General features: G+C 39.5%; 1 protein-coding gene across 2 annotated transcripts; it reads right to left on the reverse strand.

The window, feature by feature from the left end:
* Window positions 1-5,002: 5,002 nt before the first annotated feature.
* Window positions 5,003-110,472, reverse strand: LOC131243384 (kinesin-like protein KIN-7D, mitochondrial). Of its 2 annotated transcripts, none has more exons than XM_058242715.1 (25): window positions 109,768-110,472; window positions 109,527-109,624; window positions 80,603-80,692; window positions 78,593-78,645; window positions 77,214-77,279; window positions 76,561-76,614; window positions 76,192-76,251; window positions 74,384-74,462; window positions 54,291-54,358; window positions 50,799-50,855; window positions 50,599-50,703; window positions 48,934-49,038; window positions 48,579-48,686; window positions 48,337-48,468; window positions 47,975-48,157; window positions 29,794-30,027; window positions 28,883-29,023; window positions 27,264-27,383; window positions 27,096-27,146; window positions 26,822-26,869; window positions 26,471-26,617; window positions 8,288-9,052; window positions 5,794-5,923; window positions 5,619-5,710; window positions 5,003-5,350 (listed from the first exon to the last, which is right to left on the reverse strand). In XM_058242715.1, exons 1-24 carry the CDS (start codon window positions 110,106-110,108, stop codon window positions 5,625-5,627), a joined length of 3,321 nt encoding a protein of 1,106 aa, XP_058098698.1. In that variant the 5' UTR covers window positions 110,109-110,472; the 3' UTR covers window positions 5,003-5,350; window positions 5,619-5,624. The 2 variants fall into 2 exon arrangements, with proteins under 2 accessions (XP_058098698.1, XP_058098697.1); XM_058242714.1 differs by having other exon boundaries at window positions 5,003-5,710; window positions 109,768-110,155; window positions 110,269-110,471.
* Between the last annotated feature and the right edge of the window lie 33,707 nt (window positions 110,473-144,179).

Here is a 144,179-nt window from a genome sequence, read left to right on the forward strand (position 1 = left end):
CACTTTAATCAAATGATTCTAACCATCAATTAGTAGTTAGGAAAATGAATACTCCGTGTTGTGTCTAATAGATAAGGCCCGTGTTAAGTATGATAGAAAAGTGTGAAAATAAATATGAGCAGTCCATCATGTAGGGCGCACTTTTAATTGTTCATCTCTCTCAAATCACTTCAATCAAATGATGCTAACCATCCTATTAGTGGACCAATAAATAGACTTTTCTCATTAAGTATACTAGAAAACCCAAAATTGATATGATCCAGTTAGTGAACCAATAAATAGACTTTCCTCATTAAGTATACTAGAAAACCCAACATCGGGCCCAACTTTATTTGGCCAACCCTCTCCACTTTGATTGGATTATCTTAATAATTCGATTGGTGGTTAGGAGAATGAATTGCCTACATTCAGTAGCTAGAAAATGTCTGATCATTGATTGGACCATAAATCATGTTGGGTCTAACTTTGATTTTCTATCAATCTCAAATCATCTGATTAGTTGATGGAGAAATGGATTTTTCGTATTGAGTATACTAGAAAATGTTCAATCATTAAGCATGACCTCCCCCCGAGGATGAATTTTTTATTAGTCTCAAATAGCTTTGATCTTTGTTAATTGAATCATTGGATGCATCAAAGGTATGTGTTAATGGAAGCGCTAGGGTTTTGGTGAAGATTAATGACGAAGATATAATTGGAACTACTCTCTCCAATCTTTTCATCACCATAGCCGATTGGCACATGCACACCAGATGGTGTTGTGCATTGCATTTTGCCTCAAAGAGATAAACCCTTTACAAACTAAGGGGGTCGTTTGGCAACACCAATTTGGTTGTATTTGATTGTATTTGGATTCCAAATCATTTGGCAATGTAGATTTGAAAGTAAATGAAATCAAAGGTAAATGAAATAGATATCTTTGGTGTGTTTTGAAATCTTATAATTTTACTATGATTTCAATGTAATTAGAGCGAAATACCTTTTTAGACTCTTTTTAAAGTAGGAGAGTCGCATGTGCAACAAATGTGTCACTAGGCAACTAATCTTTCATGCACATGGCACACTAATAATACTCTAAATTAATCTAAATATCGGTTGCATCAGTAAAATTATTCAAATTTTCAATCATTGGTCATGTAAATGGACAGTTAAAAAACATTCGCAAGTCACAAGTTTGTGATCCTTATACTTGTGGCCAACTCAAGGCCCAAAATTTCATCATTTTATTTTTTTTAATCGATGTATGTATTTCAATGGCCTTATTACAATCACTCCGTTGAATATACATATGTACACTAATTTGATATCCAAGAGTTAATTTAGTAATCAAATTCAAGTTCATGTAGATATACTACAGAATTTCAAGGCATTTCTATTTTGGATTCAAGTGTGTTCCAATTACAAGCTGTCAAATATAATTGGGCAAGCCAAATCACCTTGACTCTACTGTAATTGTAATTTAGATTCCAATACATTTGGAATTTCAAGGCATTTCTATTTTGGTATTTTGGATTCAAGTGTGTTCCAATTACAAGCTGTCAAACATAATTGGAGAATCCAAATCACCTTGACTCTACTGTAATTGTAATTTATTTTCCAATACCAAATGCAAGCTCTCAGATGATTCCTAAGGTCATGTTTGAATATGTGAAGCCTAAAGAAAAGAAACAAAAAAAATAATAATCATGCAACGATGATTTTCATAAAAAAAATATTGAAACAAAGAATCTAATTTGGAGTTTTTATGTAGATAGCAAGTGAAAATATCATATTCTTATCATGATGCTCGCCTAGTTTCTTATGCAAAAAATCTAAGATATGCGATAGTGTAATACCTATTTGGTAGAATTTACACTTTTCTTTTCTATCCAATCGACAGTAATCATACATCAAAGAAAAAACCCTTAGTTTTTTCCATGTTTTGGCATGAAATATCATGGTTTCCAGTCATGGCCTATGGATTTTATTAAATCTTTCGGCCCAGGTCTTCTCCGTCAGGAATAATACTCTGATTAGTTGATTTGGATGTATGGCTTAAAAACCCTTTGGGTCTAGGTTTTGTTTGTATTTCTGTTTACCTCCTTCTCTATTGCACCATGTTCCTTTAATTTTTCTTTTTTGGCAATAATATTATATTGGATTTTTACTGAAGCACTCCCTAGAATTTAAATTTTACCAAATAATGCCTCCACGCAGATTCAGATGAACATGCTAGCATACCCGATAGATCATTTGCTAACCGAGAACTGTGTTAAACTTTCGTTAGATCCACTAGGTCCATCAGGTAATTAAGTTGTCTCATGTTCCTTCTCGGAACAAAAATCATGATGGTGCATAACTTAGGTAGGCCACACTATATTAATGGTTAGGATGCCCACTCTCATCATTAGTTTTGTCTATGGCCCACCATGATGTTTATATTTCATCTAACCCATTCATCCTATGTGCCTCATCACGGTGAAAGAATTAACCAAAAATCACACAAATCCAAGGTTTAAAGTTTATAAATAAATAAATTTATTAAAAAAAAAAAAAAAAAAACCGGCTCGGATAAATCAGCCAGTAGGATCTGACAAGATTTACATGATTTTTGGAACCTCTAAATAAAGTCGAAGATAGATGGTCCACATCTAGAAGTCGGCCTAACCATTACAGAGTAGAAAGGATCTACATGGGTTATCTATTTCATCAATTCTCTCCCCCTCTCATTCGTATATTGATTGAATTTAAAATTCAATTTCTAATTAAAAGATAAAGAAAAATAATAATAATCAGAGCAAAACTCATGTTAGCCCAAAAGATTCCAATACAAGGTGATGTGTGACGGTATCTACTGTCAACAATACATTTGTGTTACACACCCGTTTCAAAAACTTGCACTGCATCTGAAACTCAGGCGGACCATGCCACATGAATCAGAGATTTTAGGTATAATTTTATATTGGTCCCTTAGGTCATCCACATGACTGTTGAATTAGCCTGATTTTCAGGATCTGCCAAATACTGGACGGTCTACCTGATGCATGGACACGGATTGCCTACTAACGCTATCAGTAGCCAGTAGCTATTGGACGGTGCTGTGTACCCCACCAAGATGTATGTTTATCCATGCCGTTCATCCATTTTTCTATATCATTTTAAGGCATGGGCCCAAAAATGAGGCAGATCCAAATCTCAAGTGGACCATACCACAGGAAACAGTGGTGATTGAACATCCACCATTAAAAACTTCCTAGGGGCCACTGTAATGCTTATTTGCCATTCAACCTGTAAATTAGGTCACACGGACCTTGATGAAGCGAAAACACCAATATCAGCCTCATCTAAAACTTTTGTGGGGGCCCCTTAACGTCTATTAGCCATCCAACCTGTTGATTTGGTCACAAGACCTGGATAAAAGGAAAACACAAATATCAGCTTCTTCCAAAACTTTTGTGGCCCAAAGAAGTTTTTAATGGTGTGCGTTCAATCACCACTGTTTTCTCGTGGTGTGGTCCAAATGAGATATGACTCATTTTTGGGCTCATGCCCTAAAATGATGGAGAAAAATAGATGGAAGTGGGGCCCACAGAGCACTTTCTAGTACCCACCTCACTACTGGCAGCGTCGGTAGGCAATCCACGTCCCCGGTGGACTGGGATGGGGTTCATCTCATCCACGTAAAGTGGTTTCCCTCACATTAAAAGAAGCGACCTACACATGGTAGGTAAGCATCGATCCCCCCAGATTAGAGGAAGTGACGTACACTGGCGGTACTAGGGAAGTCAATGGGACGGGCTCGGGCCTGTAAGCAGAATTTTAAATAGGCCAGGCCCGAAAAAGTTCAAAACCAGGCTGAGACCTACAGCAGGCCCAGCCCATTGACAGCCCTAACTGAGTTACGCGAGTCACGCGTCTTCGGATTGAAACTCTCCAGTGGTGCTTCTCGAGGGGATTACATATTTGCATTACGAAAATACCTTGTTTAGTTTATCTTTAAAAAGTGGAGCTAAGAAATGCGATTTCCGTGGTGTGTATATTCAATCCAACCCATCAAACATATGCACCCCACCGTGATGATCAAACAACCCAGCAAATTCATTCAAAAGGTGGGCCACATTATATATATATATATATATATATCAAGTGTGGCCCACATTATTTTTGCATAAGCCAGATTTTTGGTTCATCTGACCATCACAGTAGGGCGGAAAGATTGCATGGATTGGATGACCCACAATTCTCAACTGTATCAACTGTTAAAGAAAATATTAATTTCACCCGTCAGGTAACTCCGATTTCTCTAGGCATTATTCGGTAAAATCTAGATTCCCTCCTTAGGAATGTTACAGTAAGAATCCCCTATAATTTTATCTAACAACCGCATGGTAGACAACCCCACCCTTATGTAAATAGAACAAATGAAAAGACCTTTCTTTCTAAGAAATTATCATACACCGTCCGGTCTTGTAAAGCATATAAGCCGTGCAAAAGGTGGGCCACAACATAGAGATCACCTGAATAAAATATCAGGTTGGTTCTTCAGGCAGGCTACACTGTTGAAACCAACGAACAGCCAATGTCCAGAATCTATTGTGTGATCAGGCCCACCTGATGAATGGACTTCCAATTTTCACTCCAGGTGACCATCATGGTAAGATCCACCCCTTTCACAGCCCAGATGTTCCACTGCAATGGCACAGAAACAGAAGGCAAACGTTTCTATGTTAACACAACATTGTATGTACCCCGCACAACCCATTTCTTATCATATTAAGGATAAAATTCCTTGCACAACCTAGACAGGTTTTCCGTAAGTGATATATAGGCAATATGTTGCAATAAACATGTTTGAATCACCTACTACTGCTTCTAGGTTAACCCAACCTAAAAGACATTCTTACAACTATTCGTCCTTGGAAATATATGAAAAAAAAAACTGAAGGAAAAGCAGAAATGGCTGTAATAGGTGATTCATGCACCTGCAACTAAAAGAGGGAAGTAGAAAGGAGCAAGCAAGTACTTGAATAGATGATCAACCTACTTCAAGCTCTCTTGATATTGTAACATACACAACAATGGAGAGGAGATACAAAACGTTTCCTTGTACACTTTAAACAGGAAGCACCATTTTGGAGCTGAAATTTCTCTCGTCCTTTTCTTCTTTTTTTCTTTTTTTTCTGAACAGGGATCACAATTCAAATCGGAAACTTCACTTCTTGTTTTCCTATTTTACAGTCCCTTCAGGGAGAAAGATATTGAGAGATCCATTATAGACAACAATTACGTACATGAAATCAATAAAAGAATTGCACTGGTATCACTAAAATTACATGGAAAATAGGAAATATCGGAACGCCCATATTATCCCCTGAAGCAAATAAAAGAAATGCATTAGAAACTTGAGCACTTCAATAGCTCTAATTCTTTAATGATGTTATAGCTGCCAGCAAGGATTTAAAACTCGGTTTGGGAGGCGACTCGCCAGACCGAAACTTTTGCCGCTTGTTTTGGCTTGCCGGAAACAACATCCACCCAGCTGAGTTGACTCGGTTTAAGGCGAGTTTGGATTTTATGATGGCTAGAGCCACCAGTTTATTAAGGAGGCTGCATGATGCTAGCTAGCGACCTTCACTTACACATGATTAGGAAGTGAAAGCAATGATCCTATCATCAATCTTTGTGCGGCAAATAGGACATTCAGAGCAAGCAAGTGAACAAGGTTTACACACTGCATGGAAAACATCATCGTCTATCAGTTTCAAAAGAGTGTAATGTGAATCATAGAGTGAGAAAAGATGTAACATGTCTTACAGCAAAAATGCCGGCATGGGAGAAGTATTGCTGTTGTTGGTGCTTCAAAGCACACTTTACAGACATGAGAATTTGCATCCCCATTTCCTAGCGGTTCCAGCTCTTTTTCCTTCATCTCACGCATCTGAGCCTGCATAAATGGAGTTTTAGCGAAAAGGGGAGAAAACGAAAAAAATCCCTGCTCAAATTATCAAACTTGGTTCAAACTTTTGCAGCTTCAAGATTTGGTTGATTGATGCTCCCATGATAACTGAACAGCAAGCACAAATTTACCCAGAGGGAGCAAAAAGCTTCACCTCCCTCTACTATTGAATGTAAATCCACAGAAAAATCATTAAATGCTACTGTAACTGATCAACCAATTCTCAAGCAATCAACTCCAACTTTCGAATATCAGTATCGGTGAATGTATCAACAGGGTCCCAAGGCATACTGGATGCTATGTATTGGATCGTATTAATGCTTTTTTTTTTTCCTTTCCTTTTTTTCTGATAAAAATGTGGAAAATAACTCATTGATTGTAATAAGACTATTAGATAGCGCTTGACTGTAATCAACCTATTTAATAGACTATTAGATAGTGCTGATTGTGATCAACCTATGTAATAGTCAATTTCATCGCCACAATGGCAGTTCTATGCTCTCATTGCTGGTACCCAGTCTAGATAAAGGAGGTTGTGTCAGGTTGGCAGCCGGCATCAAACTTATGCCATAACTTCCAACATGAATACGAACAATATTCCAAACTCAGCCCTTGATAGTGGAATGGCAGAAAAGGATTCATGTAGCCGACGCCAATTAGTTGGGATAAGGCTTTCATGATGATGACGACCAAAATGTGGAAAATATCAGAAATTTTTAGGAAAAAATAAAGTACACAAGAATCTATTATTTATTTGTATTTGGATATGTATTCTCTGCTGCATTAGACCATCCTTTGGCAAGAATGTTGTCCTCAACCTGACCTGCTGAGATCTAAATTATATCAAATCAATGTCAAATTGTTACAAATCTATTGGTTCTTCATGTTTTGTATGAAAAAATCATGGAGTTTGAGCTTTGATTTCAATATCCATTTATTCTTCATGTTCACCATGTTTTTTCAAAATTTCCCTTTAACCAGCTGTCAATCGATATTAATTTTAAAATTTGAGTGCATGTGGTCTAATTTGGGGAAATAGGAAAAAACATGAAAAATTTTCTAATTTCTCTCAAATTGCTTGCAATGTTGCAAGCCAAATATGAAATCAAGCATGTATGAATGTTTATCTACTGATTTGTTAAGCTTTTGTCAATTTTTTAAAAATAAAAATCATTTTTAGTCAAAATTTACTAAAAAATAATTAAAATATTAATATTTTTCAAAATTTTCCTTCAACTAGCCCTCAATTGAGACTAATTTCAAAGTGTTTAGGAGTCTTTGATGAAATGATCATCATATATACTCTAAATGTTATGTACTCGATTTCCATATAGTTGCATTAGTTCAGTTACACAACGCATATCTTAAGACCCTATATAAAGAAAACCTATTATGTGCACTTCTTTTTTGAGATGTTATTATTTAAAAGTTTGTATTAAGGGTTTTTTTTAAACAATCCCCGAAGTTTCATTGAAAAATTCAACCATTTTCCCAATGTTTTCCCATGTTTCCCAAAAAGAGCGATAAATTGCCCGATATAAACAATATATCCCATGCGATAATCGATACATATTTGTATCCCAAGGATGCAATACATAATGTGATACCGATATTTTGAACACTGGATGTAAGAGAAAGAAGAATTGTTCTACAAAAATTTTAAAGATCATAAAGGTTATCTACTTGCTGGAGTTTTCTAAGAGTTTCCTCAATTTGTTAATGCCTTTCAAGTATGAGGTAATACTTGTTTAGCCTTTACTCCATTTTCACTTTTTCTTTTCTAAATATGTTTAGTTGGTTGAGTTTTCAGGGCAAACATAAGACCTTGTACTTGCAGTGCATGTGCGCACACACCCACGCATGCACAGAGAGAGAGAGAGAGAGAGAGAGAGAGAGAGAGAGAGGGAGGGAGGGAGGGAGGGAAACTGGCTCTGGTTTAAAGGTTTCAATGGTGAAACTAATAAGCCATAATGTACTTGATAATAGAAATCACACACGCACTACAAAAATCACAACGGCTGGATCCCCATGAAACATCGAGGACATTCATTGAATGCATTCCATGAATAAGAAAGAGTGTGTGTGTGTGTGTGTGTGTGTGTGTCGTGTGAAAGTGTGTGAAAGTGTGTGTGCATGTGTATTATTACCAGTAACTAAAATAAATTCCACAACAGTAAATGTCTCATCAGTATAACAAACATATAAATAGAGAGAAAAGGCTGCAGATAATCAATGAATCCAAATATAGTGAAATAATTGGAAAATGAAAGATATGCCAGTTGCAAAATAGAAGAAAGCTACTCTACAAACTAGTACACGCATCAAGTTAGAAAATTTGAGACATATCCTTACCTTTAAGCGAACTACCAGAGGTTCCAACTCAGCATTTTGATTCCGTTCGTCACAAAGAGGCTTTGTCAATTCATCTGATACTTGTCTATCCGTAAGGACGTCTCTGATATCATAGTTATTTTCCTTTAGATCTCTTACAAGGTCTATTCCATGACATGACCTCTCATCAGCATTCACCTCAGGAGAAGCTCCGCCTCCTCTCTTCAATTTAGCAACAAGAACCCACATGCCTGCTAAATCATTTTCCAGAGCTGCTTCTCGTTTCTTTGCTTCATCAAGTTTCTTTCTGTACTCCTCTTCTACAAGATCTTTCTCAGCTAAAGCAGACTCCAGAGCAGCTTCTCTCTGTTTCCTTGCATGTAACTCCATCTTCATATCATTTGGATCAAGATTCCAGAACTCAGCATCATCATAAACTGTGCTGGGAGTTTCACCACCCCTGCTAAGAGGCCGACCTTTTCTCCCTAGTTTAACACCATCAATCTTGCTTTCAGAATGCTTCCGATTGCCACTACCCATATGCATGTGGGGGCCTCTAGAATATGCCATATCCTGAGCAGCCAATAGCTCTTTTGCTTGTCTCGCATTCTGCAAGGAAAGCTTGGTGACTTCACCTGCCAAATTTTTTAGTTCAACAGCAGCAGCAGATGCCAATTCCTTTGCATAAGACGCTTCTTCAGCCAACTTCTGATTCTGTGCTCGGAGTCCACTGTTATCCTCTATAAGCTGAACATGTTCCAGCTTTAGATTCTCATTCTCAACCTCCTGTAGGGAATAATCAACAAGAATAAATCATTTACAGAGATAAACACAACACAACAATCAAAATATAGGAATGCACTACGCAACAGGACAGACTGATGAAACAAAGATACTTTAAACCAAGTTTAACAATAGAAATAACAATTCATGGGTAATAAAGTTCTCCAATCATTCATTCGATTGGAGGAGATCAACACCGTACAGTGGAACAAATATTCTATACATTAACTGGCAAGGAAATAAAATGCTAGTTCCAATTGTTAGCTAAAAAAAGACCAAAATATGTTGTGTACAACTATCAAAGAACAAGAATGTAAAGAACAAAGCGGACCTAAAAATGTACGTAGAGGCACAACTAATCACCTCCACTACCATTGCCGAAATCTACAACAAAACTAAATTTGAACAGCTTGCTTCATTTAGGAAACAGTCACTAGTTCCATGAGTTGATCCTTATACAATTTGACTAGTATCAACATAGCATAGACCAACAATGATATATTGAGCCAAGTGTTAGGCAGTTCGAAGGCAACATGAGCAACAATTGAGTGTTGCAATCAAATCGACATGAAAATAACATGGATAAGTAGGAAGCATTGAAGTCATCCAAAGCAGCCTGCAAATAGTTCCAATAAGAGAATGATGAAGAGCAGGTTGAGTTGGTTTGGTCATGTGAAAAGAAGGAGACATCTGTACCAATGAGGGAACATCAATTACAATTGAAGTTCTTCAAAAGGATGAGAAGAAGACCTAAAGGGAATTGGATTGATGTGGTCAGAAGAGATATGACAGATGGTTCACTGAGGTTAGGGCCTTAGATCAGAATAATTGGAGAAATAGGACTCCACGAGGCTATGCCGCTGTGATGATGACAAATTTTACGATTGTTGTACGGCCCCCTACCTTTTAGGCTATCAACAAATCAGTGCCTGCTTTTGAGCTATTTTCATGTCAATGCCTATGATTTTAAATCGCTAGTCTTATTACCACCACCATCTCCTATCGATACATATAGGGTAGCATATTTTTTAAATGGCAAGAAGCCCCAATTTAAGGACACCCACTGCATTCTAACAGCCCATGCTCTAAGCGCCCCACCATGATGTATATGTATTATCTACATCGTCCATCCATTTTGCCAGCTCGTTTTAGGGCACGAGCCCAAAAATGAAGCACAAACAAAGATCAAGTGGACCACTCCATTGGAAATAGTGTGGTTTGAACGCCTACCATTGAAAACTTTCTGGGGGCCATAGAAGTTTTAGATGAAGCTGATATTTGTGTTTTCCATTCATCCAAGTTATGTAACCTTACGAATAGGTTGGTTGGCAAATAAACATTTCAATGGACCATAGGAAGGTTTCAGCAGTAGGCGTCAGTATCACAACTGCTTCATGTGTTGTGGCCCACTTGAGCCATGTATCCAAGGTATTCTGCAACAGTAACAGTAGTTGTAACGACCACCACCCTTACCTTTACGATGTGGGCTATAGCGGCCGTTATGGCCCCCATAACAGTCGTTATAGTACCTTTTTTTTGTTGAAACTTGTATCGGCATCGTAATGGACCGATACAGGACCATTATAGCCTTTACAAGGGCATAACAGGCTATTACGAGTCTCTTTTTTTTTTCCATAACGGCCACTATGACCCTGTAGAGTGCACTGGTTGCCACCATTACAAGGCTACCTTTATGTAATATCCTTCACGGTGCCGTAACGACCATTACGGCACACCACGCTTGTATCCAATGTAATCGCATAATGCAATGCATATGGCATATGCGATGGTCACATATGCCATACGCATGGTATGTAATCGCATATCACATAATGCGATTGCATTTGCGATTATGTGTTCACATAATGGCATATGTGATCACATAGGCTCCAATGGTCCATTTGAGATTTTTTTTTTTTTCCCCCAGAGCTTTTTCCTATAAAAAGGCACTCCCCATTCTCCATTTGCAACATATCTTCACTAAAGCTCTCATAAAAACTCTCTTGCTCTCATTAAATCATTCTAAAATCCTCCATTCTTTCTTAATCTCGCTTAGTCTTATTCCTTACTCATACTATTTCATTTGAAGGCAAGATCAAGAAGCAAGAAGAAGAATCACTACATGACCTACTTTTTTCATTCTTCGAGAAGTAAGAAGACAAGAAGAACACTACCTACTCTCTCTCTCTCTCTCTCTCTCTCTCTCTCTCTCTCTCTCTCTCTCTCTCTCTCTCTCTCTCTCTCTCTCGTCTATTATCTAATTCTCTTATCCTAATCTCTATTCTAAATTATGTGGTCTTTTCTTTCATTAGAATCATCATTTATCAAGACTCAAGAGACTCAACTAATTAACTTAAAGAGTCAAGTGGCAAGCACACCCAAAACTCAAGAGTAAAATCACCCAGCATTCTCTTTTATTTTGTTTCATTGTAATTTCTAGTTTCCTGTTTGTTTTTAGTTTCTGCTCATTTATTTTATTAGACATCAAGAGTGGAGACATTTACAAGATTCAAGAGTCAAGACTTCAAGAAAGGTTTGACCTTCTAACTTTCAAGACTTCATTTCAAGAGATTTTAAGATTGTAATTTGTAACTTAAAAACGCCTAAATATTGCATATTTATCTTCTCAATTGCTTTAGCTTTCCTCGCATTTAAGTGCTAAATTGATTCATTAATAAGTGTTTTCTACATGCAAGGAGATTTTGGACCTACAGGGATACATGCTTAAAAGGATAGATTAAAGCACAAAGAGATCAATCTAAAAGTGATGAAGAATTGGATATTTGGAAGACATTATTGAAGAATTTGAATGCCAAAGATCTGAGAAAATAAAGTGCAAATGATGAAAAAAGACTGAAAATTCACATAGTTCAATAACAGAAATAACAGACTGTTCAGTTCCACTTTCAGTTGATTCGGTCCGACCGAAAATGCCTAGAACAGTCCAACAATAAATTGTGATTTTCATATGCAATTTGGCTCGACAATCAGGTTCAACTGAAGCCATGTTCGGTGCCACCAAAGGAGGGTACAGTGCGTTGAAGAAATTCAGCGACAACAGAGAGACTCATTCGGTGCGACCAAAGTTATGTTTGGTGCAACTGAAGGCTACATTTGGTGCGACCAAAGAGTAATAAAAGTGTGCAAATTTGAGGTTAGTTCGAAGTCGATGCGGATTTTTCCTATTTAAAGGGATGTTTTATATTATTCTAAGTACGAATTAAGGTTGGGAGAAAGACCTAGTGGTGGCCTAGCTTCCAAGGAGTTGTCATTCTTCTTCAATCATTCGGTTCTTCTTTTGTTTTTGTTCTAGGATGTTAGCCATGCTCTGCTAATCTCTTACCTAAGGCTAAGGGATGAAGCTTATAATTCAATTACGATATTTAGTTTATTTGATTCAATAACAATGGTTTGAATGATGGTAATAGATTGAATTGGCTTGGATTTTACTTTAAAGTCTATAAGTTGTTTATTTCAGGATTTATTGTACACTATGTGTAAAATGAATGCTTTGATTTAACAATTGTTTAGCCTGAATTAGAGAATGAATTAGTCTGTATAATTGATTGATCTATTGTCGCCTAAGGGTGCTTTAGACGCTTTTAAATCCTTGCGATTGAGATCTGGGTGCTTCATGAGAGAATAGTTCAATCAAATTTATATTCTTATTAGTGTTGATGATTAGTTTAATAGAACTATCTTTCGATTGGATTGGATAGGATTTCGATTCTAATTGAGTTATAGATTGAATTGGTGAATGAGATATTGCGGTTGCTATGAGTAGATTCTTGAGTCCTTAGTCTTTTATTTATTGTTTTAAAACCCTTACCTCGATGGATAAAAAACTTAGGCAAATCGTTAGCTTTAGATTTAGTTATAAGTTGTGTTTCCCATTCCCTGAGGATTCGACCTTGGTCACACTAAGTTTTTACTACCTCGCAGCCCTACACTTGGGGTTGTCAACCCTTGAGTTCGATCAAGTTTTTGGCACCGTTGCCGGGGAATGACACAAACACAATTAGGTTTAGGTTTTCTAGGTTTCTATTTTAGATTAGGTTTTTTTATTTTTTCTAAAATTTTATTTCTAGGGTCTATTTTCTTTTCTTTTAGATTTCTAACATTATTAACATCGATGGGTTGTCTTAATTTGTGGGATCTTCAAGTCTAATTCTTCCCTACAGGTAACATCCTTCCTTACTCCCTCTACTTGCTTTCTTAATTGTTGTAGGACTTAGGGTTATGTTAGAATTAGGGATTTATGTGGTTCATGCCCAAGTGGGTAACGGATCATACATTGAGACTTCTAAGCGAAGGAGGTTCGGTCAACGGGCTCGCAATCCAAAGACGAATTAGAAAACACATAAATACTTCTAAAGCATCATCTAAAAATATGGCCAAAACTGAACAATACTTTAATGAAAATCGTGTGCAAAACACACCACTAGTTAGGACGGTGTGTGACAAGAATGAAGTACACCAAGTTCCACCAATTTGGACTTTACGTGATTATTTGCAACCGGGGAGAACAAGTACACATTCTTGCATGATTTTCCCAACCAATGCAGGAAACGTGGACTATAAACCAAGGGTGATTCAATTACTCCCTAAATTCCATGGACTTGATTCAAAAAGCCCATACATGGACCTAAAAGAGTTTGAAGAGATTGTCACAACCATACACTTTAACAATGTCCCTACGAATGAGATTAGACTAAACTTATTTCCATTCTCTCTCAAGGAGAAGGCCAGAGCATGGCTTCACTCCTTAAGGTCGAGATCTATTGGCATATAGGCCGAAATGACCCGAGAGTTCCTTAAAAAGTTCTTCCCAGTTCACAAAACCAACACTCTCAGGCATGACATTATAAACTTCTCCTAAAAAGGAGATGAAACTTTTTTCCAGTGTTTGGAACAGTTCAAGGACTTCTCGCTTGCCCACACCATGGCTAAGAACTTTGGCCAATGATTAGCTCTTTCTATGATGGGCTGAGTTCAAACATACGCCAATTCATAGAAATGATGTGTAACGACGAATTTATGAGCAAGGATCTAGATGGTGCCTAGGATTAAGTTGACATGCTAGCTGAAAACGCCTAATCATGAGCCACATCCAACCAAGCTAGTAATCCCAAGGCAATGCCAAAGGAGAAGGGAATACATGTGCTCAAAGATAAGGACAATGTTAGTACAAGGTTCGTGGATCTCACAAGGAAGATTGAAGCCTTAGAACTTAGGAAGGAAGCGACCCTACCCATTGAAGTCTTTGAAACTGTATGTGGTATTTGCGAAAGCGATGCTCACCTAAGGATTGTCCTACAATCCCCGCTTTTAAGGAGGTGTTGCACACTCAAGTGAATGCTATGAACACATATTAGCGCCCCTTCAGTGCACCAAATTCTAACACATCCACTCACAATCAGCGAAATCATCCGAATTTCAGTTGCACCCAATACTTCACAAGGACCATCTACTGGACCCCCACCAAAGAGAACCCTCGGGGATGCGTTGAATGCATTCATGCAAGGGAAAATGCATGCCATAAATGAACTTAAAACTTTGGTTGGAAGAATTGAGACACATCTGAGTGTTAAGGAGAAAGGTTTCTTTTCGACCCAACCTCAGCCTAACCCCAAGGGATAATTTAAAATAAATGAGCCCAATTCTTTAGCCAAACATGTAAAAAAATGTTAAATCCATCACCACCCTAAGAAGTGGCAAAGAGATTAACAAGGAAATTCATAAGAAGGTTGAGAAACCTAAGGAATCCGGAGATGTGAAGGATAATGGTGAATCTAGCAATGCTCCACATGACAAAAGATCTGGTGCATGAATACAAGTCAGCAGCCCCATTTCCCATCAAAACGGCCAAGTGAAAATTAGGATATTTTAGAGGTTTTCCAACTAGTCAAGATCAGCATCCCCTTGTTGGATGCAATTAGACAGTTTCCATCTTACGAGCAATTGAGCCCTTGTGAGTTGAAACCCACCAATACAATGTTACAATAAGTTGACTGCTCAACTAAAATACCAAGGGTGGGTGAAGATGTGTTGGTCCAAGTTGACAGGTTCTACTACCTAGTAGACTTTATCGTCTTGGATACACACCCAATTATAAAAGCGAACACTCAAATCCATGTCATTCTGGGCCAACTATTCCTAGTAACTGCTAATGCTATAATCAATTGTCGGAATGAAATCATGAAAATATCCTTTGGGAATATAACCTTAAAGCTAAACATGATTAATTTGCACAAGCCGCAAGAGGATGAGGATGTGATGCATAAGGTGAATTTGATTGATACATTTGAAGATGATGAGCCTCTACTGACTAAATTTCCCAAACCTCTAGAAGTATGTTTGGCACACTTTGCAAATTCAGACGTTTCTATTATTAGAGACATAGTGAATGCCTTGCGGGATTGTTCCCCAGTACCTGACACTAACCGGGAAGAAGATTGTTCTGAAAAGCCCCCTTACACCAATTCTGAATGTTTATCATTAAAGGTGGAGAAACAGGAATCTAAACCGAAGTTTGAAACTTCAGATTTTGCTAAGACTACACTGCCTGAGGAGAATGTTTCTATTATTCAACTATTTGTAGTCTCTTGTTCACCATGGTCCACTAATATTGAAAATTTTTCTGCCACAGGTGAATCATATATTTTTTGGACACCTCACGACAATAAAAAGAAAATTTTTAATGAGGTGCACAGATTTCTCTAGACGATCATGTTTCAAGACATCCAAACTTACTATAAAGTAGGTTTGTAGATGATCTTGTTGAAAAGCCTATTGAGAAATTTATCGAGATACTTGACAGAGGAAGAACCTATGTCTTTGGATGATTGATAGTTAAGAATTAGGAGTTTATTGCTTTCTTAGGATTAGTTTAGTTTAGTTGTTGAAACACCAATTGATTGGAAATTCATATTAGTACTTATATGTTGTCGCATTTTAGCTACTTTTCATCTACTCATTATTTTAATTGTTCTCGCGATGCTCCTATTGCATATTTTTATACATTGAGGACAATGTAGAATTTAGGTTGTGGGATAGGTTTCCTTTAATTCTTAGGATTTGTGCTGATTTTTTATATTTGAGCTAAAAAAATTTCAAAATTTTTGGAATTTTCCCATGAATTTAAGTAAATTTAAAGATAATCCAGCTATTAAAATGATAATATACTTAATGTTGAGGATTTTTTAAGCCTAGATTCTAGTTTTTTGATAGATTTCAAAGTTGAGTTAGAAGTTTTTAATCTTTGATTTGAAAGTTTAAACATGGATTAAGCCATGTAATTCACATGTCACATCTAACTTACATCTCTAAAGTCTTAAGTTTGATATTGAACTGTTAATTGGATGATTATTGAGAATGATAAAAACCAAGCTTAGGGAATTTATCCATCATGTTCAATGAAAAGAATTAGACTAAAAAAGGTAATACCCAGTTAAAAAAACTTTAAACGTTAATTAAGCCGTGTAATTCACATGTCACATCTAGCTTACATCTCTAAAGTCTTAAGTTTGACATTGAACTATTAATTTGATGATTATTGAGAATGATAGAAACCAAGCCTAGGGAATTTGTCCATCATGTTCAATGAAAAGAATTGGACAAAAAAAAGTAATACCCAACTAAAAAACAGTTGTCGTTGAAAAGGGCTACCTATTGGAAATTGTTCATGAAAGGACCGTTGTGAAAAAAAAAAAAAAAGCTTGAAAAATAGTGTAAAAGCCATCGATAGAAAAATCAAAAGCTGGAAGAATAGTGTTAAACTATAAGGCAAATTTTGGTTTAGGCTTTAGGTATCTTAAGTACTCTTTTGATTATCAATGTTATCATGAAAGTAGATAGCTAAACCTTTGGTTGTGTTAAGTCTAGATTTCACTATGCACCTATGGAAATCAATGTTTAGAATTTTTCTAATTATAGGACTAGTGCTCTGAACTTGATTATGATGTTTACCAAGTACTAGAGTTTATGTGGAAGTAGTGCTCATCATTAATGTGCTTTGGAATTTTGTAATCTGAATTGATTTTAGAATTGTGAAACCATTGGTAGAACATACGAGGAGAATCAGAAGAATGAGGCGGAAGCTAAAGAGTGAACATATGAGAACCTTCTCAAGCTATGCGTTGCCCAAACCATCAAATCCCCTTCATGAGGAGAAGGGCATGCCTTACAACAAACCAACAAACTCAACAATCTCTTCATCCATCATATTTCTTCAACACGGGGCATTCTTCAGCAAGGGGCAAGGCGGCTCCAAACCGCAACTCCTCCCCAAAAGGGAAACAATCTACCACTGAAATGAACAAGTTAGGAGCAAGAGAGGCCACTCTAGGAAAATGATCTTGGAGTGCCCTGTCACCACACCCAATATCCACCCGAAACCGAATGCGTTGACCATTACCAAGCACAAAAACAATCCCTTTGAGCACCAAATGATATGTTGCTACAATTGTCTTCCACATGCAAGAGGCTTTATATAAGGTTCACCCACCTGTGTGCCATACTTGTGAGCTACAATCTCCCTCCAAAGCTTTCCTGCTTTACAACCGAATCTCCAAACCAACTTACCAAGAAGAGCTAGATTGATATCGGCCAAAAGTCGAGGTATTGAAAAGATTATCTAATTTTTATTGAAAATAGAAAAATGTAACAAATCATTGAAAACATTATTGATTTTAATATTGTACTGAAAGTTAACTTGTAATGTGAGCTACCTAGCGTGTAGAAAGTAGCATATGCAAATTATCTTCTAGCATAGGCTACACATGACTGAAGCTATCTTCATGAGCTACATAGCGTTAAGGCTAAGCTACGCTACTTAGCATCAGATACACGCTACATAGTGTAGCTATTTGAAACACTAATCATAACTAATTCCTCATTTCCACTCTACTGTTAGTAAAATTGCACTCCATACAAGGCGTTACATATTCATTACGATACAGTCATAAAGGCCGATATGTATAGTAACGGTCGTGACCGTTACACGATTTGTGGTGAAAAAGGATGGTTTTTTGGGACCATATCGCCCATTATAGGTGTCGTAACAGCCGTTATAGGGCATAATGACCGTTATTCCCATAAAGATCTAAAAATGGCCACTTTTTTCTATTTAAATCCATTTTCCTCCTCATTTTTTTCACTTTTCTCATTTAAAAATTTTCCTAAATTATTCTACAGCAGATTTGACCACTCTTAATATAGTTTTTAGGAATAAAACCGTAAATTGAAGCGATTTGGGTGAATAGAAGCTCCGATGGGCATTTTAAAAAAAAATCGAAAAAAAATGGTATTTATGCTTTTTTATTTCTAATTCTAGTGATTGATTGTGATGTGTAAATATTCGAGACACAACCATGTTCATAAATTCACCAAACAACCAAGTATAACACTCTTACCAAAGAGTAGACTGCTACTCTATCATAAATGTTTAAAAAAAAAAAAAATGCACACATATTTGAAATATTTACATTATTCTAGATTTTCTAAATATTTTTTCAATTTTTTTTGGCAAAATAAATAAATAAAATCCAACCACTATGAGGGTCGTTACACCCCCATATCGGCCATTACAGCCGATACCCGTATCGGTAATGGGGGTGACGGTTAAAGCCACCATTAATACCTTGACTTCGTACTCCATTTTAGTCCGAATAATTTTAAATCTGTTAATCTAGCTTTGTATTTACATCTTGTCAATCAAAACTATGTCATTTGGAAACAACATACACCATAGGATGTCTTCCTACAAATGCCCCGTTAACTCGTTCATAACCAATGCAAAAAAATTTGGGCTCAATATCAACTCCAGGAGCAAGCCTGCAATAAATGGGAATTCACTTGTCTCTCCACTGGTGGTCCTCACATTGTTACTGCTTTCTCATACATATCCTTAATAATGTCATTATATCCTCTTGAAAATCCTTTCTTTCTCAACATCCTCTAGATTAACTCTCTAGGTACACTATTATAAGCTTTCTATAAGTCAATAAAGACCATGTGGAGATCCTCTCTCCACTCCAAAGTATTCAATACTAGTACAAGTGGCTCTTTGAAGATGATGGCACAACTCCTTGAACCTTTGACCTAAAGGTTAAAAAACCATCACATGGACCAACCCTACAAAGAAGAGGAATGGTATGGGCCGTAACGACATTCTATTTTTCTATTCTTTACTTCTTTTTCTCTTCTTTTATTTTTAAGAAAACAAGTATCAGGCCCATAATGAACTGTTCCCGTTATGTAACCATTTTTTAATACCTTGCCCCTCTCCATATATTTCTCTATCAATTTGTCTAAGTAGGAAAATAACCTCAATGGTTGACCTCCTAGACATGAAACATAACTGATTTTCTAATACCCTCTTCCAAAGCTTCATAGTATGAGTCAAAAGTTTAATACCACAATAGTTAGTGTAGTTATCCCCTTTGTAAGTAGGTACCACAGTACATGTCCTCCATTCATCTAGCATTTCTTCGATCTTACAATCTTGTTGAACAACTTTCTCAACCAAAATAACCTAGTATCTCCCATACACTTCCAAACATCTTATATGTGCCAACATGAACGTACAAAAATGAATTTATTTTGATGGTATGTTGTAATTATTTATATTTTTAAAATATATATTAAAGAGAAAAACAAAAAGAAGAACAAGTGGAAACCTTGAAGCGCTCTATGCGGGGTGGAATGAATGCATGTGGCGTTTGGTAAACATGGATCCCTTGCTACTCCGGTGACAATAAGTCAATGCTAGACGATGAAGACAAAGGCGAAGACGAAGAAGACGATCGCGGTGACAATAAACAGCAAAGATGGCAATGAAAGCGATGATGACAGAAACGAGAAATGACCGCCAAGCACAAGAGATTTCTTCCATTCTGAGGGTGATTGTAGCTTTCTCAATGTAAGGGAAGATGCATCAACGCAAGAACTTGAGAAAGTAAACGATTGGATGTTGGTAAGGAGAAAACAGTGAGATCGGAGTAAGCGGAATAACAAATACGACTCATACCCCACACTTTTTGTTAAGGGCTATCCAGTAGGATGGTATCCCATGAATCTCGAAAGAGTCTTTGAGAGGGCTGGGGCAATTATGGATGTTATAATGCCAAGGGGAAAAAAAAAAAACAGCGGGCATTACAAGGGATTCACTCTCATCAGGATGAGCTCTGAGGATGGGCTTTCTAGAGCAGTCTCCATGCTACATGGACAAAGCTTCGGAGGAAACAAACTCCTTGTGCAACGCGTAAGGTTCGGGCCTAAGAGAAAACAAATGAGGATGGTTCCTGCTCCCAAACCAGTCCCAAAAAGTGGAGGTTCTTCCATTAGGAAGGTATCTACAGTTCATCGCGCAAAAACATATCGGGATGCGTTGGCTAGGTCGCCTCAAGATTTAGGGCCAACCGGACAACCGCCATCCCAGCCTAATACGAGGCCAGGATGGGGCCTTACTTACCTTATTCAAGTAACGAACTTTCTCCCTCCATCCGCATTACCCATGACTAAATTATCAAAGCCAAGAATGCTCTGCAAGACACGATGGTGATCATGGCTTCTACAGATGCATCCATCTCGCAGATTCATGACTGGATCGATGAGTGCACCAATATTCGAGCAGGATCATATAGCTTACACCCTATCGGCTATAATGAAGTTTGGGTAAAAGGAGATCCGGGAGTCAATCTGGCGGCTCTTCTCATGGCGGGGGCAATCCATAGGGACGGACCGGTCAGAGGAGTTTTATCCTTGAATGAGTTCTCGTCGTTCTGTGACGAGGAGATGTGGATTCTAATCTGGAGAATCCCTCTGGAGCTCTGGAATGAAGATTTCTTCCTTACTGCTGCATCTTGCCTGGGTTCCTTTGTGGAGTTGGACTTAAAGACTAAGAGAGGTGTGAAGATGGGGGTGATAAGGGTCCGAGTTTTACAAAGAAAGGGCTCGCCCCTCCCTTCTTCTATCTCTGTCCTTGTCGATGATAGATCGATCGATCTCCTGATCCAAAAGGAAGCTCCGAACTCCCCCCTTCCTTGTTGGGGGGATTTATGGAGGATCAGGGCTCCCACGCTGCCGCTGAGATCAACCTCTGCTCGTAACAAGGAGGAAGAAGGTGCACGCGCTCAGCACTCCTGCGAAGCACCGGATGCTTTTCGTGAGGCAGGTGACCCTCATAATGGCTCTGCAGCAAGGCGACCAGTACGTTCGCCACGCGGCAACGTGAGGACTTCCTCTCTGTCTTGAGACGCTCACTTAGTCACTTCTCCAGCTTCACTGAAGACACGTGGAGATACGGAGATTTCTTTTCGATTCGAGGGTTTGGAGACAACGCCACATAGGGCTGACCTCGGATAGATAGACGAGAACGTGGAGAAGAGGACAAGTGTCCCTCGGATCGACAATTCCACTGGATCGAGTGGTCTTGACCATACACGCGGCAGCAATCTATCGACCTTCTGCCTCAGGCCCAAAGCACCTTCCATTCCAGCCCCCGAACCTGTCTTAGATCCTGAGTCAGGAGTGGAGCAGCACCTTGATTGTGCCACCTCTACTAGGGAATTTGATCCGACCCCTGCTATTGATTCCTATCCTACCAATCTTGATCTCAACCGCACACCTGTTCCCCATCGAAATCTCCTTAGCACTTGCGACTCCAGCTCTCAGATCCAGTCGACAACAGTACTTCCAGATCCGGACGCGGGCCTTCGGAGCAGTGATAGTGATAAGGGATCCCTCTCGCCGGAAGAAATGCGTCTACAGCTGCAACTAATCCCCTACGACGTGCCTTCTGAGGCTCTGATGGTGGAAGAGGACTCGTCCTCCTACATGCAATCCCCTTCTACACCGTTGTCCCCCAAATCCGATAGCTTTTCTCAAACTCTTGACATAGTAGAGCCTAACCTTCTGTCACTGTTCCAAGATGCATCAGGGACAGAGGTTATCCTCGCGGAGCCCATTCAGATCAAAAAAGGCAATCCTGAAGTTAGACTGCTTGAGGAAGAGCAGAGGGCCTTATTGAGCAAGAAAATCCAGAGGAAGAGATGGATTGGCGATGCTATGGGACACGTGGGAAGACTGTTAGGGCTATCTTTCGGCGACTGTCCAGAGGACTATCTAGCCCTATTCCAGTGTGTTGAAAATAGAGGTAGACCTCTGGATCCGCACAGAACCCCCCAAAGAAGAACCCTAAGGACAAGAAGAAATAGGGTCATCAGGCGGAAAGATATTATCTCACCACCCACACTACATCTCAAAAATGATGGAGGCGAAAAGGGTACGCGAGGAAGTGACGTTCTCTCATGAAGATAATTTCCTGGAATGTTCGGGGGGTGGGGTCTAAGCAAAAAAGGTGCCTCATCAAGAACAGTTGTAGTAGATGTAATCCCCAAATCATATGCATCCAGGAAACCAAGGTGAACCGCTTCGACGATCGGCTTATGAAAATGCTTTGGAATTCTCCAGATGTTAAATGGGTGGTCAAAGATGTTGCGGGTAGTTCGGGGGGAATCTTAATTGCTTGGAGGTCAGTTTATTGGTCTGTTCTCAACACCTCAGTAGGGAATTTCTCGCTTACAGTTTCTCTGCGAAACAACGCTATGGCGACGGACTTTCTCATCTGCTCTGCTTACGGGCCTACTAATAACGATCAGAGGGAAGAATTTTGGAAAGAACCATCGCAAATTAGACAAAGCTTCAGCAAACCAATATGCTTTGCTGGTGACTTCAACATTATCAGGTGCTCATCTGAGATATCTACAGGGAGCAAGTTGAAATCCCATATGGTTGCGTTCTCCAATTGGATTGATAGTAACTGTCTGATCGACCTCCCTTTAATCGGCTCCAGATTCACCTGGACGAATGGGAGGCTTCATCCGATTTTGTCTAGGTTGGATCGCTTTCTTCTTTCCTCCGATTGGCTGGAGCTCCTACCTTCCTCCTCCTTATCAGTCCTTCCCAGGACTACCTCTGATCAGTGGCCCCTTATTCTATCGATGGAGGAGGAAGATTGGGGTCCCAAGCCTTTCCGTTTTGATGTCTCCTGGCTCCATGTTGCAGGTTTCAAATCCATGGTGGAGGACTGGTGGAAGGAGTTACGGTCTCATGGATTTGCAGGGCACAATCTTTGGTCCAAACTAAAGAAGTTGAAAGAGAAAAACAATGGTCAAAAGAGGAACGACGCAGACTGGAGGAGGAGATTGACTCCACTCTTTCAGAAATACATAATATTGACATCACTGCAGAAGGCACCCCTATGTCGAAAGAGGTTCTAGCGCAAAGAATTCAGCTAATTCAATCCCTATCCGCCAGAATCCTGCAATGTGAAATCTCGTGGAAGCAAAAAGCCCGAGCTAAATGGATCAAGGAAGGAGATAGAAATACAAGGTACTTTCACCGTGTAGCCAGCATGCATGCTAAGGTTAATCGCATCAACAGCATAACCATTAACGACAGCCGAATTGAAGACGAAGAGTCCATTATTAAGGAAGCTATTTCGTATTTTCATGGTCTTCTTCAAAATGAGGGATGGTCTAGGCCTCAGCTGGATAATCTATTGTTCCTGCGTATCAGTGAAGATAATGCTACCTCCCTGGAACAGCCATTCTCTGTGGAAGAAGTTAAGAAGGCAGTGATGGACTTAGGTGGTGATAAGGCCCCTGGTCCAGATGGGTATCCGATTATCTTCTTCCAATTCTTTTGGGACCTTCTTCAGGAAGAGATTATAGCCTTTATCAATGAATTCTATGATCGGGGGAGAATATCAAAAAACCTAGGTGCAACTTTTATCAAGCTCACACCAAAATGCTCGGGGGCCTTGGAATTCAGGGAGTTCAGACCTATTAGCCTTATTGGCAATCTTTATAAAATATTGGCTAAAGTCCTCGCCAACAGACTGCAGACAGTTATCGGCTCTATCATCGCCCCTAACCAGTGCGCTTTCATCCCAGGTAGACAAACTATCGACGGGGCTCTTATTGCTAATGAATGTCTTCACTCCTGCCACCTACCAAAGAAGAAATTTCTTTTCTGCAACCTTGACATAGAGAAAGCTTATGATCATGTGGATTGGAACTTCCTCCTATATCTGATGAAACATATGTGACTTGGTGACAAATGGAGGAGGTGGATAGGGGAATGTATCAATTCAGCTCATTTTTCTATCCTTTTAAACGGATCGCCCAAAGGATTCTTCAAAAGTTCTTGTGGTCTTAGACAAGGTGACCCCCTATCTCCCCTCCTTTTTCTCTTTATCGGCGAGGCCTTATCTGTGATGCTTCTCCAAGCCAATCAGGAAGGCATTATCAGGGGAATTCAAATGAAAGGCCTACAACACCCAATCTCTCACATGTAGTTTGCGGACGACATCCTTATCTTCTCCGAAGCAAGCTCGGAATCTGTGGCTAATTTGAGAACAACTATAAAGTGTTTCGAAGCTGTTGCGGGTTTGAAGATAAATATGACCAAATCCAAAATTTATGGGATTAACTTGGATAGACAGGAGGTTGCGGATTTAACAGACTTATCGGGGTGTTCCTAGGGATCTTTCCTGACCTCTTTTGTCGGTCTCCCTCTATGCCTGGGGTTGCCAAAAAAATATCAGTGGGACAAAGTCATTGATAGAATTAATCACCACCTGGCGGGATGGAAATATCGCTATCTTTCAATTGGGGGTCGTCTTACGCTGATAAATCAGCCTTATCGAATCTTCCTACTTATTTCATGTCTCTGTTTCGATGCCCTGCTAAGATCCTCAAGGATATAGACTCCCTCAGACGCAATTTCCTCTGGAAAGGCAAAGACGAAAAGAAGAAATTTAATCTCATAAAGTGGAAGCAGGTCTGTAAGCAGATTAAAGATGGAGGAGCTGGTATTAAAGACCTAAAATTGATGAATCAAGCTCTCCTTGGGAAATGGTTTTGGAGACTCAGCAATGAAAAGGACGGTCTGTGGAATAAAATCCTCAAAGCAAAATATGGGAGCTCAAGGTATCTGCCACATGAAAGAAGAGATGATCAAAAGGATTGGTTTTGAAGTAGGCAAGGGCGATTGCATCCGATTCTAGATGGACTCTTGGATTGGGGACATTCCACTAAAAGATAGATTCCCCACCATCTTTCGTCTGGCAGCAAACCGTCACAGCTTTATAGCTGAAAACTACTCTATGCAAGCAGGCAAGGTGGTCTGGAACATCCAAAGCAGAAGAAACCTGGAGGACTGGGAGATCTCTGAATTTGTGGAGCTCATGGAATGCATTCAGCCTGTTTTTCCTAATCACAAATGTGAGGATAAAATCATCTGGAAGCCAGACAAATCGTCGATCTTCACGGTCAAATCATTGTTCAAACAAATATTGACCCCAAAGGGGACTCCTCTTCTCAGAACCATCACTTCATCTGGAAATATTCTGTTCCTACAAAGCTACACGTTTTCGGATGGCTGGCTGGAAACAACAAAATTCTCACTTTGGACAACCTTTGGAAAAGAGGAATGACTCTTCCTAATGTCTGCATATGCTGCCTGTCCTCTGAAGAGACAGTGGACCACTTACTGATCCGTTGTCCATTCGCCTCCTCCATTTGGACAGACATTATCTCTTGTTTCAAGATCAGCTGGTGCTTCCCAAGAAATGCAGACATGCTTCTAAAGGCATGGCATGGTGTTAGAATGGACAAACCAAAAGCAAAGGTCTGGCGGATGGCTATTTTGGCCACCTGGTTGGCCGTTTGGACACAAAGAAACAACCGCTGTTTCTGAAACAAATCGAAGCCTTATCACTTAGTCTCTTCCTTTGTTAAATGTTTGATTGCTAAACGGGCTTCCCATACGGATGGGTGTAATGTCGATCTTTCCTTTCTTCAGTCCTAACTGGTTCTGCTATCTCAGCAGCTCCTTTCTGTAGCTTTTTCCCCCCCTTTTTTTTAATCAAGTAATCTTTCAAAAAAAATAATAATAATAATAAAAATAAAACAAATTATCAATTATTTGCAAGTAAAAGGCATCCCAAAAATCAAAGACAATGATAATTAAAAATGCAAGAGTGTTGAACTTGTCAACCCGAAAGGGTTTCAAAGCAGTGACACGCCCTTGTCACAGAGCATTTCACTGATAGTCATTTACTTTCCACCATCATCTGTGAATATTAACATGCAGTTGTGAAAATGTTGCAGGAAAAGTAAGACCATCCAGCACACTTCGCCAAACCATGACAAGCTTGGATTGAACTACAGCCACTGAAGGACATTAAACTAAGACAGCAGCAGTTAGCAGAGAATTAACTTGATTGGCACTAGCGGCATCTACCTCCAGCAACTTTTTAATAAATGAAATATATGAATCCAACCATTCAATATGTATGTGTGGGTGGGCACGTGTCTCTGTGTGTGCACATTAAAATGCTGGCATAGTAATCACCTGAGACTGAATTTTCTTTTTCAACTCAGCAACATATTCTTCTGACACAAGCTGTTCAGAGGATGGTGGCAAATTGTCACCCGTGACTGAACTCAGCTGTTGCTGCAAAAGGAGCACTTTTTCTTGCAACTCTTTGTTCTCTGAACACTGCAACAATTAACATTTGTCAAGTTTTGAAAAAGAAAATAGGGTAAAGGATAAAGGGATGAACCTTTATAAAAGATGGGCATCTAGAAAGCCATCTATGCAAATAAAATTACTGCAACGAGAAATCTAAAATGCAATAGTTTTTCTAAGATGGTACACCTATTTAAATCAGAAAGACAAGAGAAGAACATTCCATTTATCTACCTTATTCTGAAGCTGCTCTTGGAGGATACGATTGTCTGCTGACTTTATCTGCACCCATTAGCTCACAGGATTTAATGCAATGATAGATCGGATCCAACACATACAAGAAAAGGTGGTTTCCTACCATTTGCAGATATCAGCAACATAATCATACTACCACTAAAGAAAGCTAGCAAGTGATTTAATGCGAATCAAAATTCACATCATGCAGCTGTATCATGTTTTCCTCTTGCAGTGTCCAGTAACAAGAGATTTTGCAGGAATAGGAATTCACCTCTAGCTCAAAACCCTTCTCATTGCACTGAGTCATCAACTTCATGACCGTCTGTTTTGCAAACTCAACAAGAATTGGTTCATCAATGAAATGAAGAAACTAACACCACATAAAAATGAAGAGGATTGTTAACATAAAGACAAAAAGCAAAAATGAAAATCAAATTACCTGATGCATATCAACCATGGAAGCATTGGCCATTGAAGCCTCACCACTTTCCATGATGCGTTTCTCTAAAGCCCTCATTTGCCGCCGTTTCTCTTGTATTTCACATTCCAAGTTTTGAATCTGTGTTCGCAAAAATTACTATAACAGCACAGCAAGCCTTAAAAACAAATACCTAAGATACAATAAGCATGATAAGCAATTATGTCATCGCTGAATAATGGTTTCCTCTAAGGATCAACTGCTCAGGTCAGGCTAAAATTTTGCTTGTCCTTCTACAACAAAAATAAGCAAACAACTACAGTTTACTTTTGCAGTTTGTCTGTGATTGAAGTAGCTGAGTATTTGGAAACATAATCTGGTGAATTCTGACACCATCTTGACTTGCAAACAATTGAATTGACATGGCCGATGTTGGAACATGAAACAACATGTATGAAATAATAATCCCCATTTTCAAAGCTGGTCTTATTGCAGATTAACGGAATGAATTCACAGAATAATACAAAAGATTTTTTATTTTTATTTTTTTGAATGGCATAATCCAAAATAAGTTACAATGGAAACTCAAAGATAGAGGGATAATTGCCAACTGCAAGTGACATGGAACAGATTTCTATCTGGCAATCAGCATGAATGCATATAATTAACTTCTGTGCTTCCAAGTTCCAAGGTGGTGACAAAGCAAGATAGATGCATGAGTATCTACACACAACTGTTTCATTCCAACATACTTTGACAAGCTCTTGGGCATTTGTGATGTCCTGAATATGCTAAGTACAAGATGCACATATGCATCATTAAGGTTCTGTAGTCTAAGAATGGGCAGAGAAGAAACATCAAGGGATCTGCTTGTCTCCGCTGAACTTAGGGCCTGTTTTGGGACAGGGTATTAAGTGGGATTAGGTGGTATGGAATTCATTAGGTGCAATGTAAATTCCATCCAGCGGTTGGAAAAGATGAGAAGGATTGGATTAATCCAAGTATCATATCATCCATTCCCAGCAGGAGATACAGTAGGATTTCGAAATCCACTACATCTGTGGGCCCCACATTAATGCATGCGCTTTATCCACGCCTTCCATCCACATGAGCCCTTTACAAGACACAAATCTAGTTGCACATGCATATAGGTGACTGGCATCAGTCATGAAATCTGGTCCGCTGATTACAATTCAATGGTCCACCAAACACAAGTTTCACTTAATATAGTGTTTTTCCCATAAGAAGAATTTGATTCCAAACATGGGATTGGACGGTCAAAATACCATGGTATTTCCAGACATACAATCATGGTGCAATACTGATGTTAATTCCACCTAATGCAATTCAATACCATTTAATCCCGCACTTCAAACAGGCTCTTAAAGAACTTTATCAGGAAAGAGAGTACAGACATAAGCAAGACCGCCCAAGATAAGAATGGGTTCAGTTGAGTGGCTTCCTAACATGAGGAATGACGGAACCACCATGACTATTTTGGATCAACAATGTGATAATGTTATTGTCACATTGTTCAGGACATTCCATTCTCACTTGCAAAAATTTAACTGCGGAGATGATTTAACCCGCTTCAGCATGTACAATAACATAGAATTTAAACAAAGAGAAGAAATCTATACTTGAATCTGAGAGCCGTCCGGATCATTTACAGACTGCTCAACTAAACGTTTGAGAGTACTAGTGCTGAATGCAATCTCGCCTGCAAGCATCTTAACCTGTTCCACAAGCAGATCCATTTGATCTGACGTTGTTATCCCAACCTGCACTCCAAAAAAAAAAAAAAACAAACAAACAAACAAATATAAATAATTTCATAACAGTCGAAATTTATCCACTCTCAACAATAAATATTTCACCAATAAGCAATGAAATTAGGCTAATGGGGTGTGATGCATGGTATTCAAAAATAGTTATGTAATGGTAACAGTGGGCACTGTCACACGGCTGCTTTAAAAAAGCATGCAGCCATCCTGTAAGGATCACTGATGTTTCCCATTGAGTTTCGAAAGGAAAAAAAAAAGAAACAAAAAGAACTCCCTGACATCCTTTTCTCTTTTCTTTCTACATGAACTGAAATGAATGTCATGGTAAGGTTTTCCAAAAATCCAACATGTCCAGCCTATCAAAGCAACTGAAATTACCCTTCTGAGTTTGGATGGGTGTGTCCCTAGAAATGGAAATAAATAAATGAAAAAACCCCATGAGGCTCTAAAATGGAGGAAAAACTTGTCAATCTAGAGGGTGCTTCCCAGGACAGTATCCATGTTGTCAATAAAAAAATATAAAAATAATAAAAGATTATTTACATTTTTTAAAAAAATTCGGATGATTCATACACAAAATCTGCAAACAATTTTCCAAGTAGATGTCAATCATTAAACATTGGTTTAAACTCACACAACTAAAGGAGCATCATGCATTATTTTATGTGCAGTTGTATCCCTACAGTAAAAAGAAAATTTAAGCATGACACAACTGAACAAGAAAACACTAGCTATTGTTTATTAAACCATGGCTGGAAGAAACATACTGTTGGCAACCTGAGACCGGCGGCACTCCCACTAATAATTTCACCAGCTTGAGTTGACTCTGTGACTGAACTGATGACTGAGGATTGCTCTTCAATCCACTTGCTAGAGGATCTTCCATGTTTAAAATCATACGATGGATCAGTTGAAACAGACTGAGCGGAAGAAGGAGAGTCCTTAGGCATGTTCTCACTTTCTATAAGCAGTGGAGAACCCTCACGCAACACATCCAGTTTCTGAAATACAATAAGTATGGGCATCCAGATTAACTAGTTGCAGATTACAATAAGACATGTACAGGAAGTTTATGTTTCGGGTGACAATAAGACATCTACAGGAAGTTTATACAACTAGACCATAAAAGATGACAAACAGAATGTAAATAATAAAAGAAGGGTGCAGACAACAATTAATTAGGTGGGTGTTTCCCTGGAATGAAACCATGCATGGAGTAATAATTGAACCTAACACAACAGAGGATGGGTAGAAAAATAATGATTTTGTTCAGTTATTAGAGAAAGTTCATAGATTCATGATTTTATATAAGCTATCGACTGAAAAGTAGACAAATGCTAAAGAGTAAATGCGTGCATAATAAGGACCAAAAAAGCAAACTGATTATCAAAAACAAGTCAAAACTAATAGCTCAAATTTAGACATGTCATAACAACCAGAAAAGCATATAGCCTTCTTCAGTTATTTATACTACAATATAATGGCAACTATGCCGGTTAACAAAACAAGAGAGAGACAGAGAGAGAGAGAGAGAGAGAGAGAGATCCCCACTATTAATGAATCAAAGAATATTTGACCTTGGATAGACCAAAGAGGAAGGTATTTTATTAAATTAGGCTTGACACCATGTAGCAACTGGACAATACCCACTACCTCCCTTCAAGAGAAAATAAGAGGTATGTTAATTCCGGATGCCACCAATGTTTTCACTTTCATTCTCGATGCATGTATCTCACCCTTAGAATATGGAAACATATCAGGTGTCGCATGAGAAATATTGGATGCACCACATAATGTATCGTTGCTTTTGGAAAACATTGGGAAATTGGTCGTTTTTTTCAATGAAACATCGGCGGATGCTAAAAAAGACATCTCACAGAAATAAAAATAGCACAAAAAAAAAAAAACAAGTGCACAGAATAATTTTCCTTTATCTAGGGTCCTAAAGTAAGTGTTGTTTGACAGAAATGATGCAACTATATTCAAAAAATCCAAAAACCTTTGCCAATCTATGGGTCAATCCCCGGCATTTTTTCTCTTTTTTCTTTTTTTTTTTTGAAAAAAAAAACATAATTTTTTTATTAAAAGAACCACCTCAAGGTGGCAAAAGAATACAACCCAAAACCAAAGGAAAAAGGTGGACAAATCTACGCATTTTGCTGCTTCAACATAAGCAACCCATTCCACCACCATACATTTGACTCTACAAATGATCCCTCCTCAGACGAGGCCTTGTCGAAAGTACAACTATTCAGTTCCTTCCAGATGAGCCAAAGTATTCCCATAGCCATCAACCTCCAAACCGCATTTAAAGCCTTTCCCAAGTTGATTCCATGCAAGGCCCAGAGAAGATCCGCAACTGAATTTGGCATAGCCCAAGATACCAGGAAGAGGAGAAAAAACTGATCCCATATCGAAGACGCAAAAGGGCAATGGATGAAAAGGTGATCAACCGAGTGCCATAAAGGCCATTACGGGGGTCGTAAAGACCGTTATGTAAAGGTAACGGTGGCAACCGTTACACGTTACAGGGTTGTAACGGTCGTAACAAGCATTATGGGAAAAAATGACCCATAATTGTCGTTAACGGCATGTTACGTCTCCTATAAAGGCCATAACAACCCCGTAATTGTCTGTTATGAGGAAGATACAGGTTTTACATACTTTTTAATCGACATTACGGGGCAAATACAGGTTTTTCAGGATTTTTTTCAATAAAAAAAGAGACCGTAACGGCCATTACGGGGGCCATAACAGCCGTTACGACCCGTATCATAGAGGTAACAGTGGTGGCCATTACGACCACCATTACCGTGACAAAACACCTTGCTACCGACTCCACGTCATTCATACACATCAAGCAAATGTTCGAAAGAATCAAGGATCTCTTTTGCAGGTTATCAATGGTTAGGATCCAGATTCTACCCACGAGCCAAACGAACGCCACTACACGAGGAGGAATGCCATAAGACCAATGATGAAACCAGAAAGAGTTCCCACTTAAAGGCTCAGACAAGAAATTGTAGAAGGATTTGATCGAGAAAGAACTCAAGCCATGTTCCTTCCAAACCATGGAATCTTCAACGAACACCAAGGGCACAAAGACATTATGGCGCTGAAGTAGAGACAAAATTTCCTGAAACTCTTCATTCGTTAAATTCCTTCTGCATGGAGAGGACCACACCACACAACCCCCAACAAACGAATAACAACTGTCCACATGAACCAAGAGATCAATAGTTAAATTAGCAATTCTAGGAAAAAGCACTATCAACGGATGATCCCCGCACCAAGCATCCATCCGAAAGTGAATGTGGTTCCCTTTTCCCAACGAAAAGGACATCCCTTCACGAGACCTTTTGTTCTATCATAGTAAGCGCCCTCCAAACGTTAGACGCTTTGTAAAGAGACTAGGTCTTGATGCACCACTCACCGGGCTACGTGCCATAATTGGAGACTAGAAGTTCCCTCCACAACTTTCTAGCCTCTGTTCTGAATCTTCAATGCATTTACCAAGAAGGCCTAAATTCATAAGAGTGAGATCCTTCACGCCTGCTCCTCCTTCCTTGACTGGCTTACGAACCTGCTTCCATCTAAGAAGATTGAATTTCCTCTTCTCATTCAAGCCTTTCCAGAAAAAATGCCTTCCTAATTTATCTATTCTATCCAACACCGATTGGGGGCACTAGAAAAGAGACAAAAAGTAAACTGGCAAGTTTGAGAGAACATCCTTGATAAGAGATATCCGCCCTCCTAACAAAATATCCTGACCGTTCCAAGAAGAAAGCTTGCTTTCAAGTCTTTCAAAAACTTCATCCCACAAGTATTTCGTCAGTTTCCCAATGCATAACTGAAGCCTGAGATAAGAAGGAAACTATGCCGCTTTACACCCAAATACTTCAACTAGCTCCCCCAATCACGATCCACATGAATCCCAAGGAGTTCTTATTTAGACATATTTACATTTAAACCTAAAACTGCTTCCAAGCACACCACAACTTTACTAAGATTATCAATCTAAGTTCTATCCACATCACAAAAAAGAATTTTATAGTCTACAAATTGAAGATGGGAAACTTGCATCCCCACACTAGACACTCTAAAACCAAAGAACAACCCATTCCCCTCTACTCTTTGAAGTATTCCACTAAAGGCTTCCCCCAACACAACAAAAAGATAAGGAGATAAAGGGTCCCCTTGTCTGATCCGGCGAGACGATTTAAAGAAACCACTTGGAGCTCCATTTATCAAGATGGTGAAATAAGGCGAGCAAATATAGGCTTGGATCCACCCCCTCAACTTGGAACCACATCTAATCCTACCAAGCATGTAATCCAAAACTTCACAATCAACATCATCGTAAGCCTTATGAAGATTTAGATTACAAACCACCCCGCTACTCTCCTCCCTATGTCTGGAGTCAATATATTCATGGGCAATAAGGGCCAAATCTAAAATCTGCCTATCCGCTATAAAGGCGCTTTGGTTTTAAGAAATAACTTGGGAAAGCAGTCTTCTGAATCTCGAGGCTAGAACTTTGGCAATGATTTTATAAGGACTACCAATTAGACTTATCGGCCTAAAATCCTAAGGAGACTCCACACCCTCTATCTTAGGGATCAAAGTAATAAAAGTCGCCCCAAGTTCTTTTGAAAGACGGCTTCGCTCAAAGAATTCTGCCATGAAGTCCATAACATCGTTATTAACCACTGGCCAAAAAAAAACTGGAAAGAAAAAACTCAAAGGAAAACCATCCGGGCCGGGCACCATTTCCCCACACAGAGATTCAAGAACCTCTTTAACCTCGTCTACTAGAAATGACGTTTCAAGAGAAAGAATGCCGGGAAGATAGCTGAGAAAAAGCTAAATTTTCCAATCGCAATCTAGACGAATCATAACAAGATAACAATTTTTTTATAGAATGAGACAATGGAGTTCCAAACCCTGTCCTTATCCTCCATCATAGAACCATCTACTACCAAACTACTAATTCTATTTACTCTGGTACAAGCACTAGCCGTCGTTTTGCCCAGTAGCTGCACTAACCCCATGTAGCAGATGAAGACGGTCTAGAAAGGTGTTAGTCTCTTCCATGGATAAGGCTCTTCGACTAGGAGGGCTCCAAATTCCTAAGCCAACGAGGGAAAAACAATTAGAAACTAGAATGGAATGGTTTGAGGAGACTCTAGCCAAAGCTGGGAAAGCACGTTGGAGAGGTCTATCTAGGATCCAGTTATCTAGACAGAATCTAATCTAAGTCCCAACTCCCAATGAGAAGGAGAGGTCGACCAAGACAGAGCTCTTGAGGCTCAAAATTGCTTTCCAAGTTGTGGAGGCTCTGTAGAGAGAGGAGGGTTTGGTACACTTATATGGCTGTAATACGATTCAAGAGTATTTCGGCCATTTAAAATATTTTACTGAAATAAATGGCTATTAAGAAGCAATAGATGGCTCAAATTATCTTAGGGTTGCTTTGAGAATATAGAGTATGAAAGCAAGTAAAAGACTTTTTTTTCTAGAAACTATGATGGATATGTGGATAAAATCATGTTCTTTGGGTTTAAAACATAAGTTGCATTCCTTTTGGCACATATTGCCTACAATAGAAGAGTGGAGGACTGGGATTACTAACATAGTGGCAAGCATTCTGTTGGATATCAATGCAACCCTTAATTCTTTTTGTATACTTCTGAGGAAACTTTGTGATTTCAGCTTCAAGAAAATGACACGTATCTAAATCGAGCTCTCCCTATTCAATTTGGTTGCATCAATTTTAATATGCGAGCAAGTTTCACTCATTGGGATTTCACTTCTTTCTCATTCCTTTTCCTATTTCACAATTCTTTGCCATCATCAAACATCATCACCATCATCATCATCTAAGACTTTTCCCGACCATTTGGGATCAGAGAGATGAATCATTTTCCTCCATACCACTCTCTCAGGGGCCATAACTTCCATTAGACCATAGGTCATCAAGCCTTTTCTTACAACCTCCACCCACATCCTCCCTTGCCCATTCAAAGCCTTCAACTAGTACCAACTCACTCCTAACTAGCACAACCCTTGGTCTTCACCGTCGTCAAACCTTTTTTCCCAATCCTGAAAATTCTATTCATTCCCAAGGTTTGCAAATGTCCCTTTTTTATAGAGATGCAAATGTTGTCAAATGTCAATTTCCTTCATCCAAAACCATAATTTAGAAAAACCCCCCAATTTTTCCCATTCAATACCCTAACTTTCCCAATTTCCCAAGTTTCTTAACCCAACATTGCAATTGGGTCAAAATCCCCAAATTTTCTAAACCCTAAAACCCAATCTTGCAAAATCTTCAATCCCCACAAACACTCAATTGTCAAAATGACATATTTCCCTGACATAAATTCCCACGTTCTCCAAACCCTATTTCATCCCCACGAGAGAGAGAGAGAGAGAGAGAGAGAGAGAGAGCATAAATAAAAATTCCAAATCCAATCCATAGCTTTCATTCATTGTTGAGATGGCGAGAGGATGATGTTCCTGCAATTCATACAAATACTCCTATTTGAACTCCTATGTTCATCACGATTGTCGATACCAATTAAGTGATTCAAAACTAGGGTGCACAGATTATCACCCTCGTCCACCTACCACCTATGAATATTATGACTATATGCATTGACCACCACCTCCCTCTATGAAACTGCATAATGTCACCAGTCACTTGGACATGTGCTATCATATGAAAGCACATGAGTTAGCAGAGAAGAGCAGGAGGATGAAGAGCAACTTGTTTAGGTTGATAAGCCAATACATGATTTTCAGTTAAAAAGTATTCAAAGAACATGTACAGAACATTCATGCATAGGTACAAGCGTACATATCCTCTCTAAATATCAAAAGAATGTCTCCTGAAGAGAGTAAAGTAATCCAACGTGAGTACTTTATGGGTTGGTCAATGGATCCACAAAAAGCATTATTGATAGATCAACAGTAGGATCAAACTAAGGATCAACCATGCAAGAAGATTAACAAATAAACCTTCAAACAGAGCCAATGGATCTTAATCAAACAACGAGATACCAAAGGACTCAAGCATTCAAGTGACATAGAGAGAGAGAGAGAGCCATTCAGTAATTATACCAATGAATTTTCCTGTAAATATCATAGTTCAAATAAATGCCTCCCTCCCATCTCAACAACAATTGGAGGACAAATATTGCAAGCAAGCAATTCCAAAGACAACACCAAAAGCCAAGGTCTTGAGTATCGGCATCCACACACACACACACATATATATATATATGATTGTAATAAACCCATGTAATATATTATGAGATAGACCTTGATCAGGATCGACCTACATAAACCTACATAAAAATCTGCTACATTTTGCTTGTGAGAGTTTTATGCCCTTGTTGTCGGTCCCCAACCTGGAGAAAGGGTTGTGTCTGGTTGGCAGCCAACATCAAATTAATGCCAAAACTTTCAACATGAATGAGAACAATATGACATTCCAAACTCGTAATAGGGCATTCCCTTTAAGCAACCCACTACATCGGAACTTGAGTGCAATGAGAAATGGAAAAGGGTTGGCTAGGGAGTCCCCTAGAAGTAGCACTGCAACAGTGCCAATTGTTGTGTGAAGTAGGCAAGGGTTCCCATGCCATTCTGGACATATGCAGGTATAGTAGCTAGTATAGAAGAATATGATTGGTTTTGCCACATGGAATATAGGAACATTAACAAGTAAAGAGTATGAAGTTAGTAGATTCAATGAAACGAAAATGAGTTAACATGGCTTCCACTCAAGAGGCCAAGTAGAAATGGGCCAAAACTAGAAGAATTAGTATTAAGCTTTGCAATTGGATCAGACAAAAATAGAAATGCGATAGGGATAATAATCTTAAAGATTTAACGGATAAAATTGTATATGTTAAGAGAGCAAGTGATAGGATTTTATAAATCAAATTTGTATTAGGAGAGGAGATAATTAATATTATTAGTGCATAGGCATCACAGGTAGGGTTAGAGAATAGAATCCAGAGACAATTCAAAGATGATATGGATGGACTTCTACAAGGAAAAGAGAGGATATTTGTAGGAGGACACTTAAATGCTCATTTTGGAAAAGAATGTAGAGGATATTAGAGGGTACATAGAGGAATTGGTATTGGGAGAAGAAATGAGATGGGGGAAGCTAGATTTTGCTATCACACAATCTAGCTCTAGAAAGCGCAATCTACAAAAAGAGAGATAAACATTTAATAACCTTCAAAAGTAGATCATATATAAGTCAAATAGATTTCTTTCTACTTGGGAAGACAGAATGATCAATGTGTAAGGACTACAAAGTTATATCTAAAGAAAGTTTCACGGCCCAACATAGCTTAATGGTTATGGATATTTACATTAAGAGATGAAAGAAAGAAAATGAAACTAATATGTATAGAGAAACTAGGTGGTAGATTTAAAAGGATAACAATGTTATTCAAACATAAATTGATGGAAGAATGAAAGTGGAATGTTGAAGATAAAGTAAATGTCATATGGAATGAGATGGTTGAGTGCATTAGGAAAGTGCTAAAAGATGTTTCAATAGTATCTAAAGGGAAAAGCCAATCATATAAGGAAACTTGATGGTGGAATGGCGATGTACATTAAGATATTAACAAGAACTATTCATGTTCCAAAGCCTAGCAAGGGACTAGAAATTAAAAAGAATTAAAAAAACCTAGAACAATATAGAAATGCCAAAAAGATTGCTAAGAAATTAGTGAGGCTAAACTTAAGGCTTATGATGATCTTTACAATTCATTGGGGACAAGAGAAGGTGACAAAGATGTCTTCAAACTTGCAAAAATGACAGAGAAGAAAAGTAGGGAATTAGATCGTGTTTGATGCATTAAGGGAGATGACTAAAGGATAATTGATGTAGGACCGATGCATGAATGAAAAATTGTGTGAGATCAAGTTGCAAAATTAAAGTAACTAACAAAAAAAAAAAAAAACCCATAAAACTTGCCATTATCATCACAAATACCAAGAAAACCAAAAGAATATAATGCATAATCCTAGCCTATGTTACCAAACATCGTTATACAAGATCATTAAGACCATTAAATAAAGGAAACTAGGATCTAATGGATGTAGGGACATCCAATTAGCATAGGGTAAAGTAGAAAATCTAATACTACCTAGAGTAAAATTAGGGTTGGGGAAATCTAGAAATTAGGGTTTATGGGATCGAATTGGGTGAAAGGGTTTAGGTGTTAGGATATGGGAATTAGGGTTTTGGATAGAAGGGGTGCAAGGATTCGGGGTTGATTGAAGAATGGGAGAAGGGTTTGGTAGTTTGGGAAAATAGGAAAGTTCGGGATTTCTAGGTTTAGGTTTAGGGTTTAGGAAAAGAGAGGAGGGTTTTGACTCAAGGATGATGGGAAACCAACAGGGACAAAGGGTGTCCATACGGCCAACCCAAGAGGTTCACACATGTGGCCAGATTTGTAGGGTCTAGGTTTTTTTTAGGGTTTGGCTTGTTAATGGGTACAGGTAGTGGAGATTAGAAGAAAGGTGATGATTTGGGATGAGAAAGATCAAAGAACTTCAAAACAAAATACCATGATGGTGGATGAATGGATGTGGGGATAGATGGAGACATCGCACCTCAGTTGATGAAGATCGGCTTCACACCAATCTCCTTTCCAAATCACATGGAAGGCATCTTCAAATCACACGAAGATGGAATAAGAACAAAGAGCAATGAACTCTTTTCCTAAAAACATCATAAGAAAATAGGTCACACGCCCCCTTCAAAATAACATGGAAGGCATTTTCAAATCACATGAAGATGGAAGAAGAACAAAGAGTAAGGAAATTTTCTTCTTCTTTTTTCTCAAAACATCGTAGGGAGAGAGTTCACAACCATTAAATCTTTAAAAAATTACAAAACCAACCCTATTTTGTTAACTTTAACTAAAATGACCCTAGTCTAAAGAAAATCAACTAAAAATCACTCATAAGATATCCAAACATAAAATAATCAAAAACCAAATCATAAAATATAATAAAATCTAAAAATTGATGTGGACGATCCACGATCCAATCATCATGTCCCTCCAATCCAACGGTCTAGATCAATCCATAAAGCAGCCCATGTGCATCTTCCCAGTGTGGGATCTTCCAAATGCTCGCACAAGCACATGGTGTCTTCAACACGATCAAGGATACTCGCCTAGCCACAAGGAAATCAGTGCAGCCCACCTCCTCCTTTGATATATACGCAAAGATGTACGTGAAGTGATGTCATCATCAATACTAGTCCAGTACAATGAGATCAATGAAAGGTGAAAAAGGTATTTTCAGAACTTCTTAAATAACAATCACTCAAAGAGCATAGTAATGGAAGGAATCACAAACTCAAATCACATTGGTGTCTAAGATACTTTCGTAGGATGAAAATATTTGAAGCACAGGAAGCCTTGAGAAAGATGAGAACTCCTAGGACAAGATGGTATACTGATAGGGGTTTAGAAGTGTGTGAGAGATGTTAGGTTATTTTGGTTGACAAAGCTATTCAATGAGCTTGTAAGATTGAAAAAAATACTGAACAAATAGAGGAAAAGTAATGTGGTTCCTAATTATAAGCATAAAGGAGACATACATAGCTGGATTCAGTGTTTTAAATATCGACGATATCAGCCGATATATCCCACGATATATCTTGTATCCCACGTGCAATACAAAACACACAAGTAGTGGGATATATCCCACATTTATGATCCGGTGAGCATTTTTTTTTTTCGATCATTTTTTCTGTAAATCATGTTAAATCAGTGTTAAATTGTTACAAATCTATGATTTTTCATGTTTTACATGGCATGAAAAATCATGGATTGGGAACTTCGATTTCGAGATTTGGAGAATGAACGAGTTGTGGAAAATTGAAAAAAAAAAAAAAATCAAAATCAAAATCAAACATGTATGTAACCTAATCTAGTGATTCTTCTTTTGCTTTTGAATGTATTGCATGTGTTTTCACATGCCTTCTTACATTTATAAATTATATGAATAAACTTTGAATATACTTGGACCAATTCAGTTAGACAACGCATAGATTAGGACCTCATACAAAGAAAACCTATTATGTTCACTTGTTTGTCGTAATGTTTTGATTTGCAAGTGTGTATTGATGTCTTTTTTAACAATCACTGAAATTTTGTTGAAAAATTCAACCAATTTCCAATGTTTCCCCATGTTTCCAACAACAATGATACATTAAGCGATACAACTGATATATCCCATGTGACAACCAATACGTATTTGTATCCCAAGGGTGCGAAATGTAATGCGATACCGATATTTCGAACATTGGCTGGATTAACTATTGTGAGATTAAACTTATGAGCCATACTTTGAAACTTTGCATGAGTGACTAAGCAAAGACTAAGGCACAAAAAGCATATATCAGAAAATCAGTTCGGTTTCATGCCAAGGAGGTCTACCGTTGAAGCTATTTTCCTACTTAGACAATTGATGAAGAAATATAGTGAGAGGAGAAAGGATCTCCATATGTTCTTTATTGATTTATAGAAAGTTAATGATAGGGCACCTAGAGAATTAATCTGGTGGTTGTTGGGAAAGAAAGAAGTTTGAAGATGATATATTGCCATGATTACGAATATGAGTGAGAGGGTGATAACAAATGTGAGGGCCAACAACGGAGAGACAAGTGAGTTCTTAATTACTATAGGCTTGCACTAGGAGTTGGCATTAAGCCTGAACCTTTTCGCTTTGGTTATGGACGAGTTAGTGAGGCATTTGCAAGAGGAGACCCCATGAAATATGTTGTTTCCATATGACATGGTTTTGATAAACAAGAGGGAGGGAATAAATACAAAGCAAGATTTATGAAGAGGGGCTTTAGAATCTAAAAGGATTTAAAATTAGTGGGAATAAAATAGAGTATATGGAGGGCAATTTTAGTAACAATGGTAGTGGAAACAAGGAATTAGTAAAGATTAATAACCAAGACGTTTCCAAAAAATGACAACTTTTAATATATTGTGTTGATAATTCATAAGAGAAAGAGTGAGAAGGATGTTACCCTTAGAATTCAGACAGGGTGCAAGAAATGAAGATGCACCTCTAGAGTTTTATGTGATCGTTGTATACCACTCACACTGAAAGGATAATTTTACTAGGATGGCTATAAGGCTAGAAAAGATGTATGGGACAGATTGATGGGAGTTCAGGAACATCATGTGTGTAGTTAAAATATGGATGAGTGACAGGACAAGGATGGAATTAGAAATGAATGCATTCAATGAAATTTAGGAGCAGCGTCAACAAGTAACAAGAGGGAAAGTTGAATGAGTAAATGGTTATAAGTTGAGGGATCTAAAAGGGCAAGGAAAAAGGCTTAAAAGTACGTGGGTGGAAGTACTAAGAAAAGATTGATGACTTATGGTCCAGCTGAACAGTGGAATGACAGAAAAGGATTCATGCAATCAACCCAAAATAGTTGGGATAGAAAAGGATTCATGCACCCAACCCAAGATAGTTGGGATAAGCCATAGATGATAATGACGAATAAAACTCCCCAAAAAAAATTGAAAACTTTAATATATGTATATATATATATAGAGGCATGCTCACCTACGCACCTATGCACGTGCACACCTTTGCACACGTGTCATGGGTGTCGAATCCGAACGGTCCATAAGATGCGGAATCCCATGAAACCTTAGGGGGTGAATTTTCACCCTGATCTAAGATTCTGGTGGGCCATAGCAAAGAGAAATTCAAATCAAGGGAAGAAATTGTTTGCATTTTTCATGGCCCACCGAAGTTTTGGATCAAAGTAAAATTTCGTACCAGAGGGTTTCATGAGGTTCTGCTTCATGTGGACCGTTCAGATTTTCGAAACTCATCAGATATGATGAGTTCTCAAAAAAGTTTCTATGTAGTACGTACGAACTGGTTCGTAGGTGAGCGTTTCCGTGTATATATATACATATGTGTGTGTGTGTGTGTGAGGATCCCGGAAATGTATTTGTTTTTTGGTTTTGGAAATGAATTACAAGAGGTAATAGGGCATTCTTTGGGAAGAATGTTGTCTATCAGCCTGCCTATTTAAAGTTGAGTACTAAAACTGACATTAAAATACTTTTACAATTTTACATAATATTCTAAATCGGGTTTTCCTAATGCCTTTATGGGGCTGTTAGCAACATCCCAATGCTTGGCATAATATCGATTTGAACCATTCATTGATTCATAAAACTAGGAGAGATTTAGCGCAACAATACGAGGGCCCATTTCAGAGTTATGATGTCCAAGCACAGTCTGAGAAAGAAGCAACCCGGACTTATGATGATGTCACATCTTTATATGAGGACCAAGCACCACCAACAAACGATATGATACAGCCAGACATTGAGGCTACCAGGGATACAGTCGAAGGTACCATCGTCATCTATTCATCCTTGGCTAGAGCGTTATTTGACTCTAGAGCCTAATCATTTAACCAATAGCATGACAAATGGACAGTCAAGATTGGGCAGAGAAATAAAAGAGGTCAAATCATCATCCTGAAACATCGACTTCATAGATCTCACTTTGTATTGCTTATGATTGAAAAGTAGCACTATGGTTTGATGATTCTAACAATGTGATCTATGGCTTGTAAACAATGGATGGTTGCAACTAACTGGACCCATTCGAGGGGTTGGGATCATCCATTTGGCATGATTCTTGCATCATGGCGTGCTCTCAATAGAACTACTGAATGAACCGTCCCATTTGGTTATTGAGTGCCCTATGTATCATTCAAATGGTTGGGGAACATGGCTAAAGTTACCACAAAGGTGGGGACATTAGAAAAACCCTTCTAAAATATCCATTATCAAAACGTAAGATTATAAGTCTACAAGGAGTAATGATCACACAATTACACAAATCACAAGTCATAAGTACCGTATAAGAAATAGATAACATGATCACAATCAAAACGTCAAACATAAACATACATGCAAATAAGCAAATAACTAATAAATTGCTCATGACTAAGTGAATAACAATCTAGTCTAACTACGTTTTCCTCAGAAAATTACAAATAAATTTTGGATGACTAGCGTCGGCCCAATTTGACAGAGTCCAAAATTTGTGCAATCAACAAGATTCATCGCACTATTGCATATCTCTAATCTATATACATCATTTCCCTCAAGAAATTTGAGGAAAAAAAAAAAAACAGATGAATAGTACACAGTTTCTATTCATGTTTCTAGATAATCAGGGAAATAGGCGCCAATTGAACAATAATCAAACATGATTTGGTAGATCGAGTCTAACAAATACAAGAAGGAAAAGTCGAAAGTGGAGGTTGATCGGATTTTTAGCCTCTATGCAAAATGGACCAAAACCACTTTGGGCCTTTGATTTGCAGTCTGCACTAAAATCTCCTCTTTTCTCATTCTTTTTTATTGAGAAAAGAGGTGGAAATGGGGAAAAAATGAAATCAAAGACTTCTGGGCATAGTGTTGACATCATGCGTAACAGTGCATATACGCCCTGTTATTGGCTGATATGGCCAGTACAGGGGTGTTACATCCAATTATTTTTAAGTCTTAACTAGTCAACCCCAATAACACGAGGGGGTTGGCTGATGCGGGTGTAACATAACCAATTATAAAAACCTTGCCACAAGCAAATCGAGTGTGGCAAAAGAAACAAAATCCGACACTCAAGATGTGGCAAACAAAGAAGTGAAAGAAGCAGCATGACCTAGAACAACATATCATGCAAGCAATGCTAAGTCGATGAGTAGGCCTTCACCATCAACTACCGCCAAAAGCTGACATGTTACAAAGGCAAAACATGGACATGGATTGTTACTGTTTATAAATTAGATGACAAGTTTTTCTAAGGCTAGGGGAAATTGGTGCATCCCGGTCACACAAGCTAGCCAATCAATGATTTGGACCATCCAAGGGTCAGGATAGAGGATTCCTTTTTTTTTCAAGGCATCATGATAGAGTATTCTGGCAATTCTGGCCATCCAACTGTGTAAATTCAAGATTCAAACCAATTTGAGGGCCTAAATTGATATGATGGGAGATCAGCGATCTCAATGTGCATTCTAAACCAAATTAACCGTGTTTGAATTAGCCAATAGAATTAGAGCCAGTTAAACCAGATGCCCCTTTGTATTTTCATCACTTCATTTGTGTGCATTATAAACCAAGAACCACGCTGATTAGGAGTGAATTTGGTACAAGTTGAAGTCTCTAAAATGGCAGGGGGAAGGAGCAAAAGGACATCGATGGAGGTAGTAAGAAAAGACTTTGGTGACCTATAGTCTAACTCAAGGTAGGGCCAATGATAGAGTGTTATGGTGGAACAAGATTCATGTAACCAACCCCAATTAATTGGGATAAGGCTTAGATGATGATGATGATGATGAGTAGAGCTTATCTATTTTATGTTATTGAAATAAAGAGTGTTTGTTTCTCAAGAATATTTTGTTTCAGAATTCCTAGGAGAGATTATTTAGTAGCGCAGCATTATGCACCAGTATTACTTGAGTTTAGAAGATAGAAACATTTCATACATCATTGCATTCCTAGATTCCTGTAAAACTTATCAGAGGAAGAAGTAAAGCGTACCTAAAACATAGAAAGCAATGGAATGTTTGTAAAACCAGTGAAAGGGAAGGGGAAAAAGCAGATGTAGGGAAACATGACCAGGTAACAATGAAATACTATAGATTATTTCACTTTTTACAAATGAGAGACACCATTACTAATGAATAGATCCCAACTCCCAACTAGAGATGCTACAGAGTCACTTGAAACAAATAAAACTAAGGACCCATCCCCTCTACAAAGCTGTGGTGCATTAATTGTTTTTAAATACAGTGTCCCAGTGCTAATGCCATTTTAGTCTTTTTCCTTTTTTGGGCTTTGTAAACGTGTCCATAACTAAAGGCATCATTATACTTTCCAATCTCAAGAGTATAAATAGATTATCCAAGTGAAGTGGGAACTAATCATTATTGTTGCCCTATTCCATCGCTTTCTTCTCTCCTTCCACATATTTCGTCTTTTTTCAATTTGAACATAATTACAACTTTGCACCAGAGAAGCATCAAAGCCATCTTCTAAGGAATCTCCTTTATTTTTCCTGGAGAATGGCAGCTCCATTAATAAAAGGTGAAACACCACAAGTTACAATGACAATCAAAACAGGGAAAACGGAAAAGAAAAATAGAAGAAGAAATGTATAGACAATGAGCAAACATCTAAACCACATAGCTAAAATAACTGTACACAGATCGCCAAGGGCTAGAAACTACCCCATCCAACTTCTAATGCAGGACATGAAAGTTTAAATATGCTATGCAAGATTCCAAGCTTTAGATCATACTAGTTAAGAAACAATCACACAAAATTCCACATCCCACAAAAAGTCAAACATTCAGCAAGGGGAATCTATGCGGGTCCAGGCCTACACATGGTAGGGCTAGATCAATTAAAGTTATATACCAAACAATGCTCAAAGGAGAGTAAATTCATCCACACATGCACATAAATATTTCCTCAATCCAAGGAATTCACAAGTTTCAATTCGGGGAACCCTAGGGTTAAAAAAAGAGGCAAAGAAATTGAAATTTAAGACAATCTGGGGTTAGAGTTAGGGAAATCAGGTAAGAGAGGAGTGAATGAGAGGAAAGAGTGAACCTGAAGACAGCCCATGCGTGTGGACAGCAGGCCAGGCCTAACGCATGTGCGTGGAAGGCGGCCCGCATGTGTGTAAGGCCCACGAATCTGAAATCGACTAGCTAGGGCCTGGTCGGCCAGGGATGGGCCACCTTCCCTCTAAATTTCAGGCCAAACGGATGATCGGTTTGAACACGATGCTCCGTCGAAGTTTCATCCCTCCTGCAGGGACAGATTCTAAAAATTTGTTGTAGGGGAAAGATTAGCAGCAAATGGGAGTGGATTTGATGAGGGGATGGCTGTAGGAGATGAGGAATATGGAGGGTAGGAGATGGGGGCGATTTGGGATGGGTGTGGCTTCGAACCACGGTAGTTAGCCCTTCGAAGAAGGGAGAGTTTCATACCCAATTAGGTTTCCACAACTCAGAGAATTAGAGAAGCAGGAAAACGCAAAATTTTATTAATCATCTTCAAATAGAAAAAAGACTACAAGGGGTGCCTATTTATAATAAAAATTCTATACCCCAAAACTCGCCACATGTGCACACCCTATTACTTGGAGATGAAGTAATCAAAAATATCAACTAATCAAAGCAATCTAAACCATCCATGATATTCCTAATAACAATAATAAGCAAAACTCAAAGTCCTAGGTCACTTAGGGTAGTGGGCCACGATCATGAGATCCAATGATGGGATCCACATGATGATCGGGTCCACCCCAAGGAACCAAAACATAGTCCTCTAACTAGGAGGCCCTCCATGGATGACGTCATCAATCTAGATCGAAGGTGGGGCCCTCCTTGTGTACGTGCGTAAGGGGGGCGTACGTGTGTGCGAGATATCCCCATCAACTTCTTTTTTCACAATTAGGACCTTCAACCAAGCCAGCCTTTTCCTTTTCGCTTGACAAAACACCACAGCGGTATCTCCCAGCTATTGCTAAAAACTCTGTTGTCGCTTTCTTTCCAAATCGACCATAATAAAATTAAGAGTCTATGAGGAATGATCTCCATTCAGACTCCATAAAGGTATAGAGAAGCATTCACATGACATCAGTAAACATATGGATGGTGTCAGCTCTAAAGATTTCTACATTTGAAAGGCCATGATTAATAGGTATTTATGACAAATTTATGTTTGTGTTAAAGTTGCATTTGGATAGTTCGAAGTTCTCTGAAATTGAAAAATTAGAATTCCGGTTTCAGAAAAGATAGGATAGATCTCCTTTTTTTTCTTCTTTTTTCTTATCAGACATGCTCCAAAATTTTGTGTTTTTGCTTTCTCTTTTCATGGGGGACTCTTTTGGAACAAGCCTCACTATGATCCAAGTAGAGTCAAATGAGTTGTGATCTATCTCAAGGGGTTTCAATATCATTGAATGGGTGATTTTATGCATAAGGAAGAGTTATTGTCATTAGTTTTTTAGACATCTCTTTTTTTGCTAGGACGAGGGCCTTGTCATTGGTGGTATCAACTAACTCTAGTTGCAGGTGAACCATGGAGTTCTAGAGACATTCTTTTCTTTTTTTCTTTCTTTTTTTCAGAGAAAGCATAATATACTTTTTCTGCTGAAGCTTCAAGTGATAAATGTGAAGGTGGCAAATAAAATGTCTCCAAGTCATTAATTAGTCAAATCTGACAAATGTTGGCTCAAGATGAACTAGGTAAAAAGGGAAAAAGAAAGGGTTCAAGATGTGGGTGAGATGGATGCATACATTCAAACACTGGCATGAACACAGATAACAGAACAGCTACAGTGAGCAGTAGGTTAACCTATAACTGCCTAAAACCCTCTCAATAAGCATTTTCCCTTCGAAAGTATGATAATATTTAGGGAAAAAGTGGAAATAAGAACACCAAAGGCATAAAATATATTGCAGGAGGCAATAAATTATAGGTTATCAGTTCCCGCTCTATCCATCCATCCATCAACATGCACGCACACAAGCATGCATCCATAGATACATGCACGCACATAATGACAAGAAACTAAGAAACAGGTGAGCATTTCGAAAGTGATGAATCTAATATACTATTGAGTTCACCTTGAACACATTTGACCTAAGTATTATCATTACCCATAATAGTATTGTTTCTTGTCCTGCATGATACACTATGTGCATACAATTATCATACTAGTGTCCTGGTCATACAGATGGGAGAGATGTACTCACTCTAGATGGTGGAGAATTTCATGAAAAGCCAAGCTTTTAATTTCATGATACAGTTATCATTAGATACTTACATCATCTTCAACAAAAGAATGACGCCTTTGATGACTGGGTGCATCACTCAAACATCCAGGAATTGTGTTCTTCGTCGAAACAAGTATAAGCTTAGTAAGCCTTTGTATTCTACTCATAAGAGCCGCCTTTGCTTCCTCTTCCTCTTCTAACCTTGATTGCATTTTCACTTGACCCTCTTCCAACTATTTGAAGAACACCATGATGATGAAAATTATCAATAGCAGAGGCTATGGCTAAGAAAATGTAGGTTATGGAGAACATTGTGACAGTTGTATACAAGACAAACAAAAACAATATCATACTTATCAAGCAAATGAACCAGTATAATCACCAAAACTGAAGTTCTAGTTTGGAAGAAAACCTGCTGCTTCAAGCTCAGGATCTCTTCATGATTGATACCAACGATCATCCCCTTCTTTAGCTGGTCCAGTTCTTGCTTCAGGCTTGATATTTCTTTTTGATACTTCTTAATCAATGATTTCTCATCAATAATCTGGAATACCACAACATTTTCTACAACAGTTTAAATAAAAAGCTTCACATTTACCACCAAAGCATGCCTCTTAAAAATCTTATCATAGTCTGGAGTTATCGTATATTTACCCTATTGCGTGAAGCATTTATCTCAACTCGCTTTGCCCTGCTTGCAAACTTTAACGTGTTGTGAGTTTCCTCCATATTGCTTGATGCAGGAGTAACAGTGCAAATGAGCTGCAAAATAATAACAAGTTAAACTATGCATGATAAATCAACAAGGATGACTACAATCGGCATAAATTAGTTATGATTGCATATATTAGGCATGAGAAAAAGAAGCGAGACCTAGAGAAGCATATAATCATGCTGTATGGTATACTTCCATAAACGAACGGTAGTGACATCATGTTCCAAATACAGCAGAAAAATGAAAACATTCAATATCACAGTGTCCATAGTTGGAACGGCATCCCATACTCACCGAAACATGCCCATGGCCACTCAAAGAGGATTGCAGAAGTCGTGTAAGCTTAGAATCACGATACGGAACATGAGATGCTTTCCCATCACTAAGCTTTCCGATTACCTTCAAATTTCAACCACACAATCAGCCTACTATTTTGAAAAGGAAATGCAAACACCAACAGGAGAAAATTCAAAAGAACTATTCAGCAGAAGAAGAATAAAAACATGTCAGGTCAAACTAAACGAAAAGTAACTCTTTTACAAGGACAAAAGATAAAGATCGTAAGCAACTGAACTAGGATATATATCAACATTTTAAACAAGTAGAAATGCTATAAGAACTACACGTGTTCCATGGGACATAGTAGTTACAACTAACAAGTGTCAAACATAACTATAACAAACACACGATAGTATCACTCAAAGAACTTACAAAATGCAAACTAATAGATGGATTATCAACACAGGAGCAAAATCCATCACAGTCAATTTCCCCTTCAACTTATTTTCCCGAGAAATAGACATAACTTCAACCACATGTATCTCACTTTGATCTGATGCTTATTTTATGGCATTGGGCACATTTGATATTGACAATTCCCATGCCCAGGATCTTGGGTTTCCGCCAACATCTTGACTAAGATCGTCAAAAGGACGTGAGATACGAGAAAGTGGACATTCCATCATTTTTACTCAAGTTAGCCACAAGGAAGAAAGAGATACGAAAAAAAAAAAAATTATGACAACAGGGTATCCCCACCCCTTTTTAGGGGGGGGGGGGGGGGGCTAATCCCTGCGGATGCACACAATCACCCACAAACATGTGCATCAGGTTAAGCACAGAGAGGGGAATCTTCCTAGCCACATCGGAAGAAAGAGACATAAATTGGCGATGCGAATATCTCGATGTCTCACCCTACATTCGTTCGAGCGTCCGAGCTCCACTCCAGCTACCTCATTGTGGAGGTCATGTACCCTACCATCCATTCGGTGTCATGATGCAATTTGGTATAAATGCTCATAGAATTAGAATGCAGATCGAGCACAATGAATAGAGTGAACCTCCAGCAAACTCCACGGGGGATCAAGACATCCATTAGCCTAACACATAGCTGGGAGAAGGCTATGATGACGATGAAGATGACTATCAAGACATCAAATAAGAAGAAAGATGATCCCTTGGGGTGACAAACCCAATACACATGTAGTTTTCAGAGGAGTTAACATTGCTTCACAAAGTGAATATGTCACTTCATGTTACTTGTATTCAACATTGCTTCACAGAGTGAAAATGTCTCTTCATGTTACTTGTATTAAATGTAAAATAAAATCATCAGATAACCAGTAGGGGATTCAGGCTTTCCTCACCAAACATCTCAAGTGTTTCAACCAGGTGTCAGAGCAACAATGCCCTAGAATCTTTTTTCTCCCCTTTTCTCTTCTCCAATTTCTAACCCGCCAAAAACCAAAAAAGGGCAAAACACCACTGGATTGAAACAAATTCATCCATCAGGTGTTGAGTACAGTTACCATACATAAACTTATTGACAAAGCCAGGAAACTGGGAGTGAAACTAGATTAATTATCAAAGTATTGTAGCTCATTCATAGACAAAGATAACATGTATAACGGAGAAGGAAGCTATAACTTCCTCCAAAGAACAGCATATGACAACACCTACAGTTCCAAGAGTTAAAAGGCTCTTGTTTATGTAAGAGCCTTCCTTCCTCCTGAGTCCAGTTGTTTCAGTCTTTGAGCTCTCGGATCCTGCTAGATCAATTAGATTCTGTGACAAAGACATACAATAAAAAGGTAAGTTAGCCCACCACTGAGAAGAGAATAATTGTAAATTTTATTGTTAGTAAAAGATTCCCAGCATACAAGTTGAGAAAAAATCACTCCGTCATATTCGTCACCATGGGCACTGCTTTCAATCATCTGTGATAAAAGGAAAACAAAAATAAAGCACGGATCAGGAAAAATTAAAGAAGGGAGTGGAAGTGAGAAGAGAATTAAATTGGGAAAAGGAAATATAAAATCACAGAAAATGAAACCTATACATGTATTATCGAATACGGTAACCAACAATATCATTAACGAAGATGAGTCAGTATAGGTCACAAAAAATGTACCTTCATACTTCATGATGGAAACTAAGGCATGGAAATATATTGTAAACGGATAAATGGTCCTTAATAATTAAGCATTTTCATAATTTTATTAAAAACAAAAATGGATTACACCAAAAGGAGCAACACGAAAACTGTCAGCACATAGCATTTACAACACATTCATATAATTTTTATATAATTTTTCTTCTTTTTTTTTTCATATTCTCACTTTTTTTTTCATTTTTCCTTAAATTTTCCCTTTCTTATTGTTTTTTAAAAAAAATTGCTTAGGGGGTTGTGCCATTGCATAAGCGCACATTCCCTTTGGGATGCACAACAACAATTATGCCATTAGATAGCATTGGTCATAATAAAGTTCAAACCACTCATCCACCACCCATTTAAATCTATTCCATACCATTTTGAGTGCAAGTTCAAAACAAAAACAAAATGTCCAGAAAGTATCCCCTCAACATCACCATTGCAATGTTGTTTGTGTACTTTTGAGCATATTCCCAATCGATATCACAATCCATCACCATCTTCAATAACCAAAATAATGCATAGATGGAAGAAAACAAAAAAGCAAATATTACATGTTGTTCAAGAAATTTACCTTCAAAAACAACTAAGAAAAGAAACAAGAATCCTTCAATACTTATGTTATTATATACCTCAATTGTATGATATCTAAATTTCTTTCTTTTTGCATTTTTTGAATATGAAATTCCCCAAATCTCCTCATTATCTATCTCAAAAGACAAGAATAAGGGTTTATTTAATAGGGAGTGCCTTTTAAATCCTCTAAAAGCAAAATGTAAAAATAAAAAAGGATCAAATCCCACTTTTTTATGTTTTGATGACACATTCTTGAAATCAATGGAGTACCATACCATTCCTTGATAAGAACATTGTCTATTGGCTTGACCTATTGAAGGTCAACCAAGTAGACCCCAACCACAAGTCAAGAACGACTTGGAGGATTAGCGGCCATTAAATTCAAAAACAAAACAAAAAAACAAAAAAAAGATAGAAAAAAATAGTGACGGTTTAACCCTTCTTCTGCTTCTTCCAAAAAAGGTCCACCCGGCTTCAGTTCATTGATTCCCACTAAAATCTAGGGTTCTAATTCCAAACTAGGCCTAGTACTTGTCTAAATGGATTCCAAAAGCTTCTTCCATGGCTAACATAGAATTGTAGATGAAGGATAGAAGAATCGAATAGAAGAAATGAGAGAAAGAAAGATGGGGAAAGGAAATGTTAGGGTTAGATGCCCACCCTCTCCCCTTTATATTAAATAATAAAAAGTCAATATGATGGAAATATCTTTAATAACAAAAGCAAAAATACCCTACATGTTCTAGACCAAAATAAACAACTAATAACAAGAAGAACTAAAAACAAAGTCTAGGGGGGTTATACAGTGGTATCGCCCACATCTCCACATCCATTAACACTCCCCCCAAAGATGAAGCATAGACGTTGTTAATGTCAAGCTTGGCGTAAATGCACGTAGATTGACTGTGAGATTGGTTTTATCTCGCCCATATATATGAATATCAGTATCGTATTGGCTAATATGGCCATATTGTATTTGTATCGGCATGAGACAACATGCGAAACAAGGTCATATCGGCCTGATACATAAAAAGGGACCCGTATCGGCCAATAAGCCCACAAAAGACATTTTATTTTTATTTCTTTTCCTTTCAAAAATTTGATCACGTCTCTTCTTTTAAAAAAAAAAATTAAACCATGGGAAAAGCTTAAAAACTCGTTTTAGGCAAGATCTAGACTGATTTTGTGATCAAAACAAATTATTTGAATGGGATTCGAGGAAGTGAAGCGAATTAAACCATCAAGAGAAAAATCGGAAAGAGGATAAACCTACACTTTCTTTTTCACATTTTCATCTTCTTTTTGTTGTATTTCAATATAATTGGCCCAGTTCACCAAATCATGCTTGATTTTTGTTTAATTAGGATCCATTTAGTTAACCTTCTAAAATTCGAACCAACAGACAACATTCTCATCAATGAATGATCTGATACAGCATCATGTGCATGTCCAAAATACAAAACAAGAAGCAAAAAAAAAGTAGGAAAGAAAGAAAGAAGGAAGAAGAAGAAGAAGAAGAAGAAGAAGATTGATTCTTAAATATCCAATTATTTTATTTTTTTCCTGACATTTTCTTTAATTCTTTGGCTTAAAAATATCAATAGATACGTTCCGGCTGTATCATATCATTTTTTGGACAGGCCGATACACCCTCTGATACCGATATTCAAAAACAAAAATAAACCACCTGACCTCATGCATCTCACAAGGCCCAACCATGGGTACTGCAAACCAAGTAGGTCATGGCCACTCGTAGTGTGATCCAAGTCATCCAAATAAGGCGTGGCCACGTACCTAGATCTCACACACACACACACAATGTTTCGAGCATAAACGGGTACAAATCAGGACAGCAAGTACAATCCATAGCTCAACTAATGACCAATTAGGTGGATTGTGCAAAGAAGGCTATGAAATTGTAATTCCATAAATAAACTCCAAGCCACAAGAGCATGAGTACTAAGACCAAGGAGTACACAATAGTGTATAGAGCCTCTAGACCAATAATTGAATCATATTATAGATGTTATTTAGGCAACACAAAGCGGTCTACAATACATAGCGAATACCACATCAAAGGACAAGAAGCCCCCTAAACATCATTATCACCCTCATGGGTGTCCTAATTTTAGAGTTTCGAGTGCATATAAAACAATTTATATAAAAATAAAAATAACAACTTTTATTCATGCATGCAAGTGAAATACACATAACATATACACACCAAGCTGATAACTATATGAAAATGAAAGAAAATGAAGAAGAAGAAAAACCCCTTTTGATGCATTTTCCTAAGAGAAACATAAACGAAGAAACAACAAACAAAGAGGAAAGAATAAATTTACAAATACTTTACAAATTTTGACTAATATCACCAATGCATTATGTTCCGGCCGATATATTGAACCATGGATCACAGCTGGTGATATGGGTCCTAGATTTTTTACTCGCATCCCTCCTCTCTTCAAACCGCATCATAAACTCCAATAAAAACTAAGAACAACATTCGAATGAAATATTTAAAGCATAACAATAGAGTCACAGCTGTATTCTCAACCAATCTAATTTTTAATAGAGCATAAAAGAATATAACAACAGTTCTACAGCACTCTAAAATAAGGTTTTTCAACAAACAACTATTTACCAATGTAAAGATGGTGTGACTCCGACTACTCAACAAGTTAAAATTATTTGAGCCAACATGACGATGCTCTGCCCACAGAAAACAAAACCGGTTACAAGGTACAATAATAATGAACATGTTGCCTCAAGGAAAATCGTATACACCAGACATGAATGAGAAAAACAAAATTTCTATAAATTCCACTAACAAAAAGAGCATCAAATATCTCTAGAAAGTAAAAAAAACAACCCTCCAAGCTAAAGTAATTGTATGCATGAGTAACCAGCCAAATGATGGCGTATGTAAATCATTTCTTGCAATATAAAAGACTACTTAGTCCAACAGATATGGTAAGATTAAACATGGCTCAAAATCAAAACACATTAATGTTGAGCATGGAATTGTTAAGCAAAATCAAATGAATTTATTATGTATCTGCAGCATACAATGCAACCTATCCATAGATGCAAATGGTTGGTCAAATCAGACTGAAGAAGCTCAACCTGATTCCAAATCATCATTGTTTTCGACAAAATTATGCAGAGTAATATGCTAATATGTAAAACTTTTCCCATCCAGTTCTTATACTGCCATTGTCAACACCCACTCATCCCGGAGAAAATGACAAGGACAATGTTTAAATTTTGAAATGCAAGTTGGATTTCTGAAATGGATACATAATAGAATCCTGTAGACTGCTGTACAGTACAATATCTTTGTACTAGCATTACGATCCTTTGGCATTCCTATTCTGCGCTGGTAAACAACCCCTGTTCCAAAGGAACAAAGGGGCATTCCTGTAAATTGCCATGTGATTGGAGTTAATATATTATCAACTATAGGCTCTTTGATGGAGAGGATGGTTTTCCAGCCTTTTACTCCCATTCTATTCAGACCCTTCCCATGCATCTTTATTTAATATGATATGGTATCAGAACCATCATTGAGAAGAAGAGGAAATCATGAGATTTGTCGTGCACCATCTCCGATCTCCATATTTTCATAAACTTGAGCTAGGGCTTCTAAAGTTCATCTAAAAGAAATCAACTTGATATGTCTTCCATTTCTTTGAATCAACTTGATGTCGTTGCCCGTTAAATTTGATGGAAGATGTTAAACTTATAATGGTATTAGTGCACGTCCGCAGAGCATATTTAAGAAAAGAATGAGCATTTGTTTGTGTGTACTACTGAGTACCATAACATCAAAGGATACTGATTTATCTTAGAGATCAGGATGTATCGCTTTTATTGTCTTTTGTGCTAATTTGATGGGGACATCAAAGGACCTACTCGGGTGTACTAGAGATGAAGATGACCAACCACATCAATGCAAATTTCTTTGTGGATGGGAGACGAATTCCAGATAGGGCCCGCCGGGCCATTTTGAAGACCCCACATGCATCGGACGTGCATCAAGAAGACCCAAATTTGGGATGATGTATGTCCGCAGCTTAGGAGATAAGTTTAGTCATATGATTTTTATTTCATATCAATCCGACCGTTAGATCTTGTCGATCAGGCCATTAGGCTGCCATATCTTTGAGATCTGGGCCCCTTAGACTATGATCTTGCTTCCTTTAACTTTTTTGTTATTTTTAAGATTTATTTAATGGTTGAGATTAATAATAAGTGTTTAAATTTTTCTTATTTTGGATAATGGGTCATTCCACTTAAGTGAGTAGTATACTTGTAATTATTCCAAATTTTTAATTATAAAAGCACGTGGAGAGGTCAAACCCTAGTGGAGATTTGAGAAGAAGAGAGGGAAAAAAAAAAAAGCTCTCTTATGTGAAGTAACTTTCCTCCTTGTTTTTTTAGAGTTTGTGAGAAACCCTCCCTTCCAATTAAATTGTGGAATGGTAAAGGCTTGTTTGGTGATAGATTTCCCAAGGTACATCATTCCTCTCTCTCTTCTTCTAAAGGTAGACTTCTTCTTCTCATGTCTTCCTCTTTCCCCTTCCATTACAACATTCTAAACTTATTAAAACCCCACTCAATCCTCCCTCTCTCTCCTCATTTACCTAGACACATTTGGACTCGCACGTGTCCATATGGGCAGCCACGTGTCCACCTCCATTTGGGGTTTTTCCTCTTTGATTTTCCTCCAAAACTCCCAAATCCCTAGATCCTTTGAATCCCAAAAATCCTCGTTCCTAAATCTCCATCCATGAATACAAAACCCTAACGAAAATCTGAATTTTTTGTGAAACTTTCCCCAAACTAGAATTTTGCTTGCATCTCTGTCTATCCACGTGGTTGTTGCACTTAGAGGTGTACACAAGTCGAACCGAGTCGAGCTTGGCACAGCTCAACTCGGCTCGGCCACTAGCTAACTCCCACTCAAACTCGGCTCGGCTCGGTCCTCGAGCTTGACTGGCCAACTCGGCTCGATTTAATCAGCAGCTCAGGCCAGTTCGAGCCAAGATGGAGCCGAGTTCGCCTGTGCAACATTTTCACAAACACATGGAGTGCACCTTCAATTTCTTACTGTATGTAAAACAGCAACAGCAGTTTTATAGGTATTTCATAAAACACTCAGCAAGCAACATCAAAATCAAGACACAAGAGTATTTGTTTCATATCCATACCTTCCTCGCCACCAGCCGACACTTCATTGAGTCATTTCATCAAACACTTGTTGAGAAACATCAATATCAAAATAACTGAGTCACTGAACTAGTTCGATCTGAGTTCAATTAGAGTTGGGGTTCGATTCGAGTTGAGTCGAGTTCGGGCAAACTCGAACCCAGTTCGAAATTTTTTCGAGCTCAAAAAATCAGTTCGACTCGGCTCAAACTCAGTTTCGAACAGAGTCGAATCGAGCTTTTACGAGTCGAGTCGAGCGAGCTAACCGAGCTAACTCGGTTCATGTACAGCCCTAGTTGCACTACCCACGCTGGATTGGAAGTCCCTACTTCCAAGTGGGCCACTCTTTAATTATTTTATATTTTTGTGCACTGCGTATGTGATAACCTAGGATATTCATGTTATAAATTTGAATTCCCGAATCTATTATGTGGATATGCTTGATTTTATATGTTGTTTGTTGAAATTAATGTGTAATTGATCTCTCATCTTGCATCTTAGGATAGTTTCCATCACCCTACATCATAATCTCTTGTAAGGGCCTTTTATAAATAAGGCACATGCGTTGAGGTTGATTTTCAACACATCTCCCTTCTCTATTCATCTTCCCTTACCTCTATTCTTTCCATTACATGGTATTAGAGCATAGGTTCTAACTACCTGTCACGCCCCAGACTTGGTAACTGGACTCACAAGGACCCCGATGGCCGGTTCTGGCCGCAACAGCCTCCGTAGTACCCCATTCTCAGCTCCTGAGGCAGGTTCCGATCCTGAGATCCTACAAGGAGGATTTCCATAATAGTATAATCATTTTCAAATATGAGCATAAGCGCTTCACCGAGTTCGCGTGCAACAACAGCTATCAGGCGACTATCGGCATGACTCCTTTTGAGGCACTTTATGGCAGACCGTGCAAATCTCCTAGTTGTTGGACCGAGGTTGGAGAGCGTCGTCTCTTAGATCCCGAGTTTGTGCAGCAGACGTCAGAGGTTATTGATGTTATCAGGTAGAGGATGCGCACAGCTCAGAGCCGACAGAAGAGTTTTGCTGATCGTCGACGTCGACCCCTTGAGTTCGCAGTCGGGGACATGGTGTATCTCAAGGTCTCGCCTATGAAAGGCGTGGTTCGCTTTGGTGTGAAGGGCAAGCTCGCCCCGAGATTCATTGGACCTTTTGAGATCACCGAGCACATAGGCGCTATGGCCTATAGGCTTGCCTTACCTCCTGAGTTGTCCACGATCCACGATGTATTCCATGTGTCTATGTTGCAAAAATGTGGGTCGGACATTATTCCCGTGATTGATTGGCAGCCGCTTGAAGTCCGTGAGGATAATTCCTACATTGAGCAGCCGATTCGTATTCTTGATCGGAAGGAGCAGGTCCTCAAGACCAAGGTCATTCCCTTGGTGAAAGTGCAATGGGGTCATCATTCGGAGGCTGAGGCGTCTTGGGAATGCAAGGCCGAGAATAGAGAGCGTTATCCCCATTTGTTCGATGATTGATTGCCTATATTGCTTGCATTGCCTTCTCTTGATTGACGATTGATATATATGATGATGTTTATGCATATTGTTGTTCCAGTTTTTGTCAATTTCGAGGTTAAAATTTTTTTATTGGTGGGGACGATTGTGAGACCCAACCCAAGTTCGCATGTGTGCGTGTGTAAGTATGCATTTCGTTCATTTTGGTCCCGCGGTTCTACCGATAAAATTTCGCTGACCTGCGACCTTCGCATAATGTTTGCGGTTACCCTTAAGTTCAGTCATGTAGACCCGACTCGGATTGACCTGAAACTTACGCCATCGCGACCGCATCGTCGTCACGGTTCCAACGACGCGTCGCGTGCGAAAATTCGACGTGTCCATCAAAAGTTATGGGCCGCGCATCTTTTGGACCATTGATCGCGTTTTTGGTGGGACCCACATGATTTGCACGTTTCCTCATGTGCACGTTTGCCAATGGTGATGACATCACCATTTCCATGATGACATATGGCTTAGTCTAGCAATGATGGACTCCCTTCTCCAAACTCATCATGACTCTTTCTTTTTCTCTTTTCTAGAAGTCATCATGAGATTTTTTCTTCCCCATGCAATTTCTCTTCCCCAATCAGAAATTTTTTGAAATTTCTCTTCTCTAGGGAGAGAGAGAGACCACCACATCCTCTTTTCTAGCAAATGTAATCATCACTTTGAATAAAACTCCCTTCTTGCTAGCAAATGCATCTCATTCCTCTCTCTCCTCCCTCATTTCTCTCATTCTTTCTCTTGCAAAAAAAATTCAGCCCCTTTTTCCCTCTTTTCCAGCCCCTTTTCCTCCTTTTTCCCCTCAATCCCTCCATTGAAAACCCATCTCAACCCTTCATCTTGCTTCCTTGGACCCTTAGAAGCTTGGAGTGGAGTTTTGATAGAGATCTTAAGGAGGGTAACTATGATTTTGCTGATCTGATTTTCTACCCTTAAAATCTTCTCATTTCTTTTGTGTGGATCATATGGGGCCCACCAATCCATGGTGGGGACCCCATTTGACCCCATGGATGTGGCCTTTTGGCCCATCCTACATGCATATCATGAAACATGATGGGGCCATTCTCCATGGACCCCATCATGATGTATTATATAATCCACCTTATTTCAAGGGCATCTAGACCCTAAAAGTCATGTTGGGATGGCATCCCAACCACCCATTCTAGTCATAGATTATGCATGCATTAGTTTAATGTTGCATGTTCAAGTAACATTGTTGTATGGTTAAGATTGACTCTTTGGAGGGCCCATAAGTGGCGGGGCCCTACCCCCATGGCCGGATTACTTTCTTTTCTTCTTCTCTTTTCTCTGATGTGTGGATGATAATGTGTGTGTGGCCCATTTAGTGGGCCTAGGATGTCCCAAAATAAATAAAAATAAAAATAAAAAAATCCAGCAAGGTGGGACGCCCTTACCTCCCAACTCCATGATCTTTGGACACCTTAATCGATGCATGCAAGTGTCCTAATCTTAGTCTATGATCTGGACATATGTGGGGCCCACTGAGGAGGGCCACACACCATTTTTATGGCTGAGATTATTGAGATATAGACTGATGTGTCCAGCCATGTATTGCTGTCCAAAAATCTGGACTGTTGCATGGACTGTCATGTTCAATCTTTGGCATGGATTTTTGGATCATGATTTCCATTATTTTCTTCATAAGTATGGGGTGTAATAAGAAGGTGTGGATCCCACCTTGAGGTGTGGTGGGTCATACCTCAGATGGCCCATGAAATGGTACCCAAAAACAAGGCCCATAGGGGTGGGCGGTCCACCTTGTTGGGCTGTCCAGCCCACATGTATGGAGGGAAAACATACACTTCAGCTTGGTTTCTATGAGGGATGGGCCACTTTTGTGGACCCCACCTTACTGTATTTTATGAAGAAAATATTAAACCTCCATTTTCCCCCTCCTGAATGAAGTTTGGGCCCACCTTATTAGGTAAACAATGCATGGACAGCAACATCTCTTCCTAGACAGATTGAAATTCCTAATTTAATTAAAATATTTATGAGCATCCAAAAATCATAAAATTTTGCAGAGAGGTGGTCCACTCATGGTAAGACCCACCTACAAAATTTGGGGGCTAATGGATACCTGTACACACCATGGTGTTGGCTGGACCGGCCCATTACAATATGGTGTCCAGATCAGTTCGATTTTCAGGACAGATTGATTTCTTTAAATAAATTAAAATATTTCTAGATGTCAAAAAATTCTGAAATTGTGGCAGTGTGGTCCACCCATGGTAGGACCCACCTACCAAATTTCAGGTCCAGTGGACCCCTGTACACACCGTGACAAGGGCCGGACTGGCCCACCATGTTGGGACGTCCAAGTCAGTCCGATTTTCTGGACAGTCTGTTTCATTTAAATAAATTAAAATATATTTCTAAGTGTCCAAAAATCCTGAAATTTTGTGGGGGTGTGGGCTACCTATGGAAGTGTTACCCTGCAAAATTTCAGATCCAACAGACATTTGAGCTGGCCGTGGTACGCTGGAAGTGGCCTGCTAGGCAGGGACACCCAGGCTGGGGCGTTCAGCCTGCTTTGTGGGCCCACCTTGATGTGTTGTATATCCCACCACCCATCCATGTGGGGTCCTTAGGGGATTGATCATCCTCCCCCTTTTTATTCAATTGGGGCCCATTGGGTGGATTTTTGGGCCAGACACCTGATGGGGACATCACGCGCACTCACGCCGCCCCCCCTACGCACGTACGTACGTAGGAGGACCCCACCATCGATCTGGCTCGATGACGACGTCCAGGGAGGGCCTCCTAGCTAGAAGACAAGTTTTGGTTCAGAAAAGTGGCCCGATAGTCAAGAAAAGCCCACCATGGGATCTCATGATCATGGCCCACTCGTCGGATTGGTTTTATATTTTAGGTTTTGCTTATTGTTATTATTTAGAACATCGTGGACGCTTTAAATTTCCTTGTTTGGTTTTTATTTTAGTTTACTTCATCGCCAAGTAATAGGTGTCGCATATTGTGCGAGTTTTTGGGTATAGGGTTCTCCCTATAAATAGGCACCCTTTGTAGTTCTTTTCATTCATTGAAGTTAATAAAAAAAATTCCTGCTTTATTTTTCTGCTCTCTTCATGAGTTGTGGAAGAATTCAAAAGTGGGTGCGAAGCCCTCCCTTTTCGAAGGGCTAACTACCGTGGTGCGAAGCCACATCGATTCCAATTCACCCCCATCTTCCATCATCTTTTTTTTTCCATCTTCCCCCACCATCCGTACTTTGAATTTGTCCTTTTGTTGCATCAGATTTCTTCATTGAAGCAGGTTTCCAGATTTCGGCCCGCAGGCGAGCTGAAACTTCGGCGGAACACCACGCACAAACCGTACATCGGATCGAGCTAAAATTTGGAGGTTTTGGAGTCCATCCCTGGCCGACCAGGGCCAAGGTGGCCTTTTTCTGAATAGTGGGCCCCACACACGTGTGGCCGGGATCACACGCACGTCCGTTTGGGCCATTGTTGTTGTCCACACACGGGATCATCTTTTGGCTCAGGTTTTTATCCTCTTTTATCCTCTCATAGTCATTTTTTCATGAATCCTAACCCTATATTACATGATCCCTAATTGATTTGCCCCTTTTTATCACCTTAGGGTTCCTTGAATTGAAATTAGGGAATCCCTTGGATTAGGGACTGATTTTTATGCATGAGTAGTTGATTTTATTTCCCTTTGACATTGTTTGGTTTATAATTTTATTGGTCTAGTCCTAGCCTGTGTCAGCTTGGACCCGCATAGATTCCCCTTTAATTGAATGTTTGGATTTTCATGTGGGATGTGGAATTTGTGTGATTGTTTCTGAATTGGTATGATCTAAGCCTGCAATCTTGCATATCATATTTAATTTTCCATGTCCTGCATCAACACCCCAGGCCCATAGGGCTGCCTACACGTGGGACATCCCTGCCTTAGGCTACTGCTAGGCCTGCATTCCAACGGCCTGGCCCATTTGATATATGTGTTGCATATCCTCTCTCATCTGGTGGGGCCCACAGTGATGTGTGTGGGCCATCAGGAATTAATTATACTAAGAAATACTTCTATTGTTGAACTCCAACCAACCCAGAAATTTGGGTGGGCTGGAATTTGGCATTGAGCCCAATAATTGTCGCCTATAGATGTTCTTTGGGGCAATATGGCCCACTAGATTTGAGGAGGATTAAAGTCAGTATCTTACCATCTTAATTTTATATTTTTTTTGGGCTTAATTAGTGCATGATTAAAGGCCCATCTCAAATGGGATTCTTCTTGGGCTAGTCTCTTAGTTAAGTATGGGCCTTATAGCCTTGGTTGGGCTGGAACTTTTGATAGGCCCATTGAACCCTTGGGTCCTATATTTACCATGTCATTGTGATGGGTGTTATGGGCCAAATACTCAAGTAGTTGGGCCCTTGTTTGCCCACTATAATAAATCCATACTTGGGCCGAGATGTGAGGCCCAACTTACTTGTGTTAAAAATATAAGGATTTCCCATATGTTGGGATAATGGGTTGCCCATTAGGCCCACCACAATGAGTGAGCCTATGACCCTTATGGTTGGGCCCTGACCTTGCTTAAGGGCCCACCAGGTTGCCTTTGTTTTGGGCTTAGTGTATGGCCGACTAGGCCATAGATTGATTGTGCCTTGGACCTTTCTTTGCATACGTAGAAGGCTACCTTTTGGGACCCAGTTGAGGTTGGATGTCCTCCTTGGTGGCCCTAAGGTAGGCCCATAGAGGCCCTTATAGGTGGTTGAAGGCCCACCTTGAGCCTGGCTAAAACCGTTCCTCCTTAGGATTTGACTCTCTTAGTTTGTGGGTCATCCCAAAGTACTGGGCTCCCACTAGAGGATTTCTCTTCTTCTTAGAATACATGTCTATTGTGCTGACCCGTCGCTGTCCTTCTTGCCTGATATTAGTGGGCGAGATGTTCCTCCCTGCCGATTTGTTCGTGATGACGATGGCAGGATTTGATATGATTTTGGGTATGGACTAGCTTGCGGAATATCGTGTTGTCTTAGACTGCCGCGAGGACGGTTACGTTTCACATTCCAGGCTTACCAGTATTCCAGTTCGTCGCTGAGCCTAGAGGAAAGCCGTTATCTAATTTCTTGGCTTCAGTCGTTGGGGATTCTGTGGTCGAGAGCATTGAGTAGCTGCCAGTAATTTGTGAGTACCTGGATGTATTCTAGGAGATCCCGGGTTTGCCACCACGTCAGCAAGTGGAGTTCCAGATTGATTTGGTACCGAGTACCGCGCCTATTTCGAAGGCCCCCTACCGGATGGCACCGTTGTAGTTGAGTTGTCACGCCCCAGACTCGATAACCAGACTCACAAGGACCCCGATGGTCGGTTCTGGCCACAACAGCCTCCGTAGTACCTCATTCTCGGCTCCTGAAGCAGGTTCCGATCCTGGAATCCTACGAGGAGGATTTCCATAATAGTATAATCATTTTCCAACATGAGCATACCCAAGATCACAGCAAGTACGTCTGAGAATAACAAAGGGCACACATCACAAAATCCACTAAGAATTTGAACTTTTACAAGTTTACATTAGGTTCAAAAGAACATACATAAGGTAATAAGGAAAGAGAGAGAAATCAGCAATACTAAAGTCCTCACTGCTTAACTCTACTCCACGCTCTGCTGCTAAGACGCTTGTCTAGAGTCTCATACACGCATCAATCGTGCATAAGCTTATAGAAGCTTAGAGGGTAGTATAAGTGTGTGATATCGGTGCACAGAAGAATAGCAGGAAGTACGAGGAAAGAACATGCTCAATGAGAATATCACTATCCGTACCAAGGCTTATCATGAATACCATGCAATGAGTACTGGGAGCCATGCTAAGGCAATGCTTGAAGGGGCTTACACAGCCAATGCTAATGTGATGCAAGTAATGTCAGTGCTCATATCCAAACCATATGTCAAGTACATTTCCAATCATAAGGAAATCACCGGGGTCCATTACACTGCTGAATGACTGCCGCTCTACAGACCCCGCATAGTCAAACGAGCGTAAGGGACCTCACTACCCGCTTGTGGACAACCAATCACCAGCAAGGCCTAAAGGTAGCGGACCCATTTACGAGCTGATCAGACTCAGCCTAGCAATGCCTCCTCACACCAGAAAGGTAAGGCCACACCCCTATCCAACAGACTACATGACAGTGGAAGTCGGGGCCTAACGGTATAAGGCCCTCATGCGCTCATAGTTTCCACTCGGTCACGGCATTGGAGCAGAACCTTGGTACCATGGAAGTTTTGGGAATTTCACCCATGAGCATCCTATGCACCCAGTATGCTTAAGTAATATTTCTGGTGTCCACTCATACGGCCATCCACGAATATCCCTGTGGAGGCGAGGCCCTGATGAAGCAAGGGCGGTATCATCATGAAATGTTATGCCAATGCATGAGTCACACACAGATCATGCACTAGCTGCAGGCACACAATGTGCATAAGGGGACAAACTCCATCCCTCAATGACCACCACACAATGCAATCAATTCATACAGATGATGCATATGGGTCATAAAAATGTAAGTGTGCTTCCTGTGGAATATGGAATCCTCCGTCCTAAGGAGGGTTAAGGTCTAGGCACATGGACAGGTATTCTAAAAAAAAGAGAAGTCCTCTAGTGGGAGCCCAGTACTTTGGGATGGCCCACAAACTAAGAGATTCAAATCTTAAGGAGGAACGATCCTAGCCAGGCCCAAGGTGAGCCTTCAACCACCTATAAGGGCCTCTATGGGCCTATCTTAGGGCCACCAAGGAGGACATCCAACCTCAACTGGGTCCCAAAAGTAGCCTTCTACGTATGCAAAGAAAGGTCCAACGCACAATCAATCCATGGCCTAGTGGGCCATACACTAAGCCCAAAACAAAGGCAACCAGATGGGCCCTTAAGTAAGGTTAGGGCCCAACTATGGTCATGGGCTCACTCATTGTGGTGGGCCTAATAGGCAACCCATTATCCCAACATATGGGAAATCCTTATATTTTTAACACAAGTAAGTTGGGCCTCACATCTCGGCCCAAGTATGGATTTATTATAGTGGGCAAACAAGGGCCCAACTACTTGGGTATTTGGCCCATAACACCCATCACAATGACATGGTAAATATAGGACCCAAGGGTTCAATGGGCCTATCAAAAGTTCCAGCCCAACCAAGGCTATAAGGCCTCATACTTAACTAAGAGACTAGCCCAAGAAGAATCCCATTTGGGATGGGCCTTTAATCATGCACTAATTAAGCCTAAAAAAAATATAAAATTAAGATGGTAAGATACTGACTTAAATCCTCCTCAAATCTAGTGGGCCATATTGCCCCAAAGAACATTTATAGGCAACAATTATTGGGCTCAATGCCAAATTCCAACCCACCCAAATTTCTGGGTTGGTTGGAGTACAACAATTGAAGTATTTCTTAGTATAATTAATTCCTGACGGCCCACACACATCACTGTGGGCCTCACCAGATGAGAGAGGATATGCAACACATATATCAAATGGGTCAGGCCGTTGGAATGTAGGCCCAGTAGTAGCCTAAGGCAGGCAGGGATGTCCATTGGCCCCAAAATTTTGTAGGTGGGTCCTACCATGAGTGGACCACCTCTCTGCAAAATTTTATGATTTTTGGATGCTCATAAATATTTTAATTAAATTAGGAATTTCAATCTGTCCAGGAAGAGATGTTGCTGTCCATGCATTGTTTACCTAATAAGGTGGGCCCAAACTTCATCCAGGAGGGGGAAAATGGAGGTTTAGTATTTTCTTCATAAAATACAGTAAGGTGGGGTCCACAAAAGTGGCCCATCCCTCAGAGAAACCAAGCTGAAGTGTATGTTTTCCCTCCATACATGTGGGTTGGACAGCCCAACAAGGTGGACCGCCCACCCCTATGGGCCTCCTTTTTGGGTACCATTTCATGGGCCATCTGAGGTATGACCCACCACACCTCAAGGTGGGATCCACACCTTCTTATTACACCCCATACTTATAAAGAAAATAATGGAAATCATGATCCAAAAATCCATGCCAAAGATTGAACATGACAGTCCATGCAACAGTCCAGATTTTTGGACAGCAATACATGGCTGGACACATCAGCCTATATCTCAATAATCTCAGCCATAAAAAGGGTGTGTGGCCTTCCTCAGTGGGCCCCACATATGTCCAGATCACAGACTAAGACTAGGACACTTGCATGCATCGATTAAGGTGTCCAAAGATCATGGAGTTGGGAGGTAAGGGCGTCCCACCTTGCTAGATTTTTTTATTTTTATTTTTATTTATTTTGGGACATCCTAGGCCCACTAAATGGGCCACACACACATCATCATCCACACATCAGAGAAAAGAGAAGAAGAAAAGAAAGTAATCCGGCCATGGGGGTAGGGCCCCGCCACTAATGGGCCCTCCCAAGAGTCAATCTCAACCATACAACAATGTTACTTGAACATGCAACATTAAACTAATGCATGCATGATCTATGACTAGAATGGGTGGTTGGGATGTAATCCCAACATGACTTTTAGGGTCTAGATGCCCTTGAAATAAGGTGGATGATATAATACATCATGATGGGGTCCATGGAGAATGGCCCCATCATGTTTCATGATATGCATGTAGGATGGGCCAAAAGGCCACATCCATGGGGTCAAATGGGGTCCCCACCATGGATTGGTGGGCCCCATATGATCCACACAAAAGAAATAAGAAGATTTTAAGGGTAGAAAATCAGATCAGCAAGATCATAGTTACCCACCTTAAGATCTCTATCAAAACTCCACTCCAAGCTTCTAAGGGTCCAAGGAAGCAAGATGAAGGGTTGAGATGGGTTTTCAATGGAGGGATTGAGGGGAAAAAGGAGAAGGGGCTGGAAAAGAGAGAAAGAAGGAGAGAAATGTGGGAGGAGAGAGAAAAATGAGATGCATTTGCTAGCAAGAAGGGAGTTTTATTCAAAGTGATTATTACATTTGCTAAAAAAGAGGATGTGGTGGTCTCTCTCGCCCTAGAGAAGAGAAATTTCAGAAAATCTCAGATTGGGGAAGAGAAATTGCATGGGGAAGAAAAAATCTCATGATGACTTCTAGAAAAGAGAAAAAGAATGAGTCATGATGAGTTTGGAGAAGGGCGTCCATCATTGCTAGACTAAGCCATATGTCATCATGGAAATGGTGATGTCATCACCATTGGCAAATGTGCACATGAGGAAACATGTAAATCATGTGGGTCCCACCAAAAAAGCGGCCCATAACTTTTGATGGACACATCGGATTTTCGCACGAGACGCGTTGTTGGAACCGCGACGATGATGCGGTCGCAATGGCGTAAGTCTCAAGTCAATCCGAGTCGGGTCTACATGACCGAACTCAAGGGTAACCGCAAACACTATCCGAAGGTCGCGGGTCACCGAAATTTAACCGGTAGGACCGCGGGACCAAAATGAACGAAATGCATACTTACACACGCACACATGCGAACTTGGGTCGGGTCTCACACTACCCTTCCTCATTTCTCTATTTCTCATCTCCCTTCTAACTGTTTTTCTACTTTTCATTTTGACAATCCACCGTCTATCCCTGCTAGTTTACCAAACATATATGATGGTGAAAGAGGACTTATTTCCGTCCAATCAACGTTATTGAGGGTTGTTTCATCTTCATTAATGATCGTATGAGGCTGTATACACATTAATCCCTAAGAACACCGAACTGGCTTCATAAATTCAAATTTGATCAGATCCACTTCAATTGAGAGCTCCTATAGTAGCATCATGGATCTTCTTATCGGCAACATTTTAAGGACTCTTTTCAGTCAGTCCCAGAGATGCTAGATCACATTTTCAGTGCCACCAGCAACACGAGATCTATGTTCTGGCACCATAGGTGACCGGATCCCGACATCTAAAGTCATCAGAAGTGTTGGATCTCAGCGTCGGCACCACCAACGATGTCAGATCCATCATCTACAACCACCCAAGGTGTTCCGTTACGGTATCGGTGGGCGTAACGGTGCCCACCGTTACCGATACGGATACGCCCCGTATCGGCCAATACGGGGCAGTAACGGCCGATACAGGGTGTATGACGGTGCAAAAAAAAATAAAAAAAAGGTTAAAAAATTATGGAAAAATATCCATTAAATCCCAAATATTCTAAATATTCCAAATATGCATTCATTTATAATTTAGAACATGTTTGTGGTGGTGTAACAGTCCACTCTTTGGTAAGAATGCTATATCGGGTTGTCTGATGGATTTATGAACCTGACAACCTGGAATTAACTGCAAACCTTTTATATTTAGTTTTCTAACTATATAATATCTATATAAATTTACTATAATGAATGTAATACCAAAACATCTTATATTTTCAAGTTTTCCTTTTATTTATAGTGCTAGTACATTGCATACTTCGTGACTTGCATACATTTCATTTCAATATATAGAGTTTAGGGACTTTTGTATCCTAATATGTAATTCATATACCTAACAATTTGATATCATTTTCCTCAATAGATCTTTTTAAAAAATTAAAATTAAATTGGGGTAAATAGTGTTGTCAATTCGGGGCTAATTAGGGGAGCGTTTGATGTCCTAAACTAGCCTCAAATTAATGCAATCTATTGGCACTTATCCCACTAATGGATTGATGGACATTTATTGGATAGTAAAAAATGAAAAATATCAAATGGTCCTATTTCAAAAAACAAGTGTCTGCAAACTAATAGTGAAAATTGTTCAAACAATTTAATTTTGGGATTGTGACTTCGCAACAATGGTCCCAAAATTTAATTGGTTAATTTTGAGTTGATATATTCCTCATGAATAAATTTTTGGGGCCAAGTACGTGGGGTTCACTTGATTAAGTATTATATATACATGTCATCCATCCGTTTTGTCAACTCATTTAAGGGTATTGGAAAAAAATGAGGTAAATCCAGATCTCAGGTGGACCACTAGTGAGCCAGGCAGGCCACCTCGATGTATTTGTATATCCATGCCATCAATCCGTTTTGCCAACTCATTTTAAGGCATGGTCCAAAAATTCAGGTAGATCTAAATCTTCGATGGACCACTAGTGAGCATGCCTTTAAAAGTGGGGCCCACCTCAATGCATTTGTTGTATATCCATTTGGTCCATCCTTTTTGCCCACTTAATTCAGGGCATGGACCAAAAAATGAGGTTGATCCAAATCTTAGGTAGATCCCAAAATAAGGATTTAATTCCCACTATTAAAATTTTCTTAACACATTTTATTTTGGGATCAAGCTGTTATTTGTGTTCTCCCTTCATCAAGGTGAAGGTCCATGTGACCTCATCAATAGGTTGGATGGAAAATAAACATTATAATGAGCACTAAGAAGATTTTAACGGTGGGCATTCAATCCCAATTGTGCGGTCCAATTGAGATTTTGATCCCTTCATTTCAAGGATCATGCCTTGAAATAAACCTGAAAAATTATGGATGGCATGGATTTACTATACATAAATCAAGGTCGCACACGTAATAAAATAGTGTGTGCACTGCAGAGTATTAAAAAAATTAAAAAATAAAATAAAATAACAGCGTAGCTGTGAAACAGCCACGCCAGTCCATTCATTTTTTCTAGAAAAAGAAAAGAAGAGAGGGAAATGAAAAGAAAAGAGGGAAAGAAGAGAGAGGGGACCGAAAAGAGAGAGAGAGAGAGAGAGAGAGAGAGAGAGAGAGAGAGAGAAGGAGAAGGGCAGCAACTGTTGCCACCACAACAGCGCCGAAGCCCAATAATAATAATAATAATAATAAGAAGAAGAAGAAGAAGAAGAAGAAGAAGAAAAGGAAAGGAAAAAAAAAACCAGGTATGTTTTTTTTCTTTTTTTTTTTTCCATTTTTCTTTAGGGTTATGTCCCGTAATGTTTGTTACGATACCGTAACGGCAGAGGTGCCCGTTTTGGGGCCGTATCGCGTAACGGTTGATACCGTTACCGTTACATATCAGTCATTACGACCGAAACGTAACCGATTTTGAATACCCTGGGGGCCCCTAGAAGCATCGGAGCTCTATTCCAAGACCACTAGCTATGCAAAATCAAACATATGAATATGCATTTTACAGATTATGCAACTGATTTTCATTTTTCTTTTTTTGAATGCTTTTATTTTCGGTTGATTTTTTAAAATTAACAAAAAGATTTTCAATCCTTTTCTGTTTTAATGACTGAATATGATGTGCTAATAATAGTAGAATATATCGATATGCATTTAACAAATTATGCAACTGATTTTATATTTTTTATTTTTTAAAATTTTCAGACTATTTTTGGCTGATTTTTAAATTTTAGGAAAAAACATTGCCTTTCACAATTTTTCCTGTTTTAATGGTTGAATATGATGTGTTAATTATGATATAACTTATCAATGTGCATTTAACATATTATGCAACTAATTTTCTAATTTTTTATTTTTTATTTTCGGACTTTTTCGGCTAATTTTTAAAAATTACGAAAAATAAAAAAAATTCAATTTTTTTTTGTTTGAATGGTTGAATATGATGTATTAATCATAGTAGAACATATCAATGTGCATTCAACATATTATGCAACTGATTTTCTTTTTTTTTTTACTTTCAAACTATTTTTGTCCAATTTTTAAAAATTAGGAAAAATCATTTTTTCAATCCTTTTCTATTTTAATGGAAGAATATGTTGTGTTAATCATAATAGAACATATCAATATGCATTTAACATATTATACAACTGATTTTATATTTTGTAGTTTTTTTTATTTTCAGACATTTTTCAGCTGATTTTTAAAATTTTGGAAAAATCATTTCTTTTTTCAAAAAAAGATTGAAAAAAAAATTATTTTTCCTAATTTTTTCAAATCGACAAAAAATAATCCAAAAATTATATACATGTGTGTGTGTGTGTGTAATCAGTTGCATAATATGTTAAATACATATTGATATATTTTACTATGATTAACACATCATATTCAACCATTAAAACAAAAAAAGAAAATGATTTTTTCTAATTTTCAAAAATTGGCCAAAAATAGTTTAAAAACTTTTTTAAAAATAGAAAAGCAATTGCATAATATGTTAAAAGCACATTGATATGTTCTAATATGATTAGCACATCATATTCAACCATTAAAACAGAAAAAGATTAAAAAAAAAATTTATTTTTCCTAATTTTTAAAAATCGGCCAAAAATAGTCTGAAAATTAAAATAAAAAATAAAAAATCAGCAGCATAATATGTTAAATGCGCATTGATAAATTCTATTATAATTAACACATCATATTCAACCATTAAAACAGAAAAAGATTGCAAAAACAAATGATTTTTCCTAATTTTTAAAAATCAATAAAAAATAGTCCGAAAATTAAAAATATATATATAAGCAGTTGCATAATCTGTCAAATGCATATTAATATGTTCTACCATAATTAAACATCATATTCAACCATTAAAACATAAAAGGATTGAAAAAATATATTTTTCTTAACTTTTAAAAATCAGCCGAAAATAGTTCGAAAATTTTTATAAAAAAATTTGAAAATTAGTTGTATAATCTGTAAAATGTGCATTCCTATGTTCTAATTTGAATAATGCATCATATTCAATCATAACAACTGATATTTTATTTTATTTTTTTTAAAAGGTATAAATACCTATTTTTGAAGATTTTCTGGAAAATAGCTCACGGAGCTTCAATTGAACAAAATCCTTGAAATAACTTGTCTTGATCTTCAAATTCAAGCTAAGAGTGGTCGGAATTTGTAGTAGAATATTTAGGAAAGAATTTGGAAGAGAAAAGTGCCAAAAAAGTGAAAAAAAAAAAAGTCATAATTTAAAAAGACAAAAAATAAATAAATCATTTTTTTTTATCGCTACGGTCTGACTATTCCGGGGGTAACGGCCATTTCAATTTCAAAATCCAGGAGGTCTCTGTTTCAAACCTGTATCGCGTAACAGAATCGACCATTACTGTTACTTATCGGCCGATACATAACCGATTTTGAATACCTTGATAATGACTATGATCACAAATATTAATGACCACCTGTGTCTGGTAGACACCTCCTTCAACATCATTAATGTGCAGGAAACTTAAAACTATCTATGAATATATCAGTTAAAGGGAGGAAATCCTCGTCCTAGGGAGGATGAGTTTCATCATAACAACCACTAGCCAAGGGAGAGTTGTGTACCATGGTGCTCAATACTTTAAATGTCATTAATCACAGTAGCAGATTGGACAACCAGTGAATGTTTTGGCAGCCATCTTTTGTGTGGGAACCAGAAACGAGTTGGGTTGCAACTTGCAAGGTCTCTGCCATCAAGCTCCCAATGCCTTAGCCCTAACCCCACATATGACTGTGAGTGTGCACAAAATGAAGGTTATTATGCTTAGGTGTCTGGCTTGACACTTGCATTGGAGGATCACATCACGTCCCTAGTTCATAACCCATCATTCCCATACCAGATTAACTGGATCATGTACAAGCTTTCACTAATCCTTAGACTAGAGGTTGTGTCTGGACTTTATGGTCCATGTGTTTTGTGATTTTGACTCATACTGCAAGGTTCCATCAGTGGTTGACATTCGTGGGGTTGGCTGCATGCATTAGAATATGGTAGAAGCAGCCATGCTCAAAAAAGGGATCCACAATGACAACAGAGTTTATCTTTGTCAGCATTTCCATGCCCATTCCCTCGATTCCAAGCAGGTTTGCATTCTGTTGTTAAAGCAGATCGCAGAAAGAACAAATTTAGTACTGCTTGAAGCTTGCTGATGAGCCTCTCCTCTGATATAGCTGTAGATAGTTCCTAGTGAGGGGTTACGATTCCATCCCAAGAATCTGTACATGCTGCGGTTCAAAGTAAGAGTGAAGGCTAGAAAGGAATTTGAAGAGTTGAAGTTGTTGTGTTTGTTTTTTCATATCATCCATATCAACGAGATGTGTTAGAGAGCTATCCAACTCTAACCATTTTCAGTTAAGATTTGCAAAATATTCTTCAGTGGTTTCATCGTCTTGTTGAAGAATATTAATCCCAATATAAGTTTGTATAACTGACGATCTTCACACGTCCAACAACTTTGTAGCTTTGACGCTGCAGAAGATTATGGCTATCCCCATGTCCTCCAATGAGCCTCACCTCAAAACCAAATCCTAGAGAGGCATCACTCTTAGCTGTATGCAAATTCCACCTAAATCCCAACCTGTACCAGATGGTGTGAAGATCTGGAACAATAATCCCATCCGACAGGCTTGAGAGATGCAAAGTAGTCCATCTACACAGAGCGCAGAAAGGGTCCCTCCAATCTATTTTTCTTTCTAATAAAACAATCAGCAAAAGCTCCAAAAAAGGTGCTTTTCTAAATGTAATACTTTTCCAATAAGCATTCTTCAAAAGGAACTTAACTAGAATGATTAATCCATTCAAAAAAATTTTTCCTCTAGCAAAGTACAGTCAACCTTAACGTGTTTTGTTCTAGAGTAGCATGAAAGATAAAGATGGAGGAGAATTGCCTAAAACTTCAAGCGCAACAGTTATATGGAAACTTGTTAATTCGTCTACATGACATCGTCAAATTCAGGAGAACTAGTCTAGTGCATGAAATTCAAGTTGAGGCCTCAAATCAGTACCAAGCTTCAACAGACCTGTGGATGTCAGTTTCCTTTTGAACTACATGAAACTAAACTCCAACCAAAGATTCCTCTTGGCCATTGAAAGCAACAATTCAAGTCATCCTGAGGTTATAAAACTTCATAATACAATTGATAGAACTAAATTATTTTCTTCTGAATGATAGCATCTACCAAAACAATAAACCAAGCCTTTTTATAACCAGGTAAACGCGGGTAGATAAATAAATAGTGAACTTTTGCATAGTAGATATGTCTCCTAATAAATCATGGTAATAATCTTGACATAACATAGAACTTTGAATGAATATTAGGACCAAAAAAAATTTTAAGAATGTAGCAGCAAACCTTCTCCAGCAGCAATGAAAGAAAGCGCATGGCCAGGAGATAAAACAACTTCCTCCTTTATGCCCTCAACATAAGTTCCCTGTAAGATTTTTGGAAAACGAAGACCATGTTACAATCAAAATGAAACAAAACAGCATGATGAATTTATATCACAGAAGCAAATGAAGATCAGAAAATGTTGATTACACAGTGGACAGAAATGTGCTGAATCTATAATGATGAAAGACAGAGTTCAGATAAAGAAACATGTAGAAAGACATGTCGGCCAGCCACCTATGATTTACAACTTCTCTACACCCAAGTACCCAACAGAGTAGGCAAATTGTTCTACTGAAAAGTAGTCTCACAATAAAAGGCAAAATCTAGCAAGATAATTACACCATTATAATATAAGTACAGAGTTTGGACAACCCGAACCAGACTGGCCCCACACTTTAGGTCAGGTCGGGTTGGGTTGACATTGGATTGGGCTTGGGCTGAAAATCCTCAACCCAATCCAAACAGCAACAGCCTGAGTTGCACCCATAATTTATAACTCGTAAGAAAGAAACTCAAAGAGTGCTGGCAATAAGCCTTAGAAAAATATTAGCAATATAGGTACAAAAGGCATTACCAATACATACATACATACATACATACATACATATATATATATAAAAGTTAGCAGTGAAGGAATTATGAATCACCGGTAATCCATTCCTATCCACTATTGGGATCACCTATTCCAAAAATCAATCCTATCCAATAATCAAGTGAGCCGCATGGTAGAAAAGTGTATAGCCATTGATAAATAGCAAAAAAATTATTATTGTGGCCCTCTTGATGCGTCGATAGCCATTGACACACACACACGCACACGCACACGCGCACACGCACAGAGTGTCAATTCCAATCGGTTGGACAAGTTAAACAAGTAAAACTAAAATAAATTAAAAAAGTAAATCTTGATAGAAATGCTAGTTTGGATATTTAACACTCCCCAACGGTGTTTTAAATAGCGAATAGCATGTAGCGTAGCGTTCACCCATCTGAAGTGTGAGGCATAAGCTAAATAGCATGTAGCATAAGCTAGACGCTACTTCTAGATTTTTAACCAATGTTGTGTTTGGTTGCACCGATTTCATGATATTCACCAAATTAGGCTGATTAATAATGAAGTTCAACAAAATTTCTTGATATTTGGTGCAACCAAACACAACCTAAAGTAATAGGAAAGAGTAATCATTAAGTATGAGGGTAAAGAAAGAGCAACAAAACTGATTTAATACTATTACAGTATTACTAATATCATTTTTACTAAAAGCATTGAAAAGATTGACTAATTCTTGTTGAAAATAAAAAAATGTAACAATCATTGAACACATTAATTGATTTTAATGTTGTAGTGAAAATAACTTGTAATTTAAGCTACGTAGCGTGTAGTGTAGTCTATGTAGCGTGTAGCATATGGAAATTATCATGTAGCGTAGTCTACACATGATTTAAGCTATTTTCATAAGTTACATAGCGTTAAGGCTAAGCTACACTATGTAGCGTAAGCTACACGCTATATAGCGTAGCTATTTAAAACACTGCTCCCCAGTCCCCAAAGACAGGAAAGGAATGGCTTTTTGCAGTAAAGCAGATATTAGTGTTAAGTAGAACACAATGACCTCCAAGGCAAGCATATTACGCTAACTAAAGCAGTCATGTAGAACACTAAATAGAAAAAGAACAAGATTAGTAAGTAATAACTGCATGTGATGTTAGCTGACATGGGCCGACATTAATTTCATGAAACAGATGCCTTGAGGCATTTTGATACAAACCTGTACATCTTCTCTCACACGCAAATTTTGTCCAGTTGGGTCAAGCAAGTCATTTATCACCTGCAATAGGAAGCACAATTGGAATCTAGATTAAATGAAGTACAGAAAGAAAGAGGATAGATGTACCAAAATGGGCAAAAAAGAACCATTAAATCTATGCAGTGATTACGAGAACCAAGAACAGAATGACAGGCCAATATAGAAATTTATAATCTTAGTAACAAGCACCCTTGTTCTAAAATAAGGGGTATAACTGATAGAATAGCATCATTAGTGATAACCTACAAGTATTAGACCCACAAATAAAGCATTGCAATCAATGGATTTCCAATTTATAAAAAAGTGGCAAATTCAGTGAATAGTACTGACCTCATTATAGATTTCAAGGTATGACACCCGGAGTAAAAACTCTCGTCCTGGAGTCTGCCAAGGCCAAGGGCAAAGATCCACATTATCATCTAATCCCCCACATATTGGATACTTTTAAGCAAATTGAGAAAATGAAATCATAGAAGATGAATAGGGATAGTAACATTTCAATATGAGGTTCAAGCTCTCTGCGGTGACTAGTTCATCTAAAAATCAGCATAATAATTATCATGACAGTGTGAAGCAAAGAAAACTAAGATGTTTGAAAGAAAGATTTAGACAATCGAAATTCACTTTTACAATCAGACCTAATGAAAAACTGATGTTTCCAGATGCAAGTAAAAGATATAAGATGAATTCAAAAGGTAAACACAATTACATGAAGGAAACTTCCCATTTGTAACACGTAACAGGAAATTTTACCGTTTTCAGTTTATCAGTTTGGACATTGAACCTAGTTCACACAATGGACAGTAGATACCCATATTTTTCTAATGTTGGCATGATATTCATACCTTCAATATTGAAGGGAATACTATTAACTGTACAACGAAGGCAGCTATATAGGCAGGTATTGGTTTCTTACAATGGCAATACAATTAAAAAGAACATCATTTGAAACTTGAAAAGACTTCTGATATAAATGCACTTACATCCTGGATCATGCTGAAAACATCCTTGATTGCCAGAGGTATTACTCCAGGGGATTTTTGGTCTCCCTGAAAAGATTATAGAGTTAAAAGAGGATACAAGAAAACAGTATGCATAAAAGTTCTCCTTGAATGCTTCAAGAATTGAAGAATCAGATCAAATGGCTAGAAGTATGAACAAGGGGGGAAAAATAATTAAAGAAAATTAAAGAAAAAGCTCAATGGGTATCAACATAAAAAAATAAGATTCAACAAATAAAAAATCAAATTGATTTAGGAAAAAAAAAAAAAAAGGTAAACTGTCAAAGGATAACCAACAAGAAATGAAGCACAAACCTAGGAAAATCTGAACCGAAGCAAGACAGTACAGCTGGCTTCAGTTCAATCCAACTTGCATATTTTTGTGGGGGGAAATGGCAAAGAATAAAATAAAATCAAGTTTGGGGGAAGGAAAAGGGCAAGGAAATAAAACACATGAAAAGGGAAAGTAGCAAAAAGAACAAGTGCACTCAAAATCCTGATGTTGTTAATAAGTTAGAAAGGGATAAAAAGGAAAAGTGTCAGATGGAGTCAAAGAACTCTCTTAATGGAAATGGAATTAGAATTCTGAGAAAACGATCTTCCAATAACTGTTCAAAATCTTAGACACCAGCGTCAGAAATTTTGAAAAGCGATTAGTTATGAATTCCTTCTCCAGTGTCTGGTGGTTGAAGGGAACACTCGTATGTTATTAGATAGACATTCTCCTTAGTTGACACACTACAAGCCTACAATAAGTAAGTAGATCAATTGATTTGCACTGATCAAGAGCAAATTTTCTTACTTAAAGACCCCAGCAACCAAATTTAGTGCAGACTTCAATAGAAAACTGAGTAATTGGGAAGAGAGAGAGAGAGAGAGAGAGAGAGAGAGAGAGAGAGAAGTTTTGACTCTTTCACTATTATCTCGACAGGTATTTATTCTATAAAATGAACAAAAACAGTTCAATGACTGTAAGCTATGCAAATAATCACACACAACTATGCTAAACATGAACACAAAAGACAGCTAATAACTAGCATTCCCCCTTATACCAAAGTAAAGATTAAAAAATTTAAATAAATAAATAAATAAACATGCATCTTTCGATGACCATAGATAGGATTTCTGACCTTAAATAAGCATTCATAGGATAAAGATTAGAGCCCCCCTATCTATTGCATTTGCTTTTTATTACTATGGAACATTTCTTGCACAGACCAAGTGATTAATTATCTTCATAGTAGAAAGAAAATCCCATTATTGGACTTGATCGTTTTGTCAGTAGTGCAATCTTGATTCGGCATTTTGCAATACTTACCAGGAAATGGAAAGGAAATTATCTTGAAGAATTAGGAGCTTACATGCATAGTGTGGGTCTTCCCACTACTAGTAACGCCATAGGCAAAAACTGTCCCTGGAATTGACAGGTATTGTTGGGGTTAGGAATCTTTCAATTGCAAACATATCTATCTAACAATAAAAGCATTCAACCAGGAATACCGTTGGCTCCTCTTAAACTAAATTTACCTACAAGTCAATGTGACAACCGCTAGAAATCATCAGTTTATCCAACTATATCACAGCTAAAAAAGGGTTGTGAATACCCAACCCACTTAATCCAAGAAATCCTACCTTCACGAAGCATCTAAGCTCAGAACATAAGGGAAAAACAGAACACCTTTCCATTCAAAAAAATAAAAATAAAAATCCACATTGTGATCATATTACACATTCAAACAACTAGCCAATCAAGGGATAGGAAGATGCATCTCCCCAAACATTATGGTTGTGACTCATCGCTTAGAAACTCAAAGAAAAAATAGCTTTGAAAAGCACAACTATGACCTAATGCTTTTGTTACACCTCTTCTGCCTTTTTTTTTCACAAATGATGGCAGAACACCCATTTTTGCAATTCCCTACCAAATTTGTGCATCAAAAGGCACAGATTGAAGCATACATGATACATCAACAAATTGGAGCTGCTAACAATCTTTGAGGAAATTTTCACGAGGGGTAGAAACACTATTTTCATTTTTTTCGCATCAATTTGCTTTTTTTTTCCCTCAAAAATAGGGCACGATCCACCAAAGCATGCATTGTCTGATCTTGATTGGTCTCACTTTGGTTTATCAATGATTCTGGTCAACTTAATCATGTTCTTTAACTGCTTTTTCATTTTTCATATGGATGTCTAGTGTATGCTACCAATATATGCCTAGATCCGTTAATGCCATATCCTATTTTTTTTCATGGTAGGGCATTAACTAAATGCCCATGTTAAGACTTAATCCCAGGCTACACCATGTCAGGAGAGTGATACACAGCCAACTGGGATACTGAGCTGGGTGTGTGAAGTCCATGCATGTATGAGTTTATTTAGGCTACAGTTAATAGACTGGGTGTCATTTCAGACTTTTTGGTACACTCTTTCCTTTACTTTTCTTTTGTTAATATGTATCATTATCATCATCATCACCATAGCCTTGTCCAAGCTATTCAGGCCGGATGTACAAATCTTGTTTTGCCTCATTCCCAAGGCCCTATACCCACTTAGATAAACAACCTTTGTATACCTTCTCATCACCTTGATCCAAGTCCTTTTAGGTTTTCCCCTCACTATCCATTCTAGTGCAACCCTAAGCAAAGTTCCCATCTCAATTTGCCCACCTCATCTTCTCTCCTATGAGGGCTGCTCTTAGGATACTCTTTTTTTTCTTCAATGGTACTGCAAAATTTTATAAAAAGAAGAAAGAAGAACAAAGGATGGGGAGGACGGTGAGATATCAATCTACAACCCCATTTACAAATATCAAGAAAAACCTTGGGCTTCCCTTTACAACCCATAAAAAGGGGCAAGCTCCAAAGCCCAAGATACCATTGGAGATCTCACCATACGGATGGCAACTTCAAAATGACCTGTAACAGCCCAATGACAGTCCCGAAGCAGATTTTTTTCACACAAAGAAAAAAGGCCGTAACGGCCGCTACGGCTTGTATTGTAACAGTATATGTTATGGAACACCTTGGGTAGTAGGCTTCCTTGCACAATTCTTCAAGTAATCTCCATCATGTGTCAGCTTTCATTCGGTGTCACAAACTTGTTCTTCATGGTAATTCCTTCAGCTAAATTAATTGTTCACAGTCATATCACATTGCTCCAGATTTTGAAGCACTGATCAAACCAAGAAAGAAATTAAGTAGTGGGAATCACCATAATTTCCTTTTATTTTATCCTATGCAGCGATCTTTTGCTTACCCTGATTACCCAATATTTGAGACCAATGTACTGGCCAATATTCATATAGAAGGAAAAAGAAGCAAACTTAAAGCCAATATTTCAATTGGAAAATGCAAACATCAGATACTTACCATTGACACCTTCCATTGCAGCCTTGACTACAGGACGAGCAGCTACATCATACACCACCTTTGAAGGTGTGGCTGGTCCAAAAACTCTGTCTACAGTACAAAGAAGAATGGTTTAGCAATAAGAACTAGCAAGTGTGACTCAAAATAAAGATTTGGACACTAGCACCACATGATCATTGGAAAGAATTGCACGTGTTACCATCCCGCAAGCCCTATAAAGTCTAGAAGAGAAGTATGATCCTAAATACCCTAAATAATTACACTGTACAATGAAGAAATTTTCAAAATAATTGGTTTTGCTTCCAATTGCAAATTGGTGTTACATCAAGTTTAGAGAGCATTAACAACTAATGATGCAAGAAAAATGTATACCCCTAAAGATAAATAAAAAGAACTAGAGACAATGACATTCAATGTTGGCATGTGGGACTGCAGATGTGCATATCCATATGCAGATCGCATACGCGATCATGGCATATATGCGATCGCATATGTGGCATACGCAAAAATATGCAATCGCAAATTGGCCATGGCACTCCTCCATTTGCAATATTCTCACCCAAAACTCTCTTTCACTTACATTTCTTAATTCTAAGTGATCTCTCTCTCTCTCTCTCTCTCTCTCTCTCTCTCTCTCTCTCTCTCTCTCTCTCTCTGAAGTTGGAAGGTCAAGATTCAAGCACTTTCAGGTTTCAAGGAAGATAGCTTGTTGATTTTCTACAATAATAAATAAATAGCTTGTTGATTTTGTTGTCACTTCTTGCTTGTTAACTATATTGTTGAATGTTGATGACTTGATGTTTAATTGATTTTATTTCTCTCAAATGTATATTAAATATATGTAAAATTAGTTATCTACTAACTTAGGAAAGTTCCCCTTAGTTGCTTATATTTTTTACTCTTTTTTATTATTTTTTCCCTATTTTTTGATTTTTTTTATTTTTCAAAAACAAATATATATATAGCCGCATATGCGATTCAACAACATTGATGACATTAGCAAGGTACTACCACCCAATAATGTGATCAAAGACACTAGTAAGTTATCAAAAGAATTCTAAGGAGAGAATGCCAAGAAGCTAAGAATGGAATGAAATGCATTGTTAAACAATTCTCTGGAGGGAATTTTACAAAAAAAAAAAAAAAACACTACCTAATCAATATAGAATTTACATATCGAAGCCTTTTTCAAACAAGTTTTCAAAAAGTCACCTCATAATCGATATAATTATTATTCCACCGACTTTTGTTATATTTCTTTAACAGCCAATTAGGTGGGCGTGTGAGCAACTGGGCCAACTACTAAGGTGGGCATCACCATGATGTTTATGTAAAATCCATCCAGACTACCATGCATCACCTCATCTTAGGCCAAACACCCAAAAATCACCCCCATTTGTGATTCAGGTGGACCACATGATTGGAAACATTGTATAGGGCAATGATCACCCTCCAAATTGTTTACCATGGCATCACCCACTTGAATCATGGATGAGCCGGATTTTTAGGCCTAGCCATCTAATGGTTGGAGTGGATTTCATAAAATCATTAAAGTGGGCCCTGTAAAAATCAAGGGTGGATGCCTCTTCCAATTTTTTCATTTGGTGTGGACGTGTGGTCCACCTGAATCACAAGTCAGCCTTTTTTTCCTCTAGGCCTAAATTAAGATGACCCATCTAACACTCAAAGTGGATTTCAAATATGCATCACGGCGGGGCCCACCAAAAATCAAGTCCAGCGTCCCTCTACGACTATACAAAGAGATTATTAAGGGAAAAAAAAATGAAATTGCATAGGATGCCACTCTTGATTTTGACAAGGCCTGCCGTGATGTTTATGCAAGATCCACCTTGACATTTAGCTATTTAGTCGCATATTACACCTAGAGACAAAAGATCAAGCTAACCTATGATTCTTGTGGTCCACACCAAAGAAAACAATTGGGAGAGAGACACCCACCCTTTATTTTTACAGGGCACACCATGATAATTATATGAAATCCACTCCAACCATTACATTCCACACAAAAATTTAGGCACGTGGCCCAAAAATCTTACCCATCCATGATTCACTTGGGCCACACTAATAGAAACAATCTTGGAGGGCGAGCATTGCCTTGTACACTATTTCCAATCATGTGATCCATTTTACTCACAGATGGAGCTGATTTTTCGCTCATGGCCTAACATGGGGTGACACCTATAGAGAATGCTAGTGTATTGTGTATGTGGTTAGTGGCCCCTTTTAGTGTAAGCGCATGTGCACACTTCCCACTTCTCCTGCGGTGTACTATGTACTTTATTATAATAAAATATAATGTGTTAGGGCAAGCAAGCCTAAACAACATCTCTCCCAAGCTCTCCTTCTTCTTCTTCTCTCTCCATATTCTCCTCTATTATTATCATCAAATCATTCTCTACTTAGTATCAAAGCCTAGATCCAAGCATTCCGCATCCAACAGATAGAGAGGCGACACGTCACCTTACTGACACCAGCTGTCGTACGGCTAACGTCAGTGTTGTACGGACACATGGACTCCGCTTGAGCTAAAAGTTTAGGGGTTTGATAGATCTTGATTTTAGAAGATTTGTCATAATTTTTTCAGAATTTATTGGACATCCTTTCATGGTATTTTGGGCGAAATAGAGAAATTCGAAAATCGGGCCCATCTTCGGTTTTTCTTGGATCTACCTCAAATCAGTAAGCTTTTCTTTGGTTTCTTTGCTCAAGATGGAACAAAATCTTCCTCCCAAGCTACCCATGAAGGATTTTTTACTTAAGATCAATGTTTGAGAGGTTTTTAACCTCGAACGGACGTGCGGCTGGGCCATTTTTCACTCAGTTAGGCCTTTTTTTACTGTGTTTCATAGTATTTTAGATGATTGATATTTGTATGAGGTTTATCTTTTATTATCTTGAAGGATTGAGTGAGATAGAGTTGTTCGAATCAATCCTTCTTGGCGTAGGGCCTCTCTTAGCATAGGTTTATCTCTCTTGAAATCTCCTATGGCTGACAAAGGGCCCTCATCTCTTAGCATAGGGTCTCTTGAATCCAACTCCTTGTAGATTACCTCCACTAAGTTGAATGGTGACAACTATCTTCAATGGGCACAATCTGTAAAAGTATTTTTAGGAGCCCGTGACAAGTTGTCGTATATTTTGGATGATCCCCCAAGCTCTACAGATGTTACCTACAAGTCTTGGACAAAGGAGAATTATCAAGTTATTGCATAGTTGTTGAATAGTATGGATTCCTCGATTAACCACTCAGTGATGTTTTTATCCTCGGCTAAAGGCATTTGGGATACGCTTCATGATATGTTCTCGGAATCTCAGAATTTTTCACAGGTATTCCAGCTTATTCAAGAAATTGGTCGGTTCCAACAAAACTCCAGATCCTTAAAAGATTACTATTTAACGCTTCGGGGTATGTGGGATGAGTTGGATATGTATCAACCTCTTCCTTCCAAATGTAAAGAGGATCATGAACATGCTCATAAGCAGCGGGATGATACTCGTATCATGCAGCTGGGTTGAATTCCGATTATCTTCATGTTCGAGATCAGGTTGTTATACAAGATCTTCTTCCCCCATTGACGACAGTCTATGCCATGTGTCAGCGTGCCACTGTATCTACTCTTTCTTCTCATACATTTGTGCCACCCGAGCGTTCGGCATATCTTGTTGGCGATCAGTCCTCTCTTGGTCTTCGGGTATCATCCTTGAGTTCAGGGCGCATTTCTGGTTTTGATGGTCGTGGTTAAGGCCGCGAGGGAGATCGCAGTTGTGACGGCCATAGTCTTCGTGGTCGTGGTGGACGTGGACAAGGACGTGATGGTTCCCGCATTTGTTCACATTGCGGTGGAACTAATCACACTGTTGATTATTGCTGGCAGATACATGATCGTCCTACGTATGCCGCTGCTTCTGTTGCATCTACAGTTGCTTCTGAGACAGTCTTCCACCCCAACAGCTGAGCAGTCTACTTCAGGGGAGTCTCTTATCATTTCTCAGGCTACATATGATGCTCTTATGCGGCTTCATATTCGTGATATTCCTGAGCCTTCTAACGCAGCTTCGACCCAGTCAGGTACTGCCCTTCTTGCGTCATCCTCTCCTACCTCCTGGGTCATCGACTCTGGAGCTTCCTCCCATATGACTGGTAAGTTTCAATTCTTTTCTTCTTATTCTCCTCCTCACGCTCAGTATGTCACAGTCGCAGATGGAACCCAATCTCCCATCTCTGGGATTGGTTTCATCCCTCTTTCTTCTTCCTTGTCTTTGTCCTCAGTCTTGCATGTGCCTCGTTTTCCATTAAACTTATTGTCTGTTAGCTCTCTTACTAAATCATTCAATTGTTCCATTACCTTCTTCCCTTCTTATTCTTTGTTTCAGGACCTACAGACGAAGAGAGTAATTGGTGGGGGGCATGAGCAAGGAGGCGTTTATCTTCTCGATGATACACCTGTTGCCGCTTCTAGTACCCCTTCTCTAGATCGCGAGTCCATGACTCGGTGGCATTGCCGCTTAGGCCACCCATCCATAGCTAGATTGAGACTTTTGTTTCCCTCCTTATCTGTCACTAAACCATTATGTTGTGATATTTGTGAATTGTATAAACATCATCGTGCTACGTTTCCTCCTAGCTCTTCTGGGAGGAAATCTCAACCTTTTCTTTTGGTTCACTCGGATGTCTAGGGACCAGCTCCGGTTACCTCCACTTTTGGATTTAGATATTTTATTACCTTTATTGATAATTATTCATTCATAACTTGGATTTATCTTTTGAAGTCTAAAAGTGCAGTGGTTGATGCGTTTAAAGTGTTTTATCATGAAGTGTGCACTCAATTTCATTGTTCCATCAAATCCCTCCATTCTGATAATGGGGGGAATACATGTCTACTGCTTTTCTGTCCTTCTTGCAGGAACGTGGTATTTTGTCTAGGACATCATGTGCTCGCACACCTCAACAAAATGGTATTGCAAAACGCAAGAATCGTCATCTTCTTGAAGTTGCTCGCACCCTTTTGCTTGGTATGCATCTCTACCTAAACATTGTTTGGGCGATGCTCTTCTAACTGCTACTTTTCTTATTAATCATATACCCTCACGTATCCTGTCTTACAAATCTTCATTTACTATATTGTATCCTCATGATAATCCATTTCCTCTACCACCTAAAGTTTTTGGTTGTACATGCTTTGTTCAAATTTCGGATGGGAGTAATGATAAACTTAGCCACAGGACAATTAAATGTATCTTTCTAAGGAATCCTCGGTGTCAAAAAGAGTATAAATGCTTTGACCCATTGACTCGCAAGAAATATGTCTCTGCCGATGTAACCTTCTTTGAGGATATTTCTTTTTTCTTCGCTCCAGGCCGATCCCTCTGTGATCCTCTTGCGAGTCAGGGGGAGTATAACTCTTATCCTCTTTGCACTAGTGATCATAGGAAAACTCCTCTCCCCTCTATTCAGCATCCTACTGGTGATATAGGTGAGCCTAAGCCTCTGCAGGTGTATCGTTGTAGAGATAAATCTTCACACGCTCAGCCATCCACCCTTCCGCTCACTTTGGATGTTGGCTCAAGTGACTCTCCTACCTCGAGTTTAGATCTTCCCATTGCCTTGCTCAAAAGGTCACGATCTTATACTCAACACCCCATTAGTAATTTTGTTTCATATGATCATTTTTTACCATCTTTTCAGTCGTTTGCAGCTTCCCTTTCATCACAGACTATTCCTAAATCTCTCTCACATGCTCTTCAACGTCCTGATTGGATGAAGGCGATGGTAGAAGAAATGTCTGCTCTTGAGAAGAATCATACTTGGAACCTTGTGCCACTTCCTTTAGGCCATAAACCTGTTGGCTGTCGATGGGTTTATACAATCAAGTTTCTTCTAGACGGCTCAATTGATCGCTATAAAGCCCGCCTTGTTGCTAAGGGTTACACACAAACTCATGGTGTGGATTACTTGAAGACATTCTTTCCGGTGGCTAAGCTTAATTCAATTCGCGTTGTGCTTTCCTTGGCCGTTAATATATCATGACCCTTGTTTCAGCTTGATGTTAAGAATGCATTTCTCCATGGGGATCTTGCAGAGGAAGTTTACATGCATCAACCTCCTGGCTTTGTTGCTTCTCACAACCCTGCACTTGTATGCCAGTTGAAGAAGGCTCTTTATGGACTCAAATAATCCCCACGTGCATGGTTCGAAAAATTTAGTCAAGCTCTCTTGGAATTTGGCTTTGTTCGTAGTCATGCCGGTCATTCTCTCTTCATATGTCGTCGATCGACAGGCATCATGGTTCTCATTGTCTATGTGGATGATATTGTTATGTCCAGTAGTGATTCTGCTGGAATGAAAGAGGTCAAAGATTTTTTGAAGACCAAGTTTGAGATCAAGGATCTTGGTCCTCTTCGCTACTTCCTCGGAATTGAAGTTGCTCACTCATCATCCAGATTGGTCTTGTCACAACGAAAATATGCGCTCAATCTTCTCATGGAGACTGGCATGTTAGGGTGCAAGCCTGCTCCCACTCCCATGGATACTTCACAGAAACTTCGACCAGATGATGGTGCTCTCCTTACTGATCCCGAGATGTATCGACGACTTGTAAGCTGACTTATTTACCTAACTATTACTCGCCCAGATCTCTCATTTGCAGTAGGGGTTGTTTGCCAATTCATGCAAACTCCCCGTACTTCCCATCTCACGGCTGTCTACCGCATACTTCGGTATTTAAAATCAGCCCCGGGTCTTAACCTCCGCTTTCAGTTGCATGGTCATCTTCGGTAGTACTTTTGATCGCCGCTCTACATCCGGCTTCTGTACCTTTCTAGGTGGCAATCTTATAACCTGGAAGAGCAAAAAGCAATCAGTTGTTGCCCGGTCCTCGGCTGAAGCAGAATATCGTGCTATGGCTCATGCGACGTGTGAACTCGTGTGGCTTCGCAACCTTCTTTAAGAACTTGGCTATCCTCCTTCGAATCTTGTTCCTCATATTGTGTATGTGGTTAGTGGCCCCTTTTAGTGTAAGTGCATGTGCACACTTCCATCTTCTCCTGCGGTGTACTATATGCTTTATTATAATAAAATATTATGTGTTAGGGCAAGCAAGCCTAACACAACATCTCTCCCAAGCTCTCCTTCTTCTTCTTCTCTCTCAATATTCTCCTCTATTATTATCATCAAATCATTCCCTACTACACCCCTAGTAGTAGGATTGGAATTTACATAAACATCATGGTAGAGCCCACCCGAGCCACCAACCCATTTGCTTGCATAGCGGCCATGACAGAAGGTAGTGGAATGATAATTATATTGATTATTGAGGTAGCATTTTGAAAAAGGTACCAGAATGTAAATACCATATTCATTAGGCAATTTTTTGTAAAATATCCCTCTTTGGAATTGTTTCTTGAGAATTCCTTATGTGAAAAAGGTACCAGAATGTAAATACCATAAGGACAAAAATTTGCCCAAAAAGGTTTCAACAATAAGCATTAAATTCCTAGTGTCAAATGGGGCGTGGCCCACTTAAGTCCTAGATCTACTATAATTTTTGAGTCATGCCCTAACAAGATATGGTGAAACAAATGGACAAAGTGGATGTCACATGGTCATCGTGGTGGGTCCCACATCACTACATGCGGGGGGTTATAAGAAAGCTGTGCCCGCCCAGCTTCTCTAGAAATGAGATTTGCTAAGTACACGCACGTGCAATACAACTCGTGTACATGACACACATTTTCAATCAAAGCATGTAGGTTCAAGATCCAATCCATCCATTAGAAAGGCACCCCTACATTGATGCCCTAGCCCAAGATTTAGGTTGATCCACTAGTCAATTGGGCCACTATTTGCAAAACAAATGGACGGCTCTAAAACACTTGGTTGAAGTTATCTAACCCATTCACTTGTTTCTAATATTGGGGCCCACCTACTAAGCAGACCAGATTCATTTTTGGGGAAACATGCTCAAACCAAGCAGCTCATGAATTTAACTTGGACCTACATGTCATGATGGCACGTGTGGAGATCTATGGCTCCACACTTATGTGCAATCCAAAAAGAGAGATCTTTAATTTTATGAGTGTTTTTCGAAAGTTTGTAGAAGCAAAAATGATTAAAGGAAACGGGGGATAGGAGTTGCAAAAAAATGCACAAATTTGGAAATTTATCCTATTTTTTGTGAAGTTGTTGTCAATGTGTGTGTGTGTGTGTGTGTGAGGAATGCTCACACACAACTAGTTGGACCGTTCAACTGGTTGCGTAATTAAGGCTAATAAATTTGTTCTGGGGAAAGTTATTTCCCAGAGGAAAAGGACTTGATGGCTTGAGTGGGACCCACGGTGGAGTTAAGATGAAATCCACACCAACCATCAGATGAGTTGCCCCATAATGGTCATAGGGGCAAAAAATCAGATGCATCCATAAATAAAGTGGACCACATGGTAGAAAATAGCGCCCTGGAAAAGCCTATCCTCCAAATTGTTTCCCTTCCTATGATCCACTTGAATTACAGATCAGCGTGATTTCTTGGCTCTAGGTCTAATATGGAATTATACATATAATGAAAGGAGTGGATCTCATGTAAACCTCATGGTGGGCCACATCAAAAGATGAAAGGTGTGCATTGGTTCCGAGAAAGACTCGAATGGCAAGGTGGGGAACACGCAACCGAATGTGTTGATGTGGCAAAGCTACATGGTCCTCACCATGATGTATATGTTATATCCACACCATCCATCTATTTTATCATAACATTTTTAGGGCATGAGGCCAAAAATGAGGGAGATCCAAAGCTAAAGTAGACCATGCCACAGAAAACAGTGAGGATTAAACCCCACCATTGAAAACTTGTTAGGGTGACGGAAGTTCTGGATCACGTTGATATATTTTTTTTTCCCTAATCCAGGTTTGCGTGACCTTATGAATAAGCTGGATGTTGGATGGAAAATAAACATTACGGTGGGCCATAGGAAGGTTTTAATGATGGGTGTTCAATGTTCACTATTTCCTGTGGTGGGGCTCACTTGATAGGTGGATCTGTTTAATTTTTGGGACAATCCATTAAAATGATTTGTAAAAACTAATGGATGGCGTGGATATACAACAAATATATCAAAGTGGGTCCCGCGGTTAAGGAAGCACCTATTGGTATGTTACCCGGGTGACACTTGATCTACTCCCGTCCATTCTCGGTAACGTACCAATTTTCTCGGAACCAACAAGTGCCTCACCGACTTCAACCTTTCGTCTTTTAAGAGGGCCACTGTGATATGTGTGTGGGATCCACTCCGATCATTATATGTTTAATCCCATGTTGGGCCCACAGAAAAAAAAAATCTAGGCTAATTCGTGAATGAAGTGGGCCATACCAAATGGAAACAATTGGGAAAGGCATCGACCCTTGATTTTTACAGGGCCCACTCGGTTGGGCCTTGGAAATCCACTCCTACCATTATATGCCATACAAAAAGTTAGGCTTGATGTCCAAGAAATCATGCCTATACATGATTCAACTAGGACATGCCAAGGAAGAGGATTTGGAGGATAAGCTCTTCCCAGTATTCTGTTTTTAGTCGTGTGGTCCACCTTAACCACGGATGGAGCTAATTTTTAGACCATGGGTCCAGCGTGAGGTGAATCATGTGATGATTGGGGTGGATTTCCCATTAACACCATGGTGGGGTTGATCAAAGTGGGTAAGTCATTTTCTTTTTTAAAATAATTTTTCGGATAAAGCATTTATTAACATTAAATGCTAGTTGGACCAAAACTCACGGTCCAAGTGCTTGTGTGTGAGCATTTCTCTCTCTCTCTCTCTCTCTCTCTCTCTCTCTCTCTCTCTCTCTCTCTCTCTCTCTCTCTCTCTCTCTCTCTCTCTCTCTCTCTCTCTCTATATATATATATATATATATACACACAAATACATAGAACCCTTCAAAAAAAATTGATTAAGTGGCTAACCAAACACAATTAAACCAAGAAAAAGTGATATCAAAATCAAAATCACAACAAAACACTTTTTTAACAAAGTTAAACAGTCCCTAAAAAGAAGTAACAAAACCATAAATAAATAATCAAAGCCCCAAAGAAATTGATTAACCATTTTTTGCAGTCTTGTATGTGTCATGACTCATGAACCATAGAAATCCTCTACATGTAGAACCATTATCATAATCACATATGTGACCGCTTTTCTTTTTTTTTCTTGAAAAATTGTAAAAAAAAAAAAAAAAATTATAAATTGAAATTATGGGAAATTTCAAAAAAAAAAAAAATTGTAAAAAAATATAATAAATTAAGGGAAACTTTCCTAAGTTAATAGATAACCAATTTACATATTTAAAGTACATTTGAGAGAAATAAAATCAATTAAACAGAGTGCTTGAATCTTGATCTTCCAACTTCCAAGTGACCGCATATGTGCCAGACCGCATACGTTGTCGCACATGACAACAATGAATGCTAGGCGTGATGTGATCTATGTATTAGAATCCAATCCATCCACGTGCGGAACCACATGCCCACATATGAGCCTAAAAATCAAACCTAAAACATGAATGGGCCATAGTAAAAGGAACAATGTAAATTCATGCACAAAAAACCACTAAATTCGCATGGTGTGGCACACCTACTTTTTGGAATGGTCTAATTTTTGGTGTCCCTTCATCCTTGTGAGTCGCACCGGACCACCAATTGAATGGCGTATACACAACACGGTGGGCCTCATAAAAAATTTTGTAGGTTTTAATGGTAGACATTCCCATCCCAATTGTTCCCAGTGGTGTGGCCTAACTAAGTTTGGTAGGACTGATTTTTTGGCACCTGGCCCAATATTGAAGGTCGCACATGATGGACGAATTGGATGCCATGATGGTAGACTTTATTTTGCTCAACATTACCATAACTTTTGGTAGTGTCAACAATATGAGATCATATCCCAAAGAAGCAACCCATCACTTTTCTTCATTTTTCTTTTGTTATTTTCAACATGAAAACCACATGCCTTCTCAACTTTCTCCCGACTATTTGGGGTCATCTTTCATGATTTATTTTGGAGAAGCTAGGCAACCAGTTATTCCCATGTAAGATTATCTCTACTATATATAATGCAAGTAGCTTTGCAGAATTTTATCCACGCAATTAGTCTTAGGAGGGTGGTGAACTAAAAGATTTTCTGGGATATCAAAAATAGGAATAGGTATTTAGGACATTTCAAATTTCTGCACGCTTATCAACCTACGACTCAAATTTTACTTGCTTTTCGTCACTAAAGGCGACGAGCCCCCCTTAAAGCAAGTAGCCTGCACCCTCTCCCCTTCCCGCATGTAGCCCAAACCATCTCTAGTCTCTGACCTTCCTGCATGCAGCCCGCACCCACCTACTGTATGGGTGTAGCCCTTAGTTGCAAGATCCTTCTAACTAGGTGCCACTACCATTTCGACTCACAATTCAAACTCTTACTTCCTAACCATTTATACTTTTTTACATTTTGAGGCTAACGCATTCCCAATCCCGCGCCCAAATCCATTGTCACTAAACTTCACGCTTTGTGCAACTATATTGTAGCCTGCAACCTCTCTCCTCTAGTAAGTTTAGACTTGAGAACTACTAAATGATGAAGACATCCGAGCACCATACCAGAGGATGAGAGCTGATCCGGTCTCCAGATGGCTAGATGACCATTACATAGGGCCCACTTAGCCCAATTCACAGTCCTAGCCACGTTGAAGACCTCACGTGCATGTTCATGCATCTTTGAAGTCCTTACACTAGAAAGACGCACATGAGCTACATATATGAGCTTGATGGACATGATGATCGAACCGTTTGATCATTATCATTGGACATCTTGATCGAGACCCCCATGGGTCACAAACTATTTTAGTTATTTAGATTATTTACATGCTTCATTATTTTTGTACAGCTTATATTTGTGTTGACACTAAGGAATTAGGAACAACTTTTAATTTATTAAACGCCTATATGTTAAGAATCTAATCTGAAAGCACCTTTGTGTAAAAGGTCTTTTTTGAGACTATAAAAGAGAAAAAGGGATAAGGGATATGTGGGGCCCTAATGCCTTCTTTTTTTTCTTTTTTTTTTTTAAGGGGGGGGTTCTTCTTCGTTGATTTGAAGAATACTCCATGTGATTTGGAGCTTAGGTGTGGTGTGATTCCATTCCCCATTCAACGGAGGTGCAAGACTCCCATCTATCATCTTCCTTCTCTCTTCTTTTATATCCAAAAAAGGTATTTTCGACCGCAATAATCAACAGTGTGATTGGTTCCACCGCAATGTAAACAAATGCGGAAACCATCACGTCCTTGTCCACGTCCACCATGACTACGGAGATTACGACTGCCACGACTGCAATCTCCCTCGCGGCCTCTACCATGACCACCATAACCAAAAATGTGTCATAACTCAAGGATGGTACCCGAAGGCCAAGAGAGGATTGATCGCCAGCAAGATGTGCCAAACACTATGGTGGCACAAATGAATGAAAAAGAAGAGCAGAGACAGCAATGCGTTGACACATGGCATAGACCGTCATCAATGGGGAGAGGATCCTACATAACAACCTGATCTTGAACATAAAAATAATCAGAGTTCAACCCAGCTAGGAACTGCATGATACGAGTATCATCCCGCTACTTATGGGCATGTTCATGATCATCTTTACATTTGGAAGGAAAAAGCTAATATAGGTCCAACTCATTCCACATGCCCTGAAGCGTCGAATAGTAATCTTTTAATGATCTTGAGTTTTGTTGGAACTAACCAATTTCTTGAATAGGCTAAAATACCCGTGAAAAATTCTGAGAATCCGAGAACATATCATTTAGCGTATCCCAAATGCTTTTAGCCGAGGATAAAAACATCACTGAGTGGCTAATCGAGGATCCATACCATTCAACTACTATACAATAACTTGATAATTCTCTTTTGTCCAAAACTTGTAGGTAGCATCTATAGAGCTTGGAGGACCATCCAAAATATACAACAACTTCTCACGGGCTCCTGAGAACAATTTTACAGATTGCACCCATTGAAGATATTTATCACCATGCAACTTAATGGAGGTAATCTGCAAGGGGTTGGATTCAAGAGACCCCATGTTAAGAAATGAGAGCCCATTGTCAGCCATAAGAGACTCCCAAGTAAGATGGATTGATTAAAATAACTCTTCCTCACTCAATCCTTCAAGGGAATAAGAGATAAACCTCAAACAAATAGTAATCGTCCAAAATAACAAGAAACCCTGTCAGATCTGACGCAACCAATTGAAAAACGACCAAGCCGCATGTCCATTTGAAGCTAAAACCCACTCAAACATGGATCTTAGGCAAAAAAATCCTCGATGAGTAGCTTGGGAGTAAGATTTCGGTCTATCTTGAGCAAAGAAACCAAAGAAAAGCTTACCGATTTGATGTAGATTGAAGAAAAACGGATGAGGGGCCCAATTTTCAAATTTCTCTATTTTGCCCAAAACACCATGAAAGGAGGTCCAAAAAATTTTTTTTTTTTTTTTTTAAAAATCATGATAAATCTTCTAAAATCAAGATCTATCGAACCCCTAAACTTTTAGCTCAAATGAATTCCATGCATCTGTACAACGCTAACATCAACCGTACAACTGCTGATGCCAGCAAGATGACGTGTCGCCTCTCAACTTATTGGATGTGGAATGCCTAGATCTAAGCTCTGATACCAAGTAGAAAAACGTTTGATGATTATAATGTGGAGAAAAGAGGAGTGAGAGAGAAGAAGAAAGAGGAGAGTTTGGGGAAATAGGGGTGTACACGAACCAAGCTAGCTTGGTTAGCTCGCTCGATTCGACTCAAAAAAGCTCAATTCGACTCGATTCAAAGCTGAGTTCGAGCCGAGTCAAGCTGATTTTTTAAGCTCAAAAATGAGTTCGAGCTAGCCCCAGCTCGACTCAACTCGGATCGAACCCAACTTAAATCAAACTCGGATCGAACCAGTTCAGTGACTCGATTACTTTGATATTGATGTTGCTCACCAAGTGTTTGATGAAATGACTCAATGAAGTGTGACCAGTGGCAAGGAAGGTACGTATATGAAACAAATACCCTTTTTTCTTGATTTTTATGTTGCTTAGAAGGTGTTTGATAAAATACTTGTAAAACCACTGCTGTTGTTTTACATACAGTGAGATTTTGAAGGTGCAGTCCATGTGTTTGTGAAAATGTTGCACAGGCGAACTCAGCTCGAACTGGCCTGAGCTACCGACCGAACCTAGCCGAGCTAGCCAGTCAAGCTTGTGGACCGAGTCGTGCCGAGCCGAGTTCGAGCTAGGGTCAGCTAGTGGCCAAGCCGAGTCGACTCGGTGTACACCCCTATGGGGAAATGTTTTGTGTTAGGCTAACATGCCCTAACACAATATTTTATTATAATAGAGCATATAGTATACTGCAGGAGAAAAGGAAAGTGTGCACATGAACTTACATTAAAAAGGCCACTAACCACATACACTATACACTAACACTAACGCTCTCTAGAGTACTCCTCAAAACAAAATATTTCTCATGTGTATTAATTATGAGGAGATATTCTCTTTTCAAAAGGGGGATAAGCCCCTTGGTGAATACTTCACAAAATTTACTGGAATGTGGGAAGATCTTTCCATATATCATCCTATTATATCAAACATCACCCTCATGAAGAAGCAGTAGAAAGATATGAAAGTAGTGATACTTCTATCTGGACTACCAAAAGAGTATCAATCAACAAAGGATCAAATTTTGGGATGAGCTTCTAACCATTCAGTGCCAAAGGTTTATGCGAGGCCTTAGAGAGTCACCTTGACAAGCGAATTTAATAATGTTAACGTTAATACATCTGATAAAACTGCATTGGCTTCTTCTTCCAATATTTTAGTTTACATGGAGGCCGTGTTAGACATATTAGGTGTGATGCTCTCGGTGGTGGAAGAGGTGGAAGGTAGAGGTAGTCACAGTGGTCGAGAAGACCGTATATGTACTCATTGTAGTCTAACAAATCATATTATGGGCTTTTGCTAGGATCTTCATGAAAACCCCACAAGCAAGGTGTTCCAAAACAGTGACGATGGCTATAATGGCCACCACCATTACTGTTATGATACGAGCCATAATGGCCATTACGACCCCTATGTCGGCCGTTACGGCCATTTTTTATTTTTTGAAAAAACGTTTATAGGACCGTTACGGTCCATTACAGGGTCATTATGGGTCGTTATGGGCCGTTAAGGGACCATTACGGCCTGTTTTTCTGTAACGGCCATTTCGACCCCAGTATATGAAATGACAGTTTAGAGTCCTTTTGAAAAAGTCTGCCTTTCTTCATTGACAATTGCCCATTATATAGGTAGATTACAAGCTATTTAGGGAAGAAATACAAGCTGATCTTCAGCCCCTACCATATATACATCTATCTAAATATACTGTACAGCTAATATATCCTAATTAAGGAAGGAATAAATCTGTATAACTGTCATATCAGTCAAAGCTGTAGATATTAGCTGTAAATCTGCTATTAGCTGTAAATCTGCTGTAGATATTAAATCTGTAAAGCTGTAAATCTGCTGTGTAGATTGATATTTCCTTTGACATCCCCCCTCAAATTGATGCTGGTAAATCGACAAGCATCAATTTGCTAACGAGAAAATGATGGCGCTGACGAGGCATGGATTTTGTGAAGATATCGGCGATCTGCAAAGTTGTGGAGATATGTGGAAGAGTGATGACTTGATGATCATAGGCTTCCCTGATTGAGTGACAGTCAACCTCGATGTGCTTGGTGCGTTCGTGATAGACTGGGTTTGCGGCAATTTGGATGGCACTAGTGTTGTCAGCATGGAGTGGAGTAGGATGTACGGGAATGAAACTGAGCTCTGTGAGGAGACCACGCAGCCAAATGATCTCGGAGCATGCTGCAGACATGGCTCGGTACTCGGCCTCAGTAGATGATTTGGAGACGTGGTCCTGCTTCTTGCATTTCCAAGAGATAAGGGCATCACCAAGAAACATACACCAGTCGGTAGTAGATTTCCTGGTGTCTGGGCAGCCAGCCCAGTCAGCGTCACTATAGGCTTGTAGCTGAAGTGAAGAACCGGAAGGGAAGAATAAGCCACGAGTAGATGTCCCAAGAATGTAGCGAATGATGCGGCGGACTGCAGATAGATGGAGATGCCTCGGTGCTTGCATGAATTTGCTGACGGTATGAACAGCATAAGAGATGTCTGGTCGGGTAATGGTTAGATAGATAAGACTACCAACCAACTTCCGATAGGTAGTAGGATCCTCAAGAAGCTCCCCTTCGTCACGTTGATATTTCACATTAAGTTCCATGGGGGTGTCAACCGAAGTAGCGTTGGTGAGACCGGCTAGCTGAACCAGATCTTGACTATACTTGTGCTGATGCAAGAGGAGACCGTGCGGTTGATGATGCACCTCTAAACCCAAGAAATAGGTGAGCTGGCCAAGATTTTTCATGTGAAATGTAGAATTCAACAAAGTCTGAACCGCAGAGATTGCCTCCAAGTCAGAGCCAGTGATGACGATATCGTCCACATAAACAAGGAGGACGACGATACCTGTGGATGTCCTTTGTAGAAAAAGAGAGGAGTCATACTGACTTTGAGTGAAAGAAAAACTAAGCAAAGTGGATCGAAACTTCTCAAACCATACTCTTGCTGCCTTTCAAACCATACTAAGATCGTTTCAGTTTGCAAACATTTGTAGGTGAGGAAGTGGGCATACCAGAGGGAAGTTTCAAGTAAACGTCTTCCTTGAGATCACCGTGGAGAAATGCGTTCTTAACATCCATTTGATGTAAGGGCCAGGATTGGGATGCAGCAAGAGCGAGTATAGTTCGAACAGTGGTCATTTTGGCGACTGGTGCAAAGGTCTCATCATAGTCGAGACCATATTCTTGTTTGTTGCCAAGTGCCACTAACCGAGCTTTGTAACGATCTATGGACCCATCGGAATTAAGCTTGATAGAAAACACGAACTTACTGCCAAGGGGTTTCACGGAGGAGGGACATGGAACAACATCCCATGTTTGGTTTTCTTCAAGTGCGAGAAGTTCGGTTTCAATTGCTTTTCGCCAACACTCATGCTCCATTGCCTGTTTATAAGATGAAGGAAGAGAAATAGACGACAAAGTGGCTGTGAAGGATGAAGGAGAAGAGAAACCAAACCTATCTGGGGGTCTACGAACCCGAGTACTGAGTCGGAGAGAGGGAGGTGCAGGTGCTGAAACAGGAGCAGCAGTCGGGGAAGAAGCTTGAGGGGGCTCAGGAGGTGCTGAAGGTTGGTGGGAAGTGGCGGTGGAGCGTCGTCGATACACTAGGAGAGGTTTAGAAGGGACTGGATCTGCAAGAGAGTTAGGAAACATAGGCAAAACAGAAAATGAAGGAGAAACATGATCCTGATGGGTAGAAAAGAAATATTGATTTTCGAAAAAAATCACATTTCTAGAAACTCGAATGCGACACTGATTTGGATCATAGCAAAGAAAACCTTTCTGCTGTACTGAATATCCTAGAAAAGCACATTTAATTGACTGAGCCGTAAGTTTTGTGCGTTCATGTGCAGGAAGATGAACATAACAGACACAACCAAAGGTACGAAGGTTAGAATAAGTTGGAGGGTGACCAAATAACCTGGTGAAAGGTGAGTCATGGTTCAATGTGGGAGAAGGCAATCTGTTAATGAGATGGACAGCAGTGGAAAGAGCTTCACACCAAAATCGAGAGGGCGTGGAAGATTCTAACAGAAGAGTGCGAACCACATCAAGAAGGTGACGGTTCTTCCTTTCAGCCACTCCATTTTGTTGAGGTGTCGAAGGGCAAGACCGTTGAGAGATGATGCCATGATTCTGTAGGAAGTCCTGAAACAAATGAGACATATACTCACCCCCATTGTCAGAACGAAGGATTTTGACATGGGCCGAAAATTGTGTCTGAATATATGCATGAAAAATCTTAAAAACAGAAAATACTTCGTCTTTGGAATGAAGGAAATAAATCCATGTGAAACGACTATAGTCGTCAATAAAAGTGACAAAGTATTTGTAATTAGCATGCGAAGTAACTGGTGCCATACCCCACACATCACTATGTATCAGATCGAAAGGTTTGACAACATGCGGTGTGTGAAAAGGAAAGGGTAGAGTTTTACTTTTGCCAAGTCTGCAAGAATTGCAATCAAACTGAACAACACTAAGAGATGGTGTTTCATTATTCCCAAGAAAACCAGATTTCAATAAAGCATGAAGTACATTAGAGTTTGGATGTCCGAGACGTTTATGCCACGCTCGGTAATCAACATGAGCAGAATTACAAGCGACAAAAGGCAAAGAAAAAGAAGACAAAGGAAATTGAAGAGGAAAAAGACGTCCCACTTTAGGCCCCCTCGCGATCATCCGCCCTGACTGTTGATCCTGCACAACACAACCAGATTTAGAAAACTCTACTTTACAATCATTATCAACTAACTGACCGACAGACACAAGATTGGTGGTAAGACCGGGAGATACGAAGACATCAGTGAGAGAGGAGGAAACATCACCAGTGGCCGTGATAGGTAAATGATTGCCATCAGCAGTATGAATTTTGAGATTTCCAAAATATTTGTTTACATTGGTAAGAGAAGCGGCATTGTTTGTCATATGATGGGAAGCCCCGGAATCAAAGTACCAAGGAGATGATGTAGTGAAGGGTTTACCTGAGAGTCCTAAAGCTGAAAATGCAGAAATGATCATTTGTTGAATCATGTCAGGGGTCACGGGTTGGACTGAAACGAGAGCAGGAGCAGGAGCACTTTGTGTTGTATTCACCAAACTACCCGCACTAGAAGAGCCAACTGAGACAGTATATGCTGTCTCCGATTTCTTGGGGGGTCGAGTTGGGCATTCCTTGATGATATGGCCATCCTTTTTGCAATAGTTGCAGAATTTTCGGGGACAATTTGCAGCATAATGACCAAATCCCTTGCAATAGAAGCACTGAACAGTGCTCATATCCCTGCTTCGTGGCCTGCCTTGTGCTGCATAGGCTACAGGAACAGATGTAGATCGTCGTTGTTCCATGGTGGTTTGAGTGAGAAGGCGCTGTTCCTCGCGAAGAAGATCATTTAGGCATGTATCCAAGGAGGGGACAGATTCTCGGTTCATAAGATTGGATCTGGTGCCTTCAAATTCAGACCTTAGTTTCATTAGAAATTGATCCCTCTGAGTAGTTTCATGGACAGATTGAACAGAACTAAGACCTTCGGATGGTAAGTCAGCATAAACTATATCAGTGTATTCAGCCCAAAGATTAGTGAATCTAGAGTAAAAATCAGAGATAGAAAGACTATCCTGTTGGAGAGTGGCCAATTCATGTTCAAGCTGGAAACGACGAGCAGTGTTTTGTTGACTGTAGACCTTCTTCAGGTATGTCCACATCTGAGCTGCAGTCTGAGAAGATCGAAGGTTCAAGATGATGTTGGGTTCAACGGATCCCAAAATCCATGCCATAACTTGTGCGTCCTTGACTTCCCACTTGGCGTGTCGGTCTTTGTCTTTGTCTTTGTCAGGAGCTAGGTTACTGCCATCAACATGTCCCCACAACTCCTTACCTTTGACGAAAATCCTGAAATGAAACGCCCAAGCAGAGTAGTTCTTGCCATTGAAACGAATCAAAGAAACATCAGACTTATCGGAAGACATGAGGTCAACAGAACTAGAACAAGAATAACCGAGACTAAGAAACTTGAGAGCACGAGACAAATGGAAATTTAGAGCTATAGCTCTGATACCATGACAGTTTAGAGTCCTTTTGAAAAAGTCTGCCTTTCTTCATTGACAATTGCCCATTATATAGGTAGATTACAAGCTATTTAGGGAAGAAATACAAGCTGATCTTCAGCCCCTACCATATATACATCTATCTAAATATACTGTACAGCTAATATATCCTAATTAAGGAAGGAATAAATATGTATAACTGTATTTTTTATTTTTTGAAAAAACGTTTATAGGACCTTTACGGTCCATTACAGGGTCATTATGGGTCGTTATGGGCCGTTAAGGGACCATTACGGCCTGTTTTTCTGTAACGGCCATTTCGACCCCATAACGCGTAACAGTTATGACCGTTACCAGTACGTAACGGCCGTTAAATAACTAATTTTGAAAACCTTGCCCACAAGGGCTAATCACGCCCTTATGATAAAGGATGCTTCTTCCAACGATAGACCCACCACTCTTGCTTTGTCTGATCTTGGTGATGAACAGATTAGCGTTTCATTATCACGAGAGGAATATGCGCGTTTTCTATCTTCTAATGGCTCTACATCCAACAACAATGCTACCTCTACTTCTGCAGCTAATTTGGCTCAATCAAGTAAAGCATGTCTTTTATCATCTTATGAATCTTCCTGGATCATTGACTTCGGGACATCCAACAATAATTCTAGTAATCATAGTATCTTTTCTTCTTTCAATTGTGCTTCATTAAATACATTGATTACTTTAGCTAATGGTACATTGTTTAATGTTGCTGGCATTAGTTCCACTCAACCTAATGCATTAGTCTCCATATCATCAATTTTACATGCACCCAAGTATCCATTTAAGACTTTTATCTGTAAGTGAAATAACAAGGTCCTTGAATTGTTTTGTGTCCATATTTCCCCCTTATTGTTTGTTTCAAGACCTCAAGATGAGCAAGACAATTGGTGGAATGGTCAATATTACTTAGAGAGAGAACCAATAAGTGTGACAGTGCTTCCTTTAAATTCGGCAATTCAATGGCATCATCATTTGGAACATCCCTCTCGCCAAAATCTACGAACTCTCATCCCTTCTCTTCCCAAGATGTCAAAATTGGAGTGTGAAGCATGCAAGTTGAGTAAACATCATAGAGTTCATTTTTCGTTGAGAATTGATTCAAGATGTGATGTTATATTTAAATTAGTTCATATATGATGTGTAGGGACCAATTCAAATCCCAAGTTTGTAAGGTTTTAAATACTTTGATCTCTTTATTGATGATTATTATAGGATGATGTGGTAATATCTAATAAAGCATAAGTCGGAAGTCCTTCATGTATTTCAAAATTTTTATAATGAAATAAAGAATCAATTTGGTGCAAAATTGTGCATGTTTGGGTCAAATAATGCCTTGGAATTTATTTCTAAAGACTTTCAAACCTATTTACAAAGTCAAGGCATTATTCACCAGAACTCTTATGCTTATACAACCCAACAAAATGGGGTGGCTGAATGCAAGAATGAAGGTCGGGTGGAAGTGACTCAAGCCTCGTTACTAGGAATGAACATTCCAAAAATCTTCTGGACTGATACAGTTCTTACTGTATGTCATTTGATCAATAGGATACATTTATCAGTTTTAGATGGCAAAACATCATTCTCTATGTTATTTCCTAACCGACTAGCATTTCTTGTTCCTCCCAAAGTTTTTGGTTGTACTTGCTTTACTCATATATTTAGGTCAAGTCGAGATAAACTCTTTCCTCGTTCAGCTAAGTGTATTTTTCTGGGATATTCTCATACTCAAAAGGGTTATTGCCTTATCAGTGTTATTTCTCAACTCTTAAGAAGCATTTTATGATTGCTAACATAACCTTCTTTGAAGATGTTCCATTTACATTGAAGATGATCATACTATCAAAGCCAGATCTATAAAAGCTCCCTTACCAAAAATACTTCCATTAGAATTTGACATTGAGATACCTCCATCACCTCAAAAAGATTTCACACAAACTTATTACAAGAAAATGAGAAAAGACCAGACATTACAAACTATTCATCTCCAATCCACACAGTCAGCTACTGCACATACTAAGGTTCTTAGTTCTTCTGAGTCTCCTGAGGTTACGGATGATCTTCCTATTATGGTCCGAAAAGGTAAACGTTCATGTATTACCCATCCTATTTCCAACTTTGTCACTTTTAACCATCTGTCCACAAATTATCATAAGTATGCCCTTACCTTGTCGTATCCATTCCTAACATAGTCTAAGAGGGATTGTCCAATGAAAATTAGAAACGAGCTATAGGTGAAGAGATAAAAGCCATACACTCCAATGATACTTAGGAGCTAACTAATCTTCCATCAAGAAAGACTCCAGTCAAGTGTAGATGGGTGTACATAATTAAGTTCCTACCAAATGGGTCAATTAACCGTTATAAAACCAGGTTAGTTGCTAAAGGATATACTCATATTTGTAAGGTAGATTATGTGGATACATTTTCCCTAATGACTAAGCTTGATTCAGTTTGGGTTGTTATATCACTCGTTGCAAATCATGATTGGCCGCTCTTTCAACTGGACGTGAAAAACATGTTCCTGCATGGAGACCTACACAAAAAAGTTTATATGAAGCAACCTCCTAAGTATGTTGCTTAAGGGGAGTCGTTTAAAGTATGCAGTTTAAAGAAGTCAATATATGAGTTGAAGCAATCATCACGGGCTTAGTTTGATAAGTTCAGTAGTGTAATTGTATCATTCGGATTAAAAAGGAGTAAAGTAGATCACTCAGTCTTCTCAAAGCGCTCAACCTCTGGCTATATTCTTTTGTCAGTGTATGTCAATGATATTATAATGACTGGTGATGACTTTAAGCATATTAAAGGATTGAAGGCATATCTTCGAACTATTTCAAATCAAAGATCTTGATCTTCTTCGATATTTTTTGGGCATTGAAGTGGCAAGATCGAAAGCTATAATAAACCTATGTTAGAGGAAAAAAAACACTTGTGACCTGTTAAAAGAGATAGAAATGTTGGGAGCCAAACCGGTTGGTACTCCAATGAACCCTTATCTCAAACTAAAAGTTGAAGAAGGAGAATTGTTAGAAGACCCTGGTATGTGTAGAAGACTTATTGGCAGCATCATCTATTTGATCATCACAAGGCCTAATATTGCCTTTTCAGTTAATGTGGTGAGTTAATTCATGGAAAGTCCAAGGACACCACACCTAACAGTAGTTATGAGGATCCTCAGGTATTTGAAATGTTCCCCTGGGAAGGGTTATCTTATATGAGCTCATGGTCATCTTCCAGTAGTCGGTTATTTAGATGCAGATTATGCACAATCGAGACATGATAGAAGATCAACTACGGGATATTTCACCTTCCTGAGAGACACTATGGATACTTGGAAGAGTAAAAAACATAATGTAGTTGTTAGATTAAGTATTGAAGTTGAATATAGGTCAATGGCAAATGCGACTTATGAACTTATGTGGTTGAAATCTCTTCTTGAAGAATTAGGTTTCAAAGTTGCCAATAACCTTTATTTTCATGGGAGAACAAAGCATATAAAAGTTGATCGTCATTTCATCCGAGACAAGATATCTCAAGAACATATCCACAAACCTTATAGTTCATCTTATAATCAAATCGCAGATTTATTCATCAAGGCTATTGGAAAATCTCAATTCGACAAACTTATTTCCAAGTTGGAGTTGCAAGACATTTATGCTCCAACTTGAGGGGGGCATGGTGTGCCGTAAAGGCCGTTACGTAAAGGTAACGGTGACAACCGTTACACGTTACGAGGTCATAATGGCCGTAACAACCGTTATGAAAAAAAATGACTCATAATTGCTTTTAACGACACGTTACATATACTATAAAGGCCATAATAGCCTCGTGATGGTCTATTATAGGACATATACAGGTTTTTCATACTTTTTAATCAACATTACGGGGCAGATAAACGTTTTTCGAGTGTTTTTTCAATAAATAAAAAAATAAAAAAGAGAGACCGTTACGGGGCCATAACAGCCGTTATGCGCCGTATCGTAATGGTAACGGTGGTGGTCGCTACGACCACCGTTACCGTTCTGGAACACCTTGGAGGGGGGAGTGTAAACGATTGGGTATGGGCCTATGGCCCTCTTGGTTTTGGTTATGGGCCTACAACCCACAAGTTTCATAGTGTTTTTTAGTCTTAGGATATGTTGGACATAAGGTTTATTCTATATGCGTATTTTTGTCATATTTGCTTTTATTACTTTAATATAAAAGAAAAGGGGGTGGGGATGTGCAACACTAACCCATTCTTTTCTTCTCTCTTCTCTTTTCTTCTCTTTCTTTCTTCTCCTTTTCATCTCTACATTAATCTACACTTTTCTATATCGAGAACCTAATTACTTTCCTTAATCTCATTGAAACCTCATGTTTCGGCAATCCATTTGATTAATTAAATCTGATTGTAATGATACTATTTGATAACTACCTTGTCTGAATTTTTTTTCCCATTCTAAACAAGGAAATTCTTGATGCAAGACGCGTGATCTAGACTAAATATGATGCAAAGAAATTATAAACTGAATAAAGAGCAATTCAAAGCATAAAATACAATAACCTACCCAGTGTTCAAAATATCGATACTATCGGCCGATGTTATCGTCATCGCAGTCCAGCAACACGATAGCCTTCGAAAGAGACCAAGAAAGTAATATAAAAAAATTTTACGCGGACGGCAACATTATCCGAAAAAATCGAAAAAAAAAAAACAGAGAAAAACAGAGAAACTTTCAACAGGTGGATTTCGGTACCTGTACAAGAGATGCCATCATCGGAAGCTTCCATTTGGCAGGCCATTCGAATTGAAGCTTTGTTCGTAGGTTAGTGCAAACAAAATCTCCGATTTGGGAGAAAAATCCATCAAAATCTGAAGAAATCCGAGTATTTGGGTGAAATCCAAGGAAATCCTCGTCGAAATCTGGAGAATTTTCACTGAAATCCGAAGATTTGGGAGATTTTGGAGAGATTTCTACTTCGATAAAAAAGGGCTTCCGAGCCCTTTTTTGGAATAGAGTCGGCTGGTGTACCACACACCACCGACCTGACTGGTGTGCTGATGTCACCAAGTTCTATGGGTCCCATCATGAGGTATGTGTTTTATCCAAACTGTTCGTCCACTTGGCGAGCTCGTCATAAGGCTTGAGCCGAAAAATAAGACAGATCCAAGGATCAAGTGGACCACACTGCAAACAACAGTGGGAGATTGAGCGTTTACCATTGAGACCCTTTTGGGGGTCACAATAGTTTTGGATAGATATGATATTTGTTTTTCCTCCTCATCCAGATCTGTGTGACCTAATGAATGGATTGGATGAAAAATAAACGTTATGGTGGGGCCCTATAAATGTTTTAACGATGAGAATCAGTCCCCACTGCTATTTGTGGTGTGGTCCACTTGAGCTTTGGATATGACTCATTTTTGGGCTCATGATCTAAAATGATCTCTCCAAATGCATGAACAATATAGATATAATAAATAAATTATTGTGGGGCCCATTTAACTTTGAACCGTTCATACAACTCGAGCTGGAGGAGCGTTTGCGCCCGTCTTTGTAGTGTGGTGGGAAGCGGATGACATAGTGACTAGTGTACTGAGTAAACTCTGTGGGGCCCACTATAATTCATGTATTTTATCCACTCCGTCCATCCATTTTACCATATAATTTTATGATTTTAGACCAAAAAATGAAGCATATCCAAAGCTCAAGTGGACCACACCACAGAAAACAGTGCAACTTGAACGTCTACCGTTAAAAAATCCTTAGGGGCCAAAGAAGTTTTGGATCAAGTTGATATTTGTTCTTTTCCTTCATCCATGTCTTTGTGATCTTATGAACAGGTTGGATGAAAAATAAACATCACTGTAGGCCCTAAGAAGGTTTCAATGGTGGAAATCAGTATTCCTATTGTTTCCTGCGGTATGGTCCATTTGAGCTTTGGATATGTTTCAAATTTGGGCTCAACCCCTAAAATGAGCTAGAAAAGCAGATGGCCGGTGTGGATAAACCATGTACATTCACGGTGGGCCCAACAGAGTTTACTTAGTACTATAATAGCGTATTTGAGTGGATTACGTGAGACCTCGGCCTCCCCCAAGACCGTACAGCCCCTACTGTGGGGCCCAACATGACATGTGTATTCTGTATCCACTCTGTCTATCCATTTTTTCAAATCATTTTACAGCAGGATCCTAATAATTAAGAAGATCCAATTATCAAGTGGACTATACCCAATAATTAAGAAGATTCTTATACCATTAAAAACTTCTTAGGGTGCACCTTAATTTTCCCTATATTTTATTAGGAATCAAATTTGCCGGTAACTTCACATAAGTTTGAATGAAGAGAAAAAACAATTATCAGCTTGATCCAAAACTTTTGTGGCCCACTAATGGTCAATCACCATTGTTTCCTATGATATGGTTTACCTGATTATTGGATCTGCTTAATTTTTTGCAGTATGTCCTAAAATGATATGGAGAAATAAATGGATGGGGTGGATACTAGATATAGTTGTCTTAGTTCAATGGGACAACGCATAGCTTAGGATCCTATACAAATGAAACCTATTATGTGCCCTTCTTTTTTGAGATTTTATGATTTAAAAGTGTATATTGAAGTCTTTTTTAATAATCCCTGAAGTTTCATTGAAAAATTCAACTATTTTCCCAATGTTTCCCCAAGTGTGATAAATTACCTGATACAAACGATATGTCTCATGCGATAACTGATACGTATCTATATCCCAAGGGTGCGATACATTGCGCGATACCGATATTTCGAACACTGAACCTACCACAAATCTAAGAAATCAAATAAATAACAAAATTCAAATTTCAAGCTCACAATCCCACAATAAACTAAATCATAGAAAACATGAATTTCAAAGGATCGATGGAAGGTAAAACTTCCACTTTAGCATAGGCTTAAGCCTGATTCAAATGGGTTGATTTGGTCTCTCTAGGGTTAAGGGTATAAGAATCTAGGGTTAGTGTTTGAGTATGTAAGGTTAGGGATTTGAAAGGAATTAGGACCTTTGAAGGATTCAGGACTTTAGGATTTTATAAGAAATAGAAGATTACGGTTTCATAGGGAATTAGGTATTAGGGCTTGGAAAAAAAATTTAAAATAGATTTTATAGGTGAATAAGAATTAGGGTTTTAGACTAGGATTTAAGGGATAGGAAGAAAGATCGAAGAGAGGGAAGAAAGGTGAATAGGGGGCTGACTGTACAATTATACGGCCCTATTTGTACAGAATGGCGATCCACACATGTGGGGCTTAATGGAGATGGGATGGGTTGGGTTTTGGTGGAGAGGGAGATAAGACAAGATGGGTTTGGGGTAGTGGGTTTAGGTTTAGAAGAAAAGAATAAGTGAATTTAGGTTTGGAGAAGAAAAACAGGAAAAAAAAAAAGAGGACAGATTCTAGAAGAAGATGAGAAAGAAGAGAGAAACACCATTTCAAAGAGAAATAAGAGAAAAAAGATTAGGCTTCACACCTTGGCATCACACCATTAATCTCCATTCACAGGAAGAGAAAGCTTCAAGGAAAGCAAAGAGTTTTCATTCAAATCATCAATTTATCCCCAAGGGAGTTGGTCGTTCTCCCCTTTATAGTCTCAGAAAAGACTTTTTACAAAATAAACGCGCTCAAATAAAATTTTCAACATAGCTCAATTAAATAAAAGTAGGGTTGTCAACGGGTTGGGCGTGAGGTAGGTCTCGGCCCGGATTTTGAACTATTTCGGGTTGGGCGTGAGGTAGGTCTTGGCCCAGATTTTGAACTATTTCGGGTTGGGCCGTCGGGTCGGGCCTATGCAAAATTCTGATTTTTCAGGACCGAGTCCAACCCATTGATACCCCTAAATAAAAGTCGTTCCTAAATCCTTAATCTCAACACAAATATAAGTTATACCAAAAAAAAATAACAAAGCATATAAACAACCTAAATAAACTAAACTATTATGTGGCCCGTGGGGTCCATAAGTAAGATGTCCAATAACGATGATCCATCAATCACAATGGTCCACGACAAGATCCAATGGTCCAAATGGTCCACAGTCGAAATCCAACGGTCCAAATGGCCCAACTAAATAACCCGCATGCATCTTCCTAGCGTCGAGTCCTCGAAGATACACGATCACACATGTGGGGTCTTAAATGTGGCCCACCAGGGCCTATGTAGTGGTCACCAAGCCAAAGTGAAACTAGAGCTGATCTCCTCCTCCTCTGGTATACTTTATAAGGTGCTTGAATCTCCTCATCACTTCTCCGGTGTTCTATTAAATCTATTCCACAGTTTCATAAGTCTTGTTGTATTCATTAAAGAAAACAAGAAGAAAGAATACATAGTTTTCTCAATTCATATTAATTTGATATCTAGATTTTATTAGTTTCAATGTTTGTAATAGCCAATATTTTATGTCTCAGGTTTTCTTTTGCATATGATTTCCCATTGATCATTGTTCTATTAGTTTATTACGTTGTTCATTTTTTTAACTGATAACTGAATCTTGTCGTCTGTTAGTTGGTGACTAGTTTTTTTTTATGACGACAGGGTGTCCCCGCCCCTCTAAGGCGAGACTATTCCATGCGGATGCACGCAATCACCCGCCTTAGTTAATGACTAGTTTTCCCCAACAAAGCAGCAAAAGCGAAATTTCTCGATTGGTCTCATTTTCTTTTCTTGTTTTTCCTTTCAGATAAAGCTAAGGCCCCGTTTGGTTGCCGCTTAAGAATGTGTTCACCTCATTTTACAGTAATTATGTGTTAGTAAATTTGGTAATGATAACCTATAATTATATCAACTACTATCTCTAATACATAATTACTGTTAATTAAAATGAGATTAAATAGTTTTTAAGTGGCAACCAAACCTGGCCTAGAGTGACATTTAAGTTCCAAAAAACCAAACGTTCAATTGCATAGTTTTGCCGGTGGAACAAGGTAGAATTGCATCTAAATAGCACCAACCAAAGGCAACATGAAAACTAGGATAACAGAGCAGACTCCGCCCCCAATTCTTCCTAGCATCAACCAAATGTTCCAGTCTAAAATTTAGAATCCAAGAGAAATACCAAATGCATACGCCGTTGCTGGATTATATTCACTCCGAACCACTTTATCCCCATCCGCATACCATGCGATCTCATCTCCACGCTGGAATTCCCGCTCGCTGCACACACAGATCCATAAATGCAGTCAATTAAATCCCTATTTCGTAAATGCAGGAGATCTGCAAATGCAGGTCCCGGATTCTGATTTCCACCAATCCAAGAAACCAGAGATCTGCACGAGTGGGACCAGATCTATCCATACCTCAGCGGCCTGAACCGGACGGTGACCGAAATGCTATCGCCAGATCCAGACAAATCGGCGGCCTCCGCAACCAGCTCCTCCGCGGAAGCAAAACCGATTGGAGCGCGGGTACTGTGGGCCTTGGAGCCGGAATCAGAGCGGCCACGGTTCGGCGTCATGGATCTGGTCGAGATCCCATTGCCGGAGCTGAAAAACTGAGAAGAAGCTGAGGAGGAGCAGGACCGAGGAATGAGCCTCCCATTCATCAGCGACGAAGATGAAGAAGTCGACGAGTAAGGGCTCGAAGGCTTCCGGAAGCCGAAAGGAGAGCTGCTCCTTCCTCTGGAAGAAGATGCAGCCATGGATCCAAAGGCCTTCTTCTTCTTTCTTTCTTTCTTTCTTTCTTTCGCTGAGAAGAGGAGAGAAGAATCCGTCAGATGTCACATGCTCCCAAAGACAAAAGGGAAGGGAAGGATGTGGTTTTTTTTTTTCCTTTTGTGAATCTTACTCTTTTAAATTCACCTGCTTTGGCGCTTTTAAAGTATTAGTCAGAAGAGAGGAGAGGTGGCGGTCATTGCAGCAGGTCTGGTTGGTTGCAGATAGTCGTCCGTTTTCATGGAAGACAGAAACGTGCCGGTGTTTTCTTCCTTTTATTAAGACAGGGGAGTCGTCGTCGCAGATGCGGAGGTCCAATCCTCCGAAACTAGCGTAGGAAATAAAAGACAGCAAGAGAGTCAGATAGAGTACCGGATTTTTATTTCGAAAAAATAAATAGTTATTTTGGATTTATTTGGTACTCCGACAGCGTATGTCTCTTGATACTCGGGCACACTGAAATTATACACGTGGCATACGTCGACTCTAACTAAACAGTCTGTGGAAACCACCAGATTAGTCATTGTCCCATCATCCTACTGCTTGAGCAAACTTGATTCTTAGACGCCAGTTTGATCGAATAGTGCCATTGGATTTTGTGTTTTTAACCGTCCAATCAATGTCCGCAATAACAATAGCCATAATTTGTACCGTTTAATTAGACTTACTTGTATGCCACGTAAAGAATTCCGTGGGTAATTTATAAGTGCCTGCTTATCATCCATCACAAAGCCAGAGTAGCGAACCTTTTCTTGTGGTTAATACTCGGCAGACAATGGGTGATCGCAGTAATGCTGATAGGAAATACATGTGACTGAAATCAAACCGTCTGGATAGTGGGTCTCGCATATATGTGGCAAAATCTCAACAGCACGTTTACTCGGTTAGTTTTAACCGTTGGATCAGTGTCCATTAATTGGAAGTTAGTATAACAGGGCCATTTATTCAAATTAAATGATAAAACGGTTATCGATCAGATGGCTCGGCTTTTTCTTAATCCAGTACGCACTGACGGGCAACGAATTGGAGAGTGCGCATTGATAAATCTAGATAAGCGTGCTATCTGTATTTTATAATTTTCCGTAATCCGCAGAGTACCGTATAATCTCAGCTTCTTAGTGGTTTAAAATGTGTGATTTTGTGCATGGTTTCCAGATTGTGAAACTGGGTACTTTATAAGCGATCCGAACCAATAGTGTGATGGGTCAGCTATGCATGGTCCATGAATGAATGGTGTCCACGAGGATAACATTATAGTTATTTAATTTGTGGCCGATAAAAATAGACGGCTAAGAGATAAGACAAAACATGGTTTTAATGCATTCCAGAAAAGGCTAAAGATTCAATGGCTAGGATCTTTGTAGTTACGAAATTTTGGTTGGTGACCATCTACAGTACGAGACATCATTTCAACGGTCTGGATCAGTGAACTATTGAGCCTAATAGCAGGAACTGAAGAGAGTTGTACCAGCTGGTCCAACCAAAGGGTGGCCTATCTAATACTTCGAAAACCACAATATATTTCTTTCGCCATCTGGAGAGGCGCGACCGGTTTTCAACGACGTGGCTGTCTTTGCTGACCTGGACCGTGGTTGCTTTTAGTTTAAACTTGCTGGAAGTGATGTGGCCCGCGCGTTTTGGGCGAAACTTGAAAACTAAAGCCAAATGAGCGGGAATAATCGCGGCACATGTACACACGATATACGGCTGTGGCGTGGGAGCACTTGTATGAATTATATTGATCCGTACAAGTGTCGGGTAGATGGTAGATCGGTACCATTCATCTAGTGGAGCCTAATCTGGAGGGCCACAGCTCCGAAACAACACCGATCAAACATTTTTTAATCACTATTTCATAGGTATTGATTGTTAACATTTTTAAGGTCTTATTTCGGATAGATGGCTAGGATCTTCTGATGGTAGATCCTACTGGATGGCATTACTGAACTTTATGTGTTGGTGGGTATAAGTCCAAAAATAGGCAGAACCAAGGCTTAAGTGGGCCACAAAGTAGGGATTGAAGGCTTACCATTAAAAACTTATTTGGAGCTGCAGAAGTTTCGAATGAAGCTCATATTTATGTTTTCACTTCATCTAGGTCTACATGACCTTATGAATAGGTTGGATGGTAATAAAACATTATAGTGGCTCTTAGAGAGGTTTTAAAGGTGTGTGTCGTTATCGCTGCTGCTTCCTTTGGTGTGGTCCACCGGAGATCTGGACCTGCTTCATTTTTTTGAGGACAACAATGCCGCTCGGCCACAATTGCACCCCCTGTACAGCAAGCTTTAGTCTTAGAAGAATAAAGTTTTTTTCAAAAATAGACATGGGTCCAACTGAAAATAAGGATTCGGTTCACAGCCTTGGTTGATCTGATTCGTTCATTTTAATCAAACGATCATAAACTCATAAAAAAATACATTTTTCAGTTTTTCGTTTGCAAATGTTTATGGCCCACAACAACCTTAATGTTGTGCATTAAATCTAAATAGTTTCTTTTAGCGTAATCATTTTATGATGAGTTTTGCCCTCAAACCTAGATTGATGGCATGAAATTAAAACTCATTATATATAGACATGTTAGATTTGCTTCATAGCAACTCAGTGAGCCTCACATAAGATGTTGATGGGTTCAAAATATGAGGCCCTTCTGCACGAGAGCCACTTTGGCAATTTCCTTCTTTCTTGGTTTTTTTTCATAAGATGGAGGAGGGTGTGAGAAGGAGGATGGTGTTTTTCTATTCCACTCATTCTTCCTTTTTACTTTTTTTGTCCTTGGTTTCTTTTTATAGTTGTTTTTTAAATTTATTAAATATGAATGGTAGGAGTTTGTGAAGATGTGAAGGGTGCGGAAGAATGTTGTAATTAATGATTTTTTTATAATGGAATGATGTTATGATGGATGAATTTTGTAATGGAATAACATTCTTATAGATGAATTCTATAATAGAATAATGTTATCATAGATGAGTGCAATAAAAGTTGGAATTGATTAATATTGTAATGAATAACCATTGTAATTGATGAATTTTTATAATGGAAGAATATTGAGACGAAACTATATCGTAATATACGAATGTTGTACGGTGGATCATTGATATTTAAAATGGATCACCCATATTTATTATGGATCATCAGTATTTTTATTATAAATCATCGTTATTCAGTATAAATTATCGATACTCATCGTGAATCATCGATATTCAATGTGGATTGTCAATATTCACTATGGATCACCGATATTTTCATATTAGATAACAGATATTCGCTATAAGTTACCAAACTAGTTAAAAAAAAAGTCATAACTCCCTCATTACATGTCCAATTTAGATTATCTTATTCTCGTTGGTAAGATAATTTAAGGTGATTTCAAATGAATTTATAATCATCTCACTTTGATACCATTTGATTGTTCAAAAGTGAGCCTAAAGTTCATAATTGAACATGGGCCACTAATTCGATGAAAACAGCCATAACTCCCTCATTACATGTCCAGTTTTGATAATCTTATGCTCGTTGAAAAAATAATTTAATGAACTTTCAAATGTCTTTGGAATAATCTCTTATAAACATTGTTTGATTGCCTAAAAGTGGGCTTAAAATTTATTATTCATTGTAAATCATTGATATTTTTTGTGGCCCACTTTTGGAAAATGAAACAGTGTCCAAATGAGATTATTGAAAATCAATTTGAAATCTTATCAAACTATCTTTTCAACGAGTATAAGATTACTTAAATCAGACATGTAACGAGGGAGTTATGGTTATTTTCGCCAGATCAGTGGCCCATAGTGAATGGTGAACTTTGGGCTCACTTTTAGGCAATCAAATGGCGTCCAAATGAGATGATTTATAATATATTCAAAAGTTCATCAAACTACCTTTCTAATGAGTATGATATCACCTAAATCAGATAGGCAACAAGGGAGTTATGACCATTTTTATGAGATGGGTAAGCCATAGTAAACATATGTGCTACGTAATGAAAATATCAGCGATCCACAATGAATATCGATCATCCACTGTTGATATTAGCAATCCATGATTAATATCAACAATCGATTGTTAATATCAGCAGTCCACTATTAACATCGACGATCAATAGTAAAAATATTAGCATTTACAATAACTTTGGTGATCCACGTCGAGTATCGATGATTCATAGTGAATATTTGCGATCCACATTGAATATTAGCGATCCACACTAAATATTAGTGATCCACAGTAAATATTGGTGATCAACCATATAACATTCATCCATTGCAACATACTTTCATCTCAACATTATTCTATTACAAAAAATCGCTCATTACAATTTTTATTTTTGTTTTTTCATTACAACATTTACCTATTCCAACATTCATCCATTATAATTTTCATCTATTACAATATCCTTCAATTATAAAAATCTATCAATTACATCATTATTCTACACCCTCATTTATTTTACAAAATCTCATCATTCATACCTAATAAAAAACAACTATAAAGGAAACCAACGAGGGAAGAACAAGGGAAGAAGAAAGAAGGAAAAAGGAAGAGAACTAAAGAATACCATCGTCCATTTCATAACCTTCTCACCTTGAAAAATTTAAGGAAGAACGAAATGATCAAATGACCCTCGTGTTGAAGGGCCTTACGTTTTGAATCCATCCACATCTTGTGCGAAGCCCGCTGGGTTGTTGTGAACCAAATCCTAAATTTGCATGGAATAGTCAAGTGTGACGCATAAGGAAGCTTAAAGGAGCTATAAAATTATGGCTAAGTCCTATGTTGGGGGTGATTAGGACCACTTTAAATTTTTTATAATTAAAATATAATTGCTTACTTAAACTATTTACTAATTTTAAGTTAATTAAGATAATTAACACTTGGGCCTCAAAGTCAAAATGGGTCTAATCACATAGACTACGGTAGATGCAGCAATGAAGTAACTACTTTATAAGAGATAGTGATCTTATGTGTAGGACGCACTAAATATTTAACTCATAGTATACATCTAATCATATATATACACACAGTCAACAAATTAAGTTCACAAGCATAATTCAAAATGTACTCATTTGACAATCTCAAACACAAGCATGTATAATGGTTCAGTTTTCCTACTTCACTCTCGGCGGATGCAGTCACTTCGAGTGTACTGGTATTCACTATCGGATGTTTTTAATCAAGTTCACTTCTAACATTTTGACGCGTACACTCTCACCAGAGGCGTACATAAAGACTTATACACAATTTACTTGTGTCGATGGCTCCCACGGGAGACTTTAATTGATTTTCTATCGGCTAATTAACAACCAATATTGGTCATAATCCAAGGCCCTACGTACAGTCCCGTCAGAGGCTCCCTGTGAAGACCAACACGTATTACTCGTGTCGAATGAATTTGGCCACACAAAAGAGCCTATGTTCTACACAAAAGCCTGAGTCCTACACAAGAACATATTCGAATTTGGGTCAAAACTCGTACACTCAATCCTACATAAGAAAGAGTGTATGGACTCACACTTGACAACTTACTTTTCGTATTGAGCCCCGTTAATGCGTTGTCTTGAGTTTATTCTTTAATGCTCTCACGTGCTTGAATATGCTTTTCAATTGCTCCCTCGGTTGTTTATGCAATGCTTCAACTTCTACAATTCAACTGGCTTGTAGATAATATCCCGATGATGTGACCAATGTGATGGGAGGATGGTGAAATCTACTACAACTAAAGGTGTGAGTAGGCTAGCTCCTAACATGGATTCACTTAGATGGGTCTTTCTAGAGGATTTAAGCAATAATATACCAATAAACTTGGTGTTTAATCTCTAGAGAATGGAACAGTTTATCCGTATATTCGTAATGGAGCATGAAATGCTCATTAGAGTGAATAATCACAAAAAGATTCGCATGGAAATCTTTGGTATATAATTTAGGGTGTGTGATATGAGTGAGGAATCACCTAGGCTTTATTTGTACTGAAAACTTATCATGATGCCTAAGAATCAAATGCCCTATATAGAGGAAGTGAGTTTCAATGGTAAAAAAAACATGCAAAAAATAGCTCTCTCGATCGATCGAGTGATGCATTCGATCGGTCAAACTCCCATTTGATGTAATCGAAGACCAGTTCAATAGTATTGAGAAACTCTATAAAATAGGCATTTAGTTGCTAGACGTTTATGGGCACATTCGATCGATTGAGCCTCGAGTTTGATTGATCGAACCCTGATCTCCGACTGATCGAAGGTTCGCTCGATACCCATCGAGCTATGTAAAGTAAATCATTACGAATGTGATGATTCATTCAATAGGGAGGTTCAATGTGTTTTGAAACCCTCCTTATTTAGATTCCTGGCTTGTAAATGAGATTGATATCCACTCGAAAATTGTTGTTTTGGGTCATGTTTTTTACAATAACTTTACGTCTCTTTTAACTTAACTTGTCATATTTCATTATGTCTCATAAAGCCATGTGATGATCAGTCAAGGTTTACTAATAAAAGTTAAGATCATCTATAAGCTAAAGTTGTTTTGGATTTAAAATTAGAGTTACCAATGCAACTTATTTACCTATTCTCCACTTTCATATGCTTCATGTCCTTTTATGCTTTCAGTCTTCAACTTTCAGGGGCTCAACCAACTACATAATAGTCAGATTCACATATTTGATAGCTAACAAATTCAACTCGTCCACATGTAAAGGGTTTTAATTTTATATCATCGATCAAAGTTTTAGGGCAAAACTTATCACAAATGGATTACACTGAAGGAAACAATTCAGAACTAACGCATAATGCTAGTATAATTGTGGGCCACGAACATCTTCTAATTCTTTCCACATATTTACGGTTGTCCGATTAAAACCAATGAATCAGATCAGCCAATGAATGGGTTGAATCCTTTTTTCAGTGAGGTCACATCATTTTTAATATTTTTTTTAAAAAACAAACCTTTTTGCTTTCAAGACTAAAGCTCTGGGTACAAAGTGCAGTCATGGTTAAGGAATATTTTCGCTCTCTTTGTAAGAAAAAATGAAAAAGTGAATTCATGACTACAAAACGTTATAATTTGGTACATAACAAGCTCCTGTCACGCCGTGGTCAGGACTATTTAGACCAAAAACTCCTGTAGCGTATTGAATTACACAATCCGCCTTCTTAATTCAGGTCTGCATTATAAAAGAGAGACAAGATGACCGAGGATATGCCTATTGTCCCTAGCTCTTGGATTTCACAAGTTGGGTTCCCCGTTTACTGATCAGGACCGTTAATTTAATGGATCTGACAAAGAATGATCCATGATAAACCCATTTGCTTAATTGGATAGCCGTTGCACTTTAATACGTTGACCATCCATTGATAGTTAAGGAAATATATCATATGCACGCCTCCTAGAAAAACAAAAGAAAGAGGGAAGCCGATTGACCGTGACCCGGCAACGAGATATACCTAGGCTGTGTGGGGCCCACAGAGATGTCCGTCACAAATCAACTCCATCCATCTGTTTATAAAGACTAATAGAACAGAAATATAAAAATGGAGCAGATCCAAAATTCAAGTAGACCGCACCAAATGAAACAGTGGGAACGGAGACGTCTACCACTGAAGTCTTCATGGAGCTGAACATGATTTCCGTCCACCACTGAAATCTTCCTGGAGCTGAACATGATGTTTTTATTCCATCGAAACCGTTCATAGGGTTACTACCACTCAGATAAATTGTAGGCACGAATATCATCCTGATACAAAACTTCTGTCACCCTCGGGCGTTCAATCCCCACTGTTTCGTGTGGTATGGCTCACATGAGTTTTGGATCGCCCCGATTTTAAAATACTATGCTATTATGATCTTTCAGAAGAGATGGACCGAGTGGATTCGTAACATACATCTATATGGGCCCACATGGCCGGTAGTCACCGGAAGTGGATTGCACAGTAACTCACCACGCTCAGCGTACTGAGTAAACTCTGTGAGGTCCACCGTGATTTATATATTTTATCCTCACTGTCCATCCATTTTAACGGATAATTTTATGGATTGTATAAAAAGTGAGGCATATCCAATGTTAAAATGGACCACATCATTGAAAAAAGTTGAATTGAACGTCAACCATTGAAAAATTCTCGGGGACCACAGAAGTTTTGGATCAAGCTTATATTTATGTTTAACCTTCATCAATGTCTGTATGATCTTATGAATATATTGGATGACAAATAAACAACACTGTCGGGCCTGGAAGGGTTTTAACAGTGGAAATCATTGTCCCCACTGTTTCCAGCGGTATGATCCACTTGATCTTTGGATGTAAAAACGGATGGACGGCGTGGATAGACCACATACATTCAAGGTGGTCCCAACTGAGTTTACTCAGTAACATAAGAGGCTACTGAGTTACACAATACGCAATCCGATTTCGGAGATACGGGCAATCTGCTTCTAAGAATTAGAGGGATGGCTTGTGCCGACGCTGCAAGGTCGCTATGGAAGTAGGCTGCGTGAGTACTGATTAAGCTTTGTGGGGTCCACCGTGATTTAAATATTTTATACACTCCTTCCATCAATATTAAAAGATAACTTCAAGGCTTTAGTAAAAAAAATAAGCATATAAAAATCTCAAGTGGATCTCACCACGGGAATCAGTACAACTTGAAATTCTCACCCGCAGAAAATTTGCATCATGTTTTCACTTTATCCAAGTCCGTGTGATATTATAAACAAGTTCCATGAGAAATAAACATTAGTGTAGCCCTATATAGGTTTCAACTGTCAGGTCATTATTCCTTTGTTTTCTGTTGCGGGGTTTACATGAGCTTTGAGCATACTTCAATTTTGGGATGAACCGCTAAAATGAGCTAGAAAAACGGAACGATGGTGTGAACAACCCACGGTGGAATAAAAGCTAACTGCTGGGTCGCTATTGGGTGGTGTTCTGTGGGCCACTCAATAATGTATGTGTTCTATCATTGCCGCCTATCCATTTTAGCAGCCTATTTTAGGATACAAGTCCAAAAATGAGGTAGATCCAAATATCTATGTAAAAGAATGTTCATTCAACGCATACCATTAAAAACTTTTCAAGGGCCACAAAAGTTTAGATTCAGTTAATATTTATTTATTTTCCCTTATGTCATGTCTGTGTGACCTAGTCAACATGTTGGATGACAAATAAACATTATAATGAGATTTAGGAAGTTTTCAATGGTGGGAGCTCAATTCCCACTGTTTTCCAGTAGATTGGTCTACATGATATTTGAATCTAGCTCAATTTTGGGTTCATGCCATAAAATAATGATCCAAAATGAATGAACGGCGTGGATAAAACACAGACAACATGATAAGAGCCACACAGCACCACTGAGTACCTACGTTGCTAGGTACAGCTTCAGTATGCAATCCGCGTCCTCATTCCTCTTTGCGGGGTCCATCAGATCAATAATCTGAAATCTGAATTACCCTAAAAATTGTAAATGGGAGGTTGCTATTAATATCCTCGGGTCATGTATAATATTCCTCGACCTAGGACCCAAAAATTCCGTGGTCGTGAGGACTACAGTCCCCACGGAAAAAACAAAGAATGGAGCGGGGGTAAAGAATCCCAACAAAACGCAACGTAGTTTTGCATCATTCCATGCTCGAGCTGAGTGGGTGCTTGATAGGCTGGCTTTCCGCAATTGTACACGTGGCATAATAGGTGTTTTGAATCATTTGGACAATCTCAGCCTCCAGTTGATGAATTATTTTTCCTTTTTTGGTGACCACTATTTGTTATGCGAAGCAGATGAGATAGTTCTACAACGGATACAGCGTTGGGTATCATATTTACACTACCAATAACAAGGGACAACATCCTGTCCATTCATACTCCAGGACGGTTGGATGGTTTTGAATCTAACCGTCAATTATAATTTTCAATCTAACCAACCACTACGGCGACCCAACTTGAAGTTTTGAAGTTGATATACTTATATATATATATTTAAATTGCTTTAATTTGAAGTTCACATACTGATCTACCATCTCAATAAATTTAAAAATGTACAACGTATTCAATCTTAAATAATTGACCGTTTGGTTATCCAACTAAAAATATAATTTTGTAAGAGATTTTTTTATTGTTTTATCAGGGTATGTTTGGTATTGTTTAAGAATAAATTGTTTTTTATAGAAGAATTGTTTTGCTGTAAAATGGTTATTGTTGAGGCGGTAGGTCGGTATGTATGAAAGATGTGGATTTTTCTAATAAGAAACATCTACGTTTTTTCTCCTTTTATTTTTAATGACTATTTGAAGTCTAGTTCAGGGGTTTGTGGGATTTTCTATTTATATTAAATAAATAATCATTATTTATGATTTGAAATTCCCCAATTTGCCCCTACACTTTGAGGTATGATTTGACTTGACACTGAAATCAAGGAGGACTTTTAAAATTTGTGCAGCCCACCGCGATGTACGTGTATTATCCACGCTGTTCATTCATTTTAATAGCTTATTTCAGGGCATGACCCAAAATTGAGGCAGATCCAAAGGGCAGAAAGAGCACAACACATGAAATGGGAGACTAAAATGCCTATCATTGAAAACTTCTTATAAACCATAGAAGTTTTGAATCAAGTTGATATTTGGGTTTTCCCTTCATCCATATCCATGCAACCATATGAACAAGTCAGGTCACATATACACGTTAGTGTGAGACCCATGGATGGTTTCACATTTCAACAGTAAATGTCCCTCTATTTCACATAGTTTGCTTCACTTAACCTTATAATTCACCTTATTTTTTGGCTCATAACCCTAAAATGATACGATAATGTTGTGAGTGAACCCACTTTATATCACACTAAAAAGATGTAAATTCGAGCCAACAACGAATTCGGATTAAACCCTAAGTGTTAGAAATTGGAATCTAACACTACCAAAAATCCATGCCCTTTGGGGAAGCACAATAAACGGAGATAGAACAATATGATAATGCAAGATAACAAACCAAAAGGAAACAATTCACAAACACACGATATTTTACATGAAAAATTCTTATGGGAAAAAAAAACCACTACACAAAGTGAAAGAGATCCACTATAAAAAATCCCATGGTTGTATAGACTCACATTCTTCAATTACAGGTATACCTGATCTCCCCTTACGATGCACACCTCTAACAAACCCATAAATCCCTTAAGAAATTCTTCCAAAGCCCTTTACAAGTATAAAAAATCCTCTCCCTTGACAAACCCTAGCCCCATTGAGAGAAAACACTTGTATGGAATATATTCCTAATAAAAAGCTAGACTTAAATACCTTGTTTTGCGCAAAATCACAAAACCTGACAGTCGCACCATGGTCAACCGACGGTCGATCGTGAATATCATGGTTAGTCACAATTAATTGTGAATTCTTACGGTCGACTGTAAACCCTGTAGAATGCAAGACATCTCCATAACAATCTCTACCATGACTTGCATTATGCCAATTCACCAAGAAGACTTTTCGTGCAACTTCCACCTTGAGCGTAGACGACTCTCTGCTTCCCTCTATTTGGAACGCAACTTCATTCGCACCCCTGTGTAGGGGTACCTAATTTCATTAATGACTAATGAGATTGACCAAGCCTATGCAGTGATTAAACTTCTCTATAGTCGTCGGCTTTGTCAACATATCATCGGCATTCTCGTCCGTATGAATCTTCTGAAACAGAATCTCCCATGATGCAATGACTTCCCATATCTTATAGAACCTCATGTTGATGTGCTTGGTTCGCGCATAATACACGTGTTCCATCGCTAGATGGATAGCTCTGGCTATCACAATGTAATCGAATCTCGTCTTGCTTCAACCTGAATTCACCTATCAAATATTTCAATCATAATGGCTCATTTGATGCATTTGTTGTAGACATGTATTCCACTTTGGTTGTAGACAACATTATCATAGACTATAACGTAGATCTCCAACATACTAATCTGCATGCTGATGTGAAAATATATCCTGTAGTGAACCTCTTATTATCCAAATCATTTGCATAGTCCGAATCTGTAACGCCTCAAAATTTCTGTGGCCAAAGTTTATACTTGTGCCCAAGAATTCTGGGTGTTGATAATTGAATGCTTTAAAAATCGCACTATATTTTATTTTATTTTTCATTTAGATCACATTCAGTTACATTCTTGAAGGTAACCATTCAAGAGAATAAAATCGATTGCATTTATTATTTCATTAGAGTAAAAGAATTCAACAAATTATCAAATGCCCTCTCAACGGGAGCTTATTATATTATGAAAGTATGCAGCGGAAATAAATAAAACTAAATCATAAAACCATCTTCTTATTCATTCAATATAATCTTCCGTAGAGAGATCGTCCTCTGGGTCTTCAGCCAGTACTTACCTGCATCATCTGTACGGTTGGAGAGGGTCAACGCCCTACTCATAGTGATGGTTATCCTTTATGATTAACAATAATTCAAGATATTCATAAAAGTAATGTAAGGGTTTTGATACGTCTCGTACTCCACCACTACGAAAGGTATCAGCATGCGCAACCAATATATATGAATGTATGCCTAGCAAAGTGTGTGCGGCTCATTATACGTAGTGATCATGGTCACAATGTGAAAGGTAGTTATGATTTTTGACTCACCCCGCATTCTCACACTACGGAGATTCGCCAGCGTATCTCACGTTAACATGGATTTATGCAAACATCTCAGGGCGATACAACAACGCGATTGGAGGATTTACGTAACACGATGTGTTCATGAAGTGACTATTTACGAGCGAGTTGAGAACATAGATATTCAAAACCTTAGCCCTTTGAAATTCTTAAGATGAGTCATTTGAACTCAAGGATAAGGACTTTGGTTCCCATGAAAATTGACAAAACGACCATTTGAACTTAGAAACAAGAACTTTAATTCCCTGCAAACTGCAACATGGTTGTTTGAACTTGGAAATTAATTATGTGAATATCTACTATGATGTACGTAAGGCTAAACAAGGACATTCCTTGTACTTATCCAAATAAAAATTTTCTAGAAATTCAGGATATAAATTTTCTTAAGATTTCATGGTCAGAGATAACACTATCGTAAGAATCAATCAAATGGATCGAACTTAGACTCCGTAGGATCCACCACATCATACATTAGATCAGTCGTGAATGCTCCCCAAACTTGAAGAATCATAGTAGGGGTTATAGTTTAAATTCCCTAATGCACCTCGTTAATTAGAGATAAGAGTTTTCATGAATCTCAACACTTAGGATTAATTAGTGACGAAGTTATAGAATTTTAGGTAAATTTTTAACCTGAGACTAAGCATATTAGAACTAGATTTGAAATCCTAGATAAATTACCAAAATTTCAAACTCAGGTTCCATATAGAAATCCTGGTCTTGAAATTTTCAAGTAGTGCATTAGGTTATCAGAGCGCATAGTGGCAGCGTAAAGGGCCGCGTAAACTTGAGGATATAAGTAAATTCTAAGTCTTAGCAAGTCTCATTGATCTCAATGCCCTGATCAAGCAAAGGATCGAGATTTCGTAGGATTATGAATTGATACTAGTAATACTCTATTCTACGTAGGCAAAGGATCGATGTATCGGACTCAAACCCACTACAACCATTTGTCTGTGATAGCTCGAACATAGGAAACCATATGATTGGTAAGGATGAAAATAAATTGCTAGTTTTGGTGGGCACTGAGAAGAGTTGTAAGTTTTTATGGGACCCATACACATTAGCCCATTGACTAGCCTAGAGACTTGATGAATTAGAGATCTCTTGATGGAAGATGTGATTTCATGTACAAGATAGGATACACCATTAGGATAACCCTTCTACTTATACTGTTAACAATTAGGGCGAGTATTATCAGATCTTGCGGGTAAAACTTTTTTTTAAGGGGGGTAGATAGAATGATTCGTGTTCTAGTAATAAGTCATAGGCACTTGCGCACACAAATACACCTAGTAAGAAAGCTATTAGACACCATAAAATAAATTACCGCTAATAATCATCATTGAAGTAATGAATTTCAGGACGAAATTCTCTTTAAGGGGGGTAGATTGTAACGCCCTGTACCTTTCAGTACATGGGCGTTACCGTATATCCCAAACTTAGCATAAACACAAGCCAGGCTTAAGTAAACATTCACGTTCATTTTAGTCTAAACCCAACTCTACTAATGGACAAATCTATCCGAATTACGTACATACAATCCTGAATCATGAAATCCCAAAAAGTGATGTTACACGCATAGTGATTTACTTACATCGATTGTGCACCAAGTCAACCAACCCACGTAATTACGTGCCAACCAAGAGGGTCGCTACCCATAAGGCATTACGTCCATAATAAATATTTGAATCACTAGTTGTGATACCTCTAACACATCACTTGCATTGATAGAGAAATAAATTGAATCATGTGAGTTTTGGAATTCTAAAACGCATGCCCAAGCCATAAAGGGAGGTAGCACAAGGCTAACATAATAAATGAGAAGAGTAGCAATGACTTACTCAACAAAAGAGGAGAGTAGCAAGGGTGAACTATTCACAACCCTAAGTGTAGGGTCGCGATGTAGTAATATCTCAGTAAGACCGAGGTCGAATCCACAGGGACTGAACCTTGTACGTATTTTGAAAGTAACTAGAACTAGAACTAGAAGAAGATGTAATCTAAATCAGAAGAATTTAAGAGGATAATTGTAAATTATGTAACTAAAACTTGTAAAATTCAAAGGTGGGAAATTAGGGTTTCCAAGGATCCACTTGTACAGATCAGGGAGATTTATGCTTCATTCACGAACACAACTGGAATTAGAGTCCCATCTTATCCAATTGGAAAATATCTCAGTAAAATCAAATCTGAACTTCCTTTAATCTAGTTTTCAATGAATGATAGGTATGAGAACTAGAAGTGATTCCATCACAAAACCATGCCCATGACACAAAGCAAACAACAGAATTTAACTAATCCACAACTAATTTAAGAGAATTATGAACATTAGGAAGCATTCCATCATCTAACCATGTCCATGAGATGATGGTGAACAATAGGGTTCCTAAGTTCACAATCCCTATAATGAAAAGAACATACTCAAAGCTTTCGTAGATCTATTGTAATTTAAGTCACAACAAACCATTAAAAACTAAAAGTATTTCTCATAATTAAACTAAAATCAAGGATAGTTCATCTTAAACATGAATCAACGCCATAGAAAGCATCCCATCACTCTACAAGCTTCACCTCTTAGCCCTAGATAATAGGTTTAGCCAATCATGATCATGATTAACCTAAAAATCTCTTAAAAATATCAATGAAGAAAACTAAAGAGGAAGGAAAAGAAACTCCTCGCTAACCGTCCACTTCCTTTCTCTCTCTCACTCGCCTTTGCTTCTCACGTCCCCTAGCTGCCCTCTACACACACACACACACACACTCTCTCTCTCTCTCTCCCTCTCTCTCTCCCCCCTTTAATAACCAACATAGGTCGGTTGAGGTGGAGTTGGTTGTGTGTGTAGACTTACGCACTCCCTTTGTGTAGCGAAACCTCTTGCGCTCAACCCATGTTTGGTGTTGTGGAAGAACCCCATGATCAAATCTCTCTGATCTGACTCCATGGATGTGGTCGGGAGTTTCTCCTCATGACTTTGGACGGTCAGGATCATCAGTCCGACCCTGTAACCCCATTCTCGGCTCCCAGCGCCCATTCGCCAGGTTCCGATCCTGGGATGCTACAAGGAGGATTTTCAACATCAGTTTGATTCGTAATAAGCATAACCAAAGGCATAACCCACAAACAACAACCAAAAACTCCATCACATTTCCACTATAATCAAAAACTTTATAGGTACAATGAGCATAAGGGAAATACAATGAAGATAGACCAAAACTCCAAAAGAAGATCACCCACGCGTCAAGCGCTGCTGCGATCCAACGTCACCTGCACGCAACGGTCGTGCATAAGCTTATAGAAAGCTTAGAGGGTGGTGAAAGTGTATGCTCAAGGTGATAATGTAGTCATGCAGTATCAGAGTAATGCGGAAAATGCTAATGAATGCTAAGAATCCCATTAGTCGTACCAAGGCCATGCGGTGTAAAGAATGATGTCGGCCATACCAAGGCCATGCAATGCGAAATGCAAGTCAAGCATACAAATCCTCATCTAAGTCCACATGTCAATACGGCTCAAATCTGGAATATCACCGGGGTCTAGTACACTCCAAGCCAGATTGCCGCCCCATCGCGCGCAATAAGGTGAGTGGAAAAGACCTCACTATCCGCCTGCCAATATCGGGCTCGGCTCGTCAATAGCGGACCCATTCCTCGAGCTGGTCAGACTCAGCCTAGCATTGCCCCCTACTCTCGGGCGGGTAAGGCCGCACCCCCTTCCAACCGACCACGACACAGTGAAAAGCGCAACCGTCTGGTAATCGGCACTCAGCGCTCATGCACCCACTCGGTCTAGACGTTGGAGCAACCTCCTGGTACCATAAGGGTTTAGGGACTTTCACCCAGGGATATCTATCGCACCCCATGTAGAACAGTATTTTCGGTATCCAATCCTGCCAACCACGATACGTCTGTGGAGGCTACGGCCCTGATGTCGCTAGGGCGTACAGTAACTATACCACACAATGCGAATGCATGAATCACACTATTCAGTCATGCAGCAAATCCTGCGCATATCGTGCGCTCATGTAGGGCAACACCCCCTGTACGGGAGCCCCTAAACAATCTGCCCGAAGGCTATGCTATGATCAGTCATTTCTCATATCAAACATACGTATGATGCATATGATCATGAATCATGGAATTAAATATGTCACATGGGGTGGATGATGCTCATAATGAAGACGGGCCTAGACGGCCTACATATTACACATATGGGCCTATCAGTGGGCCCAAGGGAAAGTCATAATGCGGACATTTAACCACACTACACTTACAATGTGGACGTCAAACCAACATTGCTCCCAAGGCACGACTGCCACAAATATCATTTCATAAGTTATTTTGGGATCATACATTGCAATGGACCTTAGGTACATCCATTGGGCCCTTAAATACATCAAATTAGCCAAGTCATATGGGCCTTATATTCATTAAGTGGGCCACACCAATGGGCCTTATGTACATTGCAATGGGCCATAACCCGGGGGTTTCAGAACATATCAAATAGGCCTAAGCTTATGGGCCTTTCACGTGTCAAATGGGCCTCGACAGTTGGGCTCCATATGTACATCAAATGGGTCTACTCACCTGGGCTTATATGTATCAAATGGGCCTCACCAATTGGGCCCCATGTGCACATCAAATGGGCCTCAACTCATTGGCCCCATTACATCAAATGGGCCTCGACCCATGGGCCTTATATATATACATCAAAGTGGGCCTCAACCATGGGTCACAAGTACTGAGGTGGGCCTCCCACCATCAATAAATTATATATAATATAATATATACACACACACACACACACACATATATATATATATATACAAAACATATAATATTATATTTAATATAACATTATATATATATATAACATATATTATATATAATACAATATTATATATATATATAACATATGATATTATATATATAATATAACATTATATATATACATATAACATATATTATATGTAATATAATATTGTATATAAATATATATACACACATCAGCACACACACATGCACCCACACGCACACGCGCACACACACGCACGCAGTGGGCTCCACCGTCCAGGCGGACGGTGGAGATAAAACACTTACATCACTGTGGGCTCCATGTGGGGCCCACCATAATGTTTATATATCATCCAACCCCTTGATAAGGCCAGTGGGCCTTAGATGAAGGGTAGAAACAAATTTCATTTTGATCCTAAACTTCTGTGGGCCCCAAAAGGATTTCAAAGGTAGGGGTTAAATCCCGCTGTTTCATACGGTGTGGGCCACCTGAGCCTTGGATCGAGCTGATTTTTGGGGTGGGCCCACGTCAGGTAGGGGCCCACCATATATAGCATATAAACATCAAGGTGGGGCCCACGGCTACAGCCGTGCTGGGCTGCTGGGACGTCCGTCCGCCCGGACGCTGGTGTGCGCAGGCAGCGCTGCTGCACCTCTGACGCAGCAGCAGCAGCAGCTGCTGCTGCTTCTTATTTATTTTTTTTTTTATTTTTGTTTTTCTATGGATTTTGCAGGTGGGATCCACCTCTTGCAGATCTGCTCCGTCCAATGGCTTCCCATGCCTCGCGACAGTCAAAACAAGCCCAATATTGGGCCTGTTTCAGCGTATAAAAGGGTTAGGAAAGGTTTCAATGGTGCAAACCTCCATTTGCCACGGTATGGCCCGCCTGAAGGTCTGATGGATCCCATCTTTTAGGTCAACGCCTAAAAAGGGCTTAGGGAAGGAATGGATGGTGTGGATTTAATACATACATCAAGGTGGAGCCTGCACAAGTGGGCCATCTCCAAACCAAGCTAATTTTTCTTTTCTTTTACATTTCCCATGAAACGTCCAGCGTCCCTGGACGCTGGACTCTGCAAATATACTAGAGGTGGGCCTTGCTTATGTGGGCCACCTCATGGAGGATGGCGTGTATACTACACACAAAGTGGGCCCCACTCGTAGGTGAGTTGGATGGAATACATACCCTATGGTGGGGTCCATTCAAGTGGGCCACACAACCTCTTCATCATACAACAAAATAAAATAAAATAAAATAAAATAATAAAATAAAAAGGGAGAGAGATAGAGAGTGAAACCGCGTGATGGAGGGACCCCCGGCACTATGGGCCCTCCCTTGCACTAAATCATACATCAAGTGGATCCCATTACATGTGGGGTCCATGGAATTGAAATCCAACGGTGGAGATCCTTTCTCCACTAAAATAAATGGTCTAAATGACCTTAAGCATACAAGAAAGTAAACATCATGATGGGGTCCATGGAGAATGGCCCCATCATGGAATGATCATGATGATCCAAGTGGGCCATTGGCCACATCATAGGGTCCAAAGCGAGATCCAAACCATTGATCGGTTGGCCTCATTTGGCCCATCTTAAAAACATCAAAAACTATCCTATCCAAACACCCACCGCTAGATCTTCTTGCTCCCTTGGCTTCCTTAGCTCCTTGAGCTACCCTTTGATGGAGGAAGATGAAAAATGGATGGTTGAGATGAGAGATGAAGGGGTGGGAAAGGTGGACCTCACAAAGGAAGTTTTCTCACCATGGGAGGACCATACGTATGGGACTTGCTATGGGAGAGTTTGAATGAGAGAGAGACTTGTAAGGGAGAGAGAGAGAGGGAGTGAGATGGGTGATGGAGTGATGGGGGATGGTTTGGGTTGAAAATTGTGAAAAGGTGTATGGTTGTTGTTGAAATTTGGAAAAGAGGAGTGGTGAGGTGGAAAGAATGGTGGACTTTTGAAAAAGGTGGAGATGGGTTGATGTACTTGAGGTATGGGATGCTTTAATGGTTGATTGATGGGACTAATTGTAGAGATTCCCTCGAAATCCGCAACGCGCGGTGTTTCTTCGGAATAAACGCTGATCGGCATCTTCTTGCCTGGGTATCGTTTCGGTGCGCAAGTCACGGCGTTGGAACCGCGGCGACGACGCGATCACCAAGACATAAGTTTCGGATCGAGCCGACGTCGGTGTGCGGGACCTGGCTTAGGATCGTGCGCAAAACACCGAATACAGTACGAAGGTTGACGGGGTGTTGTGGAAGAACCCCATGATCAAATCTCTCTGATCTGACTCCATGGATGTGGTCGGGAGTTTCTCCTCATGACTTTGGACGGTCAGGATCATCAGTCCGACCCTGTCCATGATCGCATAACGACCGGAGAAGCCGGGCGACGTCCGGACATTGCCTTGCGCACATTCGTGTGCTGAGATGCCTGGTGCGTCCATGGTCCGCATCAACAGAGAAATTCACTCCGTCCATTAGACTCGTGGCGAGATTTCAATGCGGGATGGTCGGTTTTGACTGTCCGTTAATGCGGCCCACTGAATCTGTGCTTCTACTATCCGTCCTATGTTGAACATAGTCTTCTTGTGAGCGCGTGCATGGGTGCACATGATCACCATGGTTGTGGTTGAGGTCTCCTCCTACTCATGTTGGACGACTCGGATCTCCCATCCGGAGGATGGTTGTGGGCCACTCATCATCACAGCGTACGTACGTATGGACGCTGCGAGCAAAGAGAGAGAGAGAGAGAGAGAGTCTTTCTCAAATTGGAATTGTCAGGTCAAATTGCGTTTGACCCAACCGTGCGTATGGTGCACTGCGAGTGCACTGACAACTGCCAGTGGGGCCCACTGTGATGTTTTCTAGAAATCCATTTCGTCCATCCACTTTCTCATCTAATTTAAGGGGTTGAGTCCAAAATTGAGGCATATCCAAAAATCAGTGGGCCCCAAATTGGTGATTTATGGTTGATCTATCAGTTGGGCCACTTCCACAATGATTCGAGGGCTGAAATTTTACGTGTACGGTTACTTTATGATCCTCAAGTCAGATATAAAGTTTCATGCCAAACGGATTGTGGGAACCCTATGATATTACATTTAGGATAATTTTCAGGCTTCCTTATCTTCAATCACTTGATTTTTTCGGATCTTTGGTGTGTGAATTCTTCAATTTCGGTCTCCTAAGATCCATCAATTGCCTTGGTGATTCTTGAGCATCAAATCCATGCCTTTTAGTACCCTTTTTAGTCCAAGCACTTAAATTCACCTTGTAACATAAACATGATTAAAATAGAACGTTAAGCATTATCATGTTCATAAAACCAAGTAATAACTGGGGTCTAATACGCAATATTTGACCCTCAACATTAACTCAACAAAAGAGGAGAGTAGCAAGGGATAACTTAACAAAATTGGTAAATACAAGGGCAAGGCTTGTATCTATCACCCTACATAAATTAATAAAGATCACATGCAATTAACATCATATCATAATTTTCAAAGGATAAATAATTATTGGTGGTAAATTAAATAATTGTAGGGAGAGAATCATAATAACATGAAAGTATGTAAAAGGCAAGATAAATCATATCAATTTAAATTAATGTAAACTTAAAGGAATCCCTCACCTTAGCCTCAGATCTAAATCCTAGGTAGATAACTATGTAGGAAAGCTTCTATATGAAAAACTTTCACATGAATTACGATATCGTTTGAGCAAGAGGGAGACACCATACATATGGAGAAGGAAGAGGGCGTCTAGGCTTCTCCTTCTCTTTCTCTTTCTTTCTGTTGCTTTTTCTTTCCCTCCCTCTCTCTCTCTCTCTCTGGACGTTTGGGAGGTGGGCGTGTGAGTGGAGAGGGGACACATACTCCTTTTATAAAGGAGTGTGCGTGTGAGAGGGGTGTGTTTCCCATCCCACTTGGATTGAGTTTCTCTAATTTTCCCCTTTCTGATGATTTTTCTTTAAATCTAATTCATCCATTGTGTCAGGGTCATCGAATAGAGCCGGGGTATATGATTTTCTTGGTGATTCGAAATTTAGATTGACCTATCTTGAAAATTCTTCTAACGGGTGCTAAAATGAACTTAATCTCAAATAACGGTCCACACTTAATGATTAGGGCCCAATTTTGGAGGAAATGTGTAGTTAGGGTAGGTAAATAATTGGACAGAATTTGGTAGTTGATTGATGGTGAAAAAGCCTAAATCTAAAATTTCACCTTTTGTATTAAAAGAAAGGAACTGACTTCAACCTTTAATGGTGTAGGATAATAAATCGAAGCCTAAATTTTATATAACCTCGTATTTATATGAGACCAGAGTGTGGTCCAAATTTGCGTTGCGATGGATAGAAGGAAGTGGTTAAATCGGAAGATCCAAAATTATAAGGAGTTGGTAGGCCTTGAAAGGATAACTTCACGCCCAAGGAAAAGCCTACCAAAGTGGGGTCATTTCATGATTGGTCTATATTATGGGCAATCCAAGTCATTCATATGAAGAAAAATATCCTACTACGACTACCCACGAGATTTCTTCACTCGATGGATACTAAAATCAACGATTAAGGGGCTGATTTATCTATTGAGTCACTTTTACAATGATCTAAGGGCTGAAATTTGACATGTATAGTTAATTTACGATACATAGGTATGGTATAAAGTTTCACATCAAATAGATCGTGGGAATCATGTGATCTAGAATTCAGGGGTCTAGGTTAATGTCATTTTCGTAATATTGCTGACATGAGAGTTTTGAAAAATCTAGTAGTTCTGCATGGTTATAAGTATGTTTCTATGTAATTCTTACAAATGAACTTATATCTAAATTATAATGAATAAAGAATTATTCACCAAATTAATTAAGAGAATGTACATATATCAATCAACATAATAGATAGCCAGATGACATGTTAAAAATAGAAAAACTTGATGATTAGTACTTTGATCATATATATAAACGGGTGTATAGTCAGTTTTGTAACCAGATGATCACAAGTGGGTTTTTGGAGTGATCAAGAGGCAGAACAATATGTGTATACCATTAGATTCAAGTGACTTGTTCATGTGTGTAAGTTTCTCAGATTGTAGTTTTGATGGTGGGTTAAGCATATTCATAGGTGATGAACAAGATGAATGGATCTGAATCTCAATTTGATATGTGTACAAGTGGATGCTAAGATCAAGTATGTAGTTTACTATGATCATGTAACGTCTCGAAAAATCCGTACAAGGACTTGAGTACCACCTCAGGCATAAATCACCCAGCACAAAAACAATTAGAAATTAGGTTAATATTAACAAGTGCTACACTAGAGTACTTATGAAATTAGCACTAATCACTTTAAATATGATCTGCAAGACCCCAACCGTGCAAGATCATTGACGCTACATTACCATGAAATCTATAATCCATCCCTAAACCCGGTTGCTCTGAGCACACCAAAACTCCGTATCGGACTGGACCACACGTCAAAAGTCCGATAACCACAAAACTATACAGCTTTGACCGCATTCTTGGACTTGACAACCCCTCAAAAATCAAGTCTTAGTTATGTCTAAAAATGCACAACTTGAACTCGGAGCAAAGTGTGTGAGAAACATGAATATCTTTTGAGATGAAATCCGAATTTAAGTAATGAGTCAGTGTGCTACGGGACAAATATAAGGATCTAAACCGTCAAAATCGACCCAAATACACGCTCGAATCAGAGAAATGTCTTATACATGACAATGTACTTGTGGCCCGATCGAGTGACCGTGAGCGTTGAACTGAAACTGGTTCGCCACGGTTGATCTGAAGATCCAATCGACCGAAAAGTTCACTTGACCTAGATCCAATGTTAGGGAGGTTAAGTCCAACTACGTGAAAAAGGGGCCACCAGAAGTGCTCTGATGGGCAGAAACAGACGCCCTTTGGATATAACTTAAGTATACCTTGGCCATGGGGCCATTTCCATCAGTCCTAAGCCTATATAAGGACCTTAAACCCTCTCTCTCTCACCTCATACGAATTTGAGAAACCCTAGGGGAGAGAGGAGAGAAGAGAGAAGGGAATAGAGAGAAAGTGAGAGTGAGAGTGGGAGTTAGTTGTTGGGATCTTTCTTTAACGCTCCACGTGCTTAACCACCATCCTTGTATCGCTATACGGGCGATTCCGATTCCGTACTTGGGTAAGGAATCCTAACCCTAATCTTATTTTAGAAATTCAAATAGAGATATCGATAAAATAGCTAATCTATTTCGTGATTCAGGTAGTCATTATAGGAATATAGTGTTCAAACTGAGTTCGTTACGAGTCTACCGACAAAAGTTACGGACTATAAACGTATAGGTTATGGTTTTCAAGGCTTTCAATGTCGGTTAATGGTTTATTACTGATGTGGGTACTATTTCATATGCCAAATGCGATGTTTGTTTCGCATTTCAGATATATATGAACTATATGGAGTTTAGTGTATTCCATGTATTTGTAGAAAAGATCGTATACGTATGGAATTTGAAAGTATGTTTGCCATGATTAATTGTCGTGTGTTTATACTAGTTGTATGTGTAACAACTCCTTGGCGAAAGGATTTACCCCAGTATATGTTATGGCCAACATACATTGTGTATGTTAAAAAGGTGTAGTCTAAGTGTTCGTAAAAATGTCTGAATGAGTAAGTACTTGGCATCAGGTACTTTATATGAGTGTTGAGATAAGATTCTCAACTACCTTGACTATGTGTATGATTTCTTCCATGCAACTTATATCATATTGTCTGTTTTACTTATGAAATGTGCATGTGTGAATTCCTATGTATGTTGTACTTCATAACATGCTCAAATGGTTGTAGGATTGGAATTATGTGTTTATTATTGCTTTGACTATTTCATACAAATACTTGTTGAAATTGGATATGTTTGGGACTATGATATAGTCCAGGCAATCGGTAACAGGCCCTGATTTGGTGGCTGGGGTTGTTTTCGCCCCACAGGACGTATTCGATGAGTCCGAGCCATACTTTGGTTGTCGATAGTGGTTAGGCCACACAGAGTGCTTACGCACTTCATGTCGATTAACTCGAGGTGCGCTCGTACCAGTCAATCTCTTCAAGTAACCCGATTGACCCGATGTATGTTCACCATGTATGGATGCTACTGCTTGAATCTAAGGTACCAAACTCACCAGTGAAAACTCCTTTAACCTTGGTACCTCGATCCGCTAAGACTCATGAGCCGGGCATGGTGGTATGGGACACCGTGGTCGAGCTGTCGGCCTACGCTGGGGTGACGAGCCTCCCCGTAGTGTCCAGTGAGCAACACAACCTCGTGAGCCGAATACGGTGGTATGAGACACTGTATTCGAGCTGTCGGCCTACACTGATAAGGTGACGAGCCCTTTGTAGTGACCTCGAGCATACTCTAAGACTGCGTAGAGGCGACGAGTCTTTTTGTAGCAATTAGAGTATAAACTAGGCCTACACTGATAAGGTGACGAGCCCTTTGCAGTGACCTAAAACCGTAACATCGTATGAGATTTGCTAAGACTGACGACCCTAGAATGGATCATTGTTTGGAAATTGATATAAGGGAGGTACCTTAGCTTCCCAACACTGCTTTATGAAAAGGATTAATAAGAACTTGGTAATCACGCTCATGCACCGCACTGCGTGTGCCGTTTGGCGTTGAGTAGAGAGCATGAGGAAGTGACTGACATGTGTGACCGTTAGATGAAGATCGCAGAGGGAGTGCAGGCGAGGGCATGCATCATTTATACATACCATTCTTGCATTAATCAGAGTACTTAGGGATGTTTGATTGTATCATTTTATCATTACTACAAGACTGAATTGAGAACATGTTAACCTTTGCTTTATTGTTCCACTGAGTTGATCACTTACTCCCACGTTACAAGACGGTGTTTTAAACACCAACCAGACTCTGTCTTAGTTGCAGATGGAGACCCGACTGATGAGGAAGAGACGGACTTCACAGACGATGAGGATGCTTTCTCATATATGCAGTATTTAGGCGGGTTTATATAGACCGCTCTGATCGACGGGGCTTCAAGGTCTTACTTGTGGACTATCACATTTTTTTTTGGAAATTTATATTTTGAAACAGTACTTGTAATTATTGACCTGGCAATGCATACATACTTTGATGACCTATATTAGTTTATAAAGTTATACATATTCATTTCAGTCTTCCACTTGCATACTACAATTGTCCCTGGATTATGTTTTGCTATTTTGGCTTAGTCTCATTCATGTTTTATGCGCTAATATAGACAACATACCATCATTAAATATATTGCATAAGTGATGCATTGGAACTCGGGAGTTGGGTACCTGCTCGACCCCCGATTTTCAGGGCGTTATAAGTTGGTATCAGAGCATGATTTGGATTAAACCGGGTCTGGATTATGGTTACACACCGCACGCTGTCGCTACTTTAGTGTATTTGGGTGCGAGTTTATCGTAGATTATGTTTGTGTTCCGTTGCTTCTATTGGCGAAAGTTTACTAAAAACGATCACTGAGATCGGGTCTGTACATATCTGTGATCACTTGCAATGACCCCGGATCACCCTTAGACCGTCAATTGACGGGTTTAGACCACGATTTACCCTATCCCAGCCTTCAACAATCAATAAATGCGAATATACATCAGAAAATACACGTAATGACCCGAAACGACTCAAAGGGGAGTCGGGGGTCAAATGGGACACCTCCAGGGGGACCTAGATGAGACCCACACATTTTTAGGGTCTAGGGGGCAGGAGGACCTCACCCCACTGGCGAGCCATTGCCGGTTTGTCCAGAGGTCGGCGAGGGCCTCGCCGGTTCCGCGAGGCCTCACAGCCTGGCGGGCCTGGCCGGGCGGGCTAGTTCGGGCTGATGCTTCTAGAGGGTTGTATGGCCCACTGATGTATGTTGGGTCGATTTTAACCCCCTAATACTCCCTCTCTTCACAAATACCTCTCCAAGCTCTCCCTTTTCTTCAAAAACTCTTGTTCCTCTCTTAAATCTCCCCTCCATCCACCCATTTCCTCATTTTCCTTCAATACACACACCCCTCCACCGTTTCCCATCAAAACCCTCTCCTATCTCTCTCTTTTCCTTCGATTTGAGTGCACAAATCTCTCATTTGTGTCTCATATACCTCCAAGTCCAACAACCCATCCCATTCCCACATATCATTCCACTCCAATGGCTCTATTCAAGCTTGTGACGGCCCTTTTCTCGATTTCCACCATTCTCTCTATCATGGGAAAGAAAAGGGCTCCTGTAGATGAAGCCGGGCCTAGTCGCCCTACTCGTTCGAGGAGGCCGAGAGGCGCCATCGCAAGTGCAAGCGTCGATCGAGATAAGGACTAAGCGGGAGCTTGATCTCAGGGCTCCCCTCGAAAGGACCCTACTGGCGGATCTGTCTCATGGGAGGTTTCATGGTCGCAGGGTCCTTTTTGAAGCTCATGTGGATGAGAGACTCTTTGGGCAATACCTGGTGATGGACCGCCTGGTCGAGGTCGGGTGGGGTCCTGTATTTGAGGGTGAGTACCGCACAAACATGGGCACAGTCCGAGCCTTTTACGCCCACATTCAAGAGCCTACGCTGGAGCCCTTACAGTTCAAGATCCCAGTAGGTAGAGATCGGGAGGCCACAATTGATGCTGGGTTGATAGCTCGGCTTATGAAGATGCCGCTTGGCGAAGTGCATGCAAGCGAGAAGAATTTGAAGAGTGCACGTGAAAGGGATCGCCGCACGTGATTCCTTTGTGGACAACTGGCCCACTGGAATCCAAACAACAGCCTCCTAGCAACTAATATGACTGATGACTTTCGCCTACTCTTCCACATCTTCACGTACAATGTGTACCCCAGGTGGAGCAACTGCAGCGAGTGCACCCGTCTGATGGTAGATTTCCTGTACCAAGTGGGGCAGGGAGAGAAGTTGTGCATGCCTACGCACGTTCTGCGACAGATAGTTCTTACCGCACGCTCCACTAGAGCGTCTGATTCGCTCCCATTCGGCCGACTCATATGCAAGATTGCACGTGAGTTTGGCTATAGACTTGGGGCGGAAGTGCCGGTGCCGACCCATTACATCAACGAAACTACTCTCAATCAGATGAAAATTGGGCCACGACAGTGGCAAGCCCGACTCGATGAGAGTGAGGATGAGACGGCTAGTGAGGAGTATGAAAGCGAGGAGGAAAGCAGAGAAGAGATAGAGGAAGAACAGGAAGAAGAAGTGGAGGCTCAGGACATGGATGAGAGCTCCCCTCCTACGGCAACGGAGCATGACCCTGATCGGGCTGCTAGGGAAGCCCGTTTAGTTCGACTTGAGGAGGGCCAGGCTGCCCTGCGACAGGAGATCATTGATACCCGGGCCCTTGTGAAGCACAAGTTTAAGAAGGTGACTCGCACCTTGAAAGCTATCCTGTGCTGCCTGCAGGATAAGGGCGCCCCTCCTCCGTCGCCAGACTCGGATGTCTAGTCATCCATGCCATTGCCCAGTAGCTTATTTTGTTGCTATCTTAGAATGTCTGTATTTTAATGTTGGCGAGCTTAGAAGTATTTTAGGTGGAAAGTATATTGTGCTTGTTAGCTTGTTTTAACGTTTGTAGTCTTGCTTGTAATAGCTCATATGCATTTCCTGTCATAATTCATGTAATGTCGTATCTCATGTAATTGTGACAATTTTGGTAAGTGAAATGCATGAAGTTTCTTTAAGCTATGTGTGTATGCTGTGTGGTTGAGTAGTGGGCATGCTGAATCTGACCTGGGTTGCACCCTATGTTGTATATAGGGAATGCCACCGAAGGCCGCATGAAGTACGACACGTCTCACTATTGGCGAGTCGTTTGACGGGGCACCTCCCCTGAGCGATAGCCATACGGACCCTAGTTCAGGCTGTCTCCCTCTGACACCATGCCGGATTCTCAGCCGGCCACTGGCCCCACTAATGGGCCTACACCTGTTGTACCATCGATTCCAGAGCAGAATCGTGCGTCCTCTTCGACGTCATTTGGACCTCAGTCAGTTCCCCCTACTGATAGGTTGGAGCAGATGATGTTGTTGATACAGCAGGCACAGTAGCAGTAGCAACAGCAATTTTTAACCACCATGGTAGGAATTTTTACCCAGGGCATGGGCGTGGCTCCACCTACATCACCTGTGCCCCCTGCTGGGAATGTGGGTGTTAGCGGTCTTTTTGAGCGATTTCAGCACTTGCGGCCCCTACCTTTGCGGGTACTCACAGACCCAAGGAGGTCGAGTATTGGCTTGCTCGCTTTAGAGTTGGTCACCTTCATGTTCGAGGAGGCCAGCTTATGGTGGGATAGTGTCCTCCATACTATTGCGGTCAGACACATATGAACGTGGGCAGATTTTGAGACCCGCTTCCACGAGAAATACTATCCCATCACCTATCGCCACGAGAAGGAGAGTGAGTTCCTTCACCTTCGACAGGGAGGGATGATAGTGGCAGAGTATGAGAATAGATTTATGGAGTTGGGCAGGTACGCCCCGTTGATTCTGGCAGATGAGCCGATGTGTATGCGGCATTTTTCTGAGGACCTGCGACCAGATATTCACTCGAAGATGTGTTGCGCTAGCATACCTAGCTATGCTGAGCTAGTAAGCATGTCCATGAGAGCTGAGTAGGAGGACAGACAGTCCCGTATGCGAGCACCGATGGCTCTTAAGCCACAACCAGAGATTCAGAGTAGACCATTCCTCGGGAAGAGGCCACGGTCAGATTCACCGCCAAGGCTGACGGCTTCGCCTGCCCCTATGAGGTAACCTGATGTGTGGTGTGCCTACTGCAAGAGGCCAGGCCACACAGAGGTAAACTGCTTCACCAGGATGAGGGATAGCGGCTTCTCACCGTCCCAGAGGGTCAACCGTCCGCTTCCCCAGGTTATATCGCCACCACCTCTACATACGGCACCAGCTCATCCATCATTCCGGCCACCTGTACCTCGATCTAGGCCGCCTCAACGGCCTATGGTACCTCAACCCAATCGTTTTCAGCAAGCTCGTGTGCACTCACTTACAGCTGAGGCATCAGAGGCAGCACCTATAGCACCTATGGCTTTTGATGTTACGACACACATCTAAGGTACTCCAGTCTTCTTATTAGTTGACACTTGATCCACTGTCTCTATCATATCGTGCGCAACAGCGACTGAGATTGGAAACTAGTCCTATGGTTGGGGTGATGATCCTTACCACCAATTTGAAGTGCGCTCGTACCGATCGAGCTCGTCAAGTAACCCGATTGACCCGATGTATGTTCACCATGTATGGATGCTACTGCTTGAATCTAAGGTACCAAACTCACCAGTGAAAACCCCTTTAACCTTGGTACCTCGATCCGCTAAGACTCATGAGCCGGGCATGGTTGTATGGGACATCATGGTCGAGCTATCGGCATACGCTGAGGTGACGAGTCTCCCCGTTGTGTCCAGTGAGCAACACAGCCTCGTGAGCCGAATACGGTGGTATGGGACACTGTATTCGAGCTGTCGGCCTACACTGATAAGGTGACGAGCCCTTTGTAGTGACCTCGAGCGTACTCTAAGACTGCGTAGAGGCGACGAGCCTTTCCGTAGCAACAAGAGTACAAACTAGGCCTACACTGATAAGGTGATGAGCCCTTTGTAGCGACCTAGAACCGTAACATCGTATGAGATTTACTAGGACTGACGACCCTAGAATGGATCATCGTTTGGGAATTGATATAAGGGAGGTACCTTAGCTTCCCAATCCTGCTGTATGAAAAGGACTAATAAGAACTTGGTAATCACGCTCATGCACCGCACTGCATGTGCCGTTTGGCGTTGAGTAGAGAGCACGAGGAAGTGACTGACATGCGCGACCGTTAGATGAAGATCGCAGAGGGAGTGCAGGCGAGGGCATGCATCATTTATACATACCATTCTTGCATTAATCAGAGTACTTAGGGATGTTTGATTGTATTATTTTATCATTACTACTTGACTGAATTGAGAACATGTTAACCTTTGCTTTATTGTTCCACTGAGTTGATCACTCACTCCCACGTTACGGGACGGTGTTTTAAACACCAACCAGACTCTGTCTTAGTTGCAGGTGATGGCGATGCTTATGAGGCAGAGCCGGACTATTACGATGACGAGGAGGAGCTCTCCTGTATACGACTCGGCGGGTTTATATAGACCACTTTGATTGACGGGGCTTCAGGGTCATACTTGTGGACTATCACATTTTTTTTTAGAAATTTGTATTTTGAAACAGTACTTGTAATTATTGACCTGGCAACGCGTACATACTTTGGGGACCTATACTGGTTTATAAAGTTATACATATTCGTTTCAGTCTTCCGCTTGCGTACTACAATTGTCCCTGGATTATGTTTTGTTGTTTTGGCTTAATCTCATTCATGTTTTATGCACTAATACAGACAACATACAACCATCATTAAATATGTTGCATAAGTGATGTGTTGGAACTCGGGAGTTGGGTTTATGTTGAGATCAAGTAGCTAGTTCACTATGATTAGGTGGTCCAAACTCAGAGTGGACAGTTAGATGTCATTACCTAGCGGTGAATAGTTGACTGAACGGTTGGTTACGACGGATAAGTGAGAATAATTGGGTATATGATGATCCTATCTCAAAATCAATGGTCAGATGACTTGATCTATGAATGAAGAATATTCCCAACGGTCAGATTCATGTTGGAGAATGGATATAAGGTTAGGATAACTAGATTGGTATCGTACACATGTACATAATAAGAAAAATTTCATGGTAACACTCGAGAAATTTCAATACTCGGGTATTGAAAATTTTGGAGTGTTACAGAATCCACGTGGCTTACAACTCTACCGAAGATTGATATCTACCAAACATGATTCCAGTATCGACCATGCCTCTAAGATACTTGAGAATCCACTTAACAACATTCTAATGCTTCTTTCCTGGATTCTTCATTTACATGCTAGCCACACTGATTGCCCGTGAGATGTTTGAACTCGTATAAACCATTGCATACATCAGACTCCCCATTGCACTAGGGTACGACACCCATGACATTTCTGAAATTTCATTTTCTATACTTGGACATGACCTGGCTAACAACTTAAAATAGCCTGCTAGAGGTGTGATAAATAGGTTAGCACTTTTCATATGGAATCTATTTAGCACATTCTGTACATAACCCTTCTGAGAAAGTGACAATTTCCTAGACTCTCTGTCTCTGCTTATCTCCATGCTTAGGATCTTCTTCACAATGCTCAGATCCTTCATGCCTAACCCATTCTTAACAGATACTTAAGCAAGTGTATCTCTATCTTGTCATTTGTAGCAATCAACATATCATGTACATAAAACATCGATGGAATGTAGGACCCATCCATAAGTACCCTGTAGCATACACAACAATCATACTCACACAGGTTATATGCAATTTCTATCATGTAGGAATCGAACTGCTTGTACCACTCAATCTTATACAAGGAAGAAGTGTGCGGTCTCTTACAATATCACAACTTACTTATTGGATTAAGTGTAGAGTTTGTAACCCAAACTCTCATGGGTTCTTGTGTAGGACTGTATTGCCACCGACACGGGTGAGTATCTATTTAAGTCTTTGTGTAGGCCACTGACACGGGCGTGTATGTGGGTAAGTCCTTGAGTAGGCCACTGACATGAGTATGTATGTGGAAAGTTCATGCGTAGGCTACCAACACGGGTGAGTACGTGGGTAATTCCTTATGTAGGCCTCCAGTGGGAGTGTAGACTTATAAAGGTTAGAGGTGAACCTGATTTAAAACATCCAATAGTGAAATCTGGTACACTCATTGGTTAAGTGCGTATGATGGGAGCAGAGTGAAAAAATTAAACCAATATACATGTTTGTGTTTGGGATTGTCATTTGAGCACTTGTTTAATTATGCTTATGTGATTGATTGATGAATTATATATATGCATGATTAGATGAATGCTAGGAGTTAATAATTAGCACATCCTACATACACATGTACACTATCATATTTATAGATAAGTTGTAAGGCCCGTATCTTAGCTTGTACTGTTCCGTAGGCTTCCGCGGTCCTCCTAGTCGAATTCCGGCAACCCACGATCTGTTATTGGCAGTTACGCGCAACCTTGAGTCGTGTCCCGTATTCCAAAGTCGGCTCAACCCAAGACTTATACTCTAGCGACCGCGCCGTCGCCGCGGTTCCGATGCCGCATCTCGCACGCCGAGGTGATACCCGGGCCAGTAGATGTGGGCCAACGTTCAGTTTGAGGAAAACACCGCACGTTGCAAATCTCAAGAGAATCCATCACATCAAATGTCAAGTACACTTCCATCACTCATCATCACTCACACTCATCCCCAAGTACAATCACCCTCCCCAAAAGTCAAACTTTTCTTACAACAAAGTACCTACTTACATCACTCACCATCCCTCTCTCCCATCACTTCTCTCCCATCACCTCTCTCTCTCTCATTCTCTCTCTCACTCTCCCAAGCAATCCAAGCCCCAACGTCCATGGCTTCCAAGAGGTGAAGCTAGTGTGGCCCACCTTCTTATCATCCAATCCCACCCTCCAAAGACCATCTCAACCGTTGAAATTGTTCCTTTGGAGCTCTAGCATGCATTGGAGGAAGAAGGAAGAAGAGATCTAAGGTGAGTGCTTCTATAGGCTAGATATTCATGTTTTGATGATGGGCCAAGTGAGGCCTACCGATTGATGGTATGGATCTCACTTTGGACCCTAGGTGTGGCCGATGGCCCACTTTGATCCTCATGATCATTCCATAATGAAGCCATTCTCCATGGACCCCATCATGATGTTTATTTTCCTTGCATAAATAGGGTTATATAGACCTTCCATTTTGGTGGAGGAGGAATCTCCATCGTTGATCTTTGATTTGGTGGGCCCACATGTATTGGGACCCACTTGATGTATGATTGAATGCAAGGGAGGGCTCATAGTGGCGGAGCCCTCCATCATCACGTGTCCCTCTCTCTTTCTCTCTCTCCCTCTCTTTTTCATTTATTTTTGTGTGTGATGATGTGGCCATGTGACCCACTCGGATGGACCACACCTTGATGTATGTCTTATCCACACCATCCAACTATTGGTGGCCCACCTAAGTAGCCATCTGTAGGTGGGGTCCACCTTATATATGTGTTACCCAAACTGTCCAGCGTCCAGGGACGGTGGACGTGGACGTGCAGTGAAGTGTGCACGGACCGTGTAGTGTAATAACGGCCACGACAAAAAAAATAAAATATATCAGTTTGATTTAGAAATTTGGGTGGACTGCTCATGTAGGCCCCACTTTGATGTATAAATCAAATCCACACCGTCCATTCCATTCCTCAGCTCATTTTAGGCATTAAGCCAAAAAATGAAGCCAATCCGACTTTTTAGTGGGCCATAGCATAGAAAACAATATTTTTACCATTGAAAACTCACCTTGATGTCCCATTCGCTAAAACACTTCGAATATTGGGCTTGTTTGGCTTGTCTTGAGCCATGGGAGCTAGTGGACGGGGTGGATCCTTACGACGCGGGCCCCACCTGGGGAAATCCTCAAGAAAACCATTT

Source organism: Magnolia sinica, chromosome 4 (genome assembly GCF_029962835.1).
Source record: "Magnolia sinica isolate HGM2019 chromosome 4, MsV1, whole genome shotgun sequence".
In the NCBI taxonomy this organism is placed as follows: domain Eukaryota; kingdom Viridiplantae; phylum Streptophyta; class Magnoliopsida; order Magnoliales; family Magnoliaceae; genus Magnolia; species Magnolia sinica.

Excerpts from the sequence above, each read along its gene's own strand:
- LOC131243384 (XM_058242715.1), bottom strand. The coding sequence starts at position 110,108 with ATGGCTGCATCTTCTTCCAGAGGAAGGAGCAGCTCTCCTTTCGGCTTC. Across the intron at positions 27,147-27,263 it reads CCATGGTTGATATGCATCAG|ACGGTCATGAAGTTGATGAC; the intron begins GTAATTTGATTT and ends TTTGCAAAACAG. Across the intron at positions 5,711-5,793 it reads CCCATGCCGGCATTTTTGCT|TGTGTAAACCTTGTTCACTT; the intron begins GTAAGACATGTT and ends TTTTCCATGCAG.